At 34.8% G+C, this 124,412-nt stretch overlaps 1 pseudogene; it reads left to right on the top strand.

Moving 5' to 3' along the window:
* On the top strand, positions 20,288-103,651 carry LOC110257330 (annotated as a pseudogene).

The following is a 124,412-nucleotide window of genomic DNA, read 5'->3' as shown; positions in this document are numbered from 1 at the left end:
CTATAATATTAAGTCTTCAAATTTATGGATAAGGAATGTCTATCCATTTGTTTCTTCTTTAATTGCTTTCATCAAATATTTTTTGTTTTCAGTGTATTATTTCACCTCCTTACTTGTTAATTCTTACTTTATATTACTTTATTTAATGTATTTTTTCACTATTGTAAATGCGATTGTTTTGTTAATTTTGTTTCCAGCATGTACATTGTTGGCAAATGAGAACACAGATGATATTTGAATGTTGATTTTGTGGGCTGCCATTTTACTCAGTGCTTTTATTAGCTTTAACAGTCCTTTTATTATTTTGTGTGTGTGAGTGTGTGTATGTGATGTTTAAGATTCTACGTATAAGATCATGCTATCTGCTAATAGAGATTATTATCCTACTTCCTTTTGAATTTGGATGCTTCTGATTTCATTTTTTTGACTCATTACTTTGGATAAGACATTCCATGATATGTTAAATAGAAGTGGAAAGAGTGGACATCCTTGCCTTACTCCTGATCTTGGTGAAAAGTCCTTTGGACTTCATTATTATGATAGCTTTAGGTTTCTCATACATGGCCTGTATTATGTTTTGTCTCTTGTGACAGTTTTTGACTTAAAGTCTTTTTTGTCTGATATAAATATAACCGTCTTTGCTTCCTGTGAGGTGCCATTTGCAAGGAATATATTTTCCACCCCTTCACTTTTAGTCTATGTATGCTTTTGAATTTAAAGTAAGTTTCTTGTAGGTAGCATATAGTTTGGTATTTGTTATCCCTTCAGCCCCTCTATATATTATGATTGGGGAGTTGAATCAATGTACATTTAACGTAATTATTGATATAAAATAATTTACTATGCTATTTTGTTCATTGTTTTCCCTTTGTCTTATAGTTATTTTGTTCCTCTTCTCCTCTTGCTTTTTCCCTTTGTGTTTTGTTGATTTCTGTATTGATATGCTTTGATTCCTTCCTCTCCTTCTTGTATAACATCTATAGGGTTTTTGTTTTTGGTATGTGGTCTGGTTGGTTACCAAGGGGTTTACATAAACTATCTTGTAGTTCTAATAGTCTGTTTTAAGCTGATAACAACTTAACCCAGTCACATATAAAGCCTATGTTTTTACTTATACCCCAGATCTTTATGTAATGTGATATTTTGTCTATTTGATTATGTATACATTAACATATTTTGTTATAGTTATTTTTAATATATTCATTTTAACTTTTGTACCAGAATTTAAAGTGATTTAGTAATCATCATATATTTGTCTATTTATTTACCTTTCTCAATGAATTTTAGACTTTCTTAATTTATTGTGCTGCTCTTTAGCATCCTTTATTTTTAACTCAAAGAACTTTAGCATTTCTTGTTAAGGCAGGGCTAGTGATGATAAATTTCCTCAGCTTTTGTTTGAAAACGTATTTATCTCACTTTAATTTTTGCTGTGTATAGTATTCTTGGTTGGTAGTTTTTTTCTTATTTTTAAATTTTTTTTTAGCATTTTGAATATATCACCCCACTCCTTCCAGATTATACATTTTCGGTGAGAAATCTGCTTCAGAAATTATGGAAGTTCCCTATATTTGACAAGTTGCTTTTTCTTGCTGCTATCAAAACACTCTTCATCTTTTGACATCTGATTATAATTTGTCTCAGTATGGACTTCTTTGATTCATCTTATTGGAATACTGTAGCTTTTCTGGATCTGGATATCCATGTCTATCACAGATGTATAAAGTTTTCAGCTATTATTTCTCTGTAATTTCTTCTGGTCCATTATCTTTCTCTTTTCCTCTGGGACGCCTATAATTCATATATTGGTCTGTTTGTTCCTTAGGTCTATGCGTTCCATAGGTCTTCCTTCTTTTTCTTCCTTTCTTCTTTTTTCTCTTCTGAATTCCATTGACTTTTCTTTGAATTTGGTGATCCTTCCTTCAGCAGCTTACCTAGTCAGCTGTTGAACTCGTCTAAAGATTTTTTTTAGTTCATTTATTGAATTCTTCAGATCATGATTTCTATTTAAAATTACTTTATTCTCTTGGTAATATTCTCACTCTGCCCATGAATGTTATTGTGGCCTTGGAAATCATCATTTTTTTTTTGATATATATTACTCTCTACCTCGTTTATTTCATTTAGTATGATAAACTTTAGCTCCATCCATGTTGTCAATTGGCTTTATTTCACTCTTTATATTGCTGAGTGATATTCTGTTAAATATAAATACCGCATCTTCTTTATCATTCATCTGTTGACGGATGTTTTCATTGCTTCCATGCCTTGGCTTCTTGCCTTCCAAAGCTACAAACATTCAGTTAATATTCCAATGAATACTTTTTTTTAATATATATTTTTTATTTTCCCACTATACAACAAGGGGTCAGGTTATCCTTACATGTATATATTACAATTACATTTTTTCCCCCACCCTTTCTTCTGTTGCAACATGAGTATCTGGACATAGTTCTCAATGCTATTCAGCAGGATCTCCTTGTAAATCTATTCTAAGTTGTGTCTGATAAGCCCAAGCTCCTGGTCCCTCCCACTCCCTCCCCCTCCCATTAGGCAGCCACAAGTCTTTTCTCCAAGTCCATGATTTTCTTTCCTGGGGAGATGTTCATTTGTGCTGGATATTAGATTCCAGTTGTAAGTGATATCATATGGTATTTGTCTTTGTCTTTCTGTCCCATTTCACTCATTATGAGATTCTCTAGTTCCATCCATGTTGCTGCAAATGGCATGATGTCATCCTTTTTTTATGGCTGAGTAGTATTCCATTGTGTATATATACCACTTCTTCCGAATCCAATCATCTGTCGATGGACATTTGGATTGTTTCCATGTCCTGGCTATTGTGAATAGTGCTGCAATGAACATGCGGGTGCATGTGTCTCTTTTAAGTAGAGTTTTGTCCGGATAGATGCCCAAGAGTGGGATTGCGGGGTCACATGGAAGTTCTATGTATAGATTTCTAAGGTATCTCCAAACTTTTCTCCATAGTGGCTGTACCAGTTGACATTCCCACCAGCAGTGCAGGAGGGTTCCCTTTTCTCCACAGCCCCTCCAGCACTTGTTATTTGTGGATTTATGAATGATGGCCATTCTGACTGGTGTGAGGTGGTATCTCATGGTAGTTTTGATTTGCATTTCTCTTATAATCAGCGATGTTGAGCATTTTTTCATGTGTTTGTTGGCCATCTGTATATCTTCTTTGGAGAAATGTCTGTTCAGGTCTTTTGCCCATTTTTCCATTGATTGATTGGTTTTTTTGCTGTTGAGTTGTATAAGTTGCTTATATATTCTAGAGATTAAGCCCTTGTCTGTTGCATAATTTGAAACTATTTTTTCCCATTCTGTAAGTTGTCTTTTTGTTTTCTTTTTGGTTTCCTTTGCTGTGCAAAAGCTTTTCAGTTTGATGAGGTCCCATGGGTTTATTTTTGCTCTTATTTCTATTGCTTTGGGAGACTGACCTGAGAAAATATTCATGAGGTTGATGTCGGAGAGTGTTTTGCCTATGTTTTCTTCTAGGAGTTTGATGGTGTCCTGTCGTATATTTAAGTCTTTCAGCCATTTGGAGTTTATTTTTGTGAATGGTGTGAGGGTGTGTTCTAGTTTCTTTGCTTTGCATGTAGCTGTCCAGGTTTCCCAGCAATGCTTGCTGAATAGACTTTCCTTTTCCCATTTTATGTTCTTGCCTCCCTTGTCAAAGATTAATTGACCATAAGTATCAGGGTTTATTTCTGGGTTCTCTATTCTGTTCCATTGGTCTGTCTGTCTGTTTTGGTACCAGTACCACACTGTTTTGATGACTGTGGCTTTGTAGTATTTCTTGAAGTCTGGGAGAGTTATGCCTCCTGCTTGGTTTTTGTTTCTCAGGATTGCTTTGGCGATTCTGGGTCTTTTGTTGTTCCATATAAATTTTTGGATTGTTTGTTCTAGTTCTGTGAAAAATGTCATGGGTAATTTGATAGGGATTGCATTGACTCTGTAGATTGCTTTGGGTAGTATGGCCATTTTTCCAATATTGATTTTCCCAATCCAGGAACATGGAATATCTTTCCATTTCTTTACATCTTCTTTGATTTCTTTGATTAAGGTTTTAGAGTTCTCAGCATATAGGTCCTTTACCTCCTTGGTCAGGTGTATTCCGAGGTATTTGATTTTGTGAGGTGCAATTTTAAAAGGTATCGTATTTTTGTATTCCTTTTCTAATATTTCATTGCTGGTATACAGAAATGCGACTGACTTCTGAATGTTAATCTTATAGCCTGCTACTTTGCTGAATTTATTAATCAGTTCAAGGAGTTTTGGGGTTGTGTCCTTAGGGTTTTCTAGGTATAGTATCATGTCATCTGCATACAGTGACAGTTTTATCTCTTCTCTTCCTATATGGATGCCTTTTATTTCTTTTGTTTGTCTAATTGCTGTGGCTAGGACTTCCAAAATGATGTTGAATAGCAGTGGTGAGAGTGGGCATCCCTGTCTTGTTCCAGATTTGAGTGAGAAGGCTTTCAGTTTTTCCCCATTGAGGATTATATTTGCTGTGGGTTTCTCATAAATGGCTTTGATTATATTCAGGAATGTTCCCTCTATACCCACTTTGGCGAGGGTCTTCATCATGAATGGATGTTGAACTTTGTCAAATGCTTTTTCTGTGTCTATTGAGATGATCATATGATTTTTGACTTTTTTTTTGTTAATGTGGTGTATGATGCTGATTGATTTGCATATGTTGAACCATCCTTGTGAACCTGGGATGAACCCAACCTGGTCATGGTGTATAATTTTTTTGATATGTTGTTGGATTCGGTTGGCTCATATTTTGTTGAGAATTTTTGTATCTATATTCATCAATGATATTGGGCGATAGTTTTCTTTTTTGGTGGTATCTCTGTCTGGTTTTGGAATGAGGGTGATGGTGGCCTCATAGAATGTCTTTGGGAGTATTCCTTCTTCTTCAACCTTTTGAAAGAGTTTAAAGAGGATGGGCACCAATTCCTCCTTATATGTTTGATAGAATTCACCTGTGAAGCCATCTGGTCCTGGACTTTTATTTGTAGGGAGTGATTTTATGACCTCTTCAATTTCATTTCTAGTGATTGGTCTGTTCAGTTGGTCTGTTTCTACTTGATTCAGTTTTGGCAGGCTGTAAGATTCTAGAAAATTGTCCATTTCTTCCAGATTGTCAAACTTGTTGCCATATAGTTGTTCATCGTATTCTCTTATGGTTTTTTGTATTTCTGCTGTATCTGTTGTGATTTCTCCTTTTTCCTTTATAATTTTGGTTATTTGGGTTCTTTCTCTCCTCTTTTTAGTGAGTCTGGCCAGGGATTTGTCAATTTTGTTCACCTTTTCAAAGAACCAGCGCTTGGTTTTGTTAATTTTCTCTATTGTTTTTTGAGTATCTATTTTATTGATTTCTTCTTTGATCTTTATAATTTCCTTCCTTCTGCTGACTTTCGGACTTTTTTGTTCTTCTTGTTCTAATTCATGTAGGTGGAGGGTTAAGTTGTCAATTTGGGATCTTTCTTCTTTTTTGAGAAAGGCCTGTATTGCTATAAATTTCCCTCTGAGCACTGCTTTCGCAGTATCCCATAGATTTTGAGAGGTTGTGTCTTTATTATCATTTGTTTCAAGGTAGTTTTTAATTTCCTTCTTGATTTCCTCATTGACCCATTGGTTTTTTAGTAGCATGTTGTTTAGTCTCCATGGAGTAGGTTTTTTCTCTTTCCTTTTCCCATGGTTGGTTTCTAATTTCATGGCATTGTGGTCAGAGAAGATACTTGGGATAATTCCTATGCTCCTAAATTTATTGAGATTAGCTTTGTGTCCCAATATGTGGTCAATTCTTGAGAATGTTCCATGAGCATTTGAGAAGAATGTGTATTCTGCTTTTTTTGGATGTAGTGTCCTGAAGATATCAATTAAGTCTAACTTTTCTATTGTTTCCTTTAGGATCTCTGTTGCTTTATTGGTTTTCTGTCTAGAGGATCTGTCCATTGATGTGAGGGGGGTATTAAGGTCTCCTACTATGATTGTATTCTCATCAATATCTCCTTTTATGTCTATTAATATTTGTTGTATGTATCTGGATGCTCCTGTATTTGGGGCATATATATTGACGATAGTAATATCCTCTCCTTGGATGGATCCCTTAATCATTAAGTAGTGTCCTTCTTTGTCTTTCTTTATGTATTTTGTTTTAAAGTCTATTTTGTCTGATATGAGCATTGCGACTCCTGCTTTTCTGTCATGTCTATTGGCGTGAAATATTTTTCCCCACCCTTTCACTTTCAATCTATATTGGAAATCATCTTTATGACAACTACTTGAATTTTCTAATAAGTAAATGATATATCTTCATTTCCACAGGGCACATTTCTGAAGATTTCATTATTTAAAAAATAATTCCTTGTTTCTTCATTTTCTTAACTGTCTCTATTGGTATCTGGTATTAGACAAATGACCACCTTTCCTAGTCTTCATGGATTAGTCTTATACTGTATAAGAACATCACCAATTAGCCTGACCAGAGATTCTCAGATCTTTGTGCTAGCTTGATCCACTTTCTTTTGTTCTTATTTTTTATTTTTATTTTTTGCTTTTAAGGGCCATATTTGCAGCTAGTGTCGAATCAGAGATACTGCTGCTGGCCTACACCACAGTCACAGCCACAGCAACATGGGATTGAGCTGCATCTGCAACCTACATCACAGCTCATGGCAACATCGGATCCTTAACCCACTGAGCAAGGCCAAGGATCTAACTTGCACCCTCATGGATCCTAGTCGGGTACATTAACTGCTGACTCATGAAGGGAACTCTCCACTTTCTTTGTTCTTAAAGGCTCCCAGGATCCAAAGTATGCAGGTCCCATCACCACTGTGAGACATGAGAAACTGAGGCCAATTCCTCAGGCAGTCCTCAAGATACGTTGGATTATTAGGTGCTCACTGTACCTCTTTCCCTCCTCTGAGAGAAGCTGAAAGCTGGAATTTTTCAACTGCTAATTCTGTGCTGAGCTGAAGGGAGTGGTCATGGTGACTGCCAGCCTGAATCACCATCTGTTCTCCCTGACTCTGGGTGGCTACAGTATGCCATTTTCTCTTAAAATTCTGAGACTGGCTGGATCGAAATCAGTCCTCATGGTAGCCACTGAAAAAAATCACTGAGTTTGGACACATGATGTACCTCTTTCTCTCCTAAGAAAGAGATGCTGGGATTTTTGGGTTTTACACAGATAGTATGGCACTGTGTTATGGGTAGGGATTATGGCAAGAGGGTATCTGGAATGCCCCCACTGGTTTTGATGTTGGTTTCACACTCACTCAGGATGCAGGAATCTCTTAGCTAGCTTCTGAATTTCTCACAAAGGGAGTATGTTTATGAATTATTGTTGAATTGGTGTGTTTATGAGGAAAATGTGTCTATTTTACCATCTTAAAAGGTCAGTCTCTTTTTGTATATCTTTAGATATTGTTTACAATATTACTTAACAAGGTAAAAAATGTGCAATATATTTATGTTTGTTTCTTGTGTGTAGGTATAAAACATATATAAAGCTTCTTATTTTTGAACTTTAGAAGATTTTTTAACACAATTTTAAGAATGGCTTTACTATAAAAATTAGTCTAGGAGTCACTGAGGTCCAAAATTTCCATAGTTACTATAGTTTAAAATTATTTGTGGAAATATATTTTCATTGCCCATTCAGACCTCACACAGAGCAAAATGAGAGCTAGTTAAGGGAAATCTGTGTAAAATATTTGGACTTATACTATAATTAATGACTACATTTTCCTTTTTAGTTGAGTTGAAGGAAACTTAAAAGCCTTTAAATGTCACAAAAATTGTTGAAGAAAATAATTGTGAATGGAATAATGTGGTAGAAAAACTTCATATTCACTAAGGAAAGAAACAAAAGAAAATTGCCTTTAAGCATTAGAGAAAACCCAGAACTAGTGAAATTAATAAATAAAAACATTAAAGATTCAAATATATAAATTTTGTCTTGTATATGAGAATGAGCTTCTCTCCTAGCATGTTTTGTGTGGCATTTATATTTCATTCCATTTTTATATATCCCAATATCTACTTTAGCTTTTCCAAGCTGATTCACATGCATAGAGAATGAATTTATTTTTGTAACTTAATAGCTTCAGCTATCTGCTTCTGATGATAGATATGGATGACCCTCATTCAAGTAATTAACCAAATGAAAACTTAATTTCATGTCATTAGTAGATCTTCTACACTGAAATGAAAGTAAAATTAATCTTTTTGGATTAAATGATTAAATTCAAACAGTCTAAACAGTAACTAAAAAGACATGATCATTTCCATTATAACTTAACCATACTGTCTCTTTCAATAGACATATATTTTTGTGCAGTAGCAAGATACATCAATGCCTATAATCACAACAGAGAAAACATTAGGAACTTAATAATGGACAGACAATAAATAAATAGAAATGTAGCAACTGCATCTTAAAAACAAAGTCACTGGTACTACATAAAATTCTTCTGAAGGAGGATATTAACTTTTCCAAAATGTTATTACCCTCTTAGATATATAAAAATGTCTTATTGATGTTGTCAGATGTGTGTGTGTGTGTGTGTGTGTGTGTGTAAGAGAGAGGGAGGGGATTTGTTCTGAAATGCTTTTGATTATTCTTTTTCAATCACAGTCTCAATTTTAGAGTTTGGTTCTGCTCATGGCACTGCTTCGCACTGTGACATTCTGCCCGATGTCTTTTTCAGAGTTACCACTTCACAGGTTGTTAATAACAAGGCAATCTTCTGTTTGCCAGGGTCTGGCAAAATACCAGAATGAGTCACTTCACCATAAAATGAAGCTTCAGCAAATCTTTCAAAGATTGTGTGTATGTGTGTGAAGTGTTTCTGTGTGTATGTGTACCTGTGTATGTGTAATTGGTTAGCATCTGGCTCAGCTCATTTTCTCAAACACTAATTATGAATCTTCCATTGATGATAATAACATCAATAACAGTAGCACAATAACGGCCACTAACACAACCCGCTGTATGCCTAGTGCTGGGCTAAATATAGACTATTTTTACCTACTTTAAAAATGCTTATTCTGAGAAAAGGATTAGAAGCTGAAATTTTGTAGTTAGGAAAACTCATGCTCATCCATTTATTTATCAAGTATTTATTGAGTGCTCACTATGCTCATTTTGGGGTGCTAAAGTGAACAAAAGACTCAAGTATGATTGCATGTGTTGTTTATATTCTATTGTAAAGAGACATACAATAGACAGAATTTAAATTATTTTAAAGTCAATTAGAAGATGATTAAGGCTATGAAAAAAAATGGTTTTTAGTCTTTTTTTTTAGGGCCGCACCTACGGCCTATGGAGGTTCCCAGGCTAGGGGTCTAATTGGAGCTGTAGCCGCTGGCCAATGCTGCAGCCATAGCAATGCCAGATCCGAGCCGCGTCTGCGACCTACACCACAGCTCACAGCAATGCCGGATCCTTAACCCACTCAGCAAGGCCAGGGATCAAACACACAACTTCATGATTCGTAGTTGGATTCGTTTCTCCTGCGCCATGACGGGAACTCCAAGGCTATGAAAAATTTTAAGCAGATAAAAGGGTATAGGAGTAAGGAGGGTTTGCTGTCTTATATAGCATAGTTAGGTTTGATCTCAAAGAAAATGGAGGTGACTTTTGAGAAAAACTGTAAAAATTCTGAGGAAAATATTATCCTAGGAAGAATAATTAAAGGGAAAGATTTAAAGGGGGAGCTTGCCTGATATTTGAAGACCATCCTGGAAGATGATCTGTCTGTAATGGAGGGAACAAGGCACAGAGTAATAGCAGACAAAGTCAAGGATGGGAGGAGTAGGGAAACTTGTAGCCTTATATGTGTTTTTGAGTGAAGAGCTGACACAAACTTATCTATGTGCTCTTAAAGGGTCATCCTGGTTATTCTGCAGAGAATAAGCTATAAGAAGGCAAATGTGGTAGCAGAGATCCATGAAAAAAATGACATGATAATGGAGAAGATAAGAAAATTTCCCACTTATACAGTAAGTGAATCTGAATTCAGATCAGCCTTACTTAAAATGTGCACTTCAGTCCAGCACTGCTCTAACTCATCTTTGGGACATTGAGTGCAAATTCCTTTCTTGACATTAGGTAGGACATCAAAATCATCTAGCTCAATTGTTAGAAATAAAAGAATTGGCTTTGTTTTTGTCTTTGTTTTGTCTTTTTGTCTTTTCTAGGGCCACACCCGTGACATATGGAGGTTCCCAGGCTAGGGGTCTAATCGGAGCTGTAGCCAGCTGCTGGCCTATTCCAGAACCACAGCAATGCAGAATCTGAGTCGCATCTGCTCACCACAGCTCATGGCAACTCCAGATCCTTAACCCACTGAGCAAGGCCAGGGATCGAACCTGAAACCTCATGGTTCCTAGTAGGATTCATAACCACTGAGCCACGATGGGAACTCCTGGCTTTGGTTTTGACAGGCTTTTGACATGTACCAGTGAAAGCCATAATTGCGTTATTAACATTTATTTATTTATTATTTATTTTTGTCTTTTTAGGGCTGCACACACTGCATATGAAAGTTCCCAGACGAGCGGTTGAATAGGAACTGCACATGCCAACTACGCCACAGCAATGCTGGATTCCAGCTGTGTCTGTGACCTACACTACACTTCATGGCAACACCGGATCCTTAACACACTGAGTGGGTCTAGGGATCAAACCCACATCCTCATGGACATTAGTTGGGTTCATTATCACTGAGCCACAATGGGAACTCCGTGTTACTAACTTTTAAAAAATTATTTTTATTGATCTGGATAGCTCCATATAGAGCAAAGAGAATGCACATTGCAACTATAGTGATATAAGGAAATCAAGGAACAAAATAATGGCTTGGTATTGAGAGGAAGAAATCAACATAATTTCCAGTGATTTTTAAAACATATTTTTTAGCATGTGAGAGTGATTCTTTCACAAAGGATAACCTACTCAGAATCCTTCTTATTGTTCTGTGGAGCATGGAGACATGGAAGTTACTACACTTATTTAATTTTTGAGAGGGTAGATAACATTTCTGCACTCCAGATGAAATTTCAAATCAGTGGATTTGCAGGAAGCATCTAGATCATTCTTGAGAGAATTTGGAGGATGCTATGGATACTGGGGAAACATTGAAAAAATATATCCTGACAAAGTAGCGCAATGCTAGATAAACAGAATAAGATATATTCATGAATTGTTTTAGTTGCTTACAGAATAGGAAAAATAATTTATATGGATTAAAAATCTTACATAATTTAAGTGTATCTGTATCACCATTTTCTTTCCAAAAATAAATGCTGAATAAATATTTTCAACTAGTTTTATATTTTGTTAGAACTATACTATTAGGATTATCTTCTAGAAAATCACAGCAATTGGGCATTTACTATGAGAGCACAGATATCAAATGAAAAGGCAAAGAGTGTCTGCATGTTTGCCTAATACAGATGATATTTAAGCCTCATATTTCCTGACATTAGATAGCAAGGGGGTTACTTCCTGTGTTTGTGTGCTATGGCTGTCTAAGTACAAAACCAGTACTCAGTGCACTGAAGCAGGAAATCATTGGATAAAATCTCTTGTATTCAGGAGTTCCTGTCGTGGCGCAGTGGTTAATGAATCTGACTAGGAACCATGAGGTTGCGGGTTCGGTCTCTGGTCTTGCTCAGTGGGTTGAGGATCCGGCGTTGCCTTGAGCACTGGTGTGGGCTGCAGACACGGCTCAGATCCCGCGTTGCTGTGGCTCTGGCGTAGGCCGGTGGCTACAGCTCTGATTCGACCCCTAGCCTGGGAACCTCCATATGCCACGGGAGCGGCCCAAGAAATAGCAAAAAGACAAAAAAAAAAAACAAAAAAGCTCTTGTATTCGAAAGACAGAGCAGTTTTTAAGTATATTAAGGACACTCACATACACACAAACACACACACATAAACCATACTATAAAATACTACTGGAGGACATCAATAAATATGTGATCCTGCAGTTCTCAAATTTTAACTATTATGATTTATAAATTCCTCTTCACCAATATTGCTAGGATTTTCAAATTAGAAATTAAAGAACTTGTTTTAGTTTTCAGACTTTTGACATTTTAGTCAAAGAGAAATGATAAATACATATTTAATATCAGTTAAGTAAATAATGATAAATGACATCTTATTTTTCAACAGCTGTATATGCTTATAAATTTTTAGGAGTTCCCACTGTGGCTCAGTGGATTAAGGACCCAACATTGTCTCTGTGAGGATGCAGATTCAATCCCTGGCCTCACTCAGTGGGTTAAGGATCCAGCATTGCTGCAAGTTGTGGAAGAGGTCGCAGATGCTGCTTGGATCTGGTGTTACCATGGCTGTAGCATAGGCCACAGCTGTAGCTCCAATTGGAGCCCTGGCCTGGGAACTTCCATGTGCCACAGGTGAGGCCATAAAAGAAATAAAAATACACTTTTAATGCAAACGTATCAACCTAAATAATTATTTCAGTTTACTCTTCTTAAAACCTTAAGAACCCCATTCTACACATCACTGATCCACACACAACATTTTTTTCTTCAACCTCTATTTTCTCCTATTACTAGTTCACCTTCTCCTTCCATTCACAGACAAATTCATTAGAAGAGTAATCTACCTCCTGTTGTCACTTTCTCATTATCCATCAGCTCCCTGCAATCTGCCTTTATCTTGTCAAGACTCTATTGGAACTTGTCTCACTAAATCTCTGGGATTTTCCTAACTGTAAAGTCAATGAATACTTTAGTTTTGATTTTTCTTAATTTCTCAGTAGTATCTCCCTCCACTAGATATTCCCCACTTGAAAAGCTTTTCTCATGAATTTCTTCAAGCCTTTCTTGTGAAAGTTTCCTAGTTCTAGTATTCCGGTAATCCATGTTACGCTCTCTTCCTCTTATATACACCTTTTAAATTTCCTTTTCCAGCTCTCTGTGAAGGTTCTTCTACATCTATTTACCTGTGCATTCCATGAGACCATACCCATTTGTTTCTTTTAATTATTGTCAAACTCGGGGAAAACCAAATGTAAATAAACAGCCTGAAATCTGGTCCTATACCCTGAGAACCAATATATTGAACCCTCTGCTTAAGGATTTGTGGATTGTCCCTTTACCTCACACTCAACTTTTCTGATAAAGAATTGATCTGTCCTCTCCAAACGATCCCCCTCTCAGCAATCTGTACTATAATGACAGAAGCCCCCTTAACAACTGTCCCAACTAACCAAACCAGAAACATCCTTCTCATTGACCCTGCTATCTAGTCAAGTCACAGGGTTTTGTGGATTTTAAATAGTTGCTACTCATCCTTCACTCCTCCAAATCTATGTCACTGTTTTCTTCAATCCCTTATCCTTTTTCCAAAGCCTACTACTGGGCTCACAGTTTTGAATCTGAATTCTCACTAACCTTCTTTAACAGCTACAATAATTTCAAGTTTTAGAGAGACAGAGCAAAAGAGAAATTGACAGAGAAGAGGGGGTAGTAAAAAAGATTATTCTGCTATAACACAATAGTTTCATTTTTAAGATCCTGGGTTAAAAAAATCATTATTTGAATACATTTCACATTTTGGAAAAAAAGTGCTAGGGAGTTTCCAACTATCAAAAACTCCCTTGCCACACAAGAATTTGAATGATAGAGATGTTTCACATCTATGTAATCGACACTGAGAATATTTTCAAGTTACAGTAGCAAATGTACACTCTAGGAAGGTCCTCATTTGCTGGAATAAATATATTAATAATATCCTTGAGAGATGTTCTTGAAGGTCATAGGGCCCCTAAAGAGCATGCATTAGAAAATATTTGTTGTTGTACTAATCATCAGGTTTGTTTGCTAAGTTAGGTATGTCAGCTGAGAAAGAAAAATTAATTACTTAGGAGTATTCAGAAAAAAGAATTTAGGAGCTCTTTGAATGATGAAAGAAGGGAATGATAAATTTTATAGCAGAGAAAAGGAACTTTGCTGCTAGAACAGAGATTCTGAATTGGAAATGTCATGAAAATGTCCCTGATATTAGCAAAATATAAATCCTTCCCCCCAGTCACTCCCCTTCCTCTCCTCCAAACAGAGCTTTTGGCATAACACAAACACTGGTCTCTACTCATTTGCTCTTAGCATACCCAGTTAACTCCATGTATTCTTAAGTTATAGGAGAAACACTGGAACCACATGAGTGCATTTAACATGGCAACATAAAACCTAGCTTTCTCTAATCTCAATCCATACTCTGTGTTCCTCTATTTAAATTATTCTCACCCAGTGTGTGCAGTCATCTGATTTTTCCAACATTCATAGAGGATAAAGGCATATTTTCATCCTATGTCATTCTCCCCACAATCTCCTCACTTCTTCCATCTCCTCAGCATCAAAATAAGGCTTTCAATGTAAGCACACCAGCAATCTTTAAAATATCATTTAAAAAAGTGATTAAAAACCCAACTATTTTAACTTTTAAATCCTATTTTCTCTACTGTCTGTTACTATTATCACTTCTGTATGGAATAAACCAGGAAATAAAAGTAATTTTCAAGCCCTTAGAATTATCTTATGGCTAAAATCAATCTACCAAAGAAATACAGAGGCCTCAGGAAATCCTGCAAGTTTGATGTAGAAGAATAAACTTTTCTGGGAGCTGTGGTAAGCTTTAGGAACAAGTATCTCTATGCTCCCTATCTTCCAAATATGACCTTTTAAAAAAATGGATTAGCTCTATTACCTGCAGCATCAGTATTTCCTTACTTTTAATAGATCATTTGCCTATAAAGTACTTCAAAAATGTTCCACAGGTATTATTTTGTATGCTGCAATTCTTTATTGCTATGTATAGCTACAAATATTGCATTCCTCTCCCATTTTTTTTTTTATGCTTTTTAGTGCTGTACCCATGGCATTTGGAAATTCCCAGATGAGGGGTCAAATCAGAGCTACAGCTGTGACCTACACCACAGATTACAGCAGCACCAGATCCTTACCCTACTGAGTGGGATCAGGGATCAAACTCGTGTCCTCATGGATACCAGTCGGGTTCGTAACCTGCTAAGCTACAACAGGAACGCACCAAAAATGTTTTTTGAAGTCAGAATTCCAGTGTGACACTAAAGGCTATAAACCAAAAAGTATCATCACTGTTAAAAATTAAGCTTCATAAATGCCATACCAAAATGTACTTTGGATTATTAATTAATTAGAAAATGATTTGTCACTGGGTAGGAATATCTACTATTTATTCTCTGATTCTATCCTGTAAAGAATTACATTTTAAAATATAAAGAATGGTTTCTGCCCTCATAATTCTATTGCAATCATTGTCGTTTATTAAGGTTTATTTTAATCCAGACCAACACGTGGACACTGCACAAAATAAATAGCTTTTTTTTTAAACAGAATAAACAAACTATTTTGAGGCACTAACAAGCAATTATTATGTTTCTTTATCTCTTGGAAAAGTTCTTACCATTGCCATAAGTCCCAGTGAGTTACAGTTCCTTTATACACATAAAAAAAGATAATGGCTATAATCCCACTATGAGAATTCAACTTTCACCTCGCTATCTCAAGTTAAAAGTTAGCTTCCAAAGCTTTTAGAAGGCTGCTGCCCTTTTCAAACTGCATTTCTAGTACATCAGTCTTATTGATTTATTCATAGTAAATGTTACCCGCTCATTTTTTGTGTGTGAAATTGAAGAAGGCTACATAAGTGCTTCCTCAACCCTGGCAATCGACTCAGATGTAACTTGGCTAAACAGTGAAAACATATTCTTTCTGGTCAGGACAATGGACAAGTTGGAGAAGGAAAATGGGGCTCTCAGTGCCAACTAGGACAGGCAATAATTTCTAGTTTACCCCTGATATCAAATGTGAAATGTTTTACCATTCCAGGAACTACTGCTCCCAGAAAGTGCTAGAGCCTTTCCACTAATGAAAGCATTGATCCTGAACTGAACTCTGAGTGTATGATGTAAATCGGAGGTGTCTTTCTGGAGAAATCCATTTATGAGTTTCAAAGTTCTTTAGTTTAAAATAAGTGAACGCATATCAAAAGACATGAGTGAGGCAGCTTAAGTCTACCACCCAAAGCACAGACTTACAAAGAGGAAAAACAGACTTGTTTTGGTTATACTGAGATAGCCCAACTCCTTTTATTTACACATTTACTCATTCATGTTATTTCTGTTATTTCTAACTTTTTAGCCCTGATTTGGCATTGCATATTTTATTCCATGTGCCAATTTATACTGAACTAAGTGACTTACTACCTCTTAAAGGCTTTTAAGGCAGAGAACCTGCAAAACTTTTATTTTTGATCAATAACCAAAGAAAATATGTAATAGGTAAGTTCTCCTTTTTATTACCTTTACTGATTATCCACTGAAAAGAATTAGGGACTACATTCCTAACTCTATGAAAAAGCAAGAAGTTAAGATGATTTGATCTTAGTGGTTTGATCCCTAGCACCCATTGTCTAGCTCAGTATCTAGAAATATCTAGTTCAAGATCTAGAACAACCAAACTTAGATTATTATAGAAATAAATGATGACATTATAATTTTCTGGAAAGCAAATGCAACCCAGAGACTTTATTGTCTTGTCCTGACCAAATCAGTCAGTAAGGTAAGTTCTAAGCTGATTCTCAATGCCTCATTGTTGAATAAATTGCCAAGAAGCACCTAACATTTAAGATAGAAATTTAATATGAAGTTACAATAACAAGTTCAACATGCTAAAATGGGTAACAGTGACAATGTTTGGAAGTGAGGAAGAATATAAATAAATTATATATTTAAAGGGGAAAATATGATCCTCTATGGAAAAAAGAAAGAAGACAAAAAAAAATAGGAGAAAGAAATAGAAAAAAAAAAAGGAAAATAAATATAAAAGGAAATTCAGGAAAAAAAGAAAAAATATATATTGTAGCATTTTTTTTAGAAATACAGACTAGCATAAAATTGAGGAAAATCTATAGGAAATGAAATACTAAAGAAGTAGAGAAATATAATTTTCACTTTTTTTCTTTTATGCTACTGATTGATTGCTTTGTAGGGCCGAACCTTCATCATGTGGAAGTTCCAAGGCTAGGGGTCAAATCAGAGCTGATGCCACAGCCACAGCAACCCCAGATCCCAGCCAGGTTTGTGACCTACACCACAGCTCATGGCCAGTGATCGAACCCACATCCTTATGGATACTAGTTGGGTTCATACCACTGAGCCACAATAGGATTTCCTTTTTTTGCTTTTTAATATCAGAATAAATATGTATACCAAGTCTAGTTGTTCAATTGAATGAATTTGAGTTTCTCAGTTGACAATCCCAATAATTAATGTGAACAATGTCAACAATAACATTAGTTGAGCTGATTTTTGTTTGTCGGTTGGTTTTGTTTTGCTTTTTCCTTCTAGAGATCACCACTAATCTCATCCTTCGAAACTTATCCCTGGGATTTTGTTCTCAAGAAAGGGAGGGTAAATTATAACCCTTCATGGCTGTGCAGTGCTCACCCATGTGTCATATTAAGTTAAAACACACATCAAGTCAAATCCTTTTAAGTAGAAGAGGACATTTTGTATATATTCAGCATTACACATTCAAAGGACTACTAAAGAATTTGTATATATTTAAGTTGATAATATCCTGGGAAATCTTTGTGTGTTCTGATATAAAAGATAGTACCCCATCACAACTGCATGGTTATAATACCTTTATTTGAAAAAAATGTGCAGAACTGAATTTATACAATATTTTAATTGTACAAACTTAGATTGTTGGTATAGAGTTTCTTAATTATATATATTGTCCAGCATTACTAGAATGAAGAATATTATATATTGATATTCTCTATTCATATGTTAGACTTTAAAAGAATGCTTTACCATAATGGTGATTTCTTTGTTTATTTCATATACTATATATATTTGGATCTTATAATAAGCTAAAAATAAAGAAAGAAAAGAAAAATGTAGGGACATTATGGAAAACATATTTCTCAGGAACTATGCACAAGTGAAATGATTTTAAAAATCACTTTGGGAATTCCCACTGTGGCTCAGTGGGTTAAGAACCTGACACAGTATCTGTAAGGATGTGGGGTTTTTCTTATCCCTAGCCTTGCTCAGTGGGTTAAGGATCCAGCATTGCTGCAAGCTCTGGCAAGGGTCACAGATGCAGCTTGCATCCCACGTTGCTCTGGTTGTGGTGTAGGCCAGTGACTATGGCATAGGCTAGCAGCTATAGTTCCAATTCGACCCCTAGCCTGGGAACTTCTATATGCCACAGCTACAGCCATAAAAAAAAAAAAAAAAAAAAAAAAAAAATTACTTCAAATAGTAAGTGATGATATTGATAAGATTATGTGTAAACATGTTGTAAAAATTGTTAGGGTGAAATCAGGAGGGAGACAAAGGATGGGAATCAGCTCCTCTCTAGGATAGCTTTCTTTATTGTTTTTCTGATCGAGTTTTGTTCTTATTTATACCGAATGCTTATCTCATGAAAATCATATTCAATATGAACATTTTGAACTCTTAATATGTGAAAGATACTAAGATCTATTAGGCCCTAAAAGATTTTGATAATACTTCTTCAACTTCGACTATACTTCCACAATATCTGTTCCAACACTTTCCCACTTTTCTCAGTTTCATATGCACATATTAAGCCAGCAGATGAATCCAACGTATTTATTGAGAAGTCAAAGTTATCTAAAGTGATGTCTTTCCTCATTCTTTACTTTCCTAGCTCCTTCTTCCTATGCTCTAGCCTCAGGCCAAAAAGCATTTGCACTACTGCCAAAAAGTAATTTCTCCACTTAAGTTTTCAGTTATAACTCAGCCTGAGTCCTGTGTGCTTCAGTTCTCATTCTCCTTTATAACTTCAGTTTCATCAAAGAGGCAATAATCAACTAACACCCCTTAACCCTGATGTTGTCATTTTTATCTTCCTCCTTTTAAATGCCTAATATCTCACAATCACTACCTTTCTATGCTAACTCCTTATTCTTTCCTTAACTCTCCAATATTCCAAATTCCTTATTATCAACTATAAAAAAAAACAGGAATTCGCAAATTACCAATCTAATAGTTGCTTCCAAGCCCACATTTTTCTTGACTTCTTCAAAGCCAGCTCTGTTTCTTTCTCTCATTCATTAAACATCTGAAGTCTTTGTTTTATTTCAGTCTTCACCTCTACTTTGCATGCTCATGAATGAATAATGCATGTATTTCCAGTTGCCTATGGCTACTTGCATATGGGTCTTTTCTTGTTTTAATACAATGCATCTATATCTAAATTTATGATCATAAAATGATGTCTTTACACTGAGACCAAGGACAAGATCAATTCCTAAGTAGCAAGAATATATCCCCTCCCCCTTCCTGGGACCCAGAGCAGATATTTTTTAAAGTTTTTATTGAAATGTAGTTGATTTACAATGTTGCATTAGTTTCAGGTGTAAAGTGATTCACCTGTGTGTGTGTGTGTGTGTGTGTGTGTGTGTATATACACATACACACACACACATATTTTTTTTTTACATTCTCTTCCATTACAGGTTATTATAAGATATTGAGTATAGTTCCCCATGCTATATAGTAGTAGGTACTTGTCAGTTATATATTTTATATCTAATAGTATATAAAGGATGATGGCTTGCAGAAAGATACCCTCCCAACCTGGTGGGGAGAGAGAGGCCTGCCACAGGTCTGGACTTCCACAGTTGGTTCTTACAACCCACACCCCACCCCACTTCCAGTTCTACAGTAGTGGATGCAGGTTACCTTCTTCAGATGTTCTGGGCCCTGGAAGTGACCTTGTTGAAAGAGATGGAGGAGGACGGCCAACCAGGGCTATGTACGTCTGCTCTAAAAGCAGCTCATGATGAAGATGTGTTGGTCTCTTGGGAAGCATCTGGGCAATGCCTAATGGAGCTTTTGTCCCTGGTGCGATGGAAGCCTTTCTTACTGCCTCGCTGTGCTCCAGCAGCCTGCAGCGAAAAGCACAGACTGACTCAGAACCACAGCCCTCTTAACATTCTTCTTGTGAGAGGATTTCGGATGCGGCAGCAACAGGCGCCACGTCCAGGTGAACTGAATGAGAAAGGTGCAGGTGGGCATGCGCGACTTCCCACACAGCTGTCCCACGGGTCCTTAAAGGGGCTGGCGACCCCAGGGTTGGCCTTCAGCAGAGCATTGTAATTGTATCAGCTCGGTCAGTGGACGCCAGAACAATGACAAGGTCGGTGGTGCCCATGGCATCGGTTTCCACCAGAAGCTGGTTAGGCCTCTGCTCCTCCTGGTGTTGGAGAAGCCGAACATGGGGCGGAGTGCTTCCTGCCGGCCGCCAGGTTGATCTCCACCATTTGCGCAGCCCCGGGCGCGGCCAGAGGCCTTTCTCCCAGGACTCTAGGTGGCTCATCTCCGGAAGGGCACTACCGGCTGGGAGCACAGTGTCCTCCCACCACCGCCAGGGCGAGGTAACACGGGCTGCCTCCCTTTCCCATCTTTGTGCCATCCACAGTCGCCGAAGGAGCCATTTTAATCCAATTAGAAGCACTGATTACTCATTCCCTTGCAGTCATTCCACCCTGATGAAAAAACTACCAGGGGTTGGCTGACCCGCGTTCCCAAGGCCGAGAGGGCATTTTCAAAGAAGCCGCTAAGCTTTTAGGAAACCGGGATCCTGCCCTTGCCTTCCGTACTTAGTTTATCTTCAGCTAATGGAACCTTCTCTCAAGTGTGTCAGTATTTGAAAACTCATTCAATGCATTAAGGCCAGCCAAGGCCACCCAAACACCAGGGCTCTGTGGTGCAGGTGGATTTCCACCACATCACTGTGGGGCACTACCTGGACCCTCTGCACTTCACCCTTGGCCAGGATCCCATGAATGAAGTCGATCCAGGAAATAGTACCCCGGCTGGTGCCAGGAGAGTTCAGCAGGCTCATGAGGACAGGACAACGATGACAGACAAAGTGAGTAGATACCTCCAGTACAACTGGTCTTTCCTGTCCTTGAACTTTCTCTCCTCTTAAGCATCTTCAGGGGTCCTCCCCTTGGATTTAGCATTGTCCTTAGTCTTCTGCTTCATAGTTAAGAAGATAAAATAGTAAGTACCCTCTAGAAGTTTCCAGAGTCTGGTTGGTTTCTGGACTAGGTGCTATTTCAACAACAATCCCTTCAAAGGCAAGGGTTAGCTGTTGCAATTGCAAGTTCTGTAGTCTGGGCCTCCAGCCTAGATGAGACTGGCCTGAGGCCTGTGAACAAAATTTAGCTACCTCTTGCCGCCTGGATAAAGAGGCCTGGGTTTCAGCCTGAGCCTGTGTCTTGGAGCCACCCAGAATCCGGCCTAGGCCCTGGTGGAATTTATTTATTTTTCCTAGTTGAAGTGCTTTCTAATTTTATTTTTAAAAAGATTTATTGAAATATAGTTGATTTACAATGTTGTGTTAGTTTCAGGTTATACATATATATAAATCCTGTACTCCTCCTAATCCTATGTTTCTCATTTATCCCTCCTTTTCTCCTCTTTGGTAATCATAAGTTTGTTTTCTATGTCTTTGTTTCTGTTTTGTAAATAAGTTCATTTGTATACTTTTTTTAAGAGTCCACATATAAGTGATATCATGGCTTACTTCCCTTAGTATGATAATCTCTAGATCCATCCATGTTGCTGCAAATGATATTGCTGCAAATGAAATGCTTTTCTTTTTAGGTCAACCAAAAGCATTTCATATAAAAAGTGTTTTAAAGATGAAAACAATGGAAATGAAAAGCTCAACGTGATTCACTAGATTATGACAGTCCAGTTAGGAGTTGTAAGAGTAAATATCCTTATCTTAGAAAAAAGGTTAAATGACTTAATTGGAAAACCAAAGGCAGTGCTAAAAAGTGGAAGAAAAAAAAATAGAGAGGGAGAGAGAAAAGGAACAGAGATTCCATGACCTTTGTATTAATATCAAACAGCCTAACATATAGGTCTTTCAAATGCAGAGTGAGTTAAATGAAAGAAAGGGACAAACGCAATTGAAAACACCAATAATTCTTAGAATTTTGTGAAAAAGCATAAATTTATGGATCAAAGAATCTCAGTGAACTGCCAAAAGGACAAGAAAACCACATAGTCAAAATACAGAAAACCAGAGACTAAGGAAAAAAAATCTTGAAATCACTATGGAAAAAAAGGACATATTGAACATAGATTATGCTATGAAAAGCAGTCTCATTAAAAAGGAGAAGGTTAGGGGGCAGGGAAACCGAGAGAGGCCAGGACATATCCTTATAAAATGAAAGAGTAAGGAAAACACATTCAGATATACAAAAGTATATTTGAATTTTAAATATAAAACTGCATAGTCAAGATTGTGTGCTATTAGGATGAGAATAGAAAAAAATAATATCATAATAAAGAATCCAGGAATAGACAAACACTTAAAAGTTCATTTAAGTTTTGATAGTGGTGCCAAAGTATTTCAGTGGAGGAGGTAAAGTCTTTCAAGCAAACGATGTTGCAACAACTAGATGCACGTAGGGAATAGATGAACCTTAATCCCACCTAATAACATATAAAAACATTCATATGCAATGGAGCAAAACTTACATGCAAAAGTTAAAACTCTAAAAGTTTAGAAAATGCAGTAGTGCATTCTTTATGTAACTTGAGGTAGGCAAAGTTTTCTTAGGAGAGGGAAAGGAATAATAAGGGAAAACATGATAAATTTGACTTTATTAAATCAGATATCCAAATAGGAAAATTAATGAAATGCCCAAGCAAAATGTATACCTGACAAAAGGCCTGTATTAAAGAAATGTAAAATATTTTTACAACTTAATAATAAAAATACAATCTTACAAAAATTAGCAGAAAATTTTCTGATACTTCACAAAGATATGCAAGCATCCAATAAACATAAGAAAAAGTTCATCATTATTCATAAGGAAAATTTTAATTAAAGTCAAATTTATATGTATACTCATCAAAATGGCTAAAATTTAAAAGTCTCTTAACACCAAATCTTGGTCTGGAGTCAGAACAACTAGATCTCTCATACATGCTGATGAGAATGTAAATGATGCAGCCTCTTTTTAAAAAGGAAGATTGGTTGCTTATTATAAAGGTCTGTCCCTGAAATTCTAATTTAGGCCAAGATTAGTGACATCCCATGTCTACAGTCTTATGCAAGAATGTCCAGAGTAGCTTTAGACAGGAGACAACTAGAAGTGGCCCTAGTGTCTATATATAGGAAAAGGCATAAATATTTTGTAGTAAATTATATGTAACAAAAGTACTACTCATCAGTGAAAATAAACTACTAATACACATAAAAAATGCATCTCACAAAAAATTTTGGCACATAAACCCAGCACACAAAATTATATGCTATATGATTCTATTTGTAATATGTAGAACACCAAACCAATCCATGTGGAGAAAAAAATCACAGCATTTTTTATTTCTGTGGAGGGTGAAGGCATTGATGAAAAACAGCCACATGTTAATTTTCTAAGGTGATGGAAATATTCTGTTAGCTGTGTATGTTTGTCAGAACTCAAATTACACATTTAACTTTGCACATTCCACTCTAATTAACTTTTATTTCAAAGAAATAAGAAAGAAAGGTAAACAAATATTGAACTATCGTTAGATTTCCTTTTTTGTTAGTTTGTTTAGTGGTATAAGTTACCAGTTTTTGAAACTATCTCTTATGTTTGCTGAGCTTGAGCAAGTGTAGTGAGGATCAGATTTCTCACAGTTTTAGAAGGGAGTTAAAAATATTTAGGGAGTGTCCCATGTGGCTCAGTGGAAACAAATCTGACTAGCATCCAGGAGGACTCATATTCGATCTCTGGCCTTGCTCAGTGGGCTAAGGATCTGGCATTGCCGTCAGCTGTGGCGTAGGTGGCAGATGTGGCTTGGATCCCGCATTGCTGTGGCTGTGGTGTAGCCTGGCAGCTATAGCTCCGATTCAACCACCTAGCCTGGGAACCTCCATATGTCACAGATGCAGCCCTAAAAAGACCAAATAATAATAGTAATAATAATAATAATATTAATAGTCAGATGTTGCCCTGAATGTTGGATAAAATTGATCAATAAGAGCTCATTCTTTTAATAGGTAAATGCAAAGATACACATTTTTCCAAGTCTTGTTCACTGAGAAGGTATAGAAGCAATGAATATACCTGGTGCCCAGTTTTGTTTTCTAAGAACTGTTGTCCATAAAAAAGGAATAAGGATGTAGCCAAAAATAGGGCTGAGCCAGAAAAAGTGAGTTGCATTCCTGGACCAGACATTAAAGAAGTGCTTTGAGAATCATGGAGATATGTCAGGAGAGAGCCTCATACATACAGAGATTGTGGGAAGGAAAGAGAAAATGTTAAAGTAAAAGGAAAACTGTCAACAACTGGTGAGTGTGGGCAAAGCATAAAGACCATACAGAACTGTTTTTGCAACTTGTTTTTTGTAAAATTGAAATTAAGACAAGATGAAATGTAATAAAATACTTTCTACTAGGTGTCTTAAAAGGGATTGAAAACCTCTAGACTAGACTATCCAGTGTGTCTGAACTCACCCTGGGACTTCTGACTATTCTTCTTTTTGACAATACTTTCACAATGAATTTTGCCTGTTTCGTAATCCCTGTCACAACCTGTCCCTCAGAATTCACCTAAAGTGTTTACTTCTTCATGAGACTTTTTCTATGACCATCTTTACACCTGACTGAAGAGACTCAGGTGTAATTTATAAATGCTTTTCTTACATTACTCCTACTTTTTGGTATGCCTTTTGTTTTAAAACTTTTGAACCCCTAAAAGGCAGAAATACTATTTCTATTGTTGCCAGCCCTAGCTATACCTAACCATGTTGCATACACCAAGCAGGTGCTTAATATTTTTCAGTCCACTTGTTTTTTGTATGAAAAAACATATATTGGAAAGCCTAGTTTTTGCAGGGCTTGGAATGTTTTGAAATTGGAACTCTCTCTGAACATGGCAAATGTGTTTTAACTTGTGAGTTACATTAATAAGATCCAACATCAGTCAATTCATGACCTGACATTTGCTACTCTCTCATAGAATAATATAGCCTCTATTATTCAGTCCACATGTTTTCACACCTTGACTCTATCTTAATCATATTCATCAAAACTACCCAATTTCCTGGTGCTCGCTAGATATAACATGGTCTTCATAGGCAGATAGTATTATTATATGAAAGCCTTTATCTTTAGTGGTTTCTGGACTGACGAAAGGAGAGAGAGTGAACAGATGCTTTCAAACTCCAGTGGCCATCTGCTGAGCCCTGAGCAGCCCTCCTGACAGGAGCAGTCTGTAGAGCACTGACTCATAAAACACCCATTTTGTGAATGAAGTGATTTTAGTGGTCTCTGAGGCTATCGCTTTGTCATTCTCTGTCAGTACTGAAATTAATGTGGAAATAAAAGTAAACAAAGCATCTTTCCTTCCTGTGTTTCCAAAAATTTATCGACTTGTTTAAACATCTAACTCTGTGCAAATAAACAAGGTTTTATTACAACTGCATTTCAATCTTGATGGAAAACAGCAACGTCTCATCAAATAGCTTTCCCTCTTTAGGATTACGCACACAGACTTAAAACTGATCTCTAGTCTACTCTTCAGGTAGAAGACCCAGTTTTTTAATTTTAGGTAATATTCTCTCTAGACATACTAAATGCCACATGCGAATATCTGTCTATACCAGTATTACTGCTTACAGGCTTGATATAGTGTAAATTGCTGAAAAGATAAAAATCAATTATCAATTTACCCTCATAATATAAAGGTGAAAGAGAACCTCTGATTGTGTATACCTGTGCATTGCAAATGGTATTATATAGAAGCTGTAAGTGGTAACAAGTTAGTGTCTAGGAAAACTAGTTTAGTTTTACATGTGTTTCATGTAAAACTAGTTTAGATTTACATGTGTTTCATTTGGAGGAGAATGGGATTGTCAAGGAGGACATCGTATAGACAGGGAAGAACTGGCCACAAAGTTGCAGTTCATGAGCCTACAGGTAGTGATTGAAATAACTTCCGTCCTTGAAGATCTTAAACAATTTCCCCAGCATATCTGAGGGAGAAGATAAGAAAAGGGCTAAGGATGGAATCTGGGTGATCAGAGACTGGACAGAAATACAGCAGAGGTAGCTCTGAAACTTAAGGATTTCAAAAATTCATAGATTTTATGATATTTCAAAATAAAAATTAATTTCTAGTATTTGGACGTTTTAAACAGCTTAGAATCTATTTCCCTTTCCTAAAGATCAAACATATACAGGTGAAAACTTGTGTAGATTAGTTCATTCTGATTCTTTGGTATCAAATATACACGCCAAACCTTTGTCATTTTACCTTTATCCTCCTCAAGACTTTTTTGTCACTGCTGAATCACAGAGTTCCTTCTCAAGTTTAAATTATCTCTATCAAGTTTTCCTTTCATTTTCAAATTCAGGACCTTTTTTGCAGGCTGCTTTCCTCACATCTCAGAAGCCTCCATCCCTGACATAATATAATCATTTGAAGATCTAGCTTCCTTCTACAAACTAATCTCCACTTACGGTTGGCCCCAAAGACAAGGGCCCAGACAGTTTTCTTTTTTTCCCAACTTTTTTCATATATAATTGACATATAGTATTACATAAGGTGTACTATGGTACAGTGTGATAATTTGATACACATGTATGTTGCAAAATGTTTACCACATTAAAGTTAACACATCTTTCACCTTGCCTAAGTTCCATTTTGCTATTGTTTTGGTTATGATGAAGCCATTAAAGCTCTACTCTCATAGCAGTTTTCAAGTAGACAATACAGTATTGTTAACAGTAGTCATCATGCTGTACCTTACTTAGATCCTTGGAACTTAGTAATCTCTTAACGGAAAGTTTGTACCCTTAGACCTACATCTCCCTATTTCCCCGTCCCCTTAGCCCTGCAAGACCTACAAAACCACGGTCATGCTCTCTTTTTCTATGTGTTCAGTGTTTTTATGTTCTACACATAAGTGTAATAATACTCCTTCTTTTATGGATCGTTTTTCTTATTATGAGTCTTAAGGCAAATCAGTGCGTTCTAGGGGAGGGGCAGAAAATCTAAACAATTTAGATATGGGGCAATGGCAAAGATTAGAATGTTCTTAAATCAACAGTTCTTGAACTTAAATCTCCCTAAGTGCCTTCCATTTGTGATAGTAAAGTGAAGGTAATTTTGGCTTTGGATTCTGGCTCCATATTTTTGAGAGTAAGATTCTTACATTTCCTACACCCTCAACCACTACTCGAGCAAAGGAAAGGATCTTGAAAACTTTGCTCAATATATCCATTATATCTGAAAAAAACATTAATTCTGATGACAAAAATCAGAAGGAGGGGGTTTTTCTCTCTCTCTCTCTAAAACAGAAGATTCAAATAAAATAATTTAATTTCTCTCCTGAGTATTGACTTAAATCCTATTTTCAAGATATATTTTCTTTGGTCAAGTTTACTTCTCAAGAAAAAGCTTTAGGTGAAGGGACATATGGGTGTGCAGTAAGGTATAAAAAGTAAATACATCTCAAATAGACCTTAAAGCAGAGATCTTAGTGTGGTCAGAATAGCAATTCTTTAAAGTTTTATAATCCTCTTTCCTAGTTATATTGAAGTATATATGAAGAAAAAGTGATTGGACATTTCTTCAAACAAAAATACTTATTTTAACTATTGAAAACATGATTACAGTCAACTAGCAACTGGTTATTCTTCTCTACATTACACAGATTCTAACCCTAAGCCAGTAGGTCTCAGACCTTCCTGCCTTCAGTGAAATATTTCTAATCCCAAGAAACCCAGGGAAACTTGTCTGTGTACCCACCCTGTACAACAACTCTGTGGTTAAGAATAAGCAAATGGAGAGTGGCCATTGTGGCTAAGTTAAGAACCCACATAGTGTTCATGAGGATACAGGTTTGATCCCTAGCCTTGCTCAGTGGGTTAAGGATCGAGTGTTGTCTCAAGCTGCAGTGTAGGTCACAGATAAGGCTCAGATCCAGCGTTGCTATGGGTGTGGTTTAGCCTCAGCTGCAGCTCTGATTCAGCCCTTAGCCTGGGAACTTCCATATGCCTCAGGTGCGGCCATAAAAGTAATAAGCAAATGAAAACCTCAAAGTCTGTATCTATTGGGTTAATAAGAATACCTCTCCATATAGTTTGTTTTGTTTTGTTTTAAAGGCTGGATCCACATCATCCCTAACACCAAAATAAAGCCAAATGAATTAAAGATTTATATATAAATAGTGAAATAAACTTACTTCATATAGTTCTGTATTGTTTAAATTCTTTGGGCAAGCACACTCCAAACTTATTTTAATGTGATAAAACATATATAACATATAATTTACCATTTTAACCATTTTTAAGTATACATTTCAGTGGCATTAAGTACATTCCTCTCATTGTGCCAACTATCACCACCATCCATCTCCACAATTTTTTATATTGCCCGATTGAAACTCTACCCATTAAACTGCATTAAAGAGAATGGGGGTTCTCTTCTCACCCAACTTTGCTTCCTGTCTCTATAAATTTAACTGTTCTAGGTATTCCATATAAGTAGGATCATACAGCATTTGTCTTGTGCTTAATTTATTTAGGATTAATATCTTCAAGGTCTATCCATGTTCTGTCAAGTGTCAGAATTTACTTTCTTTTTAAGACTGAATAATATTCTATTGCAGTTTGTCCATTCATCTACTGATGGACATATGGATTGTCACCACATTTTGGCTACTGTGAATAATGCTGCTCTGCACATAGGTATACTGGTGAGAAGAGACACCACAGGGCTTCTCCCTGCAACCTCACCCTAGCCCATCCCTGTCTGTAAGCCAGGAAGAGAGCTCTTTCCAGAAACCAGTTTGGTCAGAAACTCCATCTTGGACTGTTGGCCTTCAAGAACTGTGAAAAAAAATTTTTTTTCTCGGGTTTAACTATACAGTTTTGATCTGATTCCAGTCATTATTCTACAATGAAATTCGTGTAAGTTTTCATTAGAAGTAGTTTTTTTATAAAGTCTTTAGAAAGGAGTAATTATGGTTAAATGCTTATTTAATTAATATTATCTGAAAATCTTTAAAGCACTGTTCACTTATCTATTTCTCAACAAGACAAAACAAAACCTAATCACTCTGCTGCTATAAAAATTAGATTCTGAGGTATAAATGATACAGGAGGAATCCCTCTCGATGATTGCAATTATGTCATTCTTTAGCTTTATTCTTACCTTATTTTTTCTTGAACTAGCTTCTAAAATCTACCATTGAAAAAATTGTGAAGGCTCCTGAATTAAGTTCTCTAGAGCAGCCTGCTCACTTTCTCCTAAGGGAAATGAAGTATGCATGTGGCTGTTAAAGAATGATGCTCTTTATTTATTCTTTCCAAAGTGAATGTATTTCCTGTTGTGGATGGGATAATTCAATCTTTTCAGAAATTGGCTGAACACATTAAATCAGAATTTTGTTTTTGCTACCTCCTTGATTTCCCCAATTCTTTTCAACTTTTTCTTAATGAATGTTGTCCTTTGAGCCATAATTCATCTGCTACAGAACATGAAGGTTCAAGTGAGGGTAGTAATTTCCTAAGGGGCCTTGACTCGCAGGGAAATTCCAACAAAAAACTAATTTTAAACCTAATGTTTGTTATAAATCACACCTAAGGAACCAAGTGGAGTTTGCCTTTTGAATGCTCTTGAAACCAAAGCTAAACTAAACTAGAAAGAAGTTTCATGGCTGAAAAGCATGGATGAACTCAGAAGAAAATGTTTTGTATTTATTTTGTTCTGTAATCATTTATGAAGTCTTTAGTTTTCACTGTCTTAATATGTAAGTTAACAATTTTATCAGGTGAATATTAAGAGCTCTTATCCTATTCAGAGTCCTACCAATAGGTGGGCTAATGCTTAAAGCAGCAAAAAAACCAATTTCCAAGAAGCTTTTTGAGTTGTTTCAAGATGAAGTAAAAATATCAGGCAATTTTTGAAAATGAGCATAATTTTTTTATAACCTGAAATGGGAAATTCAAGCCATTGATGAAGCCGAAGAAGACACAGGAGCTTCCTCTACAAATACATTTCTAATTAAATTGCTTAGGATCAGGACTCCATCTCCTTTCCCCTTTTCTAGACATTCCGTTTTTAGATCTTTCATTAAATATCTTTACTACAAGGAAATAATGGGACTGCACAGATGAGTATACCAATACCTAATCATTCATAGTTTTTCTATTTTAGTAAAGTTTTCCTTCAGAAGATCAGCTGAAGGATAACACATCTGGATAAGAAGCATTTTAAACCTGTATTTTACATTGCATTAGAGTCAGGATATAGTGTAAAACATCCAGAATTTAAGCACTGTTAGTATAAACCTCATTCTCATTTTAATGAAAAGTACACATATACTGATATTTTGTATTTTCACATGTGCAAATGCATATTGGATTGTTCCAGCTATTGGAAAAATTTTGATATTTGTTGCAATGAATAAGTGCTGATTAAAATACATTAAAAAGGATATGTTATGTTACTAGTTATTTCTGTATTTTCATGTTTATGCTTAAATATATATGGGAAGCTGTACCTGTGGATAGAGGTGTTGTTTCTGAGGATCATCAGACTCAGATTTCTGTTTAGTAATAATATGCCTCTGGGGATGTTGCTTAGTCTTTCTAAAACTTATTTCTCAATATGCAAAATTTAACCAACCCTAAATGTGAAATTAGACTTATAGAAACCTGTCTGAAATTGATTAAATGATAAATATAATGAGTTGGGAAAAACTACTTGACAATCTATAATCAATTATGGGGGGTTGTATGGGTGTGTGTGTGTGTGTTTGTATGCAATTAGAATCGCAATTGACAAATATACAAATAGAAATGAAAATACCTTTTTTATGATTTTAAATTTGTTACTATGGCTTTGTCAATGATTGATAGACCAAGCAGACAAAAATTCAAAAATGATACAGAAGATACAAATAACTGAAATGCCAGCATTAATCTGATACATGGGTAATGTTGCAGCACAGTGAAGAATATATATTCTTTTCAAGCACACATGGACTAGTTGAAACAACTCACCTCATAATGGGCTGATAAATCGAGCAAAATAAAATTCAGAATATTAACATACTTCAACTATAATACAATTATGTTAGAAGTCAATAATAAAGATTGCCAGAAAAATTCAGATACTTGAGCATAAAGAGACTTAAAAATAATGGATTAAAGAGGAAAATATAATGGAAATTTTAAATAAAGTGAAATCTACAGAAAATGCTATTCATAAAAATTCTGGTATACAGCTAAATAGTACTTAAAGAAAAATGTATGTCTTTATATATATATATAATAGGATATATGAAAGTCAGTGCAAAAAATAAACAAAAGCATAGAGTATTGAAATAGAAAAGAAAAATGCAATAGATAATGTCAAAATTGCCAAAATGTCTTCATTGACAGTTATAAATATAGACAAATTTTGGCAAGGATTAAGGTAAAAAAATAAGAGGTCTCTAACAGAAATGGAACAAAATGGGGTGTTCTGCAAGTACGAAATATATTAACTAAAATTTATATCAGTAGGAAAACTTCTGATCATTTCTCAATAATTTATTAAAAATGGCCCCAAAAGAAAATCTCGTTAATCTTGTAATAATTTATTAATTTGAATCACTATCCTAATATCTTACAACAAATTAAAAAGTCCAGATACTGCATCTAGTGACTTCTACCAACTTTATAAGAAACACATAGCTTCAAACTAATGCAAACTATAACAGGGACTTTATTTTATTTTACGAAAAGTAGAGCCTTGACCCAAAGACTGATGAAGACATAACCAAATGAAAAATTTAATGCTAATATCATTCATGGTTATGAATATAAAAATCTTAAATAAGACACTTGTGGTCTGAATCATGAATCTGAACATAAAATTGGATTCATTTCAGGAATGCAAGGTTGATTTAACATTATAAAATTAAGTAATGTAATTCACTAGCATGTTAGTAGAAAAATAATTCATATGTTCACCTAAGAGGCACAGAAAATATATTTTCATATAATTTCAATCCATCTTTGATAAAACTTTAATTATTAAAGGTTATTTCCATAGCTTGATAGTCTTATCAGAATAATTAAGTTGTATAATATATTCAAAAATAATATGTTTATTTTTCACTCACTGAACAGTTCTGGGTAGATTCACATTGTTCATTTCTTGGTGACTTCAGGTGTCAGTTATTTTATCTCTCATCATGTAGTTTTTAAGTGGGATGACCATATAATCTATTATTCAAAATGGGATATCTTTGAAAGAGGTTGGGGAAACCATTTATCATTCTTCAAAATGCCAGGTTGAAGTTATTATTGCCCCAGATAAATTGGGATAGATGGTCATCCTTCAAAAGGATTCTTCTCTGGTCATAACAATTTCTGTCTTTTGGGTGGTTCATAGAGTGTGAAAGAACATGAAGATTTCACCTGAAAAATTGTAATAGGCAATCCTGAAATTATATGCATCACTTTTAATCAGCTTGATTTGTTGGAATTTGTCACACAGCTTATGGAACTGCAATGTTGACTAGGAAATTTGGTCAAACGTTTTGCTCATAAAATAAGAGAGAATGTATTTTTATCAATAATGGTCTTTACTGTCCATGATGTATCTTAAAAAAAAAAAATGGAGCAAATATTATACTTAATCACTTGGAACTGATTTCAGGAGAGAGAGGACTGTATTTCAAAATAATCAGATCAGAGTGTGACCTCATGAATAAACTGATGACTAAAAGCTCATTGTTTCTACAAACTTTGAGCATATACATAGTTAGCAGTTACATTTACACATGACCCAATACCAATGAATAGTTTTTGCAGCTACGGTTGCAGTCTTGGGTAGTGGGACCCTAAGAGCCCTGCATTATGCCTTGAAATAACGTGCTTGTGTTTTGCCTGAGCAGACATAAATTATAAGATATACACAAATTTACTAGGACTAGTAATTTAAATGTTGTGTTCATTAATGTTATTTAAGAGGCTTGGTGAATAATAGCTAACACATTTGTCCCCTTGTCTCCAGAGTTCTCTTAATCTGCTGAGTAAACAAGATCTTTGAAATTTTCTTTGTGAATATTTCTATGCTACTATATTCTGTGGCTTAGAACACAGATAATTTTTTCCTGCCTGCTCTCTTAAGCAGATAAATGCATGATCTCAAAAGTTATTAGCATATCAGTGTCTAATTGACTGTAATAAAAAATGAAAAATCCTAATAACATTCCTATATGTCATTCCCATAGACCTCAATTATTCAGAAGTTTCATAATGCTGCTGCTGCCTAGTAGAGTATAACCCATTAAATATGCAACTGGGCTAAAATACAGAAGTTTCTCAAATGCTCATAGGATGAAATCATGGTGGTGTTTTAAAATTTAATGTTGCTTAACCTGCAACACAATGAATTTCTCTGCCCAGATGTAAAGTTTATGGTGTGAAAGTCGAAATTAATCCACAGTGTTTTGTAAAACTGGTCACACCAAAATTTTTATTTTTCTTTCTCTGTTCAACTTTTGATGTCTGTTCTAAATATACCATTTGCCCTAACAGAGTGTTAATGTTTGAAAAGAAAAATAGGCATCTAATGGATTATTATACATGTTATTCACCTAAATCCCAGGTAAATAAGATTTTAAAAAATGGAGAAATTAATCAATTTGTTAGCTGTCTGTCTGTCTATCTATCTAATGAAGGGCAAAGAACCAAGAGTAACCCAAACACATTTAAAAAAGAAAAAAAAAAAAAACCTGAGAGTACTTCAAAGGTAGTTTCTTCATAAGCTTTATGGAAAAAACATATTAGTTATGTTAGATTACACTCAACAAATTTATTGTCTAAAAATCTGTTAGATAACTTGTCTTTTATCACTTTAAAATAAGCCATGTTTTTGTTTTATAAAATAAAACGTAGGCTATTTTATTTAATAAATATATACATAAGGAAATATGCAAATCTACCCTTTGTTGTAATCAAAATCCATAATTTAAAGAATTTTAGAAAAAAATAATATTATATATGTCCTTTAACAGGGACTTTAACAGGGCTATAGTTAATCTATATTCTAAGTATTATTCTTGGAGTTCCCGTCGTGGTGCAGTGGTTAGCGAATCCGACTAGGAACCATGAGGTTGCGGGTTCGGTCCCTGCCTTTGCTCAGTGGGTTAACGATCCGGCATTGCTGTGAGCTGTGGTGTAGGTTGCAGACGCGGCTCGGATCCCGCGTTGCTGTGGCTCTGGCGTAGGCCAACGGCTGCAGCTCCGATTGGACCCCTAGCCTGGGAACCTCCATGTGCCGCGGGAGTGGCCCAAAGACATAGCAAAAAGACACACACACACACACACACAAAAAAAGTATTATTCTTAACAGCAGTATTTCCAAAATGAACTTAAAACAATAGCATTATTTATCATATTCAAAATCCATTACCTACCTAAAAAAAAAATTCATCTTTTTTTTTTTTTTTTTTTTTTGATCTTTTGTCTTTTTAGGGCTGCACTCGCAGCATATGGAGTTTCCCAGGCTAGGGGTCTAATCAGAACTGTAGCTGCTGGCCTTCTCCAGAGCCACAGCAACACCAGATCAAAGCTGCCTCTGCAACCTACACCACAGCTCAAGGCAACGCTGGATCCTTAACCTGCTGAGCAAGGCCAGGGATGGAACCCACAACCTTATGGTTCCTAGTCAGATTTGCTTCCGCTGTGCCATGATGGGAACTCCAAAAAATATTCATTCTTTTTAGAATTTATAACATATTTCCTACAGCCACTTCCCCTCCTTAACCTTTGTGTAGATATGGACATTTTGGAAAATATTCTGAGGACAGTTATGTAGATGTATTGCTTTGGACACCAAGTCACAAAACGGTTAGATTTTCTAGTGTTTTCTTTCTCTCTCTCTCTTTCTTTCTCTCTCTCTCTTTCTTTCTCTCTCTCTCTTTCTTTCTCTCTCTCTTTTCTTTCTTTCCTTCTTTCTTTCTTCCTTCCTTCCTTCCTTCCTTCCTTCCTTCCTTCCTTCCTTTCTTTCTTTCTTTCTTTCTTTCTTTCTTTCTTTCTTTCTTTCTTTCTTTCTTTCTTTCTTTCTTTCTTTTTCTTTCTTTTTCTTTCTTTCTTTTTTCTTAATATATCTTGGAAGCATAGATAAGGGGGTGAGAGATGAAGAGAAAGGTAATCCATTCTGGATTTTGGAGACATTTTCTAATTTAAGATGCTCAAAATACATTTTCTTCTTTTGAATGTAGCATATTGTATAACCGAGAATATTTTAAAATAAGCTAGGGCAACAGTTGTTCCTGGTTTATGCAGAGAGGATTAAGTCACAAGGTAGTTTTAGATTTTAATAACAGCATCAATCTTCATATTTTACCTTCTTACAAAGCAATGCTGGAAAAGAAGAAAGGCCACAATATTAGTTTCCTCTCCTGGGTGGAATGGTGATAATGACAACTTTCAAATAACCTAGCCTGTATGTTCCTTTCAAAAAATAATACTAATCAGTATTCTTTTCATATTTGTTTCACTATATTAATATATCTTTACTTACATGATATTAAACTGAAAAAATTAAAAATCACGCCAATGCCCCAAACACACACACCTTTGTGCATAGGCAGGTGCACACACACACACTCTCACACACTCCCCAAAATTTAGTGTGGGAAGATTTTATTCTATGGCCTTTGGGTTAAATGGAGCAAATCAAAGGGACTGAAGTAATAAGTAACCCCAGTTAAACTCTTATTTTCTCAGGAACATGTGGAAGACATCTACTTGACTCTACCCTCAAAGTAGCAGTTGTATAAAACACTGCATTATTTTGAGTTGAGATGTTTCAAATCTCTTGCTAATTCATAGTATCTATTTGTAAAATATACAAACGACCAAAACACACACACAGCACATTATTGTGCTGATAATGAATTATTTGAAATAAAGGCGTATGTATGTATTTTAACAATCTTTAAATTGTTTAGGTCTAAAAACTTTAAAATTCAAATGAGAGTCAAAGCATTTCCAGGTTAAAAAAATAAAGATGATTGTAGAGGACAACTTTACAGTTGTAAAAATATTTGAAGTACAAACATTTTTTTCTCTTTTTTTTTTTTAGGGCCACTCCCACAACATATCAAAGTTCCCAGGCTAGAGGTCAAATGGTAGTTAAAGCTGCTGGCTGCATGGGATCCTCGCTGCTGTGACCTATACCACATCTCATGGCAACACAGTGTCCTTGGCCCATCCAGTGAAGCCAGGGATAGAACCCACATCCTCAGGGATACTAGTTGGGTTCCATGCCACTGAGCCACACCAGGAACTCCCTTAGGTACAAACATTTTAAGGAATGAATTGAAAGCTGTCTTTAAAAAATTGTAACAGCAGGAGTTCCTGTCGTAGCGCAGTGGTTAATGAATCTGACTAGGAACCATGAAGTTGCGGGTTTGATCCCTGCCCTTGTTCAGTGGGTTAACGATCTGGCATTGCCGTGAGCTGTGGTGTAGGTTGCAGACACGGCTCGGATCCTGCGTTGCTGTGGCTCTGGCATAGGCTGGCAGCTACAGCTCCGATTAGACCCCTAGCCTGGGAACCTCCATATGCCGAGGGAGCAGCCCTAGAAATGGCAAAAAGACAAAAAAAAAAAAAAAAAAAAAAAAAATTGTAACAACAAACCAGAATTTTTCTTTGTAAGCTGCAGTGTTACTATCTCATACCATATTTTAAATTACCTTTCCTTATTTCTCCAAATTAAGTATTCCACACCCTCAAAAAAGAATACCATTTTTATTTTTATAAAGCTTATATATTCTTTTTAAAAGGAAAAAATATTTGAAGAAAATATGTTAATTTAGTCATTCCAATTTTTTAACTGCTTTGAATAAACTTTTTTAAAATTTAAAGTGTTAGATTTACAGAAAGTTGTAAAGGAATGGCGTATTCGCAAAACCCTCACCCACATTATACTACTACTATACTTAATATGGTATGTTTGTCACAATTAATGAACCAGTATTGATACATCATAATTATTAACTAAAGTACGTATTTTATTCAGATTTCCTTAGTTTTGTTTAATGTCTTTTTTTTTGTTTTTTCCTATTTCAGGATCCCATCCAGGAAGCTACATTATGTTTACTCATTATATTTCATACTTCGTTTTTGATGACCTGGACTTTTTGAAGATTACTGACCAGGTAATTTTTAGAATGTTTTTAATTGAAATGTATGTGAAATTTTTATCATGAATGAATGTTGGGTTTTTCTAATACTTCTCTGTATCAGTGAAAATGATCATGTGTATTTTTTTTTTCCTTTAATGCATGGCTATGGTTGGTTACATTTATAGAGTTTGAATGTTGAAACAACCTCATATACTTAGAATAAAGCCCACTTGGTCTTGGAAAATAAATCCTTTTATATTTGTTGGATTTGTTGAGGATTTTGTGTGGATTTTCTGAAAGTGTTGGTCTATAATCTTTTTTTCTTGTAATATTTGAATCTGGCTTTGTTTTCTGGGTTATGCTGGCATCACAGCATGAATAAGGATTGATTATCTTGCTTTTATTTTCTTAAAGAGATTTTGGAGATGAACTTTCTTTCTTAAATATTTCTTAGAATTACTTAGTGAAATCATCTAAGTTCAATTTTTTCTACTTGGAAGATTTTCAATTATTGATAGAATTTTCTTATAGGTAACACAAATAGTGTTACCTGTGTAACAACCCATGTGTAAATTTTGGTAAATGTGACAACTGTGCATTCATCTAGATTTTTAATTGTGTATGAATACATTTATCTATTATCTTGCCATATTAACTTTTTAATGTACATGTATTAGTAGTGGTAAACCATTTTTCATTTTTGATATTTATAACTTGTATCTTCTCTAATTTTTTTTTTTTTTGTCTTTTGTTGTTGTTGCTATTTCTTGGGCCGCTCCCGCGGCATATGGAGGTTCCCAGGCTAGGGGTCTAATCAGAGCTGTAGCCGCCGGCCTTCGCCAGAGCCACAGCAACACGTGATCCGAGCCGCGTCTGCAACCTACACCACAGCTCACGGCAATGGCGGATCATTAACCCACTGAGCAAGGGCAGGGACCGAACCCGCAACCTCATGGTTCCTAGTCGGATTCATTAACCACTGCGCCACGATGGGAACTCCATATCTTCTCTATTTTTTTCTTGGTTAGCCTGGCTAAAGATTTATCAGTTTTATTGATGTTTTACTGAAAAAAATAGCTTTTGGTTTCTTCAGTTTCTCTACTTTTTCTCAATTTTATGGAGTTCTCAGATTTTCTTACTTCCTTTTTAAAAAACTCTTGTTTTAGGCTTAATTTGCTCTTCTTTCTCAATATTTCTAGTGCATAGCTTAAGTTATGGTTTTTATACATTTCCTCTTTTCTAATACATATATTTATTTGTTTTTATTACTCAAATGAATTTATCACATCTGTAGTTGTATAATGATCATAACAATCTAATTTCACAGGATTTCCATCCCACAGCCCAAGCACATCTCCCCACCCCCCATACTGTCTCCTCGAGAGACCATAAGTTTTTCAATGTCTGTGAGTCAGCATCTGTTCTGCAAAGAGGTTCAGTTTGTCATTTTTTCAGATTCCACATGTCAGTGAAAGCATTGGATGTTGGTGTCTCATTGTATGGCTCACTTCACTTAGCATGATAGTTTCTAGGTCCATCCATGTTGCTAAAAATGCTGGTATTTCGTTCTTTATAATGGCTGAGTAATATTCCATTGTGTATATGTACCACTTCTTCTGGATCCACTCCTCTGCCAATGGACATTTAGGTTGTTTCCATGTCTTGGCTATTGTAAATAGTGCTGCAATGAACATCGGAGTACATGTGTCTTTGCGAGTCATGGTTTTCTCTGGATAGATGCCCAGGAATGGGATTGCTGAATCAAATGGTAGTTCTATGTTTAGTTTTCTGAGGAATCTCCATACTGCTTTCCACAGTGGTTGCACCAATTTACAACCCCACCAACAGTATACTAGGGTTCCTTTTTCTCCACATCCTCTCCAGCACTTATTGTTTGTAGACTTTGGATGATGGCCATTCTGGCTGGTGTAAGATGGTACCTCAGAGTGGTTTTGATTTGCATTTCTCTAATCATGAGTCATGTTGAACATCTTTTCATGTGTTTCTCAGCCATCTGTAGGTCTTCTTTGGAGAACTGTCTGTTTAGATATTCTGCACATTTTTTGATGGGGTTGTTTGTTTTTTTGGTATGGAGCTGCAGAAGGTGTTTATAAATTTTGAAGATGAATCCCTTGTCAGTCAATTCACTTGCAAAGATTTTCTCTGTGTTGTCTTTTTGTGTTGTTTAGGGTTTCCTTTGCTGCGCAGAAACTTTAAACTTTGATTAGGTCCCATTTGTTTATTTTTGTTTTTACAGTCAATACTCTAAGAGGTGGATCTGAGAAAATGTTGCTGTCGTTTATGTCAGAGAGTGTTTGGCCTATGTTTTCCTCTAAGAATACATATATTTATTTAAAAGTGTGTCATTTAACCTACAGATATTTGGGAACTTCCAGATGTCTTTTAGATATTGATTTCTAGTTCAATTCCATTGTTATCTGAGCACTTAATTTGTATGATTTCTATTATTTTAAATTTATTAAGGTTTTTATGGCCAAGAATATTGTCTAGTTTTGTGCTATTTTATGTGATATTGAGAAAAAGATACATGTATTATGATATCATTAGTATGTTGTATTCTATAAATGTCAATTAGGTCAAGTTGGTTGATAATGCTGTTCAGTTCATTTATATCCTTATTGATTTAATTTAAGCTCAATCCACAAGTTGTTTCAATTACTGAAAAATCAGTATTGAATTCCCCAACTATAATAGTGCAGTTGTCTATTTCTCCTTTAAATTTCATTACCTTAGATTGATGTGTTTTGAAGCTCTTTGTTATATACATACACGTTTAGGATTATTATATCTTCCTGGAGAACTGATCCCTTTTTCATTATATGATGTCCCTCTTTAAACCTGATATTCTTCATTATTCTAAAGTTGATTTTGTCTGAAAGTAATATAGCTACTACTATTTTCTGTTGATTATTTTTGGTATGGTATTTTTTTCTTCATTTTTACTTTTAACTGAGTGGATTCTATTTCAAGGGAGGTTCTTTTTCTTTATTTGTTTTTAATTTTATTGGAGTATGGTTGATTTGCAATATTGTATTTGTTTCAGCAAAGTGAGTCAGTTACACATATACATATATCTATTCTTCTTCCCAATAGAGGTTATCACAGAACATTGAGTAGACCTCCCTGCCCTATACAGCAGGTCCTTGTTAATTATCTTTTTATATATTGTAGTATGTACGTAAGGGAGATTCTTTTACACAATGTATGTATATTTGCATCAAGTTTTTATCCCCTCTGAAAATCTGTCAATGGAGTAGTTAAGACATTCATATATAAAGTGATAATATCTTACATATTGAAACTTTTTTATTTATTGCATTTGTTTCTTGTTTTCCCTCTTTTTCTGCCTTCTCTGGTTTTAACTGAGCATATATATATTTTTTTGGTCTTTTATAGGCCACACCCACAGCATATAGAGGTTTCCAGTCTAGGGGTCTAATCAGAGCTGTGCTGCCAGCCTATACCACAACCACAGCAACACAGGATCCAAGCAGCGTCTGTGACCTACACCACAGCTCAAGGCAATGCCGGATCCTTAACCCACTGAGTGAGGCCAGGGTTCCAATCCGCAACCTCACGGTTCCTAGTCTGATTCGTTTCCACTGCGCCACAACTTGACTCCAAACTGAGCATTTTATGATTCCATTTTACCTCTCCTCTAAGTATATTAATTATACTTGCTATTTAAGTTAAGTGGTTGCCCAGAAATTTAGAATATACATTTGCTAATGAAAATCTACCTTCTAATACATTGTATTGCTTTGTATATAGTGCAGGTGACTTAGAAGTGAGGATTCTCAAGTCCCTCCTCCTCTCTTTGGGACATTGCAGACATTCTTTTCCCTTGTCTGTGTGCTGTACCCATACTCAATGCCTTATACCTACTACTCTTTAAATAGTTATCTTTTTAGATCAATTAAGAATGAAAAATAGGAGTTCCTACTGTGGTGCAATGGGGTTGGTAGTGAATCTGGAGCTCTGGGTTGGAGGTTCAATTTCAGGCCTGGCACAGCACAGTGGGTTAAGGATTTGGTGTTGCCACAGGTCGCAACTGTGGCTCAGATCTGATCCCTAAAAAGAAAAGAATATATGAAAAATAAAACATTTATTTTACCCTTATATATTTCTTCTCTGACATGCTTACCTTTTTCTCTATGCTGTTTCTTTTCTTCCTCTGCTCTTTTGTCTTCTGAAAGCCCAACTGTATGTATGTTACATCTTTTGCCATTCTCACAGCTTGTGCATTTATTGTTCTGCTTGCTTATTACATCTATCTATCTATTTATCTATCTTTCTTTCTATCTATCTATCTATCTATCTATCTATCTATCTATCTATCTATCTATCTCTCTAATCTTTGCCTTTCACTTTGCAAAGTATCTGCTGACCTGTCTTTAGGTTTATCAATGTATAGCTTCTTTCCTGATTTGTATGGAATCTGCTAATGATCTCATGAGAGGCATTCTTCATTTCTGTTATTCTCCTTTGTATTTCTGGAATGTCTTTTTATTCCTCCTTAGGATATATGCCTTTGCTTATCCTACCCATTTTTTTCCACACTGTTTTTTGGTTGTTTGTTTTTTGTTGTTCTTTTTTGGCAGCACCGGCAGCATATGGAGTTCCTGGGCTGGGGATTGAATCCAGGCAACTCCAGATCTTTAACTTATTGCTATCCATTTTTGATGCATATTATCTGCTTGTAACATTTGTGTCTGATTCTCATTCTGGTATCACCCTAGTCTGTTCAGAGTATTTGTATGTGAGTGTGTGTATTTGTGTGTTTGACTTTTTGGCATGCCTTGTAACTTTTTGTTGAAAGCCAGACATGTTGCATCAGGTATTAGACAGTGAGAGAAATAGGGCTTTAGTCACAGGATTTTAATTTGATGAGGAGTTGAACTGTATATATTGTATGTTACAATCATAGTTCCTTGGGGCTTCACATTCTCTAGTGTCCTTGATATTGTCTTTCTTCCCTTTTGGACTTCCCTAAGGATTCCCCCTTGGAAAGAGTATGTATCTATAATCTATCGTTACACTGAAATTTCACTGAGGTGGGTAAAGTATGGAAGGATGACAGACTTCTGTAATCATCTGAGTAGATCTCAGTCCTATCATGGACTTTTATCTCAGGTCTGTGACCTTCACTGGTGTTGCTATGGTGGTATGGCTTTTTATTTCTGATTCCTTTTCCCTTCCCTGACTGAAACATTCCCATTTATTGACTTGAAGCTCTCACTGTTTTGCTTTTCCTGTTACAAGAGGCAGAAAGGCTTGAGGAGAGTGGAGTTGAATGAAACTCCCTTTCTCCTAGCTACCACAGGGCTCTGACAAAGTATTTCTGTTAAAGAATAAACTTTGTTATGGTGAATGCCCCAGGAGTATTTCACAAAGGTACTCTTTGCTTTCCTTGCCAGAGCTATGAAGGAATCTTTCTCCAGACTTCAAAGTGAGAGTCTGGTGGAGCTTCTGGAGGGAAGGCCCGTGAAGCTGAGGGCCCTTCTATTACTGTTTCTCACTTGTATGCAAGACCTCACTTATCTCCCAATAACTCATCAAAATGACCATTTAAGTGTTCCTACCAGTCTGTGGCTCCACTGGCTTCTGCCTCAGGTGAGCAGCTCGAGGCTGCTGTATCACTCTGGATGCACCTATTCTCCAAATTTTGGGACAGCAATTTGTTCTCAGACCTTAGTTCTCTGATGAAGCCAAGAAAAGTCACTGATTTTGTTTGTTCAGACTTTTTTCTTGACATAAGGGCAGTGCAGGGAACTCTAAGCTCTTTCTTTAAAGCTGAAACCAGTCGATGTAGTGACAAAATAAAATAAGCCTATTTGGTCAAATCATTTAATTCTCTGATTGGGTAACCATTTGCAAAACACGAAACAACACATCTTGTTCTGGTATATTGTGAGAGTCAAATTCAATGAGTGATGAAAGATTTTTATAAACCAGACAATACTCTATAAGTTCAAATAATATATCTTGATATTACTACCTTTTAAAAATTGCTTTCTATGTTCAGAATAAGCTCTTGTTTTATGATGGCTCTATTGCCGACAAGGATGAAAAAAGCTTACATTCCTACTCAGTGATTTTATTGACTATGGTATACTGAATAATGACCTCCCCCAAAGCACACATCCTAAAACGTTACCTTATGTGGCAAAGAGACTTTGCAGATGTGTGATTGAATTAAGGATCTTGAGACAGGAGAATATTATGTGTTAGCCAGGAGAGTATGATGTTAATGACAGAAGTCCTTGTAAGAGCAAAGTAGGAAATTGAGAAAGACTGGAAAAGAGAAGGCAATGTGCTGATGGAAACAAATGGAAGCGATGTCTAGAGAAAGTAACTGAAAATGCGAGAGTCCTCAAGATGCTGTAAAAAAGAAAGAAAATGAGTTTTCCCCTAAATTCCAGAGGAAACCAGCCCTGCTGACAGCTTGATTTGAGCCTAGTGTTACTGATTCCAGAGTTCTGATTCTAGAACTATAAGAAAATAAATTTGTGCTGTTTTAAGGCACTGAGTTTGTAGTGATTTGTTACAGTGGCAACAGGAAACTAATACATACACCCAGAAATAAGTAAAAACACAGTGTGATAAATGAGTTCTGGGAGATTTCCTGTGCCCCAAAGGAATTTTCCCATAGCGAGAGTCTCAGTCAAAGGCTCAGTGGTTTGGGGACCTTGAGCTCACAGAGTTAGGAAATGAATACCTGCATTTGGAGAAATTCTTCAAACAGGACCTAAAGTGAACTCTACTAAAATATTGTAACAAATGGCATGCTCCCTTGCTGTGTTCTCTAGCGCTCAAACTCTCAAGCTCACATTCATCCCTCCCTCTCTCCTTTTCCATAGCATGTGCTCTTTCTTGCTCTCCCCCATCTTCCCTCTTCTTATCCTACTTTCTTCACACACATATACAGGTGTAAACTACTTTCTTTCTTAATCCTCTCTGTAAGGGGGCAAAGCACTGGACTCAGGTGCTGTGATGGGATTAAGTGCGATGATGCTAACTCTGCCAACGACTCCCACCAACTGCTTTAGCATTGGGAGTGTGGATACCTGACCCAACTATTTATTGGGAATGTGGAGAATGGATATAGCCATCAAATATCTTCATATACTTGAAAAAAATCAATGTCATGAGTAACATTAGTTCTTGTGGTGTACTTTAGCCTGCATTTCCTTGAATGTTTCTGCCCCTAGATATTTTGATAGTTGAAAAACTATTCCCATTGTGGCTTAGCAGGTTAAGAACCAGACTGGGATCCATGAGGATGGGGGTTTAATTCCTGGTCTTGTTCAGTGGGTTAAGGAGCCAGTGTTGCTTGCAACTTGCAGATGGGGCTTGGATTTGGTGTTGCTGTGGCTATGGCTGTGGCTGTGGCATAGCCAGCAGCTGCAGTTCTGATTCAGTCCCTAGCCTGGGAACTTCCATATGACACAGTTGTGGCCCTAAAAAGAAAAAAGAAAAAAAAAAAAAAAAGCACAAATATCCTTTCTCTGTCTCCCTTAGGAAAATATATTTAAACTTATTTCATTAGTGGCTAATCTATCATGTTTTACATGAATGATCAAAATCCTTGAAAGTTTTATATATAACATATAATATATATTATACATAATGATTTTAATGAAATAGTAACAGATGTGTGAGATGTCTGCAAAACCTGTAGATTGCAATTCTGTAACTTCTATTTGTACTTTTCATAGTATAAATGTAATTATAATGTACTCCATTTACATTATGCTTGAGTACAATACTCCCAACAAAAATATCTGCAAAATCAACAGTTCAAACTCAGTATATATATTTTTTAATTACAATAAGGCATTCTTGAAGGATGACTAGTGCCTCCAAGGAATAAAATGAAGATTGGACAAGTGTGCGATTAAAACGGAGTCCTAAGAAAGGTTACAATCCCTATGTATTCTTTCTCCACAGGGCGCACAACCCCTGAGAGTAAAACAAACACTTTCTAGAGCTGAAAGACGTCCATTTGCAAAGAAATGCTTAAAATAACAAATTGCGTTTGTTTTATCATCACATTTCCTGGACATATAGGAGAGTTATATTTCATTATCATGTTTCAATAATCAGATTCTTCGGACAAAAATTATATTTTATCACTGCAAGATGTACTGGAATATAAATATGGGACACTGGAATATAATGACACTAAAATCTATTGAAAATCAAGGGGGAAAAGGATTGAAAAAATGGTGTATTAATATAATAGTTTAGTAAGCAAATTAAGTGGATCTTAAACACTAGTTAAGTGTTGTAGATTCAACTGTAATAGTTACCAAATGCATTGTCTCTTTACTATTCTTATTGCCATTACTGAAACACATGCTTTGTCTCTACCTTGGCATCTCTATCTTTCTAAATTTCTTCATCACCTGCATGTTTTTTTCTTTATCACCAAAATCCATACTCCCTTCTGCATACACAGTCAGCATTTCATCTTCTGTATGTAGCCAAAGAGGAACACCATGATTAGAAGTATATTTTTTAAGTTTTTCTGTTTCTTAGAAATTGTTCATTTAATATACCTACATATTTGTTATTCCAAAAATTATTTCATCTGTTTTTCCTCTGGGTTTACTTTTCTTCTAGCTTAAGTATATTTTTTTATAGTTCTTTCAGTGAGAGGTCAGGTATTCCAAAGTTTCAGTTATTATGTATCTTTAAGTGTCATTTTTGTCTTTATTCATGAAAGGTAGACTTCTGGGTATAACATGCTGGCTGTCATTTGTCTTCTATGCTTTAAAATTATCAGTTAATAAACACATAGTCTTGTTGGGGTTTTTTTTTTGAAAAGTTAGTAAAGTTATTTACTGATAGACATTCTGTATTTTTTAATCTTTATTTTAATATTAGGAAGTTTCATTAGGATTTTTGTAGGTAAGAATTGCTTTTTATTTTTCTCACTAACTAGAATTTGTTTCAAATTTGAAAACTTGCACTTTTTGGTAATTCTGGAAATTTCTAAGATGTATTCTTTTCAAATATTGTTGCTATATTTCTTCATTATCTTGTTTCCAGAATTCCTATTAGATGACCACTAAATCCTGTCAACTACACTCCTATTTTCTTGTTACTTTTTCATATACACACATGCATACACATGTGTATTTGATGCTAATATAGACTCCTGTTGTGGCTGCTCAATATTATCTGTTAAATCATTTAACCCTCCAATGACCATATCTAATAGATAGCTTATCCCATTTCTTAATTTTTAAGAAATATACACACACATGCATACATATTTAATTTGGGAAATTTTATTGCACTCATTTGCAGAAGATTTAGAATGTTTTTGTGGTTGAAAATGACTAATTTTGCTTTGGTTCTAGAACTAATTTCATCATAAGTAGTGACCAATTAAAATACCTGGTTAATTTTGTAAAAGCCTAATATGTAATAATTGCAATCTTGCTGATTAATGCAATTATTTAGAGTTAAAAGAAAAATCAAAACCTGAATATTTAAGTTCTACTTTCAGCAAATTTCAGTTACACAAAACAGTGCTAATGATAGTCACCATATTATACATTAGATCTCCAGGATTTATTTATCTTATTGCTAAAATTTTGTACCTTTTTACCAACTTCTATGTCCTCCACCCCATCTATCCCTGACAACCACTTTTCTAATCTCTTTTTCTGTGAGTTGTCTTTTATTTATTTATTTATTTTAATTTTCCGTTTCCACATATATGTAATACCATTCAGTATTTATCTTTCTCTATTTGGCTTATTCACTTAGTGTATTACCCATAAGATCCATCCATGTTGTTCTAAATAGCAGGATTTCCTTCTTTCTCATGACTGAATAATATACTAATGTATGTATAAAGTTCATCTTCTTTATCCATTCATCCATTGATGGATACTTATGTTGTTTTCATATCTTGGCTATTACCAAAAATGTTGCAGTAAATATGGGAGTGCATATATCTTTTCTATATCCTGATTTTATTTCTTTGGGATATGCACTAAAATTGGGGTTGTTGGGTCATACGGTTTTAATTTTTTGAAGAATCTCTACATTGTTTTCCAAAGTGGCTGAACCAATTTACATTCTCATCTACAGTGTAGGAGGATTTTCCTTTCTCTACTTCCTCTCTGACACTTGTTATTGCTTGTCTTCTTGATAACCATTCTGACAGATATGAGGTGATATCTCACTGTGGTTTTGATTTGCGTTGCTCTTATGATTAGTGACGTTGAACATCTTATCATGTACCTCTTGGCCATATGGATATCTTTTTCAGAAAAATATCTATTTAGTTACTCAGTCCTTTTTTTAAATGGATTGTTTGTTTTCTTGTTGTAGAGCTGTACGAGTTCTTTATGTATTTAAGATACTGACTTCTTATCCAATATATGGTTTGCAAATATTTTCTCTCATCTGGAGGTTCATATCCAGACTACCTGGGTCTAAAATTTGTGATGTTAACTATTAGGTTATCCTGTGTCAAAGATTGTTTATTTGTTCTAGTTAGGTTCATTTTACATTCAGGTATCGTTTATCAAAGCCACAGTGGGAGAATAGTTAAGAACATTTAGAGTCAGAATACTTGATATAAAGCTGTGGTTGTTGACCCTTTGTTAATATAATAATCCCATCTAGGAGTTCCTGCTGTAGCACAGTGAGTTAAGAATCTGACTTGGGTCACTGTGGAAGTGTGGGTTTGAAACCCATCCCACCACAGTGGGTTAAGGATGTGGTATTGCCACAGTTGTAGAGTAGGATGCAGCTGCAGCAGGGATTCAGTCCCTGGCCCAAGAACTTGCATATGCCACAGATGTGGCCATTAAAAAAAAAAAAAGAAAGAAAGAAATCACCTCTAGAGCTTTAAGTAAATCATAGTCCCTAGGGCTTGCCTCCAGAGATTTTTATTTAACTAGTCTAGGATAGGGCCTGGGCATTTTATATATGCATGATGATTTTAAAATGATCTAAAAATCATTTTAGATGATTTTTATGTGCTAGTGGTGTGGGGAGTGGTGGAGGAATGGAGAGAACCACAGATATAAATGTGTGTCTATTCTAATTAATAGATTTTAGATTTCAGGATATAATCCTGAAAAGTATGGGGTTCCTAATCTGTGAAATGAAAATGATCAAGCCTATTTTATTACTTTGCATGATTTTGACTATTAATAAAAGAAATAATGCATTTACAATACATTGCCAATTACTCCATACTTGCAAATAAGTTAATATTCATATATACTTCTAGATCCCTTCATCATAAAATATCAGTGTTGCTTCCAATCATGTAATTCTAAAGCAATAAGATATAACACTCAAAAAACACTGTCAAAGAAGATCAATACTATGGTGAAACAAGGTGAATTTCAGCTCTGTTAAGCATTCCTCTCTACATCTTCACCATAAATATTGCAGTAGCCCCTGTTGTGGCTACATTTTTGAAACTTTTTCCTTATGCTTTTTACAGCAGGCAAGATTTGTTTTGCAAGTGTGAAGCAGCTTCCACATATGAAATTAGGTATATGGAAGCAATAGACAGATATTCTTAAATTTACTTGCTGTGAGTATGTAGGGAAAATTCTAAATGTGAGAAAACTACAAAGGATTATTTATCTTTTTAATCAACTTTTACATGGTGTTACTCTTAAGGAGTGGGTGTAATCTTTTATAACTAATTCATTGTTTTACTTTTTGGCTTTTCTACTTCATTCCATGATTAAGCCTTAAGAAAACTAGTGAAAAAATTTTCAATACAGGTAAAGTCAAAACTATAATCTTTCCTGGTCCTTGGTTCATTGAATAAACTGTCCTTAATTTTTGAGCGAAAATGTGGATTTCTGATTGCTTTTCATTGAAGCAATTCATTGAAGAATGTTCTGGATGTTGCTGTTGTTTTGCTCTATAAAATATGCTGATCACAACATTTTAGATTAGTGCATGAATCATGTTTGACTAAATTGCTGAAAAGCAAATGGGAGATGGCAAACAAATACATGGACATTTTGTGAACAAGATGCTCCCTGTGTTAAGCTATTTCCTATGTAAATTATTCTTCCTTGGCAGTATGATTCTGTTCAGTTTTAAATTGCGATAATGTCATAGAATTTTATAGTTGTGAGGGGACTTTAAAGCCTTATTTTTAACAATAAGGAACCCAATAGTGAAGAAGGAGTATGCATTTCACATAAGAAATACTGTGAATTAATGCCAGACTGAGAACTAGTACTCAGGTCTTGTCATATTCTGTTTAGTTTCCTGCTTTAACTTTAAACTACTCATGCAGGTAATCTATTTTAGAGACATACAGGAGCATCTACTTCATAGTGACTGAAATTTCACATTTAATTCATTTGCTTGTTGCTGTTGCAAAGCACACTTACAAAAATAAAACAAAATCAAATACATAAACAGGTATTTGCTAGCAAATACTAACATTTGGTTCAGGCCAAATGTTTCTTATTTTCTGTTTCATCTAAAATAAATGTTAACTTTGCTATATTTCGTGTAAACGGCATATTTTTAACACATCAATAAAATTTTATTTAATTTATGTGCCCAGCTGTCAACTACATGCAAATTCTGTTAGTGCAGTGATATGGAAACCTTTCCCTGAAATCTTGTTAAAAATACCTTTGGGAATTGATATTCATATCCATTTAAGAGAGTGGATGAACAGAATTCGCCTAACGTAATTGGGGAAAAAAAATCAATGAGATTCTCTTATCAGCTGTCCTTTTTGCTTTCTGGTTATTGTTAGCACAGTAAGTATAGAGGAAGAACTATTTCTAGTCTTTAATTTGTTCTATTTATTTTCAAAATTGTATTTTCCTTCTTTTCAGAAAGTAAAGGCAAATATTCTATGAATTTTGGATCCAGATCCATTACTTCAGGTGTTACTTGAAGGTTAAGCTGGTCAATTTTTTTCTTATGTATCAGCTGTTTTATACATTATCTTAGAGATGAGATAGTAAAATTAACCTCTCATTTTATGGGACACTGGAGTTTAGAGTCTCTAACCTAGGGATAACCCATGCATGTCTCCCACTCTGCTAAACCATCTTTGATGACATAAATGTCTGTGATTCATTCAGAAAAATTTTATCACATAAATAATGTGATCGATACAAATTGAAAGCATTCAGTGATTAAAAGCAGGCAAATATATTTTTAAAAATTAGATTGCTTTTGAAGATAAATTCTAGTGAATATAATATTTTCTTGTTTAAAATTCAGCAAACATTATTGATTTAGCTTGTGCTGCTATAGTAAAGTACCATAAATTGGGTGGCTTAGAAATTTATTTTTCACAGTTCTGGGGGTTAGGAATTCCAAGATCAAGGTGCAGGCTCCTTCGTGTCTGGTGAGAACTCTCTTCCTGGTTGAAGACAACTGTTTTATTGCTGGGTCCTTACATGTCAGAAAGCAAGCCAGTTCTCTGGCCTCTTAATGTAAGGACACTAATCCCTTTCATGAGGGATCCACCGTCATGGTATAATTATCATCTAAAGGCCCCACCTCCAAATACCATCACACTGGGATCAGATGTTCAATGTATGAATATGGGGGGAGACACATACTTTGAGCACATAACATTATGGACAAAGTTGCAGGTGAAATAAGTTCTTTACTTTCACACCTTGAAATGGTTTGCATAATCATTTAAAGGCATAGCCAACAAATACCTGTTGAGGGATCACATAGCTCCTCTTAGATGCAGGTGCTCTGGTGCTACAGGCCGGAAAGAAGGCACAGGTGGTTGAGCCAAAAGATCGGGAGAAATACTAATTATTTGAAGTGAAAAGCTAAATCAATTATCTATGGGTGTAAATAAAGTACACTAAATTCAGATATTTAGAATTTCTTTTGCCACATTGATAATCTCTACCCAAATAATGAGTTAAATAAAATTGTGGGAGTTAACATAGGATTTTAAAACTGATTTTAGAAGCCTCAAAACTGATTTAATTCTGTATCTCTCTATGCCAAAATAGCCACTAAATTTACTGAAGGCAGAATCAAAGTTGATAAAACAGTTTTAGGAGTAGGACATAAAACTGTTTTAGGAGTAGGAACAAGAATGTCTTTAGTGTTGTGGCTGTTTCTTGATTATGGCCTTTTGATTATAGTGCCATTCAAAGGTAAAAAACATGATCTTGCGGATATAAACCTGCAAATTATGTCTCGGTGTAATTTCTGACAGCTTCCTTACGTACCTAAATTAGACACTGTTCTCAAATAAATATATTCCATTTCAAATTATTTCATTTTTATAGTTTCCTTAAGAAAACAATGCCAAACATTGGATCCTTTAAATGGGTACATCATTTCTGTAGATAAATTGAAATAGATTAATTTAACTTTAAAATGGAGTTAAAAGTTGTAATTCAGAGCTAGAAAATTTTAAATGCATTTCCACTAATTAAAAAATCCAATTTTAAGTGTTGGCTTTTTTTTTCCCCCTGATGATGGGAAGGAAGAAAGTGCAGATAAGTGATTGTGAGCTGTGGTGGCATAAAATTTGGTACTATCCTCTAATCAGTATGCTCAGTCATCTGTTCGCAGTCTAAAAATGTAAAGGCATTTTAGTAGTACTGCCTTCTCTGTTTATCTGAAGGTTATATTCAAATTCTTAGCTTTCTAAAAATCAGGAACACATCAAAAGCTCAGAGGACTGTCCCATCCATCATCACAGTTTTTATCTTCAACAAATGTGTTTATTTTTCTTAATAGGATATTCATGGGATCTGTTAAATTCATTTATTGAGTTCTAGATCACATCAAAATATAGCAGTAGATTTGAGTTTCACAAATGACTGCATCAAAGAATGAATGATTTGAAACCAAACATGCTATACGCTTCCGTGTCTCCTGTTTTAAATAGAGGAATACCATAATGTATAATTTAATTCAATGAGCTTTGAAGTAATAGTACATGCTGCTGTTTATGGTTTAAGAAATACAACTACAGAATTCTTATTTGACAGGAATTGGGACACCATCCCATTTCTTATTGATTTAAGTTTAACAACAGATGGGCCCCTCACAAGGAATAAAAACAGTGAGGGCAATAGAAATGCTACCTGAGGAAAGAATGTGTCAAAATGCTCTCAAGTAAATTAAAATGATAAGATTGGAGATTTTGTTTTGTTTTGGTCAATGCTATTTTTGTTAATGTTTTCAAGTCTCCACTTTATACTGAAAAAATAATTTGAGCACCTAGACAACTTAAGTCTCCTAAAGGTTTTTGGTGTTTAGAACTCCCTGCTTATACTATGTACATAATGAATTGTCCCCCTTGATGTGATAAATTATGTATTAGAATAATGGACAGATCAATCAGTAGAGCTGTGTAAAGGAAACACACAGCTTTTGGCAAAGCAGGGTCTGCATGTTTACATTTATCACCCAAATGCCTTGACTTTGATGTAGACCTTTGAGATGCATTTATTAATCATGATTTCATTAAAATTTTTGGCAAACTAATGACTTTTATTTGTCAGAAATATTGCTGATGATATACTGATGGTGTCCAAAAACACTAATTTTCTTTTTGCTACTTAACCTTCTGTGAGATTGTTAAACAATAACTTGCATGAGGTATCATATCTTAGACTACTGGAAAGGTCTTGGTGTCAGAACTAATAATATTGTATATTTGCTAATAGTGGAATGGTGTGGCTTTTTAGAATATAGTTTCAGTTGGAGTTCACTTAGTATACCTCATCTGTCGGAGGAAGGAGATTTCTACTCTTGGGGAAAATGAATGCTTTTACTGTTAATATGCATGCAGTGATTAATGGTACAAATCATTAGCCATTTCAATATATTTCAGTGATTATGGAAAACTTTGGCTTGAGTAAACTACTCAAAATAACCATGTATATTTTCCTCTATGACTTTTTTATTCTATAAAAATATCTATTGTGGTTTAACTCCCAGCAAGATACTTTGTGGAGAAAAAAAATGAACTATTGCATAATTCCCAAAAGTTATAATCTGCATGGCCAGACAATAATTGTTACTATGGGAAATTATAAACTAATAAAACATACTATATGTTAGTGAAATACATATAAATGATAAAACAAAATTGGAAGGTGAATAATAAAAGCATACAACTGTTTCTTTAAAAAAAGAGATCTTTGTGATATTTTTCTATAAATTGTATTGAGTAGGTATAATTTATAGTTAGGCTAATAATTTGAAGGTTTCTGGTAGAATATCTTTGCTAGTGTTCAGAAAACAATTATTGAAATACATTCTTGAGACAATTTCATGGAATAATATTAACTTTGTAAGTTGTATTTTTCTATTTTCAGTAAAGAGATAAATTAATATAACCTCATTTACTAGAAATTACTTAACTAATGATTGAGTTAATTTCCTAGGTAAAAATAGGTACTTAGTGTGGTTTTATTGCTAATTAAAATCATCCAGCTAAACCAAGATTCTTGGGCTCCATGTTACCTATCTAAGAGTCCTCAGACTGGTATTTTGACTAAATAGAAATAAACTTGACTCAGTCTTAAGACCAGGGATTTCACCAAAGAGAGGCAAGCCAAACTTTAAGCTGCCCATTGCTAAAAATCCCCAGAATTCATCAGCCAAGAAGAGAAAAGCCTTGTAAGAGCCAGGTCTCTTTCTGGATAGTGTCTCTTTTTCTCACTCATTCTATAATTGTTGATTTCCATAAAATTAAATATTTCCTTAACTCATTTTTTGATGTTACACATAGTTATAAACCAAAATAAACTGATAAGTTGAAGTGGGTTCCCTCTTGAAGGCAGGTCTTTGTTTTCTTTATTATAATCATTTTAATACATTTCAAGTTATAAATTTGGTACATATATTGCTTTAATTTTAAAAAGTAAATATGTCATTTTTTAAAAAAGCCAGTGGAAGGCAAGTTAGAGGGAAGATCAAATAAAAAGAGCTGGTGGCAGGAATAAGCTTGGTGTATTCAGGCAATTGTGGTGGGGAGAAGTGGGGAAGATATTACTAGAGCATAATAGATGAGGAAGAGAGAAAGTAATCATAGTAAAAAGAGGAGCAGTTGAGTGGGAGAGTATAAAAAAACTCCTCTGAAGTGTACTTCTTCCTCAGGGTTGTTCTCTGAAACCAGTTATCTGGAGCTGATTGACCACTCCTATGTTTGATCCACACTCAGTGTATATATATCCTTCCCAATTGATTCAAAAGCCATTGGAAGGAAAAGACTGTTTCATCTTTGTCCTAGGACTCTCCAGTCCTAGCAAAGGATCTGAAGCACTGTAAATTTGCTTTCTTTTTGTTAATGGGAGATATAAGAGAGCCTTAGAGATGTAGTTCTTTAAAATGTAAAGATGAAAGCTGGTAGTAAGGCAAATATCGTTCAGTAGAGCGAGGGTTATAACTTAAGATTCTAGTCTCCCAAGGCAGAGTCACAACCTTACCCTGACATTGTTATTAAAAGTCTAACAGGATAAAGCCAAAATATTCTTAATAAGCCAAATAAAATCTCAGAGGGTCTGAGAAACTCGAAAGATCTTGAAGAGCTAGATTTAATATTAGAATTTTTAAAATAAAATATATTTTAAATGGGAGTTTTGTTGTTATTTAATCTGTTTAACGATTATCGAATGAGAATCAGAGGAAGATGTTTTCAACTTGGATAAAATGCACATCATACTGACCACATAATTCTCTTTTCCCTAAATGAATCTATTATGTTTTGTAATGAAAATGTCAAGTCATCAAGGAAATGAATAAAAGAAGGATCAGCAAAGGGAGACTATTCATTCATGATAAATTTTCATTTTATTTATCCAATTTTGGAAATCAGCTATTGTAGGGCATAAAAGGAAAAGATAGATGTTTAAATATTGTAAGTATTTAATTTCAAAGTGTGTGCACTCTTACTTTTTTGGGTATCATCTGTGTGTAAACATCAACCAAACAAAGAGAATAAACTTTAAAGTAAATAATAAAGAATAAATAAAATAGTATTCTTTTTAACATAACTTCCATGCTTGCAGCATGGGAAATGTAGAGAAATTAATCACCTTAATATGAGTTACATCTTATTAACTAAATATCACTTAATTTAAGTGTAATGGCACAAGGAACATGAAATTAGGTTATTATAAGGGTAATGTATGTAAACTCTTTTCATCAAAACAAATTTAACATAGGCCTGTATGATGGATCAGCAAACTCCAGGTTATTTGGAAGAGTGCGCTTCTTATCCTGAGGCAGAAAATGCACTTTATCTTATCTTCAGGAAGCCTAAATAATATTTGCTTTTGGTTCATATCCCTAAAGTACTCTGCTTCACTTCTGTTCTATTTGCTTAGTTTCCCTAAGTTGAAAAATGTTTCCTTTTTCGGCACAAGTGCTATTTTAATAACCCCCCTCATGATGCAGGGAGAGAAAAAGCCATCAGTCCAACTTCCTGATTTGTTTGGAGGAGATGAGCCTGTTACACACTCTACATTGGTACCAAACACATGAGGTCACTGTTGGGGATTGGAGCAAGAGAAAGAGAGGGAGACCATCCTTGACCATGTGGGAGCTAGTGGGAGTACATTAGGCCTTGGGACACATGTATTGTCAACCACACATTGCTGAAAGTGGGAACTTGGGATGAAGCCAGAATTTTACTTTTTGGAGCAAAAGCTGCCATATAAGTTAACAGTAGAATCGTGTTAAGTAAGGAAATTGATGGCCAGAGAGGTTATGTTTTATATGATAAATTTGTGAAATGATAGTGTACTTTTCTGAAGCTATAAAAATCTGAGCTCATTGCTCTTTCATATTATCCATTCAACTAATTAAAATTTAAGTAGCATTTATTTATTAATCATCTATTTTGTTCTATTAATTTCCCTATTGGAAATTGACAATGAGCCACAAAAGACCCATTCCTGCTCTCATGGAAGTTACTTTATGTGAATTATATTGATAGATATTTGTGTAACAGCTATTAAATAGAATTTTCGAAGAAGAAACACTTGTGTTTCATAGACTTTAAAATACCATGAATGTTTTTCCTTCAACAGATGGTACATTAAATCACCAACAGTCAGAAACTCATTTATCCATTTTTGTCTAACCCTTAGGCTAGTTGAAAAAACAAATCTTGCAATCAAATTGTGCTATTATATTCCGAGTTTTAAATTTTAGAACTTCTACTTCTCAAAGTATTCTATGATTATCCTTTAGTAAAAGCACTATTAAACTAATATGATAACCAAATAATTGGTAAAGATTTTGACTTCTTGGAAGTTTTTGAGAATTGACTCCCATGCATAAAAGACAAAATGATAAGAAATGAGGAATAACATCCTTGGAGGATGTTGCATTGCTTGAGAAAATATAAAAATGCAAATTCAAAGCATGTCTCAATTTTATACCTCACAAATTATGGTGGTGGGAACAAATTCTCTGGCTCTGAACAATGAAAAATTGGCAAATGTGTATCAAATTAGGACTGAGTAACCAAAGCTGCATTTTCAGTTAGGCAATTTTGTCTATAAACTGTTCAAATTATATAGAAAGAATGATCTCATAATTGAAAGCAATGATTTCGTTGTTAATTACTTTAATATTTAGCCTAATTTTCTGTTTTCCTTGTCCTCTACAGATAATTACAATCAACTGCCCTCACCCTATTCCCATTCCAAACATAGGGAAACAAAAAATTCACAACTCTAAGGAATTTTTTTTTTTTATAGAGATGGAAGGAAGCGAAGCCTGAATTAGCTTTCCACTTTCCATTGACATACTTATTAGCCCAGTGATACCGACCTCAGTTCTGATATTGTGTGTGGATTTGTGTGCTCTGCTTTTGTGCATTTTATTGGACAGTAAAACTAGGGTATTCCAAATGCCCCAAAGGAAGACTTGATAACATATTTACAGTATGTAGCCTGGATAATAAATGTGAGTTTGTGGATAAGACAATGTCAAAGAATGTTATTATCATGGAGAAAAACAGAGCTGATCACTATCAGAACTTCTGATTCTGCTAGAAAAAAAAGGAGTATAAAATTTTGTTTGTGTCTGTATTTTACTTCCTGTTGATGAGCATATTACAACAGACCAAAATATTCATTTTAAGATTGCTTAAGCATTCTTGGTATTTCACAGAAAGAAACAAAGCAAGAAATTGAGAATTGTACCTTTAAGAAAATGATGTTTTATCTGTGATATACTTAATCTAAGGAGTACCTGATCAAGTGTTATTCCCATAACACTTTTCATCAATAACAGATAGAATTATAGTGATCAACATGATTCTACACCAAAGACATTACATTATTTCCTTTAATAATCATTAAATTTTCTAGAATGTAACACACAGTGAACAGTAATCTTTCCTAGGCTAGACCATGCACAGTATTGTTTTCAACTGGCTTGCCCAATTTGGCAATATTATCCCTAAAGTAAATGTCAAATATGGGCTTCCAAATAACAAGTAATAATATTAGGAAGTCTTCTTCATGATGAGGATAATGAAAATCTTGAGATTAAAAAAAAAAAAAACAGTGGGAGTCAAACTGTGGAATACAATGAATATAAATTATCTATCAATTAAGACAATTTAACCTAAGACAGTGGTAGGATCTAGATGAATACTTTATCAATAAATCAGTCACATATGAATGAAAGTCTAAATGATAGGCTATGGGGTTCAAACACTAATTTTTAACTTACTCCTAACTATGACATTTTAAAACCTGTGCTAACTCTTTCTGTTCTCTTTTGTTTTGAATTTCCCTTCTATTACTATGATCCTCTTGTGCCTAATTCATACCATTCATGTCCACATCATCATGTTCTTGGCTGACCATACCCTTTAATTAGTGTCCATATTACTATGTACAAAGAATTCTAAGTCTAAATATTCAAAGTTTACAATAATTACATGTTTTCAGTGGTACTTTCAAAGAGGGTTATTTTGCTCTAAACGCTATTTAAAAAATAATACCATCAGTTATTTTTTGTGTTAAGAAGGAACATGATAGTTTCTCTAAAAAAAACCCCAAAGCTCTGTGTCTTAAAACAATTTCTAGTCCATTTCATAGTTTAATGAAGATCAAGTGACTCTCTTGGATATTGCCTCCATTGCTTTTTCCAAATATTACATTTCATCTCTCTTCCTATGCATAAACTGCCCTCACTTTTGTCCCAAAAGTGACAACAGAGATTTTGATCATCCAGTAATAACAGATCAAATCCAGAAACTCCAGTTTATCCAGTTTCCCCATCAAATCTAGATGTTCTTTACAGAAAAGTGACCTATAATTATAGGCAAATTATTGCATACATGAGCATGCATGTGCATATACACGTGCACACACACACTCACACCCTACATATACAACGATGTAACAGAGAAAAAAAATAACTGAAATGAAGTCTATTTGGAAGGGGAAAGAATGAAGGGCATACAAAGTGTCCAGTTTACCTGATTCTTGAAATCTATAGAATCTGTATAATGGCACAAATATCCAGGCTTCCTCCATTGTATGCCTCTCTCATACTGTAATACTTTAAATTCACCCCTGAAGACTGAGTCCAATATATTATGCAAGAGAATGGAGGACATTCAAAAATCAGGCATAAAATGTCATATTCTTAAGGCCAGAACAAAGTCATGCTTAACAAGAGGTAACTGGTAATATATTCCTCTTGTATGACTAGTATAAAAATGAATTGGTTTGAGGAAAATAAAATTATATCTTCCCCACCAGAATGGCTTATGTTTCTTGTCCCGGGACTCTACACGTCTGCTCTTTTTTAATCAGAAATTGACGTATTGCTCCATCTGTACTCTTCCTTCTTCATCAAAATGAGAGTGTTATTTCTTAATATAAGTCTTTATTGCTGGGGTAATAACTTCATGATTGAATCTAAACAGCAATTAATCCTGCCTTAGACAGTAACAAGAAAAAATATGATGCTTTTTTTTTTTTATAGCATCATCAGTATCTTCTCTGAGTAAGTGGCAAAGGGGATTTAATAGTTTGAAATTTATCTGCCCTTATGTAGGAAACAGAAGAACAAGTTAGACATAGGTTTCTTCCCTTACTGCTATTAGCTAATGTTCAAATTATCGAGAATTATATCTGCATAAAACATTAGTTTGGTCTTTTGGGTCAGCTCAGTATTCTCTTTCTTCTACATACTTATGTTTTCACCCAGTGTTGAATGCATTTGTTATAAAAGCCAGAGCTACAATTTGGTCCAAATCAGTTCCTCCATTATAATATTTGTGTTTAATATAAGCTGAGCTATTTTAGAATTTTCAAGAGTTTACTTGATTACATAGATTCTAATCCCTCAGTGGCCAAATCAAAAGTGATTAACAGCATTCTGCAGATAGGAATTCATTATGCTTTCAGAAGGGAAGTGCTTTCATAATTCAGACCAGAAAGCAAAGAGAGGGCATTATTTGATTGGCAGTAGCTTAAGTCATTGCCTTATTTGGGACACGCTAGTCTGCTGTTTGTGATTGGTTGTTGTTCTTAAATTTTGTTTTTTGGGATATAAATGCATTTATAGAATTGACCCTGGCTTAGTTTTGGTTTGCTTATGAAGGCCACCAAGGCATTAGAGCCACCACAGTCTAATGGCTTATTGTTTAATTACTTTAACAGGTGCAAAGATCTAGGAACACTATTAAAAGTAAAAAAAGAAGATGAACTTGATATTTTTGTTTGTCTTGATCCCATGTTTTTGTATAGTTTCTAAGAAATTTAAGTAACTCAGATAATCTATAAACTGTATGCTCTCCTGTGTTGAAGTGTAAAATGAATTAAGTGTAATCTACTGAACCAATACTAATTTATCCCTAAACAACAGACCAGAGGTGAGTGCTTGATGTCATTCAGTTATATACATTGAAATGAGCAGATGTCCCATCTTTGTGAAGTAGGGGGTTAAGCATCAGGATTAAGTGTTTTAAAAATAATGACAACAAGAAGTCATTTTTATACCTAATTTGAGGTTATAATCTTGAAGAATGCAATGCTGAAATTAAGCTTTTCTTTGATACTCTGAACATAGAGTCATAATAGATTTTAATCCTGTGCTAAAATTTTCCACAGTGCTTTGAATTGAAACGCTTGCATTTTCCAAAATACTGAAATAAAAATAAAGTTCTAAATGATAGATAGCTAAATGATATCAAATATAATATAAAAATAAAACCTATTTTTTATTTACAGTCAGTCCATCTGAGCATAGCTTAAAATTCTCATCTAATGTCCAACAGACAACCTCACCAATTCTGAATAAATCTCACCTTGAACAAATATAAACTCTGGTAATAGCATGAGACAAATCAATTGTCTTAACCCACCACTTGGATGGTATGGCCTTGAAATTACTGTACTTCTTCCAAAATAGATCTCCTAAGATATTTATATGCTTTCTACTTAGGAGGGATTACATTTTTTTTTAAAGAAATACATTCAGTAATTAGCCTTATCCATTTTCCTGCATATTTATTTAGTCCCTAGAAATTTTGGTATTTTAAACTTTGTTATTCAAAATCCTTAAGTTTCAAGATACAGAAACATACATTTGACAAAGGAGGAGAATACAAGGAAAGTACAAGGATGCAGGACCAAGGAAGATGGCATATTTTTCTTTGCACACACATATTCCTTCTCCTTTCCTTGCTCAGTCCAGGAAAGAACTTTTTCTGCTTCACAGTATACTTTCTATGCAAAAGGCAACCCAAACCCTGGCTTATACCTCAGATTCAATTCCAGCTAACTAGAACAGCTAAAGAAGATATTTAAAAATAAGGGGGTTTTAATAACATTTATACAATACAAAAATATAAAACAAAAACAAAGAAAAAAGTCACTTTAGTTTTTCATAGAAAGCTTGAAATTCATTGTCAAAAACAAATCTAACTTTAGTCTACTATTCTTTTTCCTCATAATAAAAATTTTAAAGACTGCTTAGACTTATTTATAGCCATATATCTATATATATGCAGTCTTACATAGAAACACATATACATGTCACTTTTATTAGTTCTAATCAAGAAGAGCTTTGAAGGAATTCTCCTGGAGTGGGAAATAGAAAGTTTAGTTGAAATTAAAATTAGATAAAAGAAATGGATTAAATCTATTCTGGGGAATTTTTAGAAGCAGTTGATGTATTTTATTGAAAAATGTCACCTCATGGCTCAACAGATTGTTTTGTGTTAATCTACATATTATTTCAACAGGGGTACCGGTTTCAAAAAATACTGCTCCATTTAAATGCTAATATAGATACTTCTATGGAGGTCTCTTAAAGATTATGGGTTCTGAATCCTCTAGTTATAGAACATTTGGCCTTTATGGATAAAGTTCCTTTACTTCAGTGAAAAAGCTGTACCTCTTAAAGGAAAAAGACTTTGTCACTCTTTTGGCTCCTAATATTATTAAATATTTATTTAGATTCAACAGTACACTAAGCATATATGAAGTAAGAATAGAATAATGTTTACTTTAATTAACCTACCATCTGAAGTCTCTTAAGGGAGATAAATGTACAGTACAATGCTTATATATTGCTTTTCTGGTTATAGATAGGATGCTCAGGTAGCTCAGGTCTGTCATCTGTGGTTTATTGTTGTGGAATTATTAAAAACATATCTAAAATTTCCCTAAGTCCATGATAGTAAGCTCCTTAAACTATAGGCAGATATATCTTTGAAATTTCCCTACTGCTCACATAGTTTTGTTTTTACTAATTTTTATTTTAATATTTATCCTACTAAATAATGTTGCTACCCAGATTGATCAAAAAGAGGTACATATATTTATGACTCATATTAACAAGCTATAATTTTCCTGTAATATATTGAATCACCAGTTGTTATAGCCTCATGAGACGTGTAAGATGTACTCATGATCTTTGCCAGAAAAAAATTATGGCTTAGAGAACTTAAAACCTATTAACAATCCAGTGGTTTTATCAACCTGTCAGTTATGAGGACAGAGAGACAAGGGATTTTCCTTCCACTATAATAATATTTTTTGTACTTATGAGATAAATGGTTCACCCTTTAAAATGAAACATGGGAGTTCTCTTGTGGCTCAGTAGGTTAAAGATCCAGTGTTGTCACTGCAGTGGCTTGGGTCACTGCTGTGGCACAGGTTCAGTCCCTGGCCTGGGAACTTCCACATGCCATGGTCATGGCCAAAAAAAAGTGAAACATTTCTCATTGAATTTCAGGATTATATGCTACTATTTTAATGTTAATAATATTCAAATGCATGTAGGCCAAAGACTAGACATAATTTCCTATTCTTAATATTTATAATCAGAAAAATGGGAGAATGGGAATGACTCTTCAATACTACCCTGTGCCAAGAGATGACTTGACATTTTCCTAAGATCTTCTCTTTGAATTACTGTGAAAATTAGTGCAGTGGCGCATGATGCCATTCGGCCTCCACATGACAGGAAAGGATTATTTGCCTATTAAATTTGTCTCTGTTCTTTTCTTATCAGGCTTAATATATTCAGTGGAACTACTTGGTTCCAGAGGCAAATACAAAGACTGAAAATCACCTGTAATACTTGGTGGTAAAGATGATGATAACGATGATGATGATGGATGTGATGGTAGAAATGGTAGAGACTCCTATGTGCTGTTTGTTGTTGTTATCACTTTAAATGTATTATCTCATTTATTTACCACAATAGTTCTCTGAAGTAGCTACCATGGTTATCCTCTTTATTAGACAAGAGAACTCAATACGAGAGAGAAAGTACTTCTGTTCAAACACTGCACGTCATACTGTAACATCCACAGGTATCCCATTTATAGAGTGCACACTCATATTTATTAATACTCTCATCTTTATATATGACATATATTTTATGTACATACATGTTTATTCTAAAGAACTTACAGTTAACTTGAAGATCTAAAAAAATAAGTTATCAAATTCTTGTTTGAGATCATTTTTTATCACCGGCAGAGAGCATCTTGCGCATTATCTTAAAGTTATCACTCTTTAGATGGTTCTCATAAGATGTCTTTAAGGGTTATAGGTGAGAGCATTCTGTTTAACATGAAATATTATGGTTGCCTTAACTTATTTATGCAAATTAGCAAACAAAGACCATGGTTCAATTTCCAGGAATTTATACTTGCAGTCATTTTCCTTCATAGAAAATTTTAATTTACATGTTAAATTGTTCTGGCTTAATTCAGTGACCCAATTATTCATTTTTCATAATGTTAGAAAAAAAATCAGTGGTCTAAAAGTCATATGAAAGTTTATACTTACGAACTGACTCTAAATGAGACTAGATTAAAATGGAAGGTTATTTGGAAATTTCCTAACATTTATATCATTGAAGTGAGTTGCAAATTATCTTCAATGTAGCCTGAAATGAAAATTGGATACATAAGGAATATTATTTGCTTAGATTAGGGTAGTTCTCCTGGATGTACATAATTAGGTATTTTAGGCTGTTCAGAGACAAGTTCAATAATTCAAAAAAATCGTCTTTGGAGTTCCCATCATGGCTCATGACTAGTAACCATGAGGTTCGATCCTTGCCTCACTGTGGATTAAGGATCTGGTGTTGCATTGAGCTGTGGTGTAGGTTTCAGACATGGTTTGGATCTGATCAGAGCTACCCCTAGTCTGGGAACCTCCATGTGCCATGGGTGCGGCCCTAAAGGCCAAAAAAAAAAAAAAAGTATCATCTTCTTTTCCTTTCTCCCCAGCAGATACTTATGCTTCTGCTGCATACGAACCATGCAGTTCTTGTTAAAAACTGAAGTGTGTGCCCCCTTCACATTTATATGTTAAAACTCTAACCCTCAGTTTGGCTATATTTGGAATTGGAGCCTTTAAGGAAGTAAGGTTAAATGAGGTCACAAGAGTGAGTTACTGATCTGAAAAGATCAATGTCCTTTAAAGAAGAACTACCAGAGGGTCCCTCCTCCTGTCTCTCTCTTTCCCTCTCCCTGAGTGCCCGAAGAAGAAATCATGTGAGAACACAGAGAGATGGCAGCTACCCCCAAGAAAGGAAGAATACTCTCACCAGAAACTGACCATGCTGGCACCTTGATCTTGGACTTCCAGCCTCCAGAATTATGAGAAAATAAATTTCTATTGTTTAAGCCATCTAACCTGTGGCATTTTGTTGTCTCAGAGTGAGCAGCCTAATACAGTTCCTGAGTATGATTTCCTCCTGTTTTTTTCAGTACAGTAAAGTATTTTGGTATGCAAGTCATTGGGGCAGTGTAATACCTTGGGATAAGTTTAAATTTTGTCTTTCATTTCAGTTTCCAAAGTTATCGGAGTTCCTGTCTTGGCACAGCAGAAATGAATCCAACTAGGAACCATGAGGTTATGGGTTCGATCCCTGGCCTCACTCAGCAGCTTAAGGATCCGGCATTGCCATGAGCTGTGGTGTAGGTCGCAGATATAGCTCGGATCTGGTGTTGCTGTGGCTCTGGTGTAAGCCAGTGGCAACAGCTCTGATTAGACTCCTAGCCTGGGAACATCCATATGTTGCTAGTGCAGCCCTAAAAAGACAAAAGACCAAAAAAGGGGGAAAAAAAAGAAAAAAAACCCAAAGTTATTATGGTTGACCTCAGTCTAGTATTAAGGGGATATAGGCATTGACTGCAGACTTTGAGAGATACCTCCTAAGAAGAGGTCATTCGAAAGATGTGACTTCCAGCTGACATGCAAGCTGGAAACGGGCAATTCTCCTCCTTCTCCCCATTCCTGGAATGTGTGTTCTTTTTGCCTTCCCTAATCCCACAAGCTGCTCCAAGGTGATAACATTGGGATAGAATTGCGGTGTTGAGACTATCTGGACTGGGTCCATGATCGAACATGGTTAAGGCCTCCTGTATATATGACGGAAACTGGTTAATCTTTATTTTCTTTATTTTTTTTTCTTTTGTCTTCTTAGGGCCACACCTGTGGCATACGGAGGTTCCCAGGCTAGGGGTCCAATCAGAGCTGTAGCTGCTGGCCTATGCCACAGCCACAGCAACGCCAGATCCTTAACCCACTGAGCAAGGCTAGTGATCGAACCCCAGTCCTCATGGATACTAGTCAGGTTCGTTAACCACTGAGCCATGACAGGAACTCCAAGTTAATCTTAATTTTTAAGATTCTGGTGGGCAGGTATGGAAATTTTGCAGCTGCCTAATGCAAGCCTCATAAGTAAACTCCCTTGCTTATGAAAATTACCACCTGTCAGTCTGGAATGCTCTACCCTCTATGCAGTGTCTCCTTGTTCTCCCAGTGGGGGACCAGTTTCAGATTACACCTGGGAAGCTCCTGAGGAGGTTTTCCATGAAGGAACATACCTGGAGACCTGTATTTTTCTTTCTAAATTCTTGACTTATTTTTTTAATTGTTTGATCAAATCTTTTCAAACTCAAATGTGCCAAATCAACTAATTAATACTTAATTATCCCTCCAAAGCTTTGTAAGAGAAAAACAGAAATGAGAGACTTTTATTTCCAGTTCGGAATGGCATTGGGGTGCTGAAAATCATTAGGTTATCTTTTCACACAAATTGCATGCTTGAAAAAATATCCTGGAACTAATTTAGATAGTAAGATATTCCTAAATTCAGTTATACACTTGCCTTTTCAGTTCCACTTCAAATTTTACTCTTGCATGTGGTCAGCAAAGGACTAAAGCATAGCTAGTGTGCAAGGCTAGCATGGAGCTTGCCTGTTAATTTGTTGTGAAACTGAGTGTTTAGCATTTCAATGAGATAGTTGTTTTGTATTGTTTACCTCTTAAGAAACAACTTCTAAAGGTATTTTCTAATTCTGAAGTAGTCTCATTTAAATAAGAAGGAAGTCTTTATTCTTACTAAAACCTTGGCAAATTTGAAGGAACCTGAGCAATCTTCATAATCTATATGAAGAATATTCTTTGAGAATACTTATTTAGAGAGATTACGATATTGTAATATTGTAATTTTGAAAGCTCCCAAAGAGGTCATTAAATTTTTAACCTATACTAAACAGAAAGATGAAATAAGATTTCACTATGTTGAATGGAGAATTCTAGGCTGTTAATGCCAGTGCCATAGCTGAGGCATTGTATTAAGCCTTATTATATTTATTCATTGTTATACTATAATTAGTATAGCTGTACCATTAAGAGGGTAAAGATTAATTACACAGCCTACAAGTATGCTTTGTAAATAAACGACCACTTATTTATAGGTGTAGTTAATGTGATATTGATTCCCCAGCTCATTGTGGAATCAGTGTCAAATCATGACATTAGTCAAGTAAAGAAACATTTCTTCAAGCAAACAGCCTGAATTAGTGAATGGCTTAATATTTTCTGATTTTGTATGAAACCACTTTTACAAAGTTTGAAGGATTATAATTTAGATTAAGCTATTTGAATCGATTCTGGAGAAATGGAATTTTCTCATCTGTGGTTGAGGTTCTCTGTGGAAGTATCTGCCTCTGGAGAAATTAGATTCCATTAACTGTCTCATTCATTTAGCTTGCAATTCTCAGAAAACAAACATACTAGCCATCATCAGAGGCTTTATATTTGAAGAAGTGACCACTTTGGTCTTATAAGTCTGTGGATTTTTTCCCATCTGCTCAGTGTGCTTAGGTAAACATTATCTGACTCTCTACTCTGTGCCATAGAAGGACAGTGAAAATGCTTCAATTTTTGGAGCTTATCCAAATTAAGGTTTCCATAGAAGTACAGCGGACTCCAGTCAGCTCTGTCCCCTTCGATACCTGTGTTTTCCAACTTGTTCTTCATTCTAAATATGTTTTTTCTTTTCTGAAATACCTATCTCCTTTATGTATACAGTTGTTTAGTGGTCCTTTATTAGCCTGACAAAATCCACAGAGAAAGGGAATGTACCATCATTACAACTTGCATAGGCAAATTTTGAGGCTTTGTAAAGTTGTGCATGTGTGGAATACCCCCCCCCCGCCTTCTCCAGTATTTGCTTATAGAAATTGCATGCTTTATTCAATCCCCCAAATAATTCAACCTTGAGGTAGAAAAGAAACATCTGAATTGGTACTAGCAACTTGAAGTATATTTACTGACTCTTTAAGTGAAGTCATTCTAAACATCAAGAAAACATCAAAGATTGTCAGAACTGTATGTTCACGAAAGGTGAAAAAATGTTCCAAGTCCTTCTCTTGGTTCCTTCTGCCTTCTGCTTCAAGATGAATGTGAAGAATGTTACAAAGCCAACATTCTACTGAAAAGTAATTACCTACATGAAAATAATTTATGGAATAGATCTAAATGGACTTATTTGCTCACTTACATGGTGTGACTTTTCACTTAAATTATATTTTACATGTAATAAAAATTCATAAATCCTGAAAATAACAGGCTTTGTCATCTGGAAAGTTTCTCCTCATTAACCCCTCCCTCCACATGTACACAGCATAACCTAAGAAGATATACAGTCAATGGTGAGAGATACATGAGACCAAACAAAAAAAAAATTAAAGAAAAATAATTATTATACTCATATTGTTTTCTTCATTTTATGGCCTTTCTATAAGATTCTTTAAAATTACTATAAAATATAAAACTAAGAGTAGGCTAAAACATGAGAATTGTAAAGTTGTGATTATGATGTAAGAATCTCTGTGTTAGTCAGGATACTTGAGTTGTGAGGGTAAGATAAAACCAAGTGCTGAGTTAAGAGCTCTAAGCCATGCAAGGCATTGCTTTCCCTGGGGCATTTTTTCATAAAAATTCCTAAGACCATTGAGAAGACTGATCTGCTGGTGGATATTATTGACTTGACTTGGTAGTAACTGTGGAAATTCCAACAGCTTACATAAGGTTTCTCACTAGAGACATTTATCTTCTCTGACAGTCACCTACTATTGTGACCATGAACCAATGGGATATAAAAGAGTTTGTCTTCATATACTTGGTAATGAATTCTTTATAAACATCTCCCTTTCTGTGGCAATGGGGAAACAAAAACAAAAACAGATTTGGGGGGCTACTTTTTGCTCATGCTTTATTGATTACTGTTTTATGAAAACTGGCTAAGCCTTTATCTCTTTGACTTTCAATTTTGTATTTCATAAAATAGAGATTAAAATAGTCCCTATTTTTCCTTGTTCTTCACAGGAATTTTGTTAAGTAATCAAAGTTTTTAAAGTGTGTGTATCTGTGAATTAAAACAATATGAAAAATTAAAACATCTACATGTTAGGTAAGAGAAATAATAAAATAGCCCCAAAGGAACATTTGTTCACTTTCCTTTGTATAGGAGGGTCATTTCAGTTTTACCCTCTAAATCTTTTTATTTTATACAGTACTATACATTCATTCTTCATGGCCAAGTCAGTCAAATTGAACGTGATTTTCTTGAGTGTTTGTAGCATCTGGTTACTGAACCAGGCTGGCCTTTTTATAATTTAATTTCTATACTGACCCTGTAGTTATGCTTCTTATTTTGATGGAAATGAGATTCTCTTTTTCAAACTGTGACACTAGTATTTTGATCACATCAGGCATCTTACATCTTTTCTATCACACCAGTACTTGCTTTACAAACATAGTTGTTTCTCAACTCCCTCAGCTGTGTACTCCACTTGCTCTATGACTTCAGGCTATTACAATTTTAAACACAGGGAGTCTTTACAAATCCATTCATGAAAGGTATGTCTCTTATTTTTTCTATTTTTGTATTCAAGTCCAGCAGATAAATGTAATCCCTCCTCTTGAACTCAAAAGCATGGGGAATATCCTTCTTCTTTCTCCTTCCAGAATCTCACTAGGTTTAGAGATTGTGTAGTTAATAGAAAGTAATTTTCAGTACGAGTAACATTTTGGAGGCTGACTGTCCTTGTCATTTGATTCAGTCTTAGGAAAGATGTAGTATTTTCCTTCTTTCAAAGATGGATAACTGGTATCAAAGTTATAACTTATAAGTTGATTTACCAGTATTTTCAAAAAGCATGCTCTAAATGGTAATATTAACAAAATGCTCTATGGCCATCTTTAAGGTGTGTTGTGTATATCATCATTAAAACTTAGACAGCTATAATAATAAATATTGCCTCATGTAAAGTCCAGAAATGTTTGTAGTTCTATGGATAATCTTCCCCTAGAGTATTAGGCTTTTAACACAGCCATTCTGATAAATACCGGAATCAACTTTGAAAAAAATAATTTATCATAGATGATATGTTCAAAAGTAATGCTAACATATGAATTTAATAAATGGTTACTATATTTCCTTACTAATTATCTTATACATGGTATTTTATAAACATATAAAATAGGTTTTATTTTATAGCACCTATTAAACATCTATTTTTAAATGAGAGACTTTGAGGTATTAAGTACTGACTGAACTTTCCACAGCCAAAAAGATACAGTCTCTGAATTCAAAATGAGGAAGAAATTTTGCTCTTACCCATTTATGTAGAGCTTCCTTCAAACTTGAAGCTAATCCTATTTCCTTTATAACACTTCCTAGTAGAAGAGACATACAATGATAAATAAATTAAATGAATTGAATTTCTTTAAAAATTTCAGCTTCTTTCAGAATATATATGTACATGTAATATATATGGTGGTGAAGCCTATGGCAGGATCACTGTCTGTATCTTTATGACTATACCTTAAGTGAATATCTGTATTCACATGCTCAGTCTAATTCATTTGTCTCTACATCTAGAACTAGAGTTGACATGCCCATTAGACACATTCCATTTATCTGTCTGATTGTTTTTTGTCAGTTTCTCTGTCTAGCAATCTACTTTAATATGCATCAAATGTGTCTACATATATCATTGTTCAATCTTAGAATGCTTGCTGTGTCCTATTTCATTTTTCAATCCCTTACCCATTCAAAATATTTAATGATTTCTAAAATAATGGCAGTAGATGTAATTCATACCCCAACAGGTTTCATCTGATATATTTGATGCTATAGTATTGTGTATTTTTTCATTTTTCATCTGATTATTTAACTGTGCTTGTAACATTATGTATATATAATGCTGAAATCAAGTGGTTGAATTAAGCATACACTTACTCTAGATGTTTATTTTCATTATAAACATATATCAAAATTTTTATAGGCATATTAACCTTAAACAACATGCTATGTCACTGTAGGACCATATCTAACTGGTTCTTTATATCCAGTTCACTTGGTTATAATGCAGTCTTTTAATGGGTATAAATTTTGTTCCAAATGCTTCCTTTAGTTTTGTTCTTTTTTTTTTTTCATTTTTTAAAGTTGTATTGAGTTGTAGTTGATTTACAATGTTGTGATAATTTCTGCTGTACAACAAAGTGATTCAGGTATACATATACACACATCTGTTCTTTTTCAGATTATTTTCATATATATATATAAAATATGCAAAGAATATTGGGTAGAGTTCCCTGCACTAAAAAAGATGTCCCCACTGGCCAATCATTCCATATACTACCGTGTTCATATATCAGTCCCAAACCCCAGTCCATCAATTCTCCCAACCTGTCCTCTTTGTCAAAAAGTCTATAAACAATAAATGCTAGAGAGAGTGTGGAGAAAAGAGAACTCTCTTACACTGCTGATGGGGATGGAAATTGGTGCAACCACTATGGAAAATGTTATTGAAGTTCCTCAAAGTACTAAAAATAGAACTACCATATGATAAATCCCACTCCTGGGCATCTATATGGAGAATAGCAAAATTTGAAAAGATACATGCATCCCAGTGCTCACTGAAGCCGAGACATGGAAGCAACCTAAATGTCCATTGACAGAGGAATGGATAAAGAAGATGTGGTGTATATATATATATATATATATATATAGTGGAATATCACTCAGCCATAAAAAGAATGAAATAATGCCATTTGCAGCAACATGGATGGAACTAGAGATTATCATACTAAGTGAAATTAGTCAGACAGTGAAAGACAAACATAATGAGATATTACTTATATGTGGAATCTAAAAAAGGGATATGAATAGGTTTATTTCCAGAACTTTAACAGATTCAAAGACTTTGAAAACAAACTATGGTTACCCAGTGCTTTATGATAAGATTCTAAGAAGCTGATATAAGCACATTTAGTTGAAGCAGGAGAAAATTCTTTAATGGCTAGCTTGGGTGGTAGACCCAGTAGGGTGTGTAACCCTGCTCCAGTGATGACTTACAACCTCGGGAAAGGTACTTAAATTTACTAAAACTCAGTTTTCTCAAACAGAAATCAAAGAATTTGTCTCAAATTGTCATTATGGTATTTCTCCTTCTGGCAATTATAGAGTTATTGATAAAGGATTACTGCAATAGCTATTCTGTTAAAAATATATACATATGTACATGGGAGTTCCCCTTGTGGCTCAGTGGCAAACGAATCTGACTAGCATCCATGAGGACGCAATTTCAATCTCTGTCCTTGCTCCGTGGGTTAAGGATCCAGCATTGCTGTGAGCTGTGGTGTAGGTTGCAGATGCAGCTCGGATCTGGCATTGCTGTGGCTGTGGCATAGGCTGGTGGCTACAGCTGCGATTCAACCCCTAGCCTGGGACCGCCATATGCTGTGGGTGCAGCCCTAAAAAGATACACACACCCCCAAAGAACTACTTTTCAGATATTGGATATATAGAGCATTATCCTGTGATCTCTAAGAAAAGGGAAGTCATGAACGTGATCCTACACTTTTCCTGGAGGCACTTTCGAAACTGCAGTGCTAGAAAGTGGTACTGACATTGAGTACAGAAGCTTTGGAGAGTGAAGAAAATAGGGATTGGAATTCATGGCTGCAAGGTTTGTTGAAATTTATGTGGGGCAGGGTGTTGAGCAAAGACGTACACAGATTTGTATGAGAATCTCTAGGTTTTTGACCACATAATGTATAGTGAATATGCAATATGAGTCTTCATGATGCCAAAAGAGAAAAATTACCTTGGGGCAATAGAAACTGCACAGTATCCAGGGATGTGTAAGAATTCCTAATAGGCAGTTGGGAGACATATTTGAATACTGTAGGCACTCAGTTAACTCCCTCAAAAAGCCATGCCTAAATATTAAGATGACTCTAATGAGAGGTCTTATGGGCTTGTCCTAAGTAAGCTAAAAACAAATATCTAAAAGATAAAACTGACCCAATTATTAACTACCTGACCCCCTCCCCTAATTTCTCTTTCTGATTTTTCATTGTTAGTGTATAGAAATGCAATTGATTTCTGTGTATTAATTTTGTATCTTTCCACTTTACCAAATTCATTATGAGCTTTAACAGTTTTCTTGTAATGTCTTTAGAATTTTTCTAGGTATATTATCATGTCATTTGCAAACAGTGAGTTTTACTTCTTTTCCTATTTGGATTCCTTTTATTTCTTTTTCTTTTCTGGTTTTCATGGCTAAGACTTCCAAAATTATGTTGAATAACAGTAGTGAAAGTGGACATCCTTATCTTATTCCTAATCTTTTCAAAATTCTTTTAGTTTTTCACCATTGAGAATGATGTTAGCTGTGGGTTTGTCATACATGACTTTTATTATGTTGAGGTAGGTTGCCTCTATTCCCACTTTCTGGATAATTTTTTTTTTCCCCAGAAATGGGTGTTGAATTTTGTCAAAAGTTTTCTGCATCTATTGAGATGGTCATAGGGTTTTTATTGTATTTGGTACTGTACAAAAACAGAAATATAGATCAGTGGAACAGGATAGAAAGCTCAGAAATAAATCCAAGCACCTATGGTCGGGTAAGCTATGACGAAGGAGGCAAGAACGTACAGTGGAGGAAAGATAGTCTATTCAAAAGTGGTGCTGGGAAAACAGTACAGCTATATGTAAAAGAATGAAATTAGAACATTTCTAACAACATACACAAAAATAAACTCAAGATGGATCAAAGACCTAAACATAAAGCCAGATACTATAAAACTTCTAGAGGAAAACATAGGCAGAATGCTCTTTGACATAAATTGTAGCAACATCTTTGATCCACCTCTTAGAATAATGACAATAAAAACAAAACTAAACCAATAGTACCTTATTAAACTCAAAAGCATTTGCACAGCAAAGGAAACCATAAAAAAGACAAACCACAGAATGAGAGAAAATCTTTGCAAAGTATGCAACCAACAAGAGCATAATCGCCAAAATATACAAACAACTCATACAACTTAACATAAAGAAAACAAATAACCCAACTAAAGAAAATGGGCAGAAGACCTAGATAGACATTTCTCCAAAGAAGACATACAGGTAGACAATAGGCACATGAAAATATGCTCAAAATTACTAGTTATTAGATAAATGCAAATCAGAACTACAGTGAGGTACCACCTTACACAGGTCAGAATGGCCATCATTACCAAACCTGCAAATAATAAGTGCTGGAGAGGGTGTGGAGAAATTCCTACACCCTCCTTACCTCCTTCACTGTTAGTGGGAATTTAAATTGGTTCAACCACTATGGAATAAACTATGGCAGTTCCTCAGAAAACTAAAAATAGAACTACCATATATGATCTAGCAATCCCACTCCTGGGCATATATCTGCACATAACTTTCATTTATAAAGATACATGCACCCCTATGTTCACTGCAGCACTACTCACAATAGCCAAGACATGGAAACAACCTAAGTATCTATTGACAGATGAGTGGAGTAATATGTGGTACATCTATATAATGACATACTACTTAGCCATAAAAAAGAACAAAAGAATACCATTTTTAGCAACATGGATGCAACTAGAGATTACAGTTATATATATATATACTTTAATAAAAAAGCATATTGTAATCCTATAGTAATTTTTAAAATAATGCTAAAAATCATTATCAATAGAGACGATAAAATGGAATAGTAAAATTGCTTAATCCAATGAAAACAAGTAAAGGGGAAAAGAGAAAAAAGAAACAAACAGGAAAAAAAATAGCAAGGAAGTAAAGTCGTATCATTGATTCTAATTATTATAAATGGACTAATCACCTAAAAAAATAGATTGTCATTATGAAAAAAAAGCGAAATGGATGCTGATAACAAAATTTATTTTTGGCTTTTTGCCATTTTTTGGACCGCTCCCGCGGCATATGGAGGTTCTCAGGCTAGGGGTCGAATTGGAGCTGTAGCCACCGGCCTACGCCAGAGCCACTCGGGATCCGAGCCACGTCTGTAGCCCACACCAGAGCTCAAGGCAACGCCGGATCCTCAACCCACTGAGGAAGGCCAAGGAGCGAACCCGCAACCCCATGGTTCCTAGTCGGATTCGTTAACCACTGCGCCACAACGGGAACTCCCCAATATTACAGTTTAAAATGGAGAAAATAACATAATATTAATTATAAATAAATTAATATCAGAAAATAGACTTTAGGACAAATAGTTCTACTTTTAAGGAGCAAAGTTTTTAAAGGAATGGATAAATGTTTCTTATGTATAACTGAATCATTCTGCTGTACACCTGAAACTAACACAACATTGTAAATCAACCATACTCCAATATAAAATAAAAATTAAATTAAAAAATCTCTGTTTTTCAAAATAAATAATTTCAAATATGTATATATCTAACTATGGAGTTCAAATTATGTTGGAAGCAAAAACTGACAATTAAAATTACCTCATTAAAATGTAATGAATCTTCTTTCACTAATAGTACCAGTAGATTGAAAACTTAACAAGATGCATACCTATTAGAATGGCTAAAGCCCAAAAAATACTACTTGTTGCCAATGAAAATTCAGAGTTGTGAGATCCTCATTCATTGCTGATGAGAATGCAAAGTGGTATTATTTTGGAAGACAGTTTGACAGTTTCTTAGAAAGTTAACATAGTCTTAGGTGTGATTCAGCCATCATTCTCATAAATATTTATCCAACTGATTTGAAGACATGTGTACAAAAGAAAAACTTCCTTTGCACTTTCAGAGCACCTTTATTCACAGTCTCCAAAACTGGAAGTAACCAAGATGCCCTTCCATAGTAGAATCGACATAGATTCCATATATAGGAGATTCCAGGAAAGGCAGAACTATAATGAAGATAGATTGTGGTGGCCAGGATTTGGTGGGGAGATGGGAGAAGGATGAATAAATTAAGCTCCTGGGATTTTCAGGTCAGTGAAATAGCCTGCATGGTACTATATGGTGGACAGATGACATACACATTTGGCAAAACTAACAAACTTTAATACACCAAGGATAAACCTCAATGTGTGAAATTTCTTAAAAAAATTTCTAAGTTGGGGGATATCAGAAATGTAAAAAGTGGAAAACCATCCTAATTGTGTTACAAATTTATGCAAGAACCTCATTGAAAGGGATGAGGAAAACAGTGCTTACCTAAGCAATTTTGGAAAGCATTAAAATCTGTTAAGTCAGACAGGCAAATAAACTGGACATAAGCACTGCGCACTTATTCATGAAGTTGCTTCCCTTGAGGAGGCAGGTTAACAATATTGATGCTCTATTCGTGTGAAATTATTGTGTAAATTAATGGCATATGGTGGGAGCTAAGATTTTTACTGTTGGAATGGAAATTTGCAGAAAAGTATGATCAAGAGGCTTAAATGAGCCATTCGGTAATGAATTCTAGTGGGAAACATCAGAATGAATTTATGCTTAGTTGAATATAGATACAGATGGCTCCATATAGAAGTATATGTAGAGAAGTGAAAATACATAGGAGTGCACAGGCATATATTCCCATGCTCTTTACGTGGAAAGAGCCTGGAGGCAAAAACTCCAGTAGCAACAAGCAAACCCAGCACCCAAATCTTGATTTCTAATACCATTCTTCAATAAAAGGAGCACAGTGCTCCTTGGAGAAATGGCTTAGTATTGGTGCCCATAATATACCAAATATAAAAGATGAGCATGGAATATGTTATAAAAAACACTGGCTCACCCACCACACGCTTTTATGGGAATATGATGAAGATACACAGTTAGTGCATCTGAAAGAACTCCCAACATCTTGAGCATAAAATAAATTGCATAATGACCCCCCAAAATATTTATGAGTCCATACTGATATGAATAAATTATTTATATAAATAAATAGAGAATAAACAAATCTCATGTGTAAAAAATTCAGGTAATTTATGTATAGACCTATTCTGCCCTCAAGAAGTATATGCATAAATCCCCACTTCTTAAGTGTAGACTGTCACAGTAAGCTCCTTCTGAAGAGTATATTACAGGAACTAGAGAAAAAAGAGGAATTTCCTACTGGAGAAACTTGGCAAACACTGCTTCAGGCATGTGATCAAGGTCAACATAAACAGTGTTACTTCATGCTGAAATATGTACGATTATTATGATGGGATGAAAGTAGCACTTCACCTTTGTCGTGTTCTTCCCAAACACCTAGCCATAGTCTAATCATGGGAAACATATCAGAGAAATCCTAATACTGTACCTGACCAGTCCTCCTAAAAAATGTCCAGATCAGCAAAAACAAGGACAATCTGAGAAATGATCACATCTGAAAGAGGCCTCAGGAAAAATCACAAAGAAATGTAATATGTATCTTCGATGGGATTCTGGAACAGAAAAAAAAAAAGGCGTTAGGTAAAAACTAAGGAATTTGGAATAAACTATGTATTATAATTAATAATAGTATATCAATATTGGTTAATTGTAATAAATGGAACATAGTCATGTAAGATATTAAATAATAGGAGAAATTAAATAATACATGGAAACTTTATGTATTAGCTTTATACATTTTCTGTAAATCTAAAACTGTTCTAAAATTAAAAGTTTCTTTAAATATAAAAAAGAATACAGAAGATTTGTAAATATATATTCAACCAACTTAACCTGATTTTCTTGGTACAATACTACATCTAAAATCTGCAGTACATGTATACTGTATACACATGAAACATTTTCTGTGGTAAACCATATGCTAGACCTTAATATTCACCTCAGTAAATTCAAAATGATAGTGACATAGGCATTGTCTGGCTCAGATAAATTACATTATCAATAATAAACCTAGAAATATATCTTTAAAAAATCCAAATATTTGGAAACTAATAAACCATCCTAATGTATGCATGTGTCAAATATGAAATAATAAGGAAAGGATAATTTATTTGAGTCTGAATGATAATGAAAATATAACTTGCCTAAATTTTGGATGCATCTACAGAGTGTAAAGGAAAAAAAATATATACAACAAAATTAACATATTGGAAGGAAGGAAGATTATAATAAATGATATGGATAAGAGTGGACATCAATAAAATGTAAAAGTAATAGAAAATATAAACTAAAAATCAGATCTTCAGAAGGATCAAAAATCCCTCTTTAGACTGAAAGAATAATGAGAAAAATGTATCCTTATATATTAATGATTAATATATTATCCTTATATATTTATGAGTACTTAAATGTTAAATAATTATTTTTGATTCAGGATTAGTATATATATTTAAAATATTTCAACATAGCAAATAGTTCAGTATATAAAATGCATTATATATCGTGATATTTATTGTATACATGTTTTTACTTTTGAAGAGCAATCAATGAAATTTATTATATTTATAGGTTCATATATATGTATATATATATGAGTATCTTAATAGGTTCTAAAATCTTTGGACAAAATTTAATACCAATTTGTGAGAACAAATTTCTTCAAAAGAATAAAAGAAGGGGATTTCCTTGATATAATAATTAGTATATAAGAAAAACCTACAGCTATCATTCTAATAACTAGAACTGAACATTCAACTAAACACTTTCTCCTGAGAAGAGAAGCAACACAAGAATATCTCTTTCATCATTTCTAGACAGTGTTAAACTAGAAGCCCCTGAAAACATAAATAGAAAATGAAGGAATCAGATTATAAAGGAATAAATAATACATTTTGTAGTTGACATGGAGAATGCTGAAGAATGTGAAAAATACCTGTAGATGTAATAAATAAATAAATAAATTTAACAAGGTCAGTATATAAAATTTAATTGTATTCTATTAAAAAGCAAACAAATGGAAAATAGAATTTTAAAAATATAATTTACAGTAACATAAAAATATAAAATCCTTAGATGATCAATTTATTTCTGGTTTCAATAAAGAACAAATATAACCTAAAAATAGGTGAAAGAAATTAAAGAAAACCTTACTGAAGAGATGTAAAATATCCATGTATTTGATGACTCTATATTGCTAAGATATTTATGCTCACATAATGATGTGTAGTTTAAAAAAGCATACAAAATCTTTTTTTAATAAAAATTGACAAACCGATTCTAAAAATTCGAAATACGTAAATGTAATGAACCTAGAATAGTGCAAATTTCTTTGCAAACAGTATTTTTTCAGGGCACATATTTCCTGATTTAAGCATTTGGTATAAGGTATAACTCATAATATGGTTTACTTAAAGAGGACAGACATATAGATTAATGCAGCAGAATAGGGAATTAAAAAATGGATGACCCCTCCATACATGTATTTTCAATTCCTGAAAAAAATGGATGAGAGCAATTCAATGAGGGAAAAAATATTTTCAACAAACTATTCTAGAAGAATAGAATACTTCCCACCTTCCAAAGAAGGACTTTATCCTATACGAAGAAGGAGGTTAACAACCATAATCTATTAAAGGAGGTGAAAAGATGCTTATGTGTGTCAGTTGATAGGCAAAAATAACAAATGCTTCTTGAAAAAAAATTGAAATCCATTTTTTCTAGGGACTGTGAAGTCTGAATATCTGTTACCACAGCCACGTCACTTGAGTAGTTTCAGGCAAGAACCATCTGCTTGAGAGTTGCCAACCCATAAGACCACAAGGAATAATAATTTGCTATTTTAAACCAATAATTCATGAGTAACATGACTGGTTACTCAACAGTAATGGAAGAATCCTGCTATGTGGAGAAAACAAGCAAAAAACAACAGCCGTAACAACAAAAACAGTTGCAAATATCACATACACAAAATTTTAAACATCCAGAAAATACCTCATATTAAGGGAATTCAGATGGCCAAGAAGGTAGGTTAATGACCTCAAAACCTATGACAAGGGATAATCTGAAAGAATGTGTATTATATAACAGGGCTATGGGCTATGCAAGTGCAATAATCAGAATGTCTTTGTATTTTACTTGGGAGATAGAATCGGATCCCAGTCATAACTGAGATATGAATAATGAAAATTGCTACTGGATATACCTTAAAAGGAATACAAAGTATATAGCTTGAAGTGAAATGATATTTAATAAAACTTAGTGTCATTTATATTTAGAAGCCAAGGGAGTATCCAGAAGTTCTTATAGTAATCTGATTAACTTGGCTATACTCAGTACTTTTGCTAGTAAGTTTTTTTTTATTTTATAGCAATAAACTATGCTAGAATGACAACAATTATATATTTAACTATGTTATAATTAACATGCCTTGTTTTCAATTATAAATTAAAGAAAGCAGACTAGCTAGAGAATATAAACACTTTATTACAGTGTTTCTTGAGAAATGATATTCTGAATATTAGAGAACTAGGTTATAAACAGATAATTAAATGTGAGAATTAATTTTGTTTAATGAGTATCAATTACCTTATGTGAACAGTGTAAATCATTTAAGTTTTGCTTTTAAGTACAACATGCATATTCAAAAAGTCCATGATTATCCTCTATGAATAATAAGTAGATATATTTTTAGTCAAATCACCTACCATATAGAGGAATGCTAACGTTGCTTATCTTTACAGTGAACTTCCAGTTCCAGGTCAAGTTGTAGCTTAGCATCTGCTGTGACCATATGTTATCGCATTAGATTGCCACCAGGTGAAATTTATTATGAGACACACCAAATTCTACAAACGATCACAGGAGATGCTATAATACATAAGGCTTTCTCCTGCTTGGCCTCCCAGTCCCAATGGAGGAGACAATTCCACATTTCAGCTAATATTATTTTGGTTCCTGCCGTGAAGCTGGAAATTATTTCTTACAGTATAGAATTTCCCACTGGCATCTAGAAAGTGAGCGTAAGATTAAAAGAGAAAGAATTTACTCACCATGGGAAAGTGTTTTTGAGGACTAAAAAACAAAAGTATAAAGATGACAATATTTGCCTTTTATTATTATTCATGCTAGACTGACCCTAAGTTTCTCACTTGCAGACTCCCAAAGAGTGATTATATTTTTCTGCTATTTTGAGGCACCCAAGGAAGTTTAGCTACTTTCTATAAAGCATGGACATCCTTGATTCAGTAAGATGTTTTCAGTCCCTTAAATTCTCAGAAGTTTTATGACATATTGAAACTGTTGTGTCTGTTTCTCATTAACACAGATCAGTTTATATGCTTTTAAACAGAATATAAAGTCTCAATCTTTCAATAAACTAAATATATTAAAATATATTAACATAGTATAAAAAGTGTAACAATATATTTACTACAAATAATTTTAAAATAAATGTACATATTTATTTTTCATATTTAAGTTATCAAATGACAGCTTGGCGTGGAATAGGAATGGAGAAATTCAAGTGTGGAAAACATCAGCATAGCTAAAAGACTCTGTATTCAAATAGACAAAATATTCTTCAGCATTTTACATTTGAAATGTGCATTAAAAGCATACATCTGAATATTGAAACAACATCTATTACACTGCTGATTTTTAAGAGTTAGACTTTTCTACTCTGGTCCCCTGGAAGAAGTGAAGTCTAGAATATTTACATCAAATTTGGGGAAATGATCTGGTAGACAGAATTCTAAGACACTGCAAGTTTCCTACTCCCTGATACACGTACCCTATGAAGTTCCCACCTCTTGAGTGTAGTGAACCTGTGTATATAATGGAATGTCCTGTGTTAGATCACTAATCAGTTCACTTTTATTTATTCAGGAGAGAGATTTTCCTAGGCAAACCTGCTTAGGGAGGCAGGCCATTTAAAGGAAAGTGAAGCATCAGAAAGATGTCTTGATGTCAGCCTAGAGAAGGCAACTGCCATGCTATGAAGGCCATGGGACAAAAACAATGTGTGGCTTCTTAGACCTGAGGGCTCCCATCCTATAAAGTATAAGGAAATGAATTTTTCCAGTAATCAATGAGTTTGGAAAAGGACTCCAAGTCTAAAATAGGATTACAAAGCCTCCCAAAGCTTGATTTCAGCCTGTGGAGACACTGAGGACCCAGCTAATCCATCTCTGGACTCTGACCAGTGGAGACTATAGAATAATAAATAGGATCATACACTGCTAAATTTATGGGAATTTGTTATAAGGCAGTAGAAAAAAAAAAACCTGGTTATACTGAGCTTGTACTCTGTCCCCAGTACTAAGCTGAATAAGAATGATAGCAAGCATACACAACCAAGTCCAGTTCAGATAGTATCAAGCCAGTCTTAGCTGGCTTTTTTTTTCTTTTTCAACTGTGAAAAATTTACATGCTGTTGACTTGAAACAAATAGACTGCCAGATATTTCTCCAGCAGAGATGGGTTTATTTGAAAACAGCAGAGACTTGCAATTTGAGATCTACAACAATTGTGAGCCACATGTGAGTTTCCACATGGCAATGGAAGGAGAAAGTTTTTTAGAGAGGAAAATTAGTTTGAAGGTACTATATGTACTAAACAAAAAGACCATGGCTTTTCATTGGCCAATTCTCGCTAGGAAAGAAGTTCTCTTATCATCACAGAGCTCAATCATGCCTCTTTTTAGCCTCCCAAACTGAGGTTTCTGTGTAGTGATTTTTTTTTTTTTTAATCTTTCTCCATTTTGACCAACATCTTCCTCTAAATGCATTGCTTATCAGGAGTCAGGTTTTCTAGTCTTGGCAGCTTTTTGTTCCTCAGTGCCTTCCTGGACCTTTCTAAGGTGTAGTGCCTCATGTCAAAGGGAAAGTGAACAGATAGGAAACTTATTGCAGGCACATTTGAGTAACAAGGAAGTGTGGGAAGTTGAATGCTCAGGGACTTTTAATTGAAAATCCATATATTATCAAGATTATAAACACTAGAGATTATCTGAAGTGTAATGTCATCATCAAAGGTTTGAGGATAAACTTCTGATGGGTCTTGGGCAGATACCTTGGGAAAGTTGTCTCATCAAATATCTTCTACTTCATTTCTAGTAAATCTTTACTTTTGAATCAGTGGATATGTACAGGTCTAGTCAAGGCTTGGTGCTTTCTTTAGGTGTGGTACCTGAATCCAAGAGTCTGTACCTTGAAGTTTGGTGACACAAGGGTTGGTTAGCAGAGGCTGATAGGTGCTTCTCCAGTGAGACTTAGGAGAGTTCTTCTGGAGTGACTTTTCTTTTTTTTTTTATTTTTTTTTATTTTTTTTATTATTTATTTATTTATTTTTTTTTTTTTTGGTCTTTTTTTGTCTTTGTTGTTGCTATTTCTTGGGCTGCTCCCGCGGCATATGGAGGTTCCCAGGCTAGGGGTCTAATCGGAGCTGTAGCCACCGGCCTACGCCAGGGCCACAGCAACGCGGGATCCGAGCCGCGTCTGCAACCTACACCACAGCTCACAGCAACGCCGGATCGTTAACCCACTGAGCAAGGGCAGGGACCGAACCCGCAACCTCATGGTTCCTAGTCGGATTCGTTAACCACTGCGCCACAACAGGAACTCCAGGAGTGACTTTTCTAATAGACATAATCTCTGGGTTGCAGGTACGATGCTTAAGTTTTGTCTTCTGATAGTATACTGTGAAAAGATTGACCTACAAAAGTTTAGTCACTTTTTTTAAGTTTTATTGAGGTATAGTTGGTTTACAAGGTTGTGATAATTTCTGCTGTACAATCAAGTGATTCAGTCATACATGTACACATATCCATTCTCTTGCAGATCCTTTTCCCACATAGATTATGAAAGAATATGGGTAGAGTTCCCTGTGCTATATAGCGTGTCCCCATTGGCCAGTCATTCCATATACCTCAGTGTGCATAGACCAATCCCAAACCCCTAGTCCATTCCTCTCCCCCACCACCTGTTATTTTTAGTAGAAGCTGTTGGGCCTTTACGATATTGGAGTATCTCTCTTTTTATCAGTCGTGGGTCAAAAAAAGCATGAGCCAAGTGTATTGGACATCTTGTGACTATCTCAAAGATTGAGTGTTTATGATTTAAAAAAGGGGTAGATCTGAGATTTAGAAAAAAAGGGTGGCAGTGATTTAGGTGAAGATATTTGGAAGGCCTATACAAATTTTTCCAGTTGAATCTTAATAAAGCCATTAGTGCATTCAATTAAATCAGAAAATTGAAGGTGGTAAGCACAGTGAATATGTTGTAAAACTGGCCCAGACAACTCAGACTTTTGAAGTATCTAGCCAGGAAAATTAGTTCCTCAATCATTGTAAAATTTGAGATGAGTTCCCATGTAGAGATAATTTTTTTTTTTCCAAAATAACTTCAGTCACACAAGAGGCAGTGGCCTGAATACAAGGGAAGACTCCAGTCTGATATGAAAACATAGACCATGATACAAACTTATTTATATTTATCAGATGGAGGAAGTTGTATCACTTCCATCCGCCAGACCTTGAATGGTCTACCAAGCAGTTGAAAATGTTCAGAAACAGTAGACACAGGCTTCCCTGAGTTGTACTTTGGACTAGTGGGACAAGGGAGATAGATACTTTTTGTGGACTTGTTAATGTTTACGCCTTAAATCATATTTAAAAAGCCATGATTTTGTCTGTAGACTGATGGTTTAATGCATGTACAGTGGTGAGGAGAAGGGATTCTAGAGTCCCTGGTAGAAGATGATTTATTTTTTGGCCCAAACCAGAGCTTAATCCTGTTATCAAACCATCTTGTTTTTTTTCTTTTCTGAGACCAATTGTTGAGCTTCTCTAGCCAGTTTTTCTAAGTTATCATTTGGGGAAACATCCCTTTGGATCATTAAAGAGATTTAATGATTCCTTGATGGACAGAGTTCCCTGTGGAAATATCAGCAAGGCAATTCCCCTCAGCTCCCAGAGAGTCAAGTTTAGAATTCCTTGGAATCCTGTTAATAACTAACATGGCAGATGAAAGTATTGCATCTAGGAATTCCTAGACATAAAGGCCATTTTAAATTTTATTTCTATTGGAATTAAGGGACCCACATGACTTTTGCAATATTCTAAAATTATGATCTGTTCTAAAACCATATATCCTATTGGTATAATTATTGGCAGTTTCATAGTTTCATACTTGGCTATAAGGTATAAGCCCAGGCAAAAGTGTCTCATTTAACCTACTGGGCTGAAGTAGCTATAGGCAAAGATGCTGGCTCAACAACACCAAAAGGAATTGCAGTAGGATACACAGAGCTATATTTGCCATTTTCATCTTTTAAATAAGAACCATCAGTGAACCAAGTGAAGTCAGCAATACGCCAGAGAAATTTCTTGTAGATCATAACATCGAGTCAGGATTGACCTGTCTGCTTTAAAGCAGTCCTGAGAGACTTTGCCAGTAATGTAGGGGAGAATAACAGCAGGGTCAAGATTACTACAGTGTAAGAGCATTATGTGAGGAGCAGTTAATAAAAGGTCTTCACAGGAAGTGAGGCAGCTGACTGAAAAATGATGAGTGTGAGAATTCAGGAAAGCTTTCAGCTGCATGTGGTACAAAAATGGTTAAAGGGGATCCCACGATGATATTCTTGGTAGTTTTAACCAAAATAGCTGTGGTCAAAATGGCTCTAAGGCAAGGGAGATTATCCCTGTGAGAGTCCAAGGGGTCCTTGGTGGTTCTTGTGTTTTGGGGTGAGAATCCCAAGGGCATTCCCTTCTTTACAAATATGAAAAGGAAAGAGGGAATCTGATCATTGAAATGCTCAAGGGCAGGTGAGTTCATCAAATTTTCCTTTAAGGCCTTGAAACCTGTATTGTCTGGTTCTTTCCTGGAAATGGGGAAAAAGTTGTTATTGTTTAGTAAAATATAGAGAAGTTTGTCCGTAAGAGAAATACTGAATCCAATTTCAGCAATCACCAACTAGCTCAAGAAAACCACTCAGGTGGTGTTTAGTTTTGGGTTTTGGAAAACTTAAAACAATGTGAAGTCTATCTGGATCTAGGTGTAGCTCTTATTTTGATATCAGATGTCCTCAATATAAAACCTGGGTTTGAGCTCACTGCAATTTTTCTTTGGTGACCTTATGTCCTTTAAACCTAAAAGCTTTGTCAGGTGGATGCTGTCTTCCTATGAGGAGGCTTTAAGAGAGCAAAAAGGAAAATTTCACATGTTGTAACAAAGTAGAACCTCTAGAGAACTTTATATCATCCAGATCAGCCTTTAGGATTTGTGAGAAATGAAAAGGATACTCAGTAAAACCCTGAGGCATTTCTGTCCAGGTGAATCGTTTTTCTTCCCAAGTGAAGGCAAAAATGTATTGACTAGTTTCATCACCTTTAATACTAAAGAATGAACTGCATAAATCAATTACAATAAAGAGTTTACTTCAAGTAGGAATGGATATTTGTAATACATGAGGGTTAGGAAAAACAGGGTGTCAAAGAATTTCAGTGCTGTTTATTGCTCAGAGGTTTTCTCATCTCTTAAGATTTTCTCACCAGCAAAATGGGAGTGTTCCAGGAATAATGAAGGCTTCCACCTTGTAATCTTCTATTTTGGGCTTTATACCTGGAAAAGCTTCTTATGTGGTATTATTTCTGGGAAGAGGTTTTGAGAGGTGTATTTGAATCTTGAAGGGAGGTGCACTGTGAATTTCAGCAGTATCAATTGAAAATTTTGTTCGTAAGGAAGGTGTCAGCTGATTCAATACAGGCAAATAAAAGATCAATGTTTTAAGAATCTTCTGTAGTTCAGTCAGAGATGGAACAAATTAACACATCAAAAAGTCATTTAACTTCTTTGCAGAACAGATGCTGACTCACAGACATTGAAAAACTTATGGTCTCCGGAGGAGACAGTTTGGGGGGTGGGGGGATGTGCTTGGGCTGTGGGATGGAAATCCTGTGAAATCAGATTGTTATGATCATTATACAACTACAGATATGATAAATTCATTTGAATAATTTAAAAAAATGAAAAAAAATAAAAAATAAAATAAATGCGTATTAGTGACCACAAAAAAAAAAAAAAAAAAGTCATTTAATTCACCTGGTAGATTACTTTGATGGCCACTGTTAAATTCTAAAATTGTTTACCCTTTTTTCAAGGAAGAAAATTCAATGTGATACTTCTCTAAGAAATCTTGGCCTAATAAATGGCTAGGCACAGAGGAATTAAGGAGGAAGGGTGTGAATTTCTTAGCACATAAAAGGTAATAGGTTCACATACAGGGACCACTTGAGGCTCTTCAGACATCCCTACTATTTGAACTATTTTAGTGCTTTGAGTCAGGATTTTTTTTTTTTTTTTTTACATGTGGTAATAGGGTTGAGCTTCTAGAATGTAGCTTTAGTGTCAGGGCTAGAAGAGGGTCATTCCCAATCTGGAGAAATGTTTCTGCAAGCCAATTAAGAGGAAGGCTTGGAAAGACCTCCATAGTTCCTTGGAGCCCCTTCAGTAAGAAATGAGAGGTTGGACAGGCTGGTTAAGAGCAGTGATGGCACCTAAAGTGCTTAAATTTGTAAAAGTATCTTTGCTAATGTCCTGGTTCTTTGCCATAATTGCAGGAATTAGGAGGGTTTGGGTTTCATTAAGAAGTCTTCACTTGATAGAGCTGAAGATTAAACAGTTTGGTAGTCTTGAAGTGACTCATCTAGAATGTGAGAGAATTGCTTTGCCATAGTAACTAACTCTGGAGTGGACATAGTTTTTCATTTAAATCTGGTACTTTTTTATTATAAAGGAAAGGTCCTGGTTTAGCCCATTATTACATATAGATTTAAAAGCTGCCTGGGTAGAGTCAACATCTGAAGGAAAACCTGAATTTTCTTTAAAAGCAATCCGAAGTTGATTGTAATAGTCATGAACAGATTCATCAGATTTTTATTTTTGGTCCAACCCTAAATTTACTTTCAATCAGCAAGCTTGGTAAGGTCCTAGAAGTTGCTCAGTGAAGTCACCTAGTGATTACCTAAAACTGATCATATAATAAATCAGTGGGCTTCTCTCCCAGTTGCAGTTCTAAAGATTTTGCAGGATTTTCCTGATTAATGATTTCCATCCAGTGCTGGGCCTGGCCTTCACTGACAAGCATATAAACTAACTTATATAAATCAGATAAACCAAGTTGATAAATTTGAGTGACTGTATTAAATTCCTCAGCAAATTTGTCAGGATCTTTGGTTACTTTGGGAAAATCATTAACTTTGGCTCACAGTTCAAGTGTAGTCCAGAGTATATAAGAAATTAAGGGTTTAACCTTTGTATCCTCGGAAGGCTTAATTTTTAAGGGACAGGTCCTTACAAGTTCAGAGGAAAAGGGAGTGGAGACAGTTTTTGAGATAAATAAGTTTGGTGGGGGATTTGAGGATATAGAGGAGGCATATCCACATAGGAGGGAAGGATAAAGATGGTACCAGACGTAGAGTCTGGTCACAGGAAGCAGAAGGAGAGAGATAACATGAGGCCCAAGGTTGAGCCTAAGACAAAGGAGCTAAGGAAGAAAAGATTCAGTTTGGGGGGCCTTTTTATCTTTCTTTAATCATTTGTTTGCCTCAGTTAATCTCAAACTCATTTTTTTTCAAAGAGGCAATTTTAAGCTTCCAATAACCTTTGGAAGCCTCAGAATCCCAACTGTATTAAGAATTCCAGTAAGTTTTGAAAAATTTTGAGTGATTATAGTCCAGTTAGGTTTTAAGGATATTAAGTTTGGGGGTTTCAAAAGTTCCTCATAATGACTATTGATTGATATTCTAAATTGCTTTTGGTTCAGTTGGTCCATTTATTTAGAATGACATATGAGGAAGGACTATGGTTTTTAAACATAAAATCAGTCAGAGTCTCTGTAGCTGTCAGTGAGGATGGGGTTGGGGGGGAACACTGGAGGGGCACCCTCAAAACATTTAGATAATTGGAATCCTGTTTCTCAGAGGTTTTTCTCTATCATAAAATAATAATTTTCAAATAATTCAAACACCTTGCAAACTAATCCCAGCCAGTTCTAAGGAAACAGCTAGGTCTGAAAAGAGCCAGGCAGAACACTTTTCAGCCAGTTTCCATAGAATAACCCCTATTCTATAGGAATAAACTGAAGGCTGGGCAATAGGCACAATTTTAGTGAAGCAGCCTCAGTTCTTAAAGGAACAGGCCAAAAGCATTTTTTGCAAGCTTTGGTTGAAAGACTCTGATGTCAAAGTCAGACTGCAATGCCCATCGTGGCTCAGTGGTAGAAAACCTGACTAGTATCCATGAGGACTCAGGCTTGATCCCTGGCCTCTCTCAGTGGGTAAGGGATCCTGCGTTCCCATGAGCTGTGGTGTAGGTCTCAGATGCGGCTCAGATCTTGCACTGCTACGGCTGTGGTGTAGGCTGGCAGCTGTAGCTCTGATTTGACCCCTAGACTGGGAACTTCCATATGCCTCCAGTGTGTCCCTAAAAAGACAAACAAACAAACAAAAAGTCAAACAGAAGTACCAAACAAGTACCCATGTACAGAACAAAGCCTTAAACCAGAAAGATAAAACCTTAAAATAGATTCCAGATAAAGCCTAGGGAGCTTCAAATGCAAAGAGGGTATGATCTTGGATCCAGGAAAAAGAGATAAAAGTGCCTTCAAATTCTAGGGTCAGTGAGAAAAGCAGTGAGTGACAGTGGGCTCCTTTGTGGGTGTCACACCTGTTTGCTCACCAGCCCTGAAGAATTTATTGATTTTCACTGGGCCCTGTATGGACAACCAAAATGTTGATCTGAAACAAATAGACTGTTAGATATTTCTCCAGCAAAGATGAGTTTATTCAGGATCAGCAGAGAAATGCAATTTTGCTCTGCAGGCACAGAGAGCCATGGGCAAGTCATGACATGCATGGCATGACCTGCATGACAATGGAAGGAGAACTTTTTTATAGAGAAGAAAAGGAGGTTGGAAGAGCACTAGTAAATTGTTCATGGCTTTTGATTGGCTGAGTCCTTGCTAGGAAAGAGGAGTCTTTCTTTTTCTTCTTGAGCTCTGCTATTGTCACAAGGTGTGAGAGCTCCCCATTTTGGTGTCCTGACTGATTTTATTTAAGTTTCTGTTAATCTTTTTTTGTTTGTTTGTTTGTTTTCCTCAGTGCTGTACATTTGGAAGGCATGACATCTGTATTTTGAGGTTGAAAATGTAGTAATTGGATAACTAACATATGTATTACATGTTATCCATTGTATGTACATATCATATATATTTGTCCTCTCTGGAAAGATCATAATAAGAATACTTCTAAGATATGTAAATCATCTAATAATTTGTGAAAATGAAACCCACCACTATATATATATTATATGTATGGAATAACTGCTCAAAACTCAACAATTCAAATTGTTAGGCATCTTATTTCAGAAGGAAAATATTTGCAACTGATTTTGTTTTGTTTGCTCTATCACCGTCATAGTTAGTCTTCTTATTTTCCCTTCAAGATACTTTTCATGTCTCTTAACTACCCTATTTGGTTTTATCATGTGGTCATATTCACAGTTTGCTTGGTTTTTTATAAAACTGATAAACTGAGTTCATCATAGGAATAATGAATATTCCATATCATTCATTACTTTGATTTTCAGTAAATAGAGTAAATTGCATCCACAGTTTGTTACTTGTTTCACTTTGAAATGAAACAGATAGTTTTTCCAACAACTCTTCTTTTTATTGACAGTAACTGGTCTCTTCCATGAATATCAAATGATGGTTCTGGTTTATATCCATAATTGTAAATATTTTTCAAATGCAGACATTAGGTTATTAAATTGATCATCTTTTTTTTTTTTAAATGGAAATTAGCATTGAGCAATTTAACATAGAAAGTACATGTTGTCCCTGTGGGAGGCAGAATAATGCATTTTCTCACTCCAGGGTTTCCACATCCTAATTCTAGGAACTCGTGAATATATTCTGTCACATGGCAGAAGGTAATTAAAGTTGCACATGGAAATAAATTTGCAAAGCCACTGGCCTTAACATAAGGAGGTTATTCTAGATTATCGGGATGGGCCCAATGTTACCAATAAAAAAATGGAGTAGAAATGCAGGAAGGGAAATTAGAATGATGCAGCATGAGAAGGATTCAGTCTGGCCTTTGACATTTAGAGAAAGGAGGTCTTGACCCAAGACTTGAAGGAAATCTCTAGAGGCTGAAAGAGAAAAGGAAACAAATTATCCCCTAGATCTTCTAGAAAAGAACTCAGTCCTGTCAAACCCTTGCCTTGGGAAACCTGTGTCAGACTTCTGATCTACAGAGCTGTAAGGTACTAAATGTGCCTTAAGTCACTCTTTGTGGTATTTGTTTCAGTAGTAAGAGAACACCAATAAGGTGCCCATCTTCTGAAGGGTACCCTCCTCAGAGTTTCACAGTCCAAGCAGATTGGGTGGAAATCTAGCACCTATGGCCATAGACAACACTTAATTTTCAGACAGTGTATTTGACAGAGGAGGAATATTTCATGAGCCTCCATTAAAGAAATGTTATGAGTGTGACAACTAGTCTATTTACAGGCCTGGATATAGATAGCAATTGATGCCAATTTTATAAAACCCCAAGCAACTTTTTTTACATAAAAAAATGTTAAACATAACACATGAAACTACATCTATATACTATAATAGTTTTTTCAGTAATTTTAAATTTTAAATTGTGATAAATATCATACAGTTTTTTATTTTCTGCTTGATGGCTTATAGATAAGGTTCCTAGATCCATTGTACATAATACTTATTTGGGAGAAATATATATGCATATATAGATAGAAAGATAGATGCATACATACATACAAACATACACAGGTAGCTATATGCATAGATACACAGAGAAATATTTACATAAATAATATATATTAATTGTGTGTGTGTGTATATATATATAATTTATCCTCTTCTGAAAAAAGAGGCAACTCTTGGGTTTAGTTTTAGAAATATATGGCTATATCACTTATGAATTTGCCCTGCTGAGTTGGAATGTGCTTTTTCCTTCCATCCTTTCACAAGAACATTCTTGCTTTGCTTGCCAGCATTTGAAGAGGAATGAAAGAATTAGTTCATAAGGTATGAAGGAGTGGGAAATTCCCTCCTAAAGTTGTCATGTTATCTTTCTGGACACCTGGCCTGTGTTCTCACACAAGAGAGACTGGTTTAGTTTATTATTTAAAGCCGAATATATCAGTTCTTTAAGTGAAGGCTAAGAATCTAAAGGAAGTACTTCACTATAGACAAGAAATTACTGTGACCTTGACTACGTGTTTCATTAACAGTGAACTATTATCATTTCGAATGTCTTTTTATGCTAAAACAGCAGGTCATGTTGAACATAAAACCATGGAGAGAAATTGTGACATATTTAAGGACTGTTACTTTTCATTATTATAACTACTGAGAGGTATTTGGTTTATTTCTCAAATGGCAGTGTGGTACATATTAGAAAGAGCAACCTAAAATGTGGCAAATTATTTTTGAAAAATATTTACTTTTAAACTTTTTAAAAAATAATTTTTCATCTGCCAGATAAAGCACTGGTTTATGAGTGATTGTTTTAATTTTCTCCTTTGTCTCTCTCCCCTCCCTTAAAGAAGCATAGTTAACCAACTGTGTAATGGATTATATTGTTTCCTGCTGCATTAAAATGTGGCATATAACATGGAATTGACAAATTTAAAAATCTTACAAAATGGGGGTGATACAAGCAAGAGTCCACACATGTAACTCTGACTCTGTGAAGGCACTGAAGAAAGAAAAGATAAGACAGTATTTCTTGGAACATGAACATAGGAAATCCTAAGGAAAAGATTAGCACCATGCAGTAAGAAGCACTTAAAATGTAGAATCACATTTCATCTTCTACATCTTATCCTTTTCACTTCTACTGCTTTAGCCTTACTTCTCTGTATAATAGTCTTTTCTGTTTCCTTATCTTCATGGTTGATGAAAGCTAGCCACCGCATAACTCTCATGACCTATGGCTTTTCATTCCATATGCAATCAATATAAATATTGTCCTAATTATACATTATTATGCTGAGAAATTAGATCAAACATAGCTTAGGTGTCTGTCTCTGTCAATACATTTCTACTGTTAATGACTTCACTTTGAAATAGTTCGAATTAAGAAGTGGTGGACAAGCAATTGACTAGAAAACACCATGATTTTTAACTTGAACCTTCAATGTAAACTAATGTATTTTAATATAGTAATGTATAAATTGTATATACGTTGTCTTTTTAGGGCCACATCTGCTATATGGAAGTTCCCAGGCTAGGTGGGGGTCAAATTGGAGCTATTGCTGCTGGCCTATGCCATAGCTCATGCCAGATCTGAACCGTGTCTGTGACCTACACCACCACTCATGGCAACACGAGATCCTTAACCCACTGAGCGAAGCCAGGGATCGAACTTGCTTCCTCATGGATACTAGTCAGATTCATTTCCACCGAGGTACAATTGGCACTCCTAAATTATATATTACTAATTCAAACACATGTGATACCATCAATGAGAGGCTGATGATCTATTTCTATGCAAATTATATGAGTTGACAAAAGAACATCAGAATTAAAATATGAAGCTCTTCTTTGACTCCCAAGTCCCCTCCAACAGACATACTCAAATGCTGTCTACAGAGAAACTCAATGTGTGAATATTTATATGATTATATTAAAATTATATATATATATATAATTTACTTGATTGGTATACAATTTTGTAATGCATTTTGGAAAAAATATCGCTAAGTATGAACAAGGCAATTCATTAAAATACTATGATTCTTTGTTTTCTGTTTTCTAGTTATATGAAAATTCATGATTTCTTAAAATAAACTCTAGGAGTTCCCTGGTAGCCTAGCAGTTAGTGATTCAACATTGTCACTGCTGTGACTTGGATTTGATCATTGGCCCAGGAACTTCTGCATTCCGTGGGCATAGCCAACAAATAAATAAATTCTATTTTATATATATATATATATATATATAAATTAAAAAAAGAAAACAGGTGTAATTTGAACAGATAGGTATGGTACCTCCTTCTAGCATATTTCCTGATATGATTCTATTGGGAGCTTATTATGAAAGAGCTAAATTCTGCATAAAACAAAAATCTTATGGATTTGAGGAGCTTGCAGAACACTGTAGAAGACCAAATAGTACTAAGCTTATGGGGATTTAGGGTTCTTTGTGGATGGAGGGATTAAGTATCAGTACCAGGAGGAGATAAGACCATGGATATGGAACTCTCCCATGTCAATAGCACACCCTTTGTCCCAGCAGAAGGAAATGAAAGTTCTCTCTGAGAGAAAGCATTAATCTAGGCCCCAGGTTTCCATAATATCACATATACACACAGTCACCATGAATGAGAACCTGTGAGGGAAGAGAAGCCACGATAGATTTAGACTCTCATAGACTTTCCATGTATTTTTTTATTTTTTATTTTTTTTTTTATTTTCCCACTTTACAGCAAGGGGGTCAGGTTATCCTTACATGTATACATTACAATTACCTTTTTTCCCCCACCCTTTCTTCTGTTGCAACATGAGTATCTAGACATAGTTCTCAATGCTATTCAGCAGGATCTCCTTGTAAATCTATTCTAAGTTGTGTCTGATAAGCCCAAGCCATGTTTTTTTTAAATGAATTTTTATTTTTTTAATTTAATTTTATTTATTTTTATTATTATTATTATTTTTTATTTTCCCACTGTACAGCAAGGGGATCAAGTTATCCTTACATGTATACATTATAATTACATTTTTTCCCCCACCTTTTGTTCTGTTGCAACATGAGTATCTAGACAAAGTTCTCAATGCTATTCAGTAGGATCTCCTTGTAAATCTATTCTAAGTTGTGTCTGATAACCCCAAGCTCCCGCTCCCTCCCACACCCTCCCCCTCCCATCAGGCAGCCACAAGTCTTTTCTCCAAGTCCATGATTTTCTTTTCTGTGGAGATGTTCATTTGTGCTGGATATTAGATTCCAGTTATAAGTGATATCATATGGTATTTGTCTTTGTCTTTCTGGCTCATTTCACTCAGGATGAGAGTCTCTAGTTCCATGCACGTTGCTGCAAATGGCATTATGTCATCCTTTTTTATGGCCGAGTAGTATTCCATTGTGTATATATACCACCTCTTCTGAATCCAATCATCTGTTGATGGACGTTTGGGTTGTTTCCATGTCCTGGCTATTGTGAATAGTGCTGCAATGAACATGTGGGTGCATGTGTCTCTTTTAAGTAGAGTTTTGTCCGGATAGATTCCCAAGAGTGGGAGTGTGGGGTCATATGGAAGTTCTACATATAGATTTCTAAGGTATCTCCAAACTGTAAAAAAAATCTGTCTTTTTAGGGCCACATCCATGGCATATGGAGGTTCCCAGGCTAGGCCTCAGAGCTGTAGCTGCAGGCCTGCACCACAGCTCCCAGTAATTCCTAATCATTAACCCACTGAGCAAGGCCAGGGATCGACTAGTCAGATTCATTTCCCCTGAGCCACGACAGGAACTCCTGAAGTTCCATGTTGACATTTCAAGCAATAAGCATAAATTGATTAAACTATATGAGCAGAAAAATGTACAAAAATGAAAGTGAGCCAACAACAAGTAAATAAGTGGGGGAAAAAACCCACAAACACTAAATATATTATAATACTATTTTAAACAATGAAAAATAAGTAAAATGAAACAACATCATCTAAATGTAAACATCTGTCGCACAACAGCATCAGCGGCATCTCTGCGGCACCAGAGTGCAGGTTTGATACCAACGCGGCACAGTGGGTTAAAAGATCGGCATTGCTTCATCTGTGGTATAGGTTGCAACTGTGTATGGCTCAGATTGATCCCTGGCCTGGGAACTCCAGAAGCTGATGGGAGGCCAAAAAAGGAAAAAAAGTAATAATCTCATAAAATATCAGTAAAAATGCCAAGGACAATATGTTTAAAATTCAGGATGTTATTATCTCCAGACTGGGAAGGGGGCCGTCAGGGATTCAGTGTCCTGAATGGGGAAGGTATTAGATGGAGAGAGTTACAGAGTCCTTTATAGTTATGGTTGCAGTGATTTTTTTTTGTTTTGTTTTGTTTTTTTGTCCTCTTATGGCTTCACCTGCGACGTACAGAGGTTCCCAGGCTAGGGGTCCAGTCGGAGCTGCATCTATGACCTACACAACAGCTCATGGCAACGCCAGATCCTTAACCTGATGAGCAAGGCCAGGGATCAAACCTGCGTCCTCATAGATGCTAGTGAGATTCATTTGCACTGAGCCACGATGGAAACTCTGAGGTTGCAGCTCTTAAATTGTCAGTAGGTTCTCAGGTACTCATTTATGCTTCATAACTTATATGTGCATGCCACAGATAGTTTGTGTATATAACAAATATTGAAAAATAATAAATAAAACTTTTTAAAAAGAATATATTGATTGTACAGGCTAATATAAAATCATATACTGTTTTATAAGCTAATTTTATACTTTAAACTTTGCACTTTAGAGTACATAGGAATACAGGGTCTAAATCAGTATCTCCCAAGGAGTCATGTATTCCCAAAGGTCTTGAAAAATTTCTGCTTTTCACTCTCCTCCTTCTTGGTGGTCACTGCGAGAAATTTGTAAGTGTTTTCATTTACTTCAATTTTAGCTTAAACATCAGAGTATATTCTGCATTATTCCAGTGGTTACCTTAGAGCTACAACTACAGTTAATTATGACACAATGAATTCAGTAAGTGGATTTACCTTATGATCTGTTCAGTCAACTCTTTAATAGTTTCAGGTTAATGAGAAAAGAATGGAGGTCATGGAAAAAATAAACAAAATATTCTTGCTAAGCCAAGGCCATGGGACCTCATGGCACACTCAAATTTTAGTGTCATTTGAATAATCAAACTAAAAGTTACTCCCAAATGGAATTGTCACATACCTGAAACTAGAGAAAGTATATGGAACTCAAAAAATCCCATACTAGTGTTGCAACACTGTAGTTTCAGCAAAATGGTATCTGCCACATTACATTAATTTATTTTCTAATTCCTCTATTTTAATGTGACTTAAATTTAATTAATAATTCTTTGGTTTTATACTTGTATCAATGATATGGTCGCTTCTTACTAGTTTCATATTTAATTAACTTTATGATTACTTAATTTGTTATCACAGAAAGAAACTGTTTTTAAAATTAAAGATATGCTCGGTGAACATGGTTGAGATTACCAGATTAAGTCTGGAAAAGCTCAGGTAATTTTCAAGAGTGACGTATTTCTGTTGTCTTGAATTCTTATTTGAAAATATGAAGGATTCATAATTAATACAATAATATGTATATATCAAATACCAATTATAACATACAAAAAGGAAATTAAGCCAATAATATGGGGTAGTAGGCAAGAAGGTTTATGTTGCTGTGTTGAATATTATATAATGTCACTTAAAATATATCTGAGAAGATTTAAAATAGATTCCTGAAGGATTTGTTTACTTATTTGTTCATTCATTTATTCATCAATTCATAAAAATAAACATGAATATATTGTATGTAACAAGCTAAATGCAGTGAGCTGGAATGCTGTGTAAGAATATCAAATAGTAGTCGTATTTTACTGAACTAGTTATAACTTCCTAATGAGAAGTTCATATAATATTTTCAAACTTGCTCAACAGAAGATGTAATCTGGGATACTAAATGTCAGAAGCTGATTGTCTCTTCTGGTCTATGGCCTGATTCTTTCATACTTCCTTTAATCTCCTGGTGTTTTCTTCCTCAAATATTTCTTATAAGTGCATCTGGATATAATTAAGTAACCAAGATGCCTTCTGAAGCCAATGTCACTTCACTATTATATAATAAGGGTTTTTAAAGTATAACAGCTTAAGTTTGACTCTAACGTGCAGTAGATATGACATTCCAAAGATGAATAACCATTTGAAGAATCTACAAAGAAAATTTAAAATAATTAAAATAAGTTGATCTTATTAGCATTTTGAATCCTCTCACCTCAAGTATACTAAGCCTTGAGAAAAAAAAAAGGAGAGAAGATGTTGGGAGGAAAATATATTTGAATAAAAATGTGATGTGATGTTTTTTGCCTCCCTTCATCCAAGTAGTATATGATTCTCATCTCTCCCCTTCTCCTTCCCTCTGCTTAAACATTCATGTCAGTGCAGATTCTCACAGGGATCTTTGGAGAGCTTAATATGGTATGCCTTCATTTGAGAGGCAGGATGGACTATGATCTGACTCTCACCTTGGAGCTCTTGTAAAAGAAAAAGGACTTAGTGATTCTATTTTGGGGTCGACCTACATACACTCCCTGGATAATTCCGAACAATGGATGGATGCCTGTAGTGCTCTCTCCTAGCTGAGGTGACTGTGCAGAGAGCAAGCTGTCCTGATTTCTATCCAAGAGCGCCACCTGGAGTCATGGAGGGAACAAAGCAGCAAGAGTTCAGAGGTGCATGTTCAGAGCTCATGGTTCAGACGGAAAGAGTGGGGAAGGACCTACCTGAAATAGAAGTCAGGAGAAAGGCATGGGGGAGGTGGCCTGCAGGGAATCTCAGAAGAACTCAGAACAGAAACTCTTGTAAAATAGGTCAGGCCCGTAGAGCTGAATGGTGGTTAAGATAAGAAGTGCCCTTACCTTTAAAACAACATCTAAAAAAAGAGGGCAGGGGAAAGAGTTATTTATGGGAGAAGTTTAGATAAATAAATAGAAAAGCCAAATATACCCATTTTTAATCTCGAAGATGTCCAGCCCGAAGCAGGCTGATATTTCTATAAAGTTGTGAAAGTGTGTTGTTAAATCAAAATTACCAGTGGTGATGAATATCTTGGACTAAACATTCTAATTAGAGTTGCACCTGTGAATAACAATTTAAAGTATCCCTAGAACAAATTTTATCTAAGAGTGCACACGCAGGAAAGCTGTGACAGATACCATGCTAAGTATATTTTAAAGAGGAAATGGGTGATAAAATACATTCGCTGTTCAGATACATTAAAAGGAGTTGTTCAACCCCCGGGTTACATAAGAAAATGTAAACCTTTTCTTGAAAAGCTAATGGAGATCTCTACACTGTCAAAATAAGGGGCTGTGTTCTCTGACAAGGTTGTTCTTGATTTTCTTTCTACTCCTTCCATTTCTTTTTGGATTTTTTTTAATCCAAATCCTGTTGTCTTGATCAAAGCTGAGAGTGAGTACAAACATCTCTATCAAAAATATTTTTTCTATGAATACATGTGAAATTTTATCAAACTTATTACAACTTAGCTTTTAAACTTTAAAAAAATAAACATTGCAATATAGGTGACTTACAATGTTATGTGAGTTTTAGGTGTACAGAGCACAGTGAACAGACTCACATATACATATATGTCCATTCTTTTTCAGATTCTTTCCCCATACATGGCCATCACAGATTTTTTTTTTTTTTTTTTTTTTTTTTTTTTTTTTTGTCTTTTTGCTATTTCTTGGGCCGCCCCTGCGGCATATGGAGGTTCCCAGGCTAGGGGTCGAATCGGAGCCATAGCCACCGGCCTACGCCAGAGCCACAGCAACGCAGGATCCGAGCCGCGTCTGCAACCTACACCACAGCTCACGGCCACGCCCTATCGTCAACCCACTGAGCAAGGGCAGGGACCGAACCCGCAACCTCATGGTTCCTAGTCGGATTCGTTAACCACTGCGCCACAACGGGAACTCCGATCACAGATTATTGAATAGATTTCTCAGAGCCTATGTAGTAGGTCCATATTACCAATCAGTTTTGCATATAGTAGTGTGTATATGCCAAATCCGATCTCCCAATCCATCCCTCCTCCTAATGTTTCCTCTTTGGTAACCATAGGTTCAGTTTCAAAATCTTTGAGTCTCTTTTGTTACAACAGAAAACAGCAGTTTTCTCACTGTGACCTGCCAGATTCCTGTTATAGAGACTATAATGCAATTTTGAAATATTATCTTGATGCTCATTTTCAGCCAAGTTAAGGGGAGAAACATTTTTTTTTCCTTCTTCCTTAATGGGGAGTGTCTAAGTTTAAGTCTTATCTTGTCTTTCACTTGTAGATTTGGAGATATAGTCAATGGTGAGATGATGCAATTTCTTTTAAGCAATCTGACAAGTTGAAGCTGTATATACACTGCTTGCAGAAGAAGCCTTCTGAATAAGTTTCCAAACAGATTTAAGGCTGTTGCTTTCAGTTGAATTTTGTTTCAAATTTGTTTTATATTTGCTCCACTTGCTGCTTTATAAATTCATCTGAGTACTTAGCTGTAGGTGTGTAAATTTGGGAATGATGCCATTTAATTGTTTTTCAAGAAAACAAAATCATCTGGATTTTCATCTGTGTTTCTGATTTCATCGCACATCCACTAATTTTAGCATCTTCCCTGCAAGAGATATACAAAAGGTCTTTACAATAGGTCTTGTGGAAGAAATGCAACTATTTTGAAGATATATCAATATTATATGTGTCATCAGCAGCTACCAGGAATTGAATGACTTCTTTTATAAATGGGTACCAGTTGTTAAATGAGCTCTGCCGTGTTAGTGTTGCTATTTGCAAAGTAACATATTTAAGATTTCTATTGCTCAAGCAGCTTTTTCACACTTTAATAGCAGCTATTACATCTTGTTTGAACATTTTACATAAATATGACAAGATACTTACAATTTTTTCCCATGCTATGAGTTTTACTTACGGCTAAAAAAAAATAAGATGATAGATTGCAAAATAGATTAAAACCAGTATTTGTATTTCCTATTTTGTTGTGATATAATTATTTTATGAACACATACCTGCAGCATGTACCAAAAACTGCATATCATATGCTTTTAATTCTTGGATTTATGTATATCATGTTTATCTCATAGTCATAATCATAAACTAATCTTGCATTCTGTAAATATTTTTCAATCATATTGCCATGTTGTTAAGTGACATTCTAAAATCTCTCATCAAGCAAATAAATAGAAACTCATTTAAGTTAATCATGAATCCTTGAGTCTGCCAGGTCATAAAGTCTCATTCTACATTTCATAATGTTTGATATGTACTAAATTTAAATAACACAACTTGTCATATAACTATCGGTGTGCAAGAATTTGTGTACTACTCTAGTGTTTTGAAGAAAATATTGTGAAGTACAAGGGAATGAGAAACAATGCATTGGTGATAGAAAATGTTTGAGGAGGAGGGATTTCAGTTGGGTCAAGAAAGAATGAGCAAGGGTTTTCCACACTAGAAGCTGTAGAGCATTTAAGTGATTTACCCTCTGCCCTCCCTCTTTTTTCCCTCCTTTTGCTCCCTTGTTTTGTTTTTTAAACTGTATCATTGCTTTGTGTTTTCCAAAGTTCTGAGATTTCCATGAATAACTAGAGATTATTCCTTCATATGGGCCTGTGTTATGAATATCAGGCACAGTGCCACAAAAAGAACATGGAGTAAGTATCTGTATTCCTTTTCGTGGACCATGGGTTAAAAAAAAAATCTGTTTTTAAAAATTTACTGTACACAATTTTTTATATTTCACGGTTAAAACGCTAGTCTCTGGTGACTGTCAAGATGTATCCACAAATATAATCCTGATCTCATTATATTTCACTCACATAATTATATGTTATTTTCCTTTTGTTAACAGTGGAAAATAATGGCATTTACTTGATAGCATTATTGTGAAGGTAGCCCTGGCCCCTGCTTTCATGGAAGAAACATCAGGACAAGAAGGTGGTAAATCCCCTGTTTGAGGATTTTGTCATTGGATAGGATGCTCAGCCTAAAACGCACCTCACCTGCTTTGTCTAATTGCCCAGCTGCATTGAGCTGCTGTGGAAAAGTTCTGTCTTCTATAAGCAGTTGAAAGTGCATCTTGTAGTTAACCAGTTCACCCAGTTAACCAGGCCTAGGACCACCAAAGAGCGACACAACTGCTTACAGAAAGTGCATCTTGTAGTTAACCAGTTCACCCAGTTAACCAGGCCTGGGACCACCAAAGAGCGACACAACTGCTTACACTGGCTCACAAGTACAGATCACAGACAAAAGAATAGATTGTTGACTCCGCCTGAGAAAAAAAGCTGCCGGCAAAGGGAATGTCCCAAATAAGAGGCCACCTATCCTTCAATCTGGGGTTAATGTTGTCCCCACCTTGGTGAAGAACAAAGATGGCTCACCTGGCAGTAACTGCACATCATGTGGATCCCATTGGGCTGGTTATCTTTCTCCCTGTCCTGTGTCTTAAAGTGAGGGTTTCCTACTGTAATTTTGAAGGAAAGGCCAGGCTGGGCCATCTAGTCCACAACAAGAACTGCACCACTGTCACCTTCATGCAAGTTTATTCAGAATACAAAGGGGCTCTGGTTAAGCTGGTGGAAGCTATCAGGACCAATTATAAGGACAGATATGATGAGGTCCCCATCACTGGGAGAGGTATGTTCTGGGTCCAAAATTGGTGGCTCACATTACCAAGCTGGAAAAAGCAAAGGGCAAAGAACTGGCCACCAAACTGGGCTAAGTATATACTATGAATTTCCTGTATGTAAAATACAAATTCTCCTTCAGCCAGTGTTAACTGAGAAAAAAGCAAAATGAAAAATAACTTAGAATAGGATATTTCCGTTAACATGTATGGCTTACACATATTAAAAATAATCCATTGATTTCTAAGTTTTGAGTATATGCTATCTTTGATATTCATGTCCCTAGTTCTTCACCTTGGATCAAGAATTCTATCCTTCTCCCTCTTATTTTTCTCACATACTCTTTACAAAAGCTAATACAGTGCTTTTCAATATCATTTCAAGAAAGTACTTATTTCTCAACAGTCATTCAGTACAAAGAGATGAAGTAGACTCTTGCTTCTAAATTCTGTAACTTGTATGCATTTTAAAAATACTAGACGGTAATATATTTCCTTTCAATAAAACCAATGTCACCTTGTTTTTCTATAGAACCATTAAAAGGTCTCTATCAGCATCTTTACTTAAGGTACTTCCCTGCTCTTGTAATTTGTGCTTAAATACTTTGCTGATTTTGCATTCACTCAGATGATATTTTGAGTCCCATTTATAGGAGATATTTGGCTGTCCTCTACATTAGGTGTAAATCCATTTTGCCCTGAACAGTAAAACATTTTGGAAATGTTAATCCCAAACCCTTTGTCACTGTTCTCTTTCACATTTCCATTGCATTGTGCCTCTAGAAAAGGGAAGAGTTAAAAAATAAATTAAATCTACACCTTTTTAAGATAGTTGAGAAGAAATACACAAAGCTCATACCATTATATGTTGTGCTCTAGAGTGGAAAGTGCTATGGGTGGGCTATAGGAAGCAGAGAGGACATGAGGTTGTGACAGAGAGTTTCTATATTTCATTAGAATTGAAAGAGTGGTCCTTTCAGATGAGATGACTTTTAAACAAAAACTGGATGAAAGGAGCGGGTAGTTATGTAAATGTTTGAGGGCCCAGCATCCAGGTAGAGGGAACAGCAGCTGCAAAACCTTGAGGTAGGAGTAGGTTTAAGAGAGTGTTCAAACAATATAAGGAGAATAATATGGCTGGAGCTGAGTAATGAATAAGAATGGTAGGAGTTTAAATATTAGTGTCGGTCAGGTGTAGAAGGCGTAGGACAAGCTTCCAGATTGTATTGAATTGAGCACCTTCACTTTTAACAAATCTGTGTGTGAATACATATATAAATGTATTATAGGAGATCAAAATATGACACCCCAAAATATGCCTCCTAAATTTGAACTGAAGCATTCGGAGTTCAACACATGGGAAAGAAGCCTTCCCAGAGCTTCCTTTATCTGACAAAACTTTTGAGATATGAGATCTGCCTGAAATCCCCTCTGCTGGGAAGTTGTAAAGCCAGGATGCGAGGGAAAGTTGCCATCAAACAGGCCAGTACAAACATTGCTCCATTAGTTTCCCCCATATACTTGCCTTCTTAAAATATGCCACGTTGGAAGCCTAAAACATTTTCCTTTGTCTTGTCACTTCTCTACACACTTACTGTTCTTTGCTAACATTCTAGATAAGCTAAATGTCTAACCATTCCTTTGAGTTATCATCACCCACTTTTGCCTGCATGTGTGCACACTGCATATGATAATAAACTCCACGTGTTTATTTCTCGTTAACCTTTCTTTCATCAGTCTAATTCACAGGGCCCTAGCCAAGACACTTGGAGGGCAGAGGAAAGTTTCTTATTCTTCATCTTCTCTACATTTTAAATCTTGCCGTCTTTAAATGAAAGCCATACATTTTTTAACCCATGTGTGCATAATATTGTTAAAGGCAATATAATGACTTAACAGTCCTCTGAAGGAAAGGTAAAAATAAAATAACTTACAAAAGTATACATTTCAATACAAAGGCACAACTACACTTTATTACACAACAAAGCTGCTAGATGCTTGCCCTCAAATGTAGAATTACTGTGATCCTTGTAACTGTACCTGGAGTCTGAATTGACAACTCGACAGACACTTGGTTATATATGATTGCTCAAAAAGTGAACAATACTACTGTAAGAAAGTAGGCAGAAGCTTCTCAACACTCATAAGCAAAATTTTGATGAAAACACAGTCCTAACTTCACCTGATTTGCATAATTTTTGTCTTTTGAAATGGGAAAGTAATTTACATTTAAAGTGATGTTTCAGTCTAAGCCAGACAATAAAAAATACTGAAACATGCACGGCAGTTCTTTTTTGTGTGTGGTATTATCTTTTAATTTAAGAATGTCCTGGAGTTCCCGTCGTGGCGCAGTGGTTAACGAATCCGACTAGGAACCATGAAGTTGCGGGTTCGGTCCCTGCCCTTGCTCAGTGGGTTAACGATCCGGCGTTGCCCTGAGCTGTGGTGTAGGTTGCAGACGCGGCTCGGATCCTGCGTTGCTGTGGCTCTGGCGTAGGCCGGTGGCTACAGCTCCGATTCGACCCCTAGCCTGGGAACCTCCATATGCCGCGGGAGCGGCCCAAGAAATAGCAACAACAACAACAACAACAAAAGACAAAAAGGCAAAAAAAAAAAAAAAAAAAAGAATGTCCTATTCTCTGGCCTTACCAAATGCAGTTGTGTCACAGTCAGAGGGATAAACAAAGCAACTTGCATAATTTCTAAAATTTTGCCTTACATCTTGATAAAGGTCTTAGTTTTATTCTATTCTAAGTGTAATGGGAAACTATTGTAGTCTTTCGAAGAAAAGTGACATGATTAGATTTATATTTTAAAGGAATCATCCTGTTTATTATATGTAGGTCATGAAAATTCAAAATCACAATGGAATGGAATAACTTTATTTATATACTTTTTGTTAGTTTTTTTGTTTTTATTTTACCCTCAATGTTTCAGAATAAGATATTTTAGGGAAAATATTGACTTATTTAAATTCAAAACACTTATCAACTGTTCTGTTTGTAATGACCTAATTATCAAGTTTAACCGTTATTGTAGGAACTTCAGTTTTGCAAAGTTCAAGGTTGTAGACAGTTGAGAAAATAGTCCCAAATTGCAGATTTGGAGTTGATATTCTTGGGTTCTAATAGTGTCTGTATTATTAATTACTGTAAGAAAGTAGGCAGAAGCTTCTCAACACTCATAAATAATCTAAAATTGTGTTCTACCTCTGAATGACCTCGCATTATAATTAACACTATATTTGGGCGGCGGGGGGGGGGCAATACAATCTCCTTTCTTATTGCAAGAAAATACATAATGCAGCAATGAACCAGAATAATGAGGATCATCTTGTCTTTAAAATGAGGTTCAGTTTATCCTCTCCCTGACTGCTTATTTCTCCTGATATAAGCTTTTCCACCCCATAATTCATCCTGAGAATAAACTGACCAGGAAAGCCAGGAAGACTACTCCAATCAAAGAGATATGTAGTCCCAATGGAGACAGTACTTCTCTCTGAACCTTATATCATACTCAGTTGATCCAGAAATTGGTTGTTTAAGGGAGATGTTTTTTCCTAGGTCCAATTCATCAAATATATTAGAAAACTTTTCACACCAAAAACCTGTGCTTAGCAATAAATCACTCAATAGTATCTATAAGAAGGGAAAGGAAAAGCTGCATTAATTGTTTCAGCAGTTAACTCAGGCAAGAAGGACACATACTGATTTAGGATTTTTATCAGTCAAATGTTACTTATGAACAATCTGCTAAGTTCACCGTCGAATTTATAATTACTGCTATATATGGAAGTTTTTGATTTGATGTTAATGCCTAAATGTCAACGTATAGTATGAAGATTAGTAATAATGTGGCTCTAGGATCAAACAATTGCATCTTTGGGGGTTGGCTATCTAGGTTTAAATGTTAGCTCTACCACCAAATAGGTGTGTTACCTCAAGTAAGTTATTTTTCTTTTGTTTAATCTCAATTTTCATAAATGTTTACTGTGAGAACAAGATAACCCATACTCTTAAAATACCTAAAATATGTTTGGTGAACAGGAACTCATAGAAGAAGGTTTGGCATTATTGCTATAATTTAGAAGATTAGGCATGTTAGATATTTATTTTATGCTTTAAGAAGGGGAACAAAATTTTGACACAGAATGGGTGAGGATATGTATGTATTTATTGCATAATGCTGAAAAGATATTTTTCCTATTGTATAATGAATTGTGATACTTAAGTTTCTCTCTTTTGAGGTGGAAATTTTCACAACTGAACTTTAATTTCTTTCTGCATAATAAACAGCTTTTATTTTCACAACAGGGATTCATTGACAGCACATAGATTCTTAAGTAAACTTTCATACATGGCCCCAGTTCATTTCCTTTTAAGAATGTCCTAATATTTAAAGACAAAAAAACAATGTCCACCACTGTTAACAATTAATTCTACAAAATCCTAGCATGAGGAGATAAGAAAAAAATTACAATTACAAGCAGAGCAAGTTAAGAAAGTGTGGGGATTATTTAGAAAACAGAAAACCTCTGCTTTCACTCAAGCCATTTAAACGAATTTGCCCAAATTAGGATATGTAATAATCTAAATAATTGCTTCCATGTTAAACTTCAATTTTAATAGACGTCTCTGGTAGAACACATTAAAGTTGCCAGAGATAGTAGAATAAAGTAAGAAATTACAGGCATTTCTTGATAGATAAGACTAAATCTTATTCTAAATCCAGACATTGACAAATAAGTATTAATTTTTTTATTAAAAATGAAAGATATAGAAAAAAGCTAAAATTATTCAGGGTACTTCATTAAAGTTTATTAACTGTAAAGAAAGCCCCCCAAAGACAAGAACATTGCAAAACATTGATCATATCTTCAAAAAATTTAGTAATACTGTTTTTATGGTCCTTGAGAAACAAAGGCAAACAAGAGAAGGCTCCTGGCTTTGTTTCCAATGAGTTGGGAAGCAAATGAAGAGTTACAAAAACACTGATGAGAATTAAACTGCAGGTATTTATATGGTGCTAAAAGAATGACATTAATTAGGAAAGCGTTTGATAGGAAGTAGGAATTCATGAAGGGATGAAGTAAGGGAAAGAAACATTTAAATTGAATTTTGAAGATGCACAGTAATTCCTTAGACTCCTCCAGGAGACGTGTTATAAGCAGAGAAAACAGGAAAAAAAAAATTGGAAGTCTGCCGTGATATTTGAGAAACTGTAATAGTCTGAAATGAATAGAAGTTACAGTCACTGGAGTAGAATGGCCAGAGGATGATGGAAAAGGAAACATGAATATACCTGGCCTTCACATTTCTTATCAAGAGACATTAGCATTCTGGTACCGTAATACTTAAAACTGTTTCACAGGGCAATGTTTTGCCACTTCCTGCTGAAAAGGTTTCCCTGGAAACATTTTACTAACTGCCCCTCCTCCAGTGTTCCTCAACTGAAACTCCATGAATAGAAGACAGTTTACTGCATTTTTAAAAGATGAGTCAGCATGCAGTTCCTTGGTAGGCATATTTACTGCCTTCAGTCACTTGAAAGTATAAAGAGCTGATAGATACTTCTTTACTGAAGTCCATTTTGATAGGCAAAGACATATACAAGATGCTGGAGCTGAGGACATTTCTAGCAAGTGAATGAAATACGTACTGTGAGAAGAAGAAATCTTGCTTCTTCCCTTTGGGCTCTGGGGCTTTTCCTGTTCCATAGTGAAGTTGAGGAGAGAATCTGCCTTTTTATTTCTTTGAGTTCATTCACACAACACAGTTTATCTGGAAAATTTAAGCTAAGCCTTATTTGTAAAGTTAAATCTCTCCAAAGTCCTGGTAGAATACATACCAGGAGTTCCCTTCATGGCTCAGCAGGTTAAGAACATGAAACCATGTCTGTGAGAATGTAGGTTCGATCCCTGGCCTTACTCAGTGGGTGAAGGATCCAGTGTTGCTGCGAGCTGTGGTGTAGGTCACAGATGTGTTGCTGTGGCTGTGGCACAGCCCTCAGCTGCAGCTCTGATTCGACCCCTAGCCTAGGAACTTCTGTATGCCACAGGTATGACCCTAAAAAAAAAAAAGAAAAAATAAAAACAAACAGGAAAATAAACAGTGTCAAAATAATGGTATTGTCTTTGTAGGCTCACATAAGCCTGTGAATGCAGGAAAAATTAAAACCTTCTGTTACCTTGTTAGAATTATAAAAACACTAACTATTCATCAAACTTCATTTTTTGTGGGGGAGGATGTGAGGTCTAGGGTATTATTTTTTATGGTTGTTAACTCCCCTGTTTTATGTTATTTGTCCATCAAGTGTTTAAGAAATTATTATGCTTTCTATCCATTTGCATAGTACATATTGTCTTATATCCACGCTGCACATTGCTGCTGTTTTTTTTTTTCTCTGAATAATGTTCTCATCCATTAGTGGGGATAGAGTTGTCAGCAGCGACGATAGCAGCAGGAATCATCATGATGTTCTGGAAACCTTTGTAAAACAGGAGGCTCTGAAAGTCTCAAGAGGCTTGAGGACTCTGTCTCCAGTTGCCATTTACCCAGACATGTACTTGGAAATATTTATTAGGTGCTTACTGTGTGTCACATGACTTACCTAGGCAAGGGGGATACACACCTGAGTGAAACAGAGTCCAAAGCCCCAGCAGCAGCTCCAATGCAGAGCAAATTCATGCATACACTGAGGTCGCTAAGGCCATTTCTCTCCCTTGTTATTCGTGTTGACAGGTAGTTTGAACAAGCCCCTTCACCTCCATTTCAGAGTAAATGGGATAAGGGAGTACTGGTTATGAAAGTGAACATGAGATTAGGATACTATTAAATCAAGTGAGTTCCTTATAAATTTGTGTTTCTTTGGGAAAGATACTTACCTTTGGTGGTGTCAGTCAAGGGTTTCTGTTGATAAAAATCTAAAAATCAGTGTAGAGCATAGTGGAGTTTACATGGCTTTAAAGAAAAATTTTGAAATATCTAAAATTAGATAAGGGGGATTGGCTATGACTGATAATTTTATTTGCTTAAAGATAACTGGTCTCTGTTCATGCACTGCCTTAAATTAAACCCACACACGTGTATACTATATTTTCTATAACATGTAATGTTAAAGTATCTCATATTTTGGAATATAAAAATTCAGTGGGGATGCCAGATCTATAAATGTATTCAAAGGCTAAGTATGTATAATAGTGTATAAAATAATGGACTCCAAAAATTCTACAAATGTAAGTATACAGTTGGTATAGTCTTTAAATATAATATATATTTCCTTAAGATCTTTACGATACATTAGTTCGCCTTATGAAAATAATCAACTTGTAAAACTATTCTATATATTGCTAAATGTCAGATGCTTAAAAGGAAGTATCTGCCTAGTTTATTAAAAGTCAATTAAGCAAACTTAAGTTTAACCTTCTCTTAATACTTCAATAAAGCTGCATTGCGTAAGGGACAGATGATTTTATCTCCCAGGTAGAAGTGGGAGCCTGAAAGATTTTGAGCACTATAGATTTCCCAATGTTTAATAATTATAGAAACACCTGTGTTAAATAACTCTGAGTTGATCCACTCTAAAAATACAGAGTGCTTAATAGTCTTGAGAAGCAAACTCATTGCCAGCAAGCCACAGGTGTTCACCACAGGAAGCCATAAAAAATGTGAAGATGAAGGATGTGATGACATTTCCCAACCCATAATGTATATATCCCCAAATGAACTTATGCATCTATAATTGAGCTGTTTTTTTTAAATTGTTAATGTGGCATTTAGATTATTTTAAAAATAAAAAGCCATAAAATTTCCAAAATGTGAATAATACATTAGTTTATAAAAGAAATAGATGCAAAGGGATAAAATCAAGCTAGAATCAGAGGTTTAATTTTAAGTATTTTTTCTTATTTGTCATAGCATTTGAATTTCCTGTTTCCTGTGTTGAATTTCAAGTTTATGCTGATAAGTAATTATATGAATGAATCTTCATTAAAATAAAATACAGCTTTTGAATTTTATTAATTAAAGTAACAGCCTTCAGATAGACTATTCGATTTAGTAAAAAATTATAATCATGTTTCACCTAAGATTTTATTTGTTATTGTTCATATAAAAAGTTATATATACAGGGAACCATAATCAAATTGCTCCATGTTTCTTTAACATGTAAACTGATCTTTCTATTTAATTCCATTAAACATAAAAATAATACTTAGTAATGCATTTTGCAAGCATTATTAATGCCTTCCAGACATTCGTGTTTGTTAACTGAACCTACTTGATTATCCATGCTGATGGAAGACTGTGGAAGCATGGATAATTGAAAATAGAAGGTAATTCAGAAAATTGCTGTTGGTCAAATGCACATACACAGAAATATTTTCACACACGCTTATTCAAATAAATCCCTCATTTGTCACTCCCGTAAGTAAATGATTCAAAGTGGTTGATAAAGAGAAGTGGTTTCTACCAAATTACATGCAGATAATAACATATGTGCCACCATCAGACTAAACACAGAGTGGAAAGAATGTATGTTCCTACCTCTAGAACCGAATCTATGAATTGATGTTTCTATGTAGGTAATTCAAACTCTCCTCTAGGTTGGTTGTATTTGATGTGGTCCAATTATAATACCAGGGTGTTACTAGTCTACAGGAAAAACTATGGGTTAACATTATATACCAGTTTTACTGGTAGATCTGACTAGTAGACAAGAGTGCAGAAACAAAAATAACCCAAAATTCTGACATTTTAACAATAAAGTATATTATTACCTTTTCTATTGCTTTTTAGGGCCACACCCGCAGCATATAGAAGTTCCCAGGCTAGGGGTTGAATTGGAGCTGTAGCTACCAGCCTACACCACAGGCACAGCAATGCTAGATCTGAGCTTTATCTGAAACCTACACCATAGCTCACAGCAGTGCTATGTCCTTAACGCACTGAGTGAGGCCAGGGATCAAACCCACATCCTCATGGATCCTAGTTACGTTCATTAACCACTGAGCCATGAAGGGAACTCCCAAGTTTTTTTTTTTTTTTTTTTTTTAAACTACATCCAAAAAATGCCAGTGGTATAAATATGGTAGAAGTTTATTTCTCTTTTGTGTTAAGGGAGATGTGCTTGGAGTGGCAAAGTGATGGTCAGGTAGGCATCCAGGTCAGGCAGGCATCCAGGCTTCTTATATTTCGTTGTTCCAGCCCCTGCATTGTGTCACCTGATAACATGACCAGAGATAGTTCACCACAACCAGGCCCACTTCTCAGCCCACCAAAGGGAGAAGAGGGAATGGAGGACAAGCAGTTTCCATCCAATGAGGGTGAAATGAAAGAAGCTTGTATCATATTTTTCAGAACTTAAGCATGTTTCCTGCTGGCTGCCATGGAGGCTATGAATACAATCTCCAGCTAGGGACTCATATACTCAACTAAAATTTGGAGGTTCAAAGACTTAAAAAAAAAAAAGAAGAAAAATGAATATTTGAAGATAATTATTTTTTTCCCAAAAGAGATACCAAAGGGAAAGGATTACAATAAATTATAATGATTAGTCAGGACATCCCTTACCACCCTGCTGAAAAGTTTGAAATCAGGCGAGATTCTGAGGAAAGAAAATGAGACTAACTGTATTGATTGTAAGAAGCTCCCTGTGGAAATATTCCAGAAATGTTAAAAGTTCCCATCTTCCCTGTTGAGACAGTGACCATCATTATTTCTAACAACTAAGGTATTATTATTAAGGTATTATTATTATTATCTGAAAAAAAGTTTGAATTTTAGAAGTGGAAAGTCACAACTGAAAGGGATAGAAATGTTCATATTTTCCAGTGTTCTCCAGCTATACTCCCTGGGATAAATGTCCAATGAAATTGTTATTGGAAAATTTGTTTGCTTGTCAGATAGGTTTGGGAGACCATCACTACCATATCTCCAGTTAGACAATTATAAGACAAATTAGCATATTAATAAGTATTGCAACACCCAGTAAACTATTTAAATGCCTTTATTCCAGACATATTAATCACATAATTCTTATTCAAATAGCAGTTATCAGTGTATCTTGAAATAGCCTTTTGAGGAAACTGATTTAATCCAAACTCCTTATTTTACAAGGTATTATAACAAATGATGACCAAGCATTTATATACCTTAATGAGAACTCAATAAGTAAATTAACCTAACTCTCCATTCAGTGAATTCTCAGCTTTTAGTATAAATAATTCATTGATTTAATCCGGAGCTCAGCAAACTCTGGTTCATAAGCTATTTCTGTTCCACTGCCCATTTTTTCTAAGTGTGGTTGAACAGTTGCACTCATCCATTTACACATTGTCTGTGGCTGATTTTTCACTGCAGCAGCAGTGTTGAGTGGTTGTGACAGAGATCACATGGCCCACAAACCCTCTGATATTTACTATTGAGCTTTTTACAGAAAGACTCTCTATGACTCCTGATTTAATTCATTTGGAAATACTATATAAGTTAAACAGGAGTCAGTATATCTCAATAACTTCAGTGTATCTTAGAGAAGAAAAACAATTTGATATGAAATTGAATTAGACTGGAAAAAATCTTTTGGAAGGAGTAATTATTCTTCTCTCAACCTAAGTGTTTTTTGATTATTGATGAGTAATTCAGCCAAATAAAATTTAAGAAGACTAGGTTTTATCTGATACTTGAAACTGCTGAACTCCATTGGTACCACTATGTTAAGCATTGATGATATGGAGATGAATGAGACATAGTACCAGCTATGGACTAGCTTGGTGCCCAGCAGAGAAGATAGAAAAGAAATCCATTAAGTATTATGTCTTGACAAAATCTTTAGTAACATTCACAAAACTCTAAGAAAGGGATATGCCACATTATTTAAATGTAGCTTTTTTCCTCTTTTTCTCTAAGAGTTATATATCACATATATCTCAGGCACTGTCCCAATTACTTTACATAAAGATAGATACATAGGTAGATAGATACAGATATATAGATATTACATATATATCTATTAACTCATATAGTAATCACAGCAACTGTAAATATAATGATTCACAGTCTGTGAAGAAAAGTTCTAAGGCAGGGCTGGGGAAGTATTTTGCTCAGGGAAAACTGAATGTGCCAAGACACAGTGCAATAGAGATACTGAAAACAGAATGTAAGCAAAATTTCTTAAGTTTCTCTTTTAAATGTAATATCAAGAAGGATAGAAAATAAAAGTTTATGAACCAGATTGAGAGAGTATCTTGTCTAAAAGACTTTATCTTGGTCAGAAGAAAGATAATTAAAAAAATAATGTCATATAGCAGATACTAAAATAAGATAAATTCAGAGATAATGCTTAATGGCTTAGTCCATTTCTATTTTCTAGAATCAGATGTTGTGAGATCATATTAAGAATGAAATTTCTGATTAGCTCCATGATGATTATGTCACAAACCTCCACATGGTGTGTCATTCACTTGAACTATATAGTTTTTGTACAAGCTAGCACTATTAAGAATAGTTTAAATATAATAATGGTTTAGGAATTTATATTTTATACATGTACATTGACATTAAGTGGATGGACTGGCATTGATAAAATAGCAAATATCTTAAGGTGTTATCTAATCCAATAGTCCAATTTACTTAGAGTGACTAGGCAAGTTTCTATAAAGCTATGGAGATAATTCCATCATTATGATTACCAAAATATTAGGAAAATTTCCTAATGCAATATACTGACTTATATTAGCTATAACACAAAATTATGTTTTATTGAAATAGAGTATTTTTGTATTAAAAATGAGAATTCTGTCCTAATTATCTAATAGTTAGTACTTTAGAAAAGCACTGTATGGAATAAGACATATTAAAAAATGCCATTGTACAAAATGTAACTTGTTAAAAATTTTAAAAGATACATTTCAACATATCTAGACATAAATGTGTAATTTTGGAAGCAGAAGCTCTCAAATTGTATAAAATGAAAAATAATTTCTTCCAGTCAGAAACTTAAGCAGATGTATCAGTTACCACAATAAAAATAGATTTAGCAAACAATTTTCTTGCTAAATAAGTAATCAAATATTGGGATCAACAAATATTTACACGATACTTGGAAAAACAGGGACAATCTTTCTCTTGTACTTTAGACTGAACACACCTGGACTAAAGAATCATGTCCAATTTTAAACTCTAAATTTAAGAAAAGATTCATGAAATACAATTGAATAAATAAATTACCCAATAAGAAATGTGGGAATACACTTTAAAAAAAACAAAATAAATAACAGTTTCTAATAATATTTATCTTAATATTTATATACTGTTAACACTTGAGAACAAATGGGAGATGAATCTGCAGCCTGAGGAATTTATGTTCGTAAAAAAAGAATGCAAATAGAAATCATGGGATTATTTAGTAAGATTAGTAAGAAGAAATTTGGGATTACTAAGAAGATTCACTTTCCAAACTCTTTTGTTAAAAAACTAGGATTGGGAGTTCCCATTGTGGCTCAGTGGTTAACGAATCTGACCAGAAACCATGAGGTTGTGGGTTCGGTCCTGCCCTTGCTCAGTGGGTTAACGATCCGGCTTTGCCCTGAGCTGAGGTGTAGGTTGCAGATGTGGCTGGGATCCCGCGTTGCTGTGGCTCTGGCGTAGGCCGGTGGCTACAGCTCCGATTGGACCCCTAGCCTGGGAACCTCCATATGCCGCGGAAGGGGCCCAAGAAATAGCAAAAAAAAAAAAAAAAAAAAAAAACCACACTAGGATTTGTCATATCTGTCTGAGATAATATCTAGTCCAAAGAGCCTGTGATCCTGGGATGGATGAACAGATGATGTATGGTGATGCAGCAAGCGTGATGGTAAACCATCTGCCATTAGAAAGATTGCTTAATAGCTAAACTTCATTATCAGCAGTTTGTAATTTTCCATAGTGGAGGAAAAACAAAACTATGTAATATTTATCTCCCATTGTTCATTGTTCAAAATAAATATTCCGGAACCAGATTTTTTGAGTTATATCCCAACTCATTTTATTAATTCTGTTACCTTGGGAGAGTCAATTAATATATCCATATTTCATTTTTAATGTCTTTAAAATAGGAAGAATAAAAACAGAGCCTGTTTTATGACTCGTTAAACATTAACTTTTAGATTTCATAGATGACTGTCTGACTCAGGTTAAGGCTTACCAAAATCTCTCTATTGGTTTTTACACAGTAGACAACTTTGTAAATGTTTATTTAATAAACTGAATTTATAGTATGAAAGAAGCAAGGTTATTATCCTAAACTATATTCCAAAGATGTTAATGCTGTTTGTTTATGTACATATGTCCCTTGGTTATATTAATATTAAAACCCAGAGGCTATTGTGAGTGAAAGTATAGACAAGTGTAAGATAGGACTTGCAAAGGACCTTGACTCTTTCAAATTCTTCTACTGCTATTTATTGCACTGAAATCTGGGGGGGAGGGGTAAGAAGAGGAGGTCTTGAGTCTCGAATTTTAAACCAGACACTTCCTGCCACATATATTGTGGAATAAATAGCAAGAAAGTGTATTTTCTGTTGATATCTGGGCAATTTTCCTAATCTCTTATCTGCTCTCCTACAAAGCGTAACTGTGTCGGATCGTGTGTAAGCTTGGAGACTATTTTGGGCCTTTAACACAAAACTTGCATAAGAAGAGAGCCTGATAGACTCTTTGAGACTTTCTTGTCATGGAATATGTCAAAGAGCATGGCCAATTCCAAAAGCAAAGGTACCTACCCGTTTCAATTTATCTTTAAAAAAATGAAATTGGAAAAGGAAAAGAAATCCAAGAGAACCCCAGACATAGAAAAATAACATATCTCTGCTTAATGATATTTAATTTTTCCCCTTTTTTTCAAAAATTCAACTGCCAAGGCTGATGGTCTTTTTTTGTGTACTAGGGTATAAATCTGGAATTATTTGATTAAAAAAAAAAAACAAACTCAAGAGCTTTTCATTGATGGAAATAATGGCTACAGAAATAGAATTTAGGCTATCCAGAATCCAAAACCTCTTAAAGGAATTGTGTACAGGAAAACTGGTAAATGATTCATTCAAATTTATAGTAATCCTTCAAGAAAGTTCTGAAATTATTTGAAAATGGTGGACAAGCAGGCAGGTAGCCAGGGGGAGTTCCCAGAGGTGATAAAAAAAAATTCAAATACTTTTCCATAAAGCGAGACTGGTGAAGTTCATCTCTTGAAAGATATGAGATTATCTTTTATAGTTGAGTGTCTTGAGATTTCAATACTAGTGAAGCTAGTCCCCAGATATTAGCACCACTCTGTCATTCAGAAAATACAGTTGGCCCTTGAACAGTATGGGTTTGAACTGCATGGATCCAACTAGCGTTTGAGTTCTGACTCAATCCTCAGCCAACTCAGCTTCCTACCCTTGGGTGAGTCATTTATCAACTCCTTTGTTTTTGAGGCAGAGATAGCAGTAGGTAGATTTTCCACTATGCAAGAGTCAGCACCCCTAATCGCTGTGTTGTTCAATGGTTAAATCTGTTGTACCGTTACATAAATGCAAAAATTAAGTTGCATTTGATTACATTAAAGGAACTCATCTAGATCTGTTGTCTGCTGTTATCTTTCTGTCAGTTACATTATCATAATTATTTTTGCAAAACCACCATCTTCCATGATAAAAGAGAAAAAGAAAAACAGTAAAGCTGATAAAATTGGTTGCTTAGATTCTGTAATTCTAGGTGAAGTAGTTAAGGAATATTTGTGTCCTAAGACTCAAATGATCCATACCCTTTATAAGGAGGTTCTCACTGCTAAATAGTACCCTCATCTATATCTCAGCCTCCAAATTCCCTGAATCAGTCCTATCCAAGATCAACTAAGAGACTCTTGCTAAGGGTTTCTCTCCTCTTCTCATGTCCCTAGCATACTTTACTTGGAACTAAGAATGCATTAACACATTTCATGGTTCTACAAAACCAGGCTCATTATTTCACTAGCTTTTTATCAACTATCCTGGAATATATGCTAAAAGAGTATGAAATTTATTTAGATTTTATTTCACCCATGCTACTTATCAATAAATATCCTGAAAACTTTCAGGAAGGCTTTTGCTATGTTAGCATGTTACCAAAAGAAGTTACTAAATACAATAAATAAAAGCCAGTTAGATTATCATATTTATCAAATAACTGACTAACATTTTATTTCTTAACAAAATAAGTAATCTGATGAGAAGGAACTCTTGGCCAAGAGCAAATCATTCCCTAATACTATGTGTTTGGCTTTTTCACTTTGCTGTGAACTGGTATTTTTTTCGTATATTTTGAATGAGGTAGTTTTACAGTATGAAAAATGTGTATTAATTTTTACTATTTCCCTTCATTTTCTGTTTTACTAGGAGAGTATATTTAATTGTGTCTGCATCCCAGTTCTTACACTGTCAACACTATGAGAATTTTGTATTTCTCCTTCATCAGTAGGTTTTTACAAAAATCTTTAAAGAGGTTCAGTCTTAGTTGTCATATCTACGACTCATTCCACTCTGATCTTTAGGGATAATTCTTTCTATTGCAGGCTTTTTGGCTAAACAATAATTCAGTTTGAAGTGTTGATTCTGACAGAAGAAAACATGAATTATTTCTTGAGTTTCATAAGCACAACAGTTATGGATAATTGGATAAAACACATAAATATAGTACACTTAGAATGTTTTAAATTCTCAGGAATTAGAGCAAGTTTTATGACTGACTGTGCCAGGTAAAAATGTTGTTAAAATATTTTCAGCCATTTACAGCATTTTTAGCTTAAAATAAAAAGTACCTTTGGAAACAGCAATGCAAAATGAATTTTTAACCCTTTAGAATAGAAATTTGTAATTTCTAGAGAATTAATCTAGAGATAGTAATATCTAGAGAATTTAAAAAGTACATACTCTCATAATTAAATAATAATTCAATTTCTGGGAATATGGCCTAAAAATAACCTAAAATGGAAATATGTAGGTATTTTACACACACACACACCCATGCATGCACACATACAGATATCAATTTCATTCTATTAGAGATAGTATGATTAGCACCTACTTGAAGTCTCTGGAGCTCCAGATAACATGTGGGGAACATAATGAGAACATATTAACGTATATTAAAATTCATGACTGTGTTCAAAAGATGACAAATTTCTCTGCAGTCAAAAAGTGGAAAACTATTCTCACAATGTTATGTGGAGGGTAATCCCATGAGGCTCATGATTTTCAGCAAGAGCCTTGGAGAAGTTTGATTCTACTCTGGTGTCTGTGATCAAATTTCCCATTCTGTCATTGAGGACTCAATGAGTCCCATCATTTCATATCAGTATCTTGAGCAGTTTTCTGTATTCCTTTATTTTTTTTTATTTTTTATTTTTTATTTTTTTTTTGTCTCTTTTGCTATTTCTTTGGGCCGCTCCCGCGGCATATGGAGGTTCCCAGGCTAGGGGTCGAATCAGAGCTGTAGCCACTGGCCTACGCCAGAGCCACAGCAACGCAGGATCCGAGCCGCGTCTGCAACCTACACCACAGCTCACAGCAACGCCGGATCGTTAACCCACTGAGCAAGGGCAGGGACCGAACCCACAACCTCATGGTTCCCAGTCGGATTCGTTAACCACTGCGCCACGACGGGAACTCCTGTACTCCTTTAAAATGTGGAGATAAATTGAAACTGTGGTGACTCTTTAAGTGTTGCCACTTTCATCAAACTTTTTCAATAATCGGAAAGAAGGAGGAGGAGGCCACAAAATAGGACTTTTGCCAAAGTGTTGACTGGTTGAGTGGAAAGATCTGTAATATTAATTATATCATCTGAGACCAGAAAACCTAACTTTCACTAAGGAATTCATAAGACTAAGGATGAAATGTTAGTCATAATGGAAGCATAACCAGCGCACACACACACACCCACACACCCAAACACCCACACACACCACAAAGCACTCATATTCAAGGTGAATATACAGCAATGAACCTCTTCAAAGAGCTTGAAGAAAACTCCCCACTAAGATCCAGTTGTCATCAATTTGTCTCAAAATAAGCATAAGTTAGAGTACTCTAAAAATAGTTTAAAATAAGTATGTTTAATTTCCTCAAAGTGGTAATGATAAAAATAGAAAACACAAAAGTGATAAATTAGCAGATACTAGTGACATGGAAATAGTGACCAGTCAAAACAGATATTTATAAAAAAATGATTAAAATATTAGGAGTAAAATTATAGTTATTGACTATTAAAATAGTATCACAATATTTGGGATGGATTCTAAAAATTACTCAAAGAAAATGCTAGAAATATTGAAGATAGTGTTGATTAATTTACCCGGAAATCTACACAAAGAGCTAAAGAAATAAAAGAATAAATGATATGTTGAAAGCATCCAAAAATAGTTCTTGAAGTGAAGATTAGATGACATAGTAGAATTGCAATATTTTAAGACATAATAACAGGTTTTTCTAGAATTGAAGAAAACCTGGCTGAAAATTCAGTGAAGGTTTATTAAGATAAGTAAATGTAAATACAGTAATTTTCTAAGAGCTGATGTTAAATAAGAAAATAAAATCTAAAAAAAAAAACAAACTATACAAAAGGCACCAATTACATATCAAGGAATGACATTCAGCAGTGCATTGTCTTCACTTTGGCAGCAATAATTGTGAGATGACTGTCAAGCTAGAATTCTACATCAAGCTAAAGGCACAATCAAGATTTAGGGTAAATTATATTTTCAAATGTACCAAAGTGAAGACAGTTTACAGCACACATATTCATGCTGAGTCAACTACCAAAGAATAATTTTCAGTAAGAATAAAATTAAACCTAAAAAGAAGAAGTGAGATGTGAGGAACAATGGCCATAAACAAAACATATGCAATAACTGTAGAGAGCTAATACAGTGGGTAATTAAAATATAAGGTTATTCCATTTAAAAGAGCATAAATTTACAAATAAATTTGGACTTTGGGAGTTAATGTTTCTGCTTTTTGAAAAAAAAACTGGGAATAATTGCAAAGATTCAGAATTCAGTATAGAGCTATGAGTATCAGAAGACAACATATGGAAATAAATGAAGAAAATCTTATCTAATAGATATGAAGATGATGGAGTGGAGAGGCAAAACAAGTGTGCAAATCGAAAACTATGGAAAAGAAACAGAATACTCAAACTAAGAAGAAATAAATTATATCAGCAATTTTAGTACATCAAAAGGATTGCATTCACCTCAAACCGATATTTTTAAACTCAGGATTTGCTTTTTGCTTGATTTACCCATAAAATACACCAATACTAAATGTTTAACCTAAAACTGTGAAGAGCTAAGTCAAAAGCTAATCAAAAGACCATGAATATAAGATAGTGTATTAGTTTCCAAAAATATGCTATTGAAAAAAATTACCACAAATTTAATGGCTTTAAATTACTTAAACATATAAATATATAGTTCTGGGGGACAGATGTCTAAAATAACTCTAGTAGGGTTATTCTTTCTGGAGACTATGAGGGGAGAGACAATCTGTTTCCTTACTCTTTTCAGCTTCTAGTGGCCACCTGTATTCCTTGGCTTGAGGCCCCCTTCCTTCATCTTAAAAGCACAACACTTTAATTTTTGCTTCCATCCTCATGTGGCCTTTTCTTTTGACTCTGACTCCTACTTCATTCCTCTTGTTATGGTTCTAATGCCTGCATAATCTGCAATAATCTCCTGATCAAGATCAGACAATCACATATGCAAAGTCTCTTTTGCCATATAAGGTAACATTCAGCTGTTTCAGGATTTATGATGTGGGCAATATTTGGGGGCCATTTTTAAGATTAACAATGAATTGGTATAATTGGATAAATATAATTATTGTAAAATAAACCAATAAAATCCATAATATTGTTATGATATTTGCATAAATTTGAAGAATATTATAATACAAGTGCATATATGTTTACATGTGTATAAAAATGTGTAAAATATCCACATAAAGTTTATAATGATTGCCTCTAGTAAGAGAAACAGAAAATAAAAAAGACAAAATAAGAAACTATATTTTTTGTAAATTTTTACTTATTTTTAACAAACGTCTGAACAGTTATGAAAAATTATAAAATGTGCTGATTTGGAGTATACAATTTACGGAAGTTTATTGTTATTTGAATCCTTTATCACAGTTGCTCTTACTAATGTATTGAACCAATCTAGACATTTAATTATATTTTAATGGTTATTTAAATTTCAAATAGTATCATAACTTTGAATATTTGAAAAGTTTCTAGAATACATGGTACACATTTATATTTATGTTTACAATATAAATATAAAAAGAAGATGACAGAAATAAATCCACAAATTTGTTATACATACATAGTTATGCACTAACTTAAATGAGTTCCTATGCCAAACCTGTTACTTATATGCATTATCCTCTTTAATTTTTACTACTGTTCTCTGAATTAAAAATTTCCAAAGTTTTTGCCACCCATTTTTACAGATGGATAAACTGAGCAGTAAAATAAAGGAATAGCTGCATATGTGTTCAAACCTATTCTTGCTGACTCTGAGCTCACACTCTTAATTCCTGTTCAATATTATCTATATAGTAAATAAGAATTACAGAAAAACTATGCTTAGAAAAATATCTGAAAAGCAATATATCAAAATGTTAATGGTAATTGTTTCCAAATTATAAGCCTATGGATGACTATTGTTTTCTATATTCTTAAAATATCCTATAATGAAAAGACATTCTGTATTTTTTAATGGTGAAACATTAACTTTATGCAGTTATAAAAATAATGTTGCTGAATATAAAATACTCCATTTAGAGCACTTATGATCTGATGTAAAATAGGAAATATCTATTTTTAAAATAATGGAAAACTTAGAAGAAAGTGATTTTGGAGTTACTGATATGAAGATTTATTAAAAGAAGTCCATTAAATAGGAGTTCTGAAGATACTTGATACCAAGACATGTAATTAATGAATTTATAAAATAGCTAAATTTTACTTTCCTACATAATTTCATAACAGTAAAATTCTCTAACAGAGTGTTAGACCATTATGATTCATACAGGTGGAATAAAATATGGGGTCTCCAAAATTTAATTACTTTTGTGCTGTTACTTTTCTTGATTTTTCTAGAACTTTTGCATATTCTGGCAACATAAACCATTCTAATAAACTTAAAAAAATTTGTAATTGACTCCTACAATTGAAATAGTATCATGTTCAAATATTAAATGATATGATGATGTTCATCAGTCTGAAGACTGAATGATTCTACAAACCACTACTTTAAGGTAAAGAACTAATAAGCAGACAACAATGAACAAAATGACATTAATGCCAAAAGTTATTTTATGTGTAAATGGACAAAATGGTTCAATAAGAAGACAAAGGGTAACAGAGTGGGTAACAAACAAGGCCCATGAATATGCTGCTATGAATATATCCTTAGATAAAAAGACACACATATACTGAAAGTGAAGAGGTGGAAAAATTATCCCATGAAAATGGAAAAGGAATGAAAACTGCCATAACAATTCTCATAAAAATAGACTTTAAAACAAAAATTATAACAAAGACAAAGAAGGACATTACATAATGGTAAAAGGATCAGGTCAATCCAACAAGAGGGTATAAAACTTGTAAACATTTATGCACCCACAATAGGAACTAAATATATAAAGCCTATGTTATCATTAACAAAGGGAGAAATAGGCAGCAATAGATTAGTCATAAGGGATTTTAATGCCCATTTACATGAATGGATAGGTCATCCAGACAGAAAATCAATAAGGACACACTGGCCTAAAGTGACACATTAGATCAGATGAACTTAAGAGACATACACAAAGTGTTCCATTAGAAAGTAGCAGAGGGGAGTTCCCGTCATGGCTTAGTTGTTAACAAATCTGACTAGGAACCATGAGTTACGGGTTCGATCTCTGGCCTTACTCAGTGGGGTAAGGATCCGATGTTGCCATGAGCTGTGTGTAGGTTGCAGATGTGGCTTGGATCCTGCATTTCTGTGGCTTTGGTATAGGCTGGCGGCTACAGCTCTGATTAGACCCCTAGCCTGGGAACCTCCACATGCTGTGGGTGTGACCCAAGAAAAGACAGAAAAAAAAAAAAGTAGCAGAATTTCCCTTTTTTATTCAAGTGTGCATGGACCTTTCTCCAGGATTGAACACTAGTTAGGCTGTGAAACACGTCAATAAATTTAAGAAAATCGAAATCATAGCAGTCATCTTTTCTGACCATAGAGGTATGAAAACAGAAATCAGCTACAAGAAGAAAACTAGAAAAAACACAAACACATGGAAACCATAAACCATGGTGCTAAACAATCAATAAGCTGAGAAAGAAATTAAGAAGAAATCAAAAAATACCTTGAAACAAATGAAAATAGAAACACAACTGTCTGAAATCTATGGGATGCAGCAAAAGCAATCCTAAGAGGTACCGTTCATGGTGATACAGGCTCACCTTTAAAACAGCAGAAATCTCGAACAATCTAAATGTGCACATAAATGAACTAAAAAAGAACAAGCAACGCCCAAAGTTAATAGAAGGAAGGAATGATAAAATTCAGAGCAGAAATAAATGAAACAGAATTAAAAAAAAATGAATGAAACTGAGAGTTGGGTTTTTAAAAAGATAAAATTGATAAACTTTTAGCCAGATTCATCAGGAAACAAAGAGGTAAAGCCAACATAAGTAAATTAGAGATAAAGTGGAGAAATTATAGCTGAACCACAGTAATATGAATGATCATGAGAGAATACTATATACAAGCATATGCCAAAAGTTAAACCTAGAAAAAAATAATTTCCTAAGACATAAATATTGTAGACTGAGTAATTCAGAAGTAGAAAAGCTACATAGTCTAATTACTAGTAACAAAATTGAGTCAGTAATCAAAAGACTTCTGCAGGACAAAAGTCTAATACACCTGACTTCACAAGTGAATTCTATCAAATATCTAAAGAGGAGTTAATATTGACTGTTCTAAAATTTTTCCAAAAATTTGATGAAAAAGGGACACTTTCAAGCTTAATTCATGAGGCCAGCCTTACCCTGATCATAAAACCAAATAAAAAATAATAATAATAAAATTTTTTTTCAGGTCAATATCACTGATGAACATAGATGCAATAATACTCAACAAAATGTTGGCAAACCCAATCCTACAATGCATTAAAAAGATCACATGCCATGATTAAGTGAAATTTATTCCAGAAATGAAAGAATGGCTTAAAATTTATACATCAATGACTGTATTATACTACATTGATAAAACAAAGGATAAAAAAATCATCTAATTTTAGTAGATGCAGAAAAAGCTTTTGACAAAATTTAACACCCATTTATGATTTAAATTCTTAGTAGAGTGATTATGGAAGGAATATACCTCGAATTAATAAAGGTTTTGTATGACAAACCCACAGCTAACTTTATACTTAATGATAAAATACCATGAGTTTGTCCTTTAAGATTAGGAACATTCTCACCACTTCTATTCAGTCCTATCCACATCTACTAGGCAAGAAAATTGGAAAAGAAAGAAGTAAAACTCTCACTGTTTGCAGAAGATATGAAACTATATAAAGAAAATCCCAAAGATT

The sequence above is a fragment of the Sus scrofa genome, chromosome 16 (assembly GCF_000003025.6).
Source record: "Sus scrofa isolate TJ Tabasco breed Duroc chromosome 16, Sscrofa11.1, whole genome shotgun sequence".
NCBI classification, from domain to species: Eukaryota; Metazoa; Chordata; class Mammalia; order Artiodactyla; family Suidae; genus Sus; species Sus scrofa.
This window is presented reverse-complemented; position numbering and strand designations above follow the sequence as displayed.